The sequence below is a fragment of the Esox lucius genome, chromosome 12, assembly GCF_011004845.1.
Source record: "Esox lucius isolate fEsoLuc1 chromosome 12, fEsoLuc1.pri, whole genome shotgun sequence".
Lineage (NCBI taxonomy): Eukaryota > Metazoa > Chordata > Actinopteri > Esociformes > Esocidae > Esox > Esox lucius.
This window is the reverse complement of record NC_047580.1, coordinates 32,419,312-32,560,920: the sequence shown is the minus strand read 5'-3', so window position 1 is coordinate 32,560,920 and position 141,609 is coordinate 32,419,312. Positions and strand designations below refer to the sequence as shown.

General features: G+C 43.1%; 2 protein-coding genes across 3 annotated transcripts; one reads left to right on the top strand and one right to left on the bottom strand.

Annotated features, from left to right (window-relative positions):
• The first annotated feature begins 30,553 nt into the window (after positions 1-30,553).
• LOC105023799 (copine-5) lies at positions 30,554-141,258 on the top strand. 2 transcript variants are annotated; one of them, XM_013136388.4, is made up of 21 exons: positions 30,554-31,035; positions 52,165-52,205; positions 56,323-56,369; positions 66,562-66,665; positions 71,924-71,963; positions 73,038-73,052; positions 73,543-73,619; positions 91,112-91,175; positions 100,933-101,036; positions 102,380-102,484; positions 107,657-107,698; positions 108,128-108,203; positions 114,008-114,061; positions 115,361-115,422; positions 127,397-127,443; positions 127,567-127,748; positions 128,998-129,125; positions 131,940-132,042; positions 135,995-136,052; positions 137,153-137,226; positions 137,648-141,258. In XM_013136388.4, exons 1-21 carry the CDS (start codon positions 30,926-30,928, stop codon positions 137,849-137,851), a joined length of 1,737 nt encoding a protein of 578 aa, XP_012991842.1. In that variant the 5' UTR covers positions 30,554-30,925; the 3' UTR covers positions 137,852-141,258. The 2 variants fall into 2 exon arrangements, with proteins under 2 accessions (XP_012991842.1, XP_012991843.1); XM_013136389.4 differs by lacking the exon at positions 73,038-73,052.
• LOC114829976 lies at positions 40,794-43,765 on the bottom strand. Its single transcript, XM_029116469.2, has 2 exons — positions 42,687-43,765; positions 40,794-42,160 (listed from the first exon to the last, which is right to left on the bottom strand). Exons 1-2 carry the CDS (start codon positions 42,863-42,865, stop codon positions 41,698-41,700), a joined length of 642 nt encoding a protein of 213 aa, XP_028972302.2. The 5' UTR covers positions 42,866-43,765; the 3' UTR covers positions 40,794-41,697.
• Positions 141,259-141,609: the final 351 nt, after the last annotated feature.

The window sequence follows — 141,609 nt, the reverse complement described above, 5'->3', positions numbered from 1 at the left end:
TTGAGCCAGTTTGAGGTTACACAATCTCTCAATCTTGGATTGATCAGTGGTGGTCTGTTTTGGTTGGATTGGTATGAATGGAAAGGAAATGCCTTTCTTCTGTCTCTCTTGTCCTGCTCTGCACTGGAAAGCTAGTACAAGAAATTATATTACTCTCTTATGTGTTCTCACTTTATCTTTTCTGTGTGTCTAGGTTGTCAGTGCTTTATTAGGTAAAGCTATTTAATGTAGCTATTTAATGTCTTATATAATGTAATTCAGAATTTCCCAAAGTTATTAAATAGTATTCATTTTGGTGTTCTACCCCTTGACTATTCCTTGATATAAAAGAGATTAACTCATAATATGTAATTCATCTGGAATCAGATTTTGACAGGCTTTGATTCGCTCATTTACATAGTCTGCATAGTCTGCTCATTTGCATAGTCTTATTCAGGTAAAGTACATCAAACATTATTACATTGCACTCATACCAAGATAAATTGATCATGACATCTATTACCTGCTGTCAACTTTTTCTAATAATATTTAACATTAATTTGGTGTCAGATTATATTTTATTAGGCTTTGTTCATTTACTAGACAATTATTTATAAACAGACTTATACAGGTCACATTTGAGACTAATATAAAATATTGTTAACTGCATTAACACCAAGACACAGTAAATTGCTAATGATCTACATCTGTTGCATGGCAGTACAGGTTGCAGATTTGGTGTAATACTAATGATGGTGTGTATATCAAGACAGTGGTTGGTTACTGTAAAATGTACTCCACCACAACCGTTTTAAAGGGATAGTTCATCCAAAAATCATGCTAATTAAGGACTGGGACAGAGCTGAATAATGGATTGTTTTCAAAAATGACTATGTGCCTGACGGAACAACTAGGGGCAAGTGGACTGTCGCCGAAATATGATTTCTGGACAAACCATCCCTTTAACCAGCAGTGTGTCTGAAAACTCTGGTGTTCCTTCAGGGCCGAGAAGGCAGTTTGACCTTACGAAAGGCCATTTCAACACCAACCGTAATAACCTGAACACTGGATAAACGGGCGTGGAATGTGTGCAGAAGGGTCAATGTGCTGAAGAAACCCCCAGAGGGGAAGAGTTCCATGTGATCAGTCCAGAACCCAGATATGCTCCCACTCTATTTGATGACAGGCGTGTCAGTGGATGTCTCACTTTGCCTGGCAGTGTAACTGACACGTACACCAGCGCAGTCGTCAGACCAATCTGCTCCTGCTGATTAATTCATATGTCACTCCGCTATTTGGGTCCAGTGTGAGATTTTGGGACACCTGAAAGTGGTTACAATGAGAATCAGTGAGCAATCATCGTCAGGCTGAGACAATCATGGCTAAATGGATAGGAAACCTGCTTCACTCCAGTTTCCAATCCAAGGCCCAGGATTTAGACTGGACACATTTTGGCCATTAGTTTCAACCTTTGGGCCAATGGGCTTCCTGGTACCCCATGAAATGAGTCACGTTATGTGAGGAGGATGACAAGCGACTAGTTCAGGAGCTCAAGTGCTCACTCATCATCCGCTGCTCAACACTAATCTTCCTGATAACCATCTCCATCGATACATCTTCAAAGTTAACCAAAAGGTGACCTGCGGGATACTAGAGGGCCCTAGAAAAGATACCAGTGGTATCTGGTACCAAGACATTAGCAGCAGATTCATTAAGTTGCGAGGTGGGGCCTCCATGGATCGGACTTGTTTGTCCAGCCCATCCACCAGATGCTCGATTGGATTGAAATCTGGGGAATTTGGAGGCCAAGTATTCATTGATTGCATATTTGTTTAGTATACTGTACAGCTGTATTTGTTTGATTAAAGTGCAAGCAGTTTTATTAGTCAGCTTTCATTCACAGTGAGTGTCATCATGAACAAGAGGAAGGGTGGCAGTGATTCATCAGTTTTTTTGGAAAGCCTCGGAAGAGAAACGTTGAGAGCAGAGAGAAAATGATGCAGTATCACAAGAGGTGAGTCAATGTTTATTTATATAATAATCATTGCCATTCAGATCAGAAATGGTTAGTAATCCATTCCTGACCATCATCCCAAGAAACTTGTTTACTGATATTTCTTTCATGTTCACTCTGGTGCTTTCAGAGTAAAGAAATAGAGAGACATTTTATGAGGATGCCAACAGGGCAGGGAGAGCAGGTGACATGGAGGTGAGTGAGAAAAGGAGCAAATATTGATGACCGATCTGATATTGCCAAGTGTTGTTCCGACAACATCAGAATTAATGACTAACTACAGGTCCTGGAGCAACATTAATTATGATGTTTTAGGAATACCAACATGCTGATATAAGATTGTGTAAATATTGATGGTTAAAAGTTTTGAATGTTTTTCTGGGTGGGACCCCCAGACCCCTGGCTGATTTGGTCCCCCCCAATGTTGACTCCATGGCTACAGCCTTGAGTGATGTAATGAACAATGTTGTGCAGTGATTTAACAAACAATGTTGTGTAGTGATTTAATGAACAATGTTGTGTAGTGACTTAATGAACAATGTTGTGTAGTGACTTAATGAACAATGTTGTGTAGTGATTTAATGAACAATGTTGTGTAGTGATTTAATGAACAATGTTGTGTAGTGATTTAATGAACAATTTTGTGTGGTGACTTAATGAACAATGTTGTGTAGTGATTTAATGAACAATGTTGTGTAGTGATTTAATTAACAATGTTGTGTAGTGATTTAATGAACAATGTTGTGTAGTGATTTAATGAGCAATGTTGTGTGGTGACTTAATGAACAATGTTGTGTAGTGATTTAATGAACAATGTTGTGTAGTGATTTAATGAACAATATTGTATGGTGACTTAATGAACAATGTTGTGTGGTGAGTTAATGAACAATGTTGTGTGGTGACTTAATGAATAATGTTGTGTACTGATTTAATGAACAATGTTGTGTGGTGATTTAATGAACAATGTTGTGTAGTGATTTAATGAACAATGTTGTGTACTGATTTAATGAACAATGTTGTGTGGTGATTTAATGAACAATGTTGTGTAGTGATTTAATGAACAATGTTGTGTACTGATTTAATGAACAATGTTGTGTACTGATTTAATGAACAATGTTGTGTGGTGACTTAATAAACAATGTTGTGTGGTGATATTATGAACAATGTTGAGCACTGCTTTTTGGTCTGTTAATCCTCATTTACTAGGGGACCAAAATTCTTATCTTTCTCACCGACTCTCTTTCTTGCTAGTCTTGCCTTCCTTTAATCTTATTCTCTCTCCTCTTCACTCTTCTTGAGTGTACCCCCTCACCCCCTCCACCCTCCTCTTCACTCTTCTTGAGTGTACCCCCTCACCCCCTCCACCCTCCTCTTCACTCTTCTTGAGCGTACCCCCTCCCCCCCTCCTCTCCCTCTCGGATGTCACCCGTTCATCATACTGTGTCGGAGCTAAATTCTCTGTGGACTCTTGACATCACCATCATCAATCACCTGTTTCATGTGTGGGAAGTGATATTTCAATTTTCTGCGCCAATTTGTGTGTGTGTGTGTGTATGCAGGTGCCTGTGTGAGCAATGCCAATAAATGCTTGCGTGCACACAATTGTGAGCATGTGTTTGCGTGTCTGTGCATGTGATTCTTTCGTGCATGAGTACCTTTACCCAACATTTAGTATTAACTATTGAATATACATTTTTGAAGCTAGCTATGCTAACTGGAAGCCAGCCCAATGAATATATTTGCACAGGGTGGTAGAGGTCACAAGGACTGCGACATCACAGAATACAAAGGGAGGAATAGCAGTGATGCATGTCCCACCGCCTCGCTGCATGACAAGTTTAACTCCTTCTATACACGGTTTGAGGCGACCAACACAAATCCTCCAGTGAGGCTGAAGAACAGGACGACTACACCCTGTCCCTAATCACGGCTGACGTGAGGAGAGGTTTTTGAAAAGTGAACCCTTGGATGTCACCAGGGCCAGATGGCCTTCCAGGCCGTGTCCTCAGGGGGTGCGCTGGGGGTCTTCAGGTGGTGCGCTGGGGGTCTTCAGGGGGTGCCCTGGGGGTCTTCAGGTGGTGCACTGGGGGTCTTCAGGGGGTGTGCTGGGGGTCTTCAGGTGGTGCGCTGGGGGTCCTCAGGGGGTGCGCTGGGGGTCTTCAGGTGGTGCGCTGGGGGTCCTCAGGGGGTGCACTGGGGGTCTTCAGGTGGTGCGCTGGGGGTCTTGAGGGGGTGCGCTGACCTGTGAACAAAAGTAGACCAGTTTATTGGAAAATGTGATTTATATTGCAAAAATTAAAACTTTATTTAGAGGAATACAACACTGTCAGGTTCTTTGAGGTAAACAACACCTTAGTCTTAGTTTGGAATAGTTTTGGAGCAGTTTTCCGCTTGCAATGCAGCTTTGGTAAAGCAGGACGCACCGTTTCCTTTCATGAACCTCCATGATGCTAATAACGCTAATTACAGACTGGGATAGAGCTGAATAATAGATTGTTTTGAAAAATGACTGTGCCTTCAAATCAAGGTATGTGGACTTTTACCCAAATATGAATCTGGTTGAACTATCCCTTTAAACCTAAAGCGAGATAATATATAAGAAATATATATACTAAAATATGAAAATGTCCGCCTGCTGGAGACACACCGAGCACTCCAGCTGTGAAAACCTCCGACCACATGAGAAGGAGTAAAATTTTTGCTTTATTTTATTATTATTTTCTTTCTAACTATATTTTTGCTTATGTACTCTTCTTAACTCTCACAACGTAGTTGTACAGGGGCTGTGTCATAAGAATGTTATTGTGCAGGATGATGGTGTTGTTCGGTGCTTTTGACAAATAAACCTTGAATCCTTGAAACTTGAAACAACTTAGCTAATACTGATAGCCTTGTAGCTAATAGTGACAGCCATCTTTGTTTAACTTTTACTGTCATGTAAATGTTACAGCCTCAGTGATTTGTAGCTTAGCTTAAAAAGTAATTTTGGGCTTGAATTAAGCATTACGTATAATTACATATTGTAATTTGAGGTTAATGTAGCTAACGAGCTAGCTATACAGTTTGGAAGCAAGCACAATAAAAATGTATTGTCATTGAGTTTCACAAGTACATGGCAGCTCTACTCATGAGACAGCCTCATAGTATTGGCTTAGTTGTACTGGCAAGCTCCTTGCTACCATTTGTTGGTTGCTAATAGAATGTATGAAAATGTTATTGTTATATAACAGCCATACTTTCTAGCTAGCTGATGCAAATGCAGCTACCTCTGGTTTTGTATGAAGAAGGTATTGTAGACAGTTTGGTGTTTGTTAACTATCAGTGCTTAATGGATACATTTCATATAATATATGGAATGGTAAAATTGGCAGGTTTTTGGGCATATTGTGAAAGGGGTATTTGTGTTCTTTTAGTTGTCCTGTTTTGTGGATAGGTTTGTGAATAATAACATGTTTAATGCTGTTCAAAGCCCCTATCTACATCCTGCACTATAATAGTTTATCCGATTAAAAAAAGGAAGCAGAATGCTGGTAAACAAGCAGCCACCTCAATGTGCTCCCTACACACAGTGCCGAAGATGGACAAAGTTCAGGATTGATGACATTTCCAAAGGGCAAAACGGCCATGAATACAAGAGTTGTAACTCTGAAGTTCATTAAATGGCACACAGCGGAAAGTTTAGCAAGAAGGCATACCTCAACTACCCAGTAAAATTGTGTCTGAGCCTCAGATCACACTCTATTCTCAATGTAGAACTCTGGTCATAAGGAATGTACTATGTATGGAATGTCCCTCCAGGCACCAAAAGACCTTTCAGCCCTGAGGGCTTAACTCAACATGCCACCGGCACAGTACTGGTGAACAGGAATTATAACGAGCACGCTAATGATAAATGTTACACGTTCTCCATAGCTGCCAACGTGTTCCACATTATACTGTAGCTGTACCTGCCCGCCAAGAAGCCGTGGCGTGAAGTTATCATGGGAGCGGCAGCGGGCTCGCGCCTGTCTCTGTGGCTGTAGAGCGAAACGAGGCGACATAGAGAAATAAAGGCAGAGAGAAGGAGAGATACAGATCAAGAGAGACACACTGAGGAGGGTTAGGGTTAAAATCAGGGGCTGATGGCACACGGCCTTAGTCACTGCGCTACCTGGGGACTCACTGCGCTACCTGGGGACTCACTGCGCTACCTGGGGACTCACTGCGCTACCTGGGGACTCACTGCGCTATGTTGGAATATAATGGTGTTACCATGAAATGTTGCTAAAGGGAAATCAGGTAATGCTCAGGCTATGCTCAGGTTTGAGCCGATAATACAACATTAGAGTGAAAGTTCATTCGCTTGCAAGGAATTATATTAACCAGCAGGTGGCAACAATGTACTCCGTGTGATGGAGGAATAGAGAAATAAGCCTTTTTGTGAAACAGTTGGCTGGTGAGTCTCATCGATTCAGCAAGGCTTTGTTTTGCCATTGCTAATACAGTAAGGTCCGGAAATATTTGGACACTGACACAATTATCACAATTTTGGCTCTGTTCGCCACCACAATAGATTTGAAAATGAAACAACCGAGATGCAGGTGAAGTGCAGACCTTCAGCTTTAATTCAAGAGGTTGAACAAAAATATCATATGAAACGTTTAGGAATTGCAAACAATTTCATACATAGTCTCCTTATTTCAGGGACTCAAATGTAATTGGACAAATTAACAATTATAAACAAAATGTTATTTTTTTAATACTTTGTCGAGAATCCTTTGCAGGCAATGACTGCTTGAAGTCTGGAAAACATGGACATCACCAGACCCTGGGTTTCCTTCTTTGTGATGCTTTGCCAGGACTTTACTGCAGCTGTCTTCAGTTGTTGTTTGTTCGTGGGTCTTTTTGCCTTAGGTTTTGTCTTCACCAAGTGAAATGCATGCTCGATCGGGTTGAGATCAGGTGATTGACTGGGCCATTACAGAATATTCCATTTTTTTGCCTTAAAAAAACTCCATGGTTGCTTTCACAGTATGTTTTGGGTCATTGTCCATCTGTAAAGTGAGGCGCTGTCCAATCAACTTAAATTGGGCTGAATCTGAGCAGAATACATCGTCTTCTGTCACATCATCAATAAAGGCTATTGACCCAGTGCATTTGGAAGCCATGCATGGCCATGCCATCACACTGCCTCCACCGTGTTTTACAGATTATGTGGTGTGCTTAGGATCATGAGCCGTTCCAAGCCTTCTACATACATTTTTCTTCCCATCATTCTGGTACAGGTTGATCTTAATTTCATGTCCAAAGAATGCTGTTTGAGAACTGGGCTGGCTTTTCTAAAATCTGGGCTTTCTATTCTTGAGGTTTATGAATGGTTTGCAGCTTGTGATGAACCCTCTGTATTTGCTCTTGTGAAGTCTTCTCTTCATGGTAGACTTGGATAATGACCTGGAGAGTCTTCTTCATTTGGCTGGATGTTGTGAAGGGGTTTCTCTTTACCATGGAAAGGATCCTACGATCATCCACCACTGTTGTCTTCCATGCACATCCAGGAATTATTGTGTTGCAGAGCTCACCAGTGTGATCTTTTTTTCTCATAATGTACCAAACTGTTGATTTGGCCACTCCTAATGGTCCTGCTATCTCTGTGATTCTTTTAGTTTTTTGCAGCCTAAGGATGGCCTGTTTTACTGGCATTGAGAGCTCCTTTGACCACTTGAATGTTATGGGTTTGCAGCAGTAGCTTCTAAATGCGAATGCCACATCTGGAATCATCTCCAGACCTTTTACCTGCTTAATTGATGAAGAAATAATGAAGGAATAGCCCACACCTGTCCATGAAACAGCTTTTGAATCAATTGTCCAATTACTTTTGGTCCCTTGAAAAAGAGGGTGCTACATATTAAAGAGCTGTTATTCCTAAACCCTTCCTACATTTTGAAAGTGAATACCCTCAAATTAAAACTGAGAGACTGCACTTTAAGCCCATAGTTATTATGTAACTGTAACTTGAATATATTTTGGTTACCAGTCAAAATAAAAAACTTAGTGTCAGTGTCAAATGATTTCTGGACCTAACTGAATATAAAGGGATGGAATCTTAATCACTCATTTTTTCCTTTCCTTTTCAGACTCACTTCTATGCACTCTACTACACTTCACAAGCACTCGGCAGCCCTGCTCTGTGACTGCGTGGTTTACCACTTCAGGCTGGGCTGTTGTTGCTCCTAGACTCTTCCACTTCACAATTAACATAGGGGGCATCCGATGATAGTGACTCTTCTAAAATCACTGAGCTCTTCAGTACGAACCATTGTATTGTCAGTGTTTGTCTATGGAGATTTCATGGCAATGTGCTGGATTTTATGCACCTGTGGGCAATGCACTCAACAGGGAGATCAGGGTCCAGAGTAACGTGGGCATCCATTTTGAGATCTGACATCAGATCTTGTTATTTCTTGGGACCTAACATTAGTATTGAAGTTATTTTAGAGTATGGAACTTCAGAAATAGATGCCCTTGTTTTGGGTCGTTGGCACAATGTGGAAGTGTTATAACACATTATAACAGACATTTTTCCACTCTAGGGACACGTACGTTCCAAACTGTCACACAGAGACGTCTTCAGTTTAAGCGATCCTTGACGGCACTTATCGAAAAGTCCTATTCAAGGAGTAATGGGCCCTCATGCCACCCTTATGGAGTCTGTTTCTGACTGTGTGGTCAGAAACTTGCACACCAATAGCCTGCTGAAGGTCATTTTGTAGGGCTCTGGCAGTGCTCCTTCTGTTCGTCCTTGCACAAAGGAGCAGATACCGGTCCTGCTGTTGGGTTGATGCCCTTCTGCCGCCTGTGCAACCTGAATGGGCTGCAGGTACCTCATGCTACCAGTAGTGACAAGGACACTAGTGAAACACAAAACTAGAGGAGAATCAGTCAGAAAGGACAAGGAGAGAGCAATTGTCTGTGGCCACCACCTGCAAAACCCTCCCCTTTTTGGAGGTTGTCTTGCGGTTGCCTCACCAGTACACCTATTGTCACTTTCATTTGTACCAAAACAGGTGACATTGATTCTCAATCACTTATGCTTCCTTACTGGACAGATTGATATCCCTGAAGTTTAACTGACTTGGTGTTATACTGTGATGATTGTGTTTTCCCTTCCTTTTTTTGAGCTGTTGTATTTCAGCCAGTACCACAGCAGTGCATTGGTAAATGTTGGTAAGGGTCTGCTGGTTGAGAAAAAGCACAACTCCCCTTGACATTTCATACATTCTCCCACATTACTGGTTGTCAGTAAGCATCAATCCTAATATATGTGTTATGATACACAGAAAGGTTTTTAAAGCAGAAGAGTTCCTGTGGTAAAAATCCACTGTGGTCGCACAGTCTGAATAAGGGATTATGCTTTGAAGGCTGCTGAGTTCAGGCGTCTCAGTCTGAACGCTTTTAGGGCCCAGTGCAAATCAAATGCAGCATCAGAATATCATGTGTCTCTCATTATAAACCACACATGGTTCTGTCCAAAATATGCGACCTCTGTCTGGTAAAATATGAAGGATTCATAGCACATGGTCCCTCATTACTGGTTTGTGACACACTGTCAGTAAACAGTAAACATTTTCTTTTTTTGGCTGTTTCCATCAGACCACGAAACAACCAACAATTACAATAAGTCTCTGAATTACTGTTTTATGGCGTTAGATATGTCTCAATATTATTTGTGCGAACAGATATACAATCCATGCGTAAATGTGTAATATTTATGAAGAGTGCCAATCCGTGTTTGTAGTGATCAAACGTTACAATGATTGGTTGCGGGCGCTTGTAGTCATTGTTCCGCTGTCCTAGTCTAGCCTAGGCAGTCAGTTGGTATTTTGAATGAGGTGTGTACTAAATGCTTGACTGCATTTTCAGGGTTATCTGTGTTTGGGACCTCTGGAATGCCAGAGTATCAAATTCTCTCTAATTTCCCTTGCAAATCCAACAGAGATTCTTTAGCGATCGATTTTCAGCTTATAACCTCGTCATATTCAAAGCCTGTAGTTTTGATAGTGGCCGTGGGCGATTTTATGTCTATCTGCAAAATGAGGACCTCAGCTTGACTGTACTCCAAGCAAGCTCGGAGGCCCGCAACTTTTTCACGCAAGCTTTCGATTGCTGCGTGGACTGCAGCCAGAGCGGATATTTCCATATCAACGGTAAGTAAATCATCGGTATCGGTGGTCAAATATTTTGTGGTTCTCCAACCTGTCTTTTTGTGAAGTATTTGTTTGTAAGCAAATATTTGAAATGGTATATATATGGGGGGGGGGGGGGGGGGGGGGGTGAACTGAACAAGATAGTTACCTTTACCAAGAGCTGCTGTTTATTAGCCAGGCGCTTCCACCAACTAAGCCACCGCGCCAATCAGGTGAGTACTGTATTGCATGGATCAAAATCCACTAGCTATGTATCCCCACAAACAGAAAATTGTTCAAACACATGTACTTCTATTAAAAGGCATTGCAGACATTTGAACTCTGGCTCTCCTGTTTACAGGACAGGCGCTTTAACCAACTAAGCCACAGCGCTCATCTTTGCAAGCTTTGTATGTTAGGGCTCAAAAACCACAGATGTATAATTCAAGCACAAACAACACCATTAAAATACTTGTATCTCTTTCAAACGGCCCTGCTGAGATTCAAAAACAGGATCTCTTGTTTAATAGACCGGTCCTTAAACCAACTAAACCTCAGCGTCCATCCTGGTCATCATTCTTTTGCCGGGCTCAAAAGCTACAGGTGTATAATCCAAGCCAAAACAACACCATTCAAAGACCTTTAAAAGGCACTGCCATGATTAGAATTCTGTGTCTCCTGACACTCAGCATTGCCTTTTATAAGAGGGACACTCTTTTGAATGGTGTTGGTTTTGTGTTTGTTTAATCAACCTGTGGTTTTGAGTGCTGCAATGTCAATTTTAGCCAATAATGGGTGCTGTGGTTTAATTGATTAAAGCACCCGTCTTGTAAACAGGACATCTTGACATTGATTCTCAGTAGTGCCATTTTTGCGAGATACATGTTTGAATTAATTGTTTGATTTGAATATGAAATGCCCGTGGCCTTTGTGCCCTACCATATTTACACTGTCCTGTATGTGTGCTGTGGCTTAGTTGGTTAAACCTCCTGTCTTGTAAACAGAACACACTGAGTTTTAATCTCCCCAGTGCCTTTTAAAAGAAGTATATTTGTTTTGAATTAAGTTGATTTCTTTTGTATTAAACCCCATGTCTTTTCCCAGAGCCGACTGTCCCGTCAAACTAAACGATATGTTAAGAGGGGCATTGGACCTACTTGATGAACAACCACGCCTTCAGTATCAATCAGTTTTCCGTCCGTCAGGATTATATGTCAATAGTAAATGGCCTCTGCTAAGATCATGAACTAAAATTCTCAAAACCAAACTATTTGACCTGAGTCACATGCACTATGGCTGGCGAGATCATGATACTGCTCATCACCTGGTAAAAACCTTCCCTATGTTTGATCATGGTAATGAGGAAAACATTCTTCACAGTGGCAGGGAGTAGATTACTGGTCAGTACTGAGGGAAGGATTAATGGGGCCGGGCGCAACAAGAACATTAAAACATGCAACTCAAAATGTCTCAAAAAACTATCGTCTGGCTTAGACATAACAGAGGCAGGCGTCGTTCATTGATGTCACATGTACAGGATGTTGGTTTCCAGGCATCTGGTACATTTCAGAAAGCACGCAGAGGATGTTACGCTCTCTAGACATTTCTTGCATTGGGTTGCGTGTGTATGTGTGTGTGTTGATGACCATGACTAGTCCCACATGAACCCAGTTAGAACGTAGTGTACCCCAGTGGAAATGGTATGCCATTTAGGACTCACCCAAGGCAGAGTTCCTCACGGGTTCTACAATATGCTCTGATAAATCACTGTAATATCCTCCCAGATGAGAAACACTGGAGCTACTGTCTTTGTAGTTTGAGTGAACAGCACAGAGGAAATTAGGTTGGTTAGCAACCTGAGGTGAAATGATTAGCTATCTGCCTTTCTTGAGGCTTAGCGCGATATATACACCCTACTTCAGAGAATTTGAGAAGGCTCAAATGGCAACCTATTACCCACCAGGGCTCTGGTTAAAATGAGTGTGTCGGCATTATGGGTCCTTTTTAGGTGCATTAAAAAAATATATATTCTTAACAGCTTGGATTCTGTGGAGGAGAAAATTATACATTTTAGAAAGGTCTTATTTATCTGTGCCCATACAATAAAACAAAATGTCAGGGGGTGTAATTTATACATGATTAAGTTATGTAAGTCTGAGGATGAAATAATTATCGTTTTGAAGGCAGTGTTTTTTTTATGAGTATTCATTTAGACTTCCCTGTCATGACTCAATGAGGGAGGGGGGGGGGGGAGACAGGAGGAGTGAGGGAGAGAGAGAGAGAGAGAGAGAGAGAGAGAGAGAGAGGCGAAAGCCTGATCCTCTTTGTGTGAGTTGTTTGTTTGTCTGACATCTTGACTTTCTGTTGTGTAGGAGGAATCAGAAGGCTTTTGAAGATATGAGCAATTTTAGAAGCTCCTTCATTTATCCTCTAAGTATGACCACTCATCCAGTGTTTTCTCTCATGCATTATGTCATTTCCCAAGCAGAAAATATGTACTTACAATTACCTCAATTGAAACCATTCAATGAACATAGCAAATGTCTTACACTGTTATATAAGCAATGTAATGTTGCCTACATTACAGTTTTCCCGATTGCTAACAAGCATCTGTCAATACTGAAGTCACATTGTGAAAACACTTCACACAGTCAGTGAAACAGAATTATATGTGGACCAAACTGGGAATAATTTTTCGGTGCCAAAATGCACTCAATGAACACATTCTCAAACTCAATGAACTCTTCTCATTCATACTCCACCACCTCCAAACTAATATACAGTGGATACAAAATGTCTACACACCCCTGTTAAAATGCCAGGTTCTTGTGATGTAAAAGATATAAAGATAAATCATGTCAGAACTTTTTACACCTTTAATGTGACCTATAACGTGAACAATTCAATTGAAAAACAAATTGTTGGCCCGAATATTGTTTGAAACTTGAGCTCTATTTTCTCCTCTTGCTGTGGCTTCTTCACCACGCATGGGAACTCCTCTTCCTCTTTTGACCTCTTTGATCCATGCTTGCAGATAGCAACACAGATGTGGCATCTTTTATAGATGGATGAGGACTGATTGCTGATTGAGGAGTTGTGCAAAGGAGTTTCCCACAGGTGCATTAGAGATTCATAATTGTGACAGATTTCAGGAACAGGGGCATAGGTCGCATGGCACAACTTTTCAGGAGAGAAAGGTGTTCTGGGACATTTTAGTCTTTTGTGCAAAAATGCCTTCTTGAGGATGTGAACTTTCATGTGACTTAATAACAAACTAGTAGGCAAAGTGTAAATACATTTTGTACTCAAACCCTTGTTTAACCAGCGAAAAATACAGGACTTGTCCTGCTAGACATGATTGGCTGAGATAATTAAGGGGCTGGGCATGCTGACATACTGAGTTCTGATTGGTCATTCAAGTCACCGGCTTCTGTCAAAACGCCACTACTTGGTCAGTAAATGTGATCCCGGGAATTTCAAACATGGTCAACTGCGAACGCGTTGCTAGAGCTCTCAACCATATCACTGCCCTGAATTTAGCTTGTGTCAATGAATCTGAATGGGAACAAGTTGTGAGAAAATGCTTTCTGGAGGACAATGATGCCATGACCCTCTGACTCGCAAGCTGAATCGGACAACGATAAGGAAATCCCAGACTTGGACACTTCAGAACGTTGTCAGAGTTACTTCTGATGAAAGTGATGGTGAAGGAACTGAGATGTACAGTGTTGTTGTCACAGATTAAGTTGACAGTGTGATGGAATCTGTGGAATGTCTTGTGCAGGCAGCGTATGAGAAGGACATGGGAAAAATTCAGGCATTTCAATGCAAATGCGGCGCTGGCCGTAAAGAAAACGGTGGCTCGTCTTGTATAAAATAACATTCCACGGATTACATTTACAGTCAAAGTGCAAACATGGCATCCATGACAGGGACAATGAAATATTCTTGGATTATTGAACACCTTGAGTGTAAACTGTAGCAAAAACACACAGTCATAAACAAAGTCACCAGACCAAACGCAAACGACAAAGGACTTTGTATTTAATTATATATTGAGGATATTCTGTCTTCAGCAAAACATTCCTACATGTATACAGGTAAGTCTAACGTTTGCTAACTAGCTACAGATAATTCCTTTTCAGAAAGTTGTCAAAGTCCTTTGCATTGCTAGTTTTCTAGCTATAGCTACTGACGTTACTGGTAACATAATCTAGCTAGGTAACAACGTTAACTTACCAGCTAGCTAACATTTCCTGGTTTCTAGCTTATTCGTTGGGTAGCTAGCTTTTCTTCACAAAAGTGAGCAAGTTACTTCGTTTGATAATAAGCAACTTACTTCGTTTTCTAATGGTATAATTATATACCATTAGAAAGCTTTGAAAATGTAAAACCAAATTATAATAATAAAATGTAAAAAAACAGGTGTTTAATAGAAACCGAGTCGGCAAGCAAGAATCGAGCAGTCAAAACAGGCAGGGGTTCAGTACACGGGTGACCTTGGCGAAGGTACAGGTGGATGGGCAGTAGGAGGGTGGAGTGGGTGAACCAGCGGGTCTGGTGCACAGGATAACTGGGAATACAAAGAAACAAGAACGCTGGAAGAACTTGGAAGAACACACAAGACAAACTGGCAACTGGAACAAACAGAGAAGACAGGTTAAGTAGGCAACGAGGGGAAACAAATTGAGTTTTAACACATTTGCAAGAGACAACTTCTGCTGTGCTAAGGTGATGATGATCAAGTGGATCCCATTTTAATTAAGCGCGTCTTAGCAAACGAGAAACTGTAAACCCACAGAAGAGTTTTTCTCTGCGTGGAGGTGAAATGTTTATGATCACCATCCTCATTATTTCCCAAGGTGCATTGCCAGAGAAGACATCTGGTGTGATGTTGATGAGATCTTGTGGCCAAATGCAGGTGATAGGTTGAAATAGTGATTGTACTATACATGTTGTTTATTATTATTGCAGCCCTGGAATTTCAGGAATTTGTCATTTGTTTGAACTTTTAATTTTGTGCATGTGCGTGTGTGTGTGTGTGTGTAACTGTCTGTGTACACGCTTTTGACCCTGTGCATCCTGGAGAACAGTTGGTTCGGCACCTCTGCATCTCCTTTCTACCTCACTTGGAAATTTCCATCTCAATTACTCGAGAATCATGTTTGTAGGACACTGTAGCATATTTAACTAGGTCTGAGTTCCATGTGGCCTTGCCTAAAACACAAGTGTACCACAAAGGAATAGAATCCAAGTTAGGACTCACCCTAGGCATGGTTTCTCTGGGGTTTATATAGTACGCCCTCATAGATCACTGTAATATTCTCCAAGATGAGAAACACTATAGCTTCTGCATTTGTGGTTAGAGTGAACAGCCCAGGAGAAATTAGGTTGGTTAGCATCCTGAGGTGAAAATATTAGCTAGCTGCCTCTCTCTTGTGTCTTAGCGCAATATAAACACCTTTAGAGAATTCAGAGAAAGCTCAAATTACCCCCTATCCATGACAAGATAAATAAATAGGGTGTCATTTGGAAAGTATTGAAAATAATATTTTGTTGACATTTTGGATAATTATTATTATTTTGCTTCTTTGCAGCCATGTAATACTACAATTTTCATGGTTTGGCAAACTGCAAATGACTGTTGACTGCAATTGCAAATGAAAGGGTGTGTATTTTATACATAATTAACTTTATGTAAGTCCAACAATGAAAATATTATGGTCTTTGAAGACAGAAATGTTTATGAAATTATTCTTATTTTAGACTTTTAGACCATGTCATAAAATAGAGGGAAAGGGAGAGACAACAAGAGAGAGAGAATGAGAGAGATGGTTGAAAGCTGGATCCTCTGTGCGAAGTGTTTGTTTGCGCTGTCTGACATTTTGACTTTCTGTCGTGCAGCAAGAATCAGAAGGCTTTCAAAGACATGAGCAATTTTTTAAATTGTGGACACTGTGGTAATCATCGACTCGTCTCGAAATAGGACTACCTGATGTTAGAACCCTCACTTCAAACGCCGTCCCAGTGAATGAACTAATCACCAGTCGTGATTGGATGCCCATGGCCTGGCTTAAACTTGACAAATTGGCCTGTGGAGTCTTTCCTCCGGTTACAGTGACCGTATCCCCTTTGCATCTCACTGAGATAGACGAACGTTGTTTTGAGAAGATTCCTGACATCAAATTCAAATATAACTTTTTTTTCTATTATTTGCTAATATAAACTTTTTTTGTCTTTTTACGGTTCAACTTTTTATAGCTGCTGTATATATGTCACTTGGGCCATATACAGCATCCTTATAATGTTTTTAGGAGGTGATTTCATTATCTACATGTGTTATCTAACCCCGTGTAATGACATAGTTGAGGTGGCTTGTCTTGACTAAGACAAAAATTCACAAGAAACTGCGATACAGAAAATATGTGCCCTCTAAAGTATGCTTCCAGAAATGTTTTAAGAAATGGCGCTCCATCAGATTTTAAGTCTTTTGACTAGCTTGTAAAACCTGTACCATGCAACGTGACTTAATTTTGCACAAACAGCCTCCTTTTGACAACCTGATTAAGGAGAGTAAAAACTATCTTTCCATTTATTTTTGACACTTTCAATGCAAACTAAACACCGGCAGTCCCCAAGTGAAGTTGGTCTTCACATCAGTAATGATTAATTCATGAAGTTCTTCAACTGAAATATCATGATCATTAAAAAACAATAATGGTACCTTCCCAAAATACTCATATTTTTACAAAACTTAGTTGTCCTGAGACTATTTTCTGGCAGGATCTCTTATCAGTGGAGACGGTAAACAAAATATGTGTGTTTCTATCTTAATCCCTATCATGCAGATCTTTTCCATAATGCCAAATCATCACTTAATATGTTTTTTTATGATTTCGGGCAAACATCCCAAAAAGGTTTCCCAGCAACTCACTGCGATTCTGAATTCAAACTGCTCCAATTAGTTTTTAGACCTCATCATAAAACTGAACCCGTATTGGTGAATATAGTGAATTACCTTTTAATGGCATCAGAGCAAATTTCAACGGTTCCTTCAACACCACTGATCACTGCATTCTTTGGGAGAGCTCAGAAATTGGAATATGTTGACATTGCCTTGTTTAGACCATATCTATTAGGTATCAGTTTGCGTAAGGTTTGTCCACCAAAATATTAAAGTTGAGCTAATCAGGTTTCCCCTGATTAGGATTTGTTTTGGCACCACCTTTGTTTTTGGTGATGTTACTCAGAAAGACATTGTCAATATTCACTACCATGCAGACAGCATACCACTGTACAAAATCAATGAACAGTATTGAGCGCCCAGTGTTGCTAACTCCAGAAGCCTACATGTGTTACAAATAGATTGAAGTGGATGGTGAAATTGCTTATGGTTCTAAAACATCTTTGTTTCGCAAAACAAAGATGCTAGAATTCAGCCCAAAGAAACAAAGAGAAGCAATATTCTGTGAGCTATTGATGAGACACAAAATTAACTCTAACCTGTGCTTATAAGGCTTTTAGAATAGCATCATGGAACAGGCTGATGTGAAAAATGACATATTTGATGTTGGCGAGAGCACAGAAAGATCTGGAACAAGGCTAGCTCAGATGCTAAGGATTATCGACCCAATCCGGTTCTGGGGCCTTTGCAATCTAAGCGCAACACACACTTTATTACTGCTGTTAATCATGTCAAAGTCTTGTCCCCATCGATATAATATTCTGTGGCTGTCCCAGTATGTACCCTGAGGCCAATGTCCTACAGATTAAAGCCATCCAAACTGTTGAATAATGAATTAGACACAGTGACCTGGCTAATACCTTGGCACTCTAGCCAGAGGGTTAAGGAGATATTTTGCAGGTGATATTGATGATAGTAGCTAGTCTTTTTTTTATTAAACATGTTAATATACATAACGTGACAATATGATTTTGCTTGTGGGTCCTTGTCTGGGACGAAGCTTCTTTAAAGCCCACACCAAACTCACGTCCTTTAAAGTGTTCAGTTTGCAGTTGGTTCATGCTGGTGTCGTTTATCCTCCTTAAGTCATCTCCTCTATATCTCTTCACTTCCTTATTTCCTCACTCTCGTAGCTCCTTACCTTCTTCTAACCTCACTATCCTATATCCTGTCCCTCTTATGTCCTCACATCCTTATCTCCTCACTCCCTAATATCCTCATGTTCTTATTTCCTAACTTTCTTTTGTCTTTTCTGTCCTTGCCTACTTCCACTGGCTTCAGAAAAAAGTTAAAGGATGTTGTTGGAGAAGATCAGAAGACACAAGGTGAGGAGAGACGAAGATCCATGTAAATACTTGAAATTCATCCTGAATCTCTAGTGGGATGTTCAGTAGGATATTAAGATCCCATCAGTTAGTTAGCATCTCCGTTTCTCGAACATGAAACACTTCATATTTCCATGTTTTCTTTTTTGTTGTTGGTGGGGTTTTTGTTTTTTAACCCAATTTCTCTCCCTGAATTTCATTACATCCCACTCTAAATTATGGCCATGCCTCATTGCAAAAGCTCCACAGCAGGTTTGTTAGGAGTTGAAAATTGAGATGCACATCAAGACGCAACTCCTATAATCGCTCTGCTTCTTAACTCACTGCTCGCTTAGCCGGCGCTAAATATTTCCCAGCACATACACCCTATTGAACAGCGCATTTGCAGGCCGACATCCACAGTTGAGCAATCGTGTCCGACATCCATACTTTCGACCGGGTTGGGCCTTGGCCGTTGTCATTAGGCTGCAACAAGAGAGACACATTTCTTATCAGAGGAAGAAAGAGCTATTTACAAAAAGCACAGGGAGACCAATCGCTGAGTACTACACTGTTGCAATGTTGAAGTGTATCAACAGACAGCACATACTGCAATCAGTGGTCACAGCCGTTACATTCTCATTAATGTAACGGCTATTTTCAGTCTGGTACAGTTGCATTGGTCTGTGTGCATGTGGGCTTGTGGGTCGGTATGTGTGTGATCATGGGGGCAGGCAGAGAGATAGTGAGAGAGAGGGGAGACTGCCCTCTACCTTTCTCTCCTTCTGAGAAGGAGAGAAAGGGATAGAAGCGAGAGAGAGAGAGAGCGAGAGCGTAAAACAGAAGGGGGGAGGAAGCTAAACTTAAGAGGTAATAGCCCTTTGTGTCAACAGCCTTTATCAATGTCTTTCGATTTGCAGCAGAATGGGTCACAGTACAGCAATGACCAGAATTAGTCTAACCAATCATTTGCTTAAATCAATCAACGGAATAAGAATATATAGTCACTATTGTATGGTCCTTGAGGACTAGAGGTCGTGTGCTCTCATGCACAAGGAGTGGCTATGAATTATAAAGACTGTGAACGTTAGGGGGTATGAGTTCTTGAAAGAAAATGTTGAGTGGCTCAGCTTTCAGATAGGCACTTCTTTTCTCAAGGATCTATCCTAAACACTGCGCTTGTGACACACACACACACACAAACACATATTATACATGTACATGCAGTGCTCACACACACACACACACACACACCTGAACACACACATTGCTTCACTAAACAAAGAGCTCATCATCTAAAATCAGCCTGACCCAGATCTTGCCATCCCTGTTCTCTCTCTCTCTTTTCCCCCCTCTATGTGGCTGCTTTCTCTCTCTCTCTCTCTCTCTCTCTCTCTCTCTCTCTCTCTCTCTCCATCTCTCTTGTTCCACTCTGTCTCACACTGCTCTCTCTGTCTTAATTACTTCATCTTCTCTTGTTTTCTTTGGTTCACTGGGATGCTATCTCTCAGTCTCACAGCCTTTTTCAGCCTGAACAAGAGGGGATGTTTTCTTCCTAATACTTTCAGTCCTGCTTGATTGAGATTTCCAGAAGGAGGCGATTTCCCCCACCCCAGCGTTGACCCTGACAATGAAAAGCATGATATGAGTTAAATGACCAACAAAGCCTTGTCATTTAATGTATCGAGCTGTGCTGAAGGGACTTTGCTCTTAACATACAGTGCTGCCAGAGATTAACCTTTAACACAGAAACAGAAAACACTGTTTCCCAAATGGCACCCTCTTCCCAGTATACTACATTTGATTAGGGTCCATAAAGCTCTGGTGCAAAGTACTGCACTTCCCTAATGTATACTGGAAATATGATGCCATATAGAAACAAACCAGAGGCTTTTTTTCTAGTGGTTTTTAACAACGTGGTGTGTATGGGGGGGGGGGGGGGCGAGGGCGAGGGAGACAGGAAGGGGAAGTGGGATAGGGTGAAGAAGAGAGGGAGACAGAGAGGGAGGCAGAGAGAGAGAGGGAGACAGAGAGAGAGAGGGAGACAGAGACAGAGAGGGGTGAACTCACTGACAGAGCACAGGCATTGACAGATAAGAAATGTTTAAGGGCACAACTTGATTAGTCATACAACACAAGCATACAGACAGGCGCAAGATTTCACCACAATCATTTCACCACAACATATTTTAAGTTTATTCATCTCAGCCTTGTCCACGTGAATATAGCTGTGAAAGAAATACCAAAAAACATATGTAATTAGTACACGCTTCATTGAATCCAGAGCAACTTTGTAACAGCCAGGCATGGCCTGTGACGGGCCGGTAGTTGCATTTCTATGTGAAGTGTGTTTATGTTCTAGTCATTCTGTTTCTATTCTGTTTCTGTTCAGTTTCTATTCAGTTGATCATTTCTTGTGTTGATTGCTTTCACCTGTGTCATTAGTCTTCTCACCTGGGTCTGGTTTTCCCTTTATCGTCAAGCTGCTTAGTGTTCCCAGTTCCCTCTCTCGGTGTTGGTGATTATTCCTTGTGATGTCTTTCTTGTATGTCCTTCTATTGTGGGTCCTTTAAAGCCTTGTCATTACAAGTAAGTCTTTGGATTAAAAAGCGTTTTTTACGTACTCTGTGATTGTGTCCTGCTCCACCGTATTGAAAGCATATGCTTTCTTTGTTCATAGCATAATGTTTTAACAAGCGACCTACAGGAGACCCTGACACAACATTAAAAAACGACAGAGATCAATCGTGTGATGCGGAATGTTAACAATGTTTTGATGTTCATGAAATACAAAAACATTACCAACCATAAGAATCAGCGATTTAACAAGAATACTGAAACAAATAGTAGAATTCTGCTCCGACAGAATGTTCAGTATGGTTTCCCTGACAACAAACTTATGAGGATTCACATGTTACTGTTGTTTTATTCATATTTTCTATTGTAGGGTAGAAGGATATCATTTGAAACTGAAGCATTTTCGAAATACTCTGGTATAGGTTGAAAAGTCTGTCGACGTAAACCGGTTGTTGGAGAAATGGAAGAATCGTGTTAAGAATACCACCAGGTGACTGTACTTTATGCCTAGCTCAATAGAACACACAATTACCATATCCAGAACCTAATTGACTACTGAATTATTTAAATCACAATTACTAAATTACACCAGCTGAAACTTTTATAGAAAATACAATACCTAGAACCTGGTAAGGTGGCCTGGACAGCATCAGGTATTCAATATTTACCACAGCACTCCTGAGCTGCTGAATGCCTTATAGCTATTCCACATTGTTTTGGAGAGTGGCTGCTTCCCTGCTATTTGGAAACATGGGCTGGTAGCCTCTGTTTAAAAAAAGCTGACACATAAGACACAAATAGCTCTAGTGGAAGAAGTGTCCCTGGTGACATTGAGAAAACGGCAGTATTCGCCGTTACAAAGAATACAGACCAGCGGGAAAAACACATCTCTTTCCCCCTAAACCTATAACAACAGACCATATACACACATTACACATAAAACATTTCAGACAGAAAACGCCACGTTTTTAAGTAAAAAATTTTTGTGGAAACATGCATAACAATAATTATCTGATTCACTCTGCATATGCTCAATTTAATCCTTATTTCACATGTGAAAAAGTAGCACCCTGTGGCAGATTTTCTTTAAAGGTAAGAATGTTATTTTTACGATAGTATTGCCAGATATGTAATTAAATTAATCAAACTTAAATTATGTTTATTGTGCGTCTATCTAGATATCTTTCATGCAAGTTGTTAGTGATAATGTTTAACTGTTAGCTGTAAGGTAAGCTAGTTCATGACTATAGGAGTCTGGGTTAGTTGTAACAACAATTAAAATGTTACAACCTACTATATGCAACATTTTGGTTGTAGGCCTATATATGTTTTCTTTGAATTTCAGTATGCCTAGACCGACGGTAACAAACAAGCACAAACACAAACTAATATTCAGTAATGCTCATTTTGTTCAAATGTATTATGTTCAAAACTCACTACTCACTACTATGACTGATAGTAACTAACATACTTCACTCACACACACACCAATTTTGTTAAAAAGTAATTGAAGTTTTTAAATAAAAAGCTTTCAATATAGTTATTTTTGTCATAATTTAAAAATTATAATGTTACAACTCACAACCACACATTTTCTGTTTGTGTCACAGATGTAACAGCTATGCCATCTAATAGCAGACACGTGTAACTAGTTTGTATACAATTTTGAATGCACTGGCTTAAAAGAGCTCCAAGATACAGACAGAAATGTCCAAAATGTTACAACTATCCCGGTCTCTCCTACATTTCTCAGAAATATGCACTGTGGCGCCTTAAAAGCACTATAGCATCCTATCCCTGATATTTGATTTTGAAGAACCTTCATCCAGATTTTCTTTGAATGTACTTTCTGAAAGGAATTGTGCTAACCAGCTGTGGGACCTCCAAGAGACAGACGTAAAATCATGTGAAACTTCTTCATCATACACAGGTGGACTTCATTCAACTAATTACATGACAGTTGGTGGCACCACAGCTCATTCAGCTCTGTTATAGCAAAGGGGGCACTTATGCAATCAACTGTTTTCTGTTTTGTATTTGTAAATAATATAGAACAATTTGTGGATTTCTTTCCCACTTTCACTTAAGCTTTCTTGTGTTCATCAGTGGCATACTCCTGATTAAAGACATTTAGATTTCATGTTGTAGCACAATAATAGTCAAAGGGAGGTGAATGGTGGGAAATACATTAAACAGCCCCTTTGAGTGCACAAAACTATTTGAAACATTATTTGAAACAATACAAAGGCATCTCATTTACTACATTGTTAAATTGTTGGTAAAGTATTAATGTTGCTATTGACGCAATACTGCCGTGGAATTATATCTCCAAAAATGATATTATATTGCCAAAATCCTTGGACACCAAGCTGAATCAGGTTGGCTTGCTGACTCAGAAAGTGCATATAAATTAAAATACGTGTGCATACAGTAATTACATTATGTGAAAACTATTTTCTCAAACTCATTTTAGTACAACCCTATTTCTAGATAAGTTGGGATGCTAGGTAAAAAATCAATAAAAACAATGCAATGATATGTAAATCATTTATCAATATATTTAATTGAAAATAGTACAAAGACAACATATGAAATGTTGAAACTGCAATACAAATGTTGTGTCCAGTTTGGGTCCGGAGGTCAAACCACTTAAGAATTATATAGTATTTTATTTTGATTCATTAATACACATTGTGTGTGTGTGTGTGTTGTGTGTTTGTGTATCTTGTCAACCGGGCTCACTTGATCTCAGGAATCCTGGATCTCAGTGTGAATTCCTGTGTAATGAAAGTTTAAAAAAATTTAACAAAAAAAATAAATCTTGATATCCTTCAGATCTGCGGACATCAAAAGGTTTGGGCTGGGGGATGGTGCAGGAAGCAGATTTGGACTGATAGCTCCTGACAGTGGCATCATACCATCCAGTGAGGTGCTTTTGGCTAATGGTTGCCCTGCTGAATCTTCTGAATCTTTGGAACGTGGGACAAAAGAGCCTGTCATTCTAGAACCAATCAAACATCTATCACATTCGTTCTAACCCACAGCTGAGTCCTCCCTGGGCAACAAAATGGCACCATGTGATTCTCTAAATAGTGCACTACTTTGACAGGGCCCCATAGACCACTGGTTAAAGGTAGTGCACTAAATAGACAGGGGGTGTCATTTGGGATGCAGCCCATGTGCTGTCACATCTGTCTAGCCACCAGCTCTATCATAGGAAATGAGAAAGGCCTCTAGAATTGTTTTTCTTCTATTAAACAGTGCCGTGGCACGGTGCTTTATAAGAATTATGGTTGTGTTATTTCCCTAAAAGCAATACAATCATCAAAGGTTTTATTTGAAATTATGAAGGTTTTAGATTATGGTTATTCATGATCGAGTTTTCATAAACAACCTGGTTTTGTCCGTCGGCATAAGGAAGTGGAAAATATTAGAACCATTAGTGAACGTTATTGGGAACCATAAGTGAATGTTAGTGAGAAGCCTTCTCATTTGTAATATATTCTGTTTAGAGTATTGCCACACTCCCCTGATTAGAAATGAAAAGGAACAACACCGTAACACGGTAGATGCCTTGCTCATAATCGGACCAAACTGGAAATGTTGAGGAGTAGAGGGTGGGGGGGCCTGCAATACGCACAAATAAACTCAAACACAAATTCATTTTCACCAAAAAAGCATAAGAATGCTGCACAATATTACCAGTGTAGCGAAATAAATCACGTCATTCTACTCAGTCTACTGGAAACATTCAGTCAAACGTTGACAGCTCCCCAAGCCTCCGGGACGCCTGCACGTATGTAATAGAGTGTGGAATTTATGCACGAGATAGAATGTGGAACGAGTGCCGTTCCAGAATCGTGAAAACAAATGGACACTGAAGAGGCAGTCGTCTACACACCACGGGCATCCCAGCAAGGCGAGTCAGCCAGCTGTAACTGTCACGTAACGGGAGGAACACCATGTTGTTTAAATTACATAAGGAGAGAGGCTGACGGAGGAGAGACAAATGGAGAGCTTGGCAAAGAGACGGACAGCATGTGACGGTGAACTGTCCAGTCCTCTGGATGAATCCTGTTGCCCAGATTGAACTATTCAATCAACTGATCCAATAGATGCCCCCCCCCCCCCATAACAGACAGTGATGAGGATGGATCAGTAAAACCCCTTGGTGCTTCGGCCGGCTGCTCAGCCGGTGTGGCGGTGAGTCTGGTCATGCTTTGTCATCCCCTCTGGCCACGAGGAAGATGAAGGAGACGAATGACTCAAGCCCACTGGCTGGTGGACAAAGTACTGCCGTTTTGGGGCATTTTGGGCATTCTCAAAATGAGTTGGCTGGCAACATTCAGTAAAAATGTAGACCCTTGATCTAATATAAAATGGACTGTAATAACCAGGTTTGTACTGCCCTGCAAGTCCTCTAAAAGTGCAGGGCTTTTACTTACTGAAGGGTCCGAGGCCCTTTTGGCATCCGTGGCTTCTCCGGCCTCTGTGACCATCTCCAACCATTTCACCTGGGTGGAAGCCTCTGAGCCCCTCCCCCACATGGCCTGCGTGATGCCCATTCACTCTGAAGGCTTGGCCAACGTCAAGGGGGCGGAGTTCTCCAGCACGACCTATGGGTGCCCTCAAGAGACCTGGCAACAGTGAGAGGACAACACCCAATGCCTCGGCTGGTCCACGTGTCGTCATATTTCGAAGGTGTTTGTCTGAGGATCGCATGACCTCAAGGACCTCGAGGATGTTGTACTAGGAAAACCAGAGGAAGAACAACCAGAGGATAAACCGCTGACATCGGGAGAGTTGGAGTCATCTGAGACAGCCCCACAGCTGAGTCCTCCTATGAAATAGTCATAAGAAATGTTCATTGTATTCAGTATCTTGTCAACAGATCCAAATGTTTGGTGTTTCATTTACTGTTACAACGCTGTTAGTAGGCGGTTAAATATGGCACACAGTGGGCCATGGCCACAACAAAACACTTCCCCATTCCACAGCCAGGTGGCACCATGTGCTGAGAGAAGTCTTCATTTGCACACACAGGAGTGAGTAAATTCCGATTGATTGTAAACTTTAAACATTGCCGGGAGCTTTCCCCCCGTCGGCCTTCAGCTTGTGTTAGAACAAAAGAATCCACTGACTGCCAGACCAAAGAGACCAGACGGCGCTGGCCCGCGGCCGGGTTAAGGTGGCCATCTCCTGGGTACACTTGGCACATTCACATGTGCTTAGAAGCACACATTCATTCAAGTTACCATGTAGCCGGCCCTGAGAGCTGGCAGTGGATGTGTGCGACTAAAGCCCCAGTCCTGCAACGAAAATAGACCTGGGAGACGCCGTGCTGGATGGATCTGAAGCCTTTTGCCTTCCTGCAGCCCTGAGATAAAGAGAATCGGACAAAGGGCTACTTCTCACTCTTCTATTCCAGGTGTTATTGAGAGGGAAAGAATGAGAGAATGAGAGAGAGAAGGAATAAGAAGAGAAGAGTGGAAGAGAGCACAAGAGAGAGACAGAAAGAGATGATGAGAAATATAAGGGGGTGACTCTTTGAGACAAAAAGGCTTTTTACGTCATGAAAAAGAACATAAAAATTGACATTTCAATTAGGATATGGCTTAAAATGCTCAAACCTGTATACAAGCTATAGAACCATTTGCTTTCAATTTTTTGCTTAAATAAAACCAAGAACTCTCAGAATGGGATAAACAACCAACCGAGGATCTCCTTAAATCATTTTTCCAAAGTACTCGGAGTACCATGGGAAACCACAGATAATGCATGAAGAGCTGAAGCAGGACTCCATCCACATCCTCAAAATCCAGAAAATACATTCTGAAAGGGGAAGTGCCACAACAGCAAATATCAGCAGCAAAATGTGTGACCAAATGTGATAAGAAAAGGGCATCCTGCAGAGGACAAACAACACTGTGTCCATAACTACGACTAATCTCTATGTATTTTTCCTTGTCATTTAACACCATACGTAGCATATATTGTAATGTTCCGGAAGAATCTGTTGCGTAGCGGTATATTTTTATTTGGTCTTTTAAGTGTTCTTATGTTTTGAGTCAAGGTTTTTTTTTTGTACTTTAATTTGAACAGCAAAGTATTCCATGGTGCTATTAGCCTTCATGGCAGGGACAGCACGTGACTGCATTTCCAGATTAGAATTTTATTTTTTCCATGCGACAGGCAATTTAAGGTCACCAAAGAACAAATAATTGTGTGCCTAGTCAAAACCAAGCGCATGGACCTCCACCTCAAGCCAAATGAGAAGTCTTCTAAATTGAGTGTCTTACTGCTGAATAATCTGGAGTGCCTTCGTGCCGGTTCTTCTGCTAATTTGGCAACATTTCCTGCTCTTCCTTTTCCAGAAAATGAGAGTTGGAAATCATCTGTAGGTCTAATCCATTAGGGGCTATAGGGAGCAAAAGACTGGTGGGGGAATGGGACATGTCCAGCATATCTGCCCCCTGCCTCACACATCCGCCAGCCAAATCTCAGTCACATCCACCTTCTCTGGGGCGAGAGAGACTTTCAACTGCTCCCACAGACGTGGCTCCTGGGCCAGGCCGAAGCAAGGCTGCTGGCTTCATGAGGCTTGGGCTTCTATAATCTTTGCTATGTTGATGTCTGTCAAAAATCGGAATTTAGCAGTTTGTGTGTGTGTGTGTTTGTCGGTCAGTCTTTCCATTTTTCCGTCTGTCGTTATGTCTAAACACAATGGAAGGTTATTAAGAAAGGTCTTCCATTTTTTCTGAAGACAGATAATGTGAAATCAGGAACGTGAAGTCAGGTTCCGTACACTCTGGTAGTGTGTACAATGAAAGTGAGATTAGAGTTCCATGCACCGTTACATACAATAGGCCTGTGAGACTGCAACACTGTGCAAGACATATCTGAAGCCCCACAATTCCTCCTGCAGGCCTGAGATACAGACACTCTGCTATAACAGGTGTCACTGAGAGAGAGACAGACAGACAGACAGAAAGAGAGAGAGAGACAGACAGAGAGAGAGAGCGAGAGACAGAGACAGACAGACAAAGTGTGAAGGAAAACCAGACACTTATTTATTGAAATAAAAATAGGACCAATTGTTTTTAAGTGTTGGCAGAAAAGCTAATCCCAGAATCTTCTTATACCAACCATTGGCAGCAGTGCTTTGTCCACTGAGCCGTGAAATCACGCCTTTAGTGGCATTGCCTTTACTTCAACTGCCTCTTGCCTGTTGGATTAGTTCAGTCAGTGTGCACTCTTTCACCACTCCGTGCGAATGGGGATCTGAACGATAAGTAGATTTACTTTTTGGATTTCGGCATGACGGAGCGTATGCCTTGCTGTAGGACGGATTACTGTGTCAGTCACCCGACCAGTCAGTCGGTTGGTCAGTCAATCAGTCGGTCGGAGCAGCCGGTCTGCATTCTGTTTCCTGGGGGACTGATTCCTGCACCTCCTGCCTGGCACATCGCTGTTTCGTCACAGGCACCATATCAGAGGAACCCCCCCCCCTCCCCCCCATCGTGCTTCTGTGTGTGTAACCTGTAATTATGAGCCATCTGAAGTGGCTGTGGGCGGTTGAGAGGGGAGACGTAACTAGGGGAGTGATCGCAGCATGTGAGCGTAACCAAGGTAGAGATCTACTCACAAGAGGACTCGGAGACATCATTACTCTTCCTCTCTGCCCGTGAACGATGAACCAGGCACTCAAGGCTCCCCGTGCACCTGTGTGTGTGTGTGTGTGTGTCCAGAATGCTGTGGTCCTGAAACACTGGAACTCTATATGCTCCAGTCCTATAGGACGGTGTTTTCGTGATTACTGCTTTCTTACCAGCTTCAACCCTGCCTCCTGCCCAGAGGCTCTCTGGCATGATAGTTTGGACCACAGGAAGAGGAACAGCTGTGTGTGTGTTTTTGTGTGTTTGTGTCTGTTTTAGGGTGTTTGCATGTATGTGTTTATGGGCCAGAGCTGGTTTTACTAATGCTGTGGAGGTTCAGGAGCGTAATATCCTTGAGAGGCTTTCCAAGATTGGCCTGAATAAGGCAGATATATGTCACCCTCCTCACTATCTCCCTCCCCTCCTCGCATCCCCTTCTTTTCATCCTCCTCTCTCCTCTTCTCTCCTTCTCCCTCTCTTCTCCTCTCATCCCTTTCTCTATCTCCTCATTCGTGCCTTTTTTGAACTCTCTCCACTGGATTGCCATGACTCCCTTGTGACTGTCTACTGCTGGTCTGCAGGTCAGGGCTGACGGAGACGGACAAACACATGCACACAAACACATGCACACAAACACATGCACACAAACACATGCACACAAACACATGCACACAAACACATGCAGGCACACGCACACATTCCCTCGCGTTCGACACAAAAACAGAGAACGCAGCAAGCTGGCTGCTGGCAATGTTTCTTTAACTGATCATCACAGAGCCAGAGCACAAGTAACGGTTCAGCAGGGCAGGCTATGGAACACGCTGGATCACAGTGGGAGCCAGCTAGCTCTCCTCGAGTTTCTTCATGCAGTTCTGAATCTTTCCGCCTTCATGATCCACAGACCTTGGTGCTTCCTCAGACCCTTGAGTAAATTATTGTTTCAAGGATCTATCTGTGGGACTACACCACTGGTCCATCAAGCCTGGCAAGCTCAGTTAAGCACAGATTGGGTATTTGAATCCAGGTGTGATAATCAGATTGCTAATAAAATGTGACTAGTTCGGCAGCCACCTCATTACTGACAGACAGTAATAGGTAGGATTCCTAAAGGTTATACAGACAATTAAAGGATTGGCTCCCCATACATCCACACATAGAAAGTTATTTTGCTGCACAAAAAAAATATAACTGCCATTTTATTAATCTGGCAAATGAGCCGTAGCATAGTTACTGCATGCATCCCAAATGCCACCCTATTCCCTGGGCACTGCATTACTTTTCAACAGAGTCTATGGGTCAAAAGTAGTGCACTATTTGAGGAAAAAGACGCCATTTCGGGTATACACATGATGAAAATACAGCATAGTTTATCGCTAGGCCTAGTCTGCGGTCTACGAGACCTGCCAAACTTAAGTGTCGAGGAGCTGTCCTAGAGGAGCGGTGCTGAAAGCGTGTCTAGCGCTGCTAATGGATGCAATAGATTTCCCATCGATTACATCTTATCGATTGTATGACTGGAGACAATCTGACGGCTAAAATAAAAAAAATGCCCATATAGTTATAGCACGTAACAAAAATACATTTTCCCCTTTACCTATTTGGTCAAATGAAGCGCTTGGACAGTGAATAAACGTATTTTAACTAAGTATAATTGAAGAAATATTCATAAACTATGTCCGGAGGTTAGCTGTTGCTGTTAATGGCTCATCATTTGGAAGCGAGTAACGATCTGTGCCCGTAAATCAATAGGCCTAGTTGATTCGCAGTCAGTCAACTGGTAAGTTAACCAGTCAGCTGCCTTTGCAGGCAGCCAAACATATGAAAGAATGCAGGAAGGGGGTGGGGTTGTTGGTTTTACTTTCCAAACGCTCCATTGTCATCTGAGTTCATTCCTTGCCTGAAGACAGAGAGAGAAGGGCGCTCGCTGCATGTTGACTTCGCTGGGACGCCACTGCCGTTAATAAATTAGCTATAATTTAATCTGCTTCGGTTTATTGGTCACAGTGTGACGTCCCTAAATAAAAAGCTCAGATACATTTAAGAAGCAGACAGGATTTCTGTCTAGTGCCGCCTGTCCAATGAAGAGCACTTAGCGGATTTGACCGAACTCACATCTTCTCTTCCCAGCCTATTCTTTGACGTTTGACTAGTGGCTCTGTTCTGCGTGGACCGCTCGCTGCGCACCCGCGTGAGAATTGGAAACATTCGAAAGGGACTCGCAAGCGGCCAGGCTGAGTGAACCGGGGAGTTGGCCCGGGTCCCCCGCGCGCATGGAGGGAGACGTCATGGACAAGCTGGATAGCAAGGCTGCGGTGTGTGACTTCGATCCCATCGCAGGAAGCATTCCAGCCACCAAAGTGGAGATCACGGTGTCATGCAGGTAAAGAGCTCACCGAGCTGGATGCTCGCCCTGGCTCTTAGACTTTGGATAGGTCTCTTGCGCTTTAGAAACCCAGCAAGCAGTAGTAATCTATTCCCCGAATTGCAACGTTAATGAATAGACAGACCTATGTGCTTTAATGTTTCAAGTGATTTCCAATCCTAGTAGCCTACTATGTTTATCAGGGATATCGGATATCAGCGCTTTAGGAGAGAGGTATCCTAGCCAATGGAAATAAACATGAAAGGGCACTGAAGTGGGCGTTATGAATCTAACTTTTGTTTAATGTTTTTGTGAGATTTTTAACTTAGATTCCGTTGAATCGGCGGTGTTTGGGTCTGTCGCTAATACCGTTTTCCATAGGGCTTGCTGCGCCACGTTTCCAACCAGAGCTCAAACGGTCGCGTGCTACAGTTGAAATCGACCGTTGGAGAGTTTGTTGGCGCGAGGTGAGAAGGTCCCTCGAGGCGCTAAAGTGCTGTGTTGTACTGCCAGTTGCAAATTCTGGATGATAATCAGAACCTACAATTTATATTATTTTAACCAACTATTAATAATATTTCCACCACATGGTCCAAAAGCCTACACTGTCTTTCACTGGGGTGGGGTCTCGGGTTTGTGAAGGACAATGCAGTGGATTAGTGGATATACATTTTTAAGGCTATAGGAACGCAGGTTACCGTAGCCTAAATCCACGGTTGCTATATTGATTTTCGCCTCTAATTTCCATTGAGAGGTCAGGGAAGTGGAACATAAAGAGATTATCAAGTAGTGATAGCCTGTTCACATTTGTATTTGAGCCCATCTGGGGCTACATTCCACCTTGGTACAACAATTTCTACTGCTGATATAAAAAGCACAAGCAGTGATATATAACATAGATATCTTTATTTATTACAAATTAACCCATTAATTTGTGAATATAACAGAAATATTAATTCATGAATGTTAACTATTTTACTCCCTCAGAACCTAACAATATAATCTAGCTTTGGGCCATTGTTTGTAAACCATTTCATTGTATATAAAGACTGTATACCTTTAAAACATCATTCAGAATGTACATTCGACTTCATGGATGCTCATTCTTTGTATCTATAACTCTGTTTATGAATTTAAAAGTATTGCAGTTTTTCCAGGCCCATACCTCAGCTTATTAACAAAATTGTGTTTTTATTGTTTAAACAACAGATTGTTCCTTCAAATCTGGGGAACCACTTTTTTACTCACTCCCTCCCTCATTTCTTTCTCTTTCAAGCCCCCTCTCTCTTTTCCCTCCTTTTCATATAGAGGTTATACTACATCCATTGGTCACTCCTCATTGTGCAGCCAACAGTTTTTTCAAGACCTGAGTTTGATGCATGCATGTCACAGAGCTATCAGATATCGATATGATGTCACTAGGCTGTAGGAGACAGATTAACCAGGGGCTTTGCTTTAAGGCTGCCTGTTGTCTCCCTGAAACTGCTTCTCCACTGAGGACATAGGGTCTGGCAGTTTAACCATGGCCACAGCCATGTGACCTTATCAAAATTGATTCCCTTTTATAATCCCATTTTTACATAACCCAAATCCTAGCCCTGACAACAACATAAACCCCATAATGTCTAACCCAAATCCTAGCCCTGACAACATCATAAACCCCATAATGTCTAACCCAAATCCCAACCCTAATGCCATGATGTGTAATCTTTTCTATCATTGTAAGGATCAGAAACCCATAAATCCATGTTTCCGATCCCCTAACCCAAAACCTAACCATAACCCTAACATGCCTAAACTTAACCTAACCTTAATGCAAAACCCTTACCCATATTGCCTAAACTTATATGTAACCACAATTCTAGCACTGTCCAATTGTAAGTTTTACCCTAAACCTAGTTGTCAACAAAAAGTATGGAGACTGATTGGTCAGGTTTTACTATGTACACATAACCTTGGATCTCACCCACACATGCACACACAAACTAGCTCCAGGAAATAAGCAAATAACCTGTAGCCACTGGCTTTTTAATTAACTGGAGGGAAAATTGATATGGAAGATACAAATTCCTGCTTCCTCCTTGCAAGGGCTTAGTACAAAATCAATCGGATTGGAACCAATCTTGTGTAGAAGGGCTGTTTAGTAGAAAATCAATCAGACTGGAACACATCCCTAACACAAAACCGTTGGCTGTTAAACACCTTCAGCTCCTTACTTTGCTCTCGAACAAGTATAATTAATTGGTCATTGACATTTCCACTCCTAAATTGCCGTTATAACTGTCATACCTAACTCAGAAGTGACATGATAACTGGGAGAGCGAGCTGCTGGTCTCAGACCATGTGGATATAAATGTCTTCCTGGCTGGCTGATGGACTAACTGGCTGACTGACTTGCTGCAATATATAAAGAGCAGTTCAATCTCGAATACAGATAATTAGTTAAAAAAAAATAATAACTTGTATTATCACATCAAAGGTTTCAAGCAGCTGTGGGGGTGTTTCTGTGTTCTGCTTTAAAATGATGAAGCATGTACTCTTAAATATTCTTGTCTGCTAAGGCTGCCTGCACGTCACGTCACGTTCATTTGATGAAAGGTACATACAGTTTTATTCACTGTGTGTGTATCCAAAGAGGATGTTTGTGTGTAGTTTTTTCTGTGTCTGTGTGTATGTGCCTGTGTTTGTGTGCGCGTGTGCCGGTCTCTCTCGCACCTGCGCGTGTGAAGTTACAGCCGACGTGCCTTGCCCCAGGTGGATGATCTCATTGTTTATGCTTTGTGTTATCATGTCGATCAATCTCCCTAACCAAGGCTCTGTGTGTGTTGAGGTTCAGTTTGCCTGTTAAAACCATCAGACGGCAGAGATGTCATCTCTCCCGTGTAGTTTTAATGTCTGCTTACACATACAAATCCACATTACCAGGGGAAATGTATTGGTATTTCCTCAGTTCACAAAGCCTTGGTTTTTACCTTCTGTGGCTAGAGTCTGTTGTACAGTAGCTGCAGTGTTACCATCCATCATGTCCACTTGTATTTCCTATTTTTCATTGCTTCAGCTGCTTTTCTTGAGTGTTTTGTTTGGCTTCATGGAATGCTCTCCAGCAAAATTTATTAAATTGCCAGCTTAACATAATGTGTAGTAAGCGTACCTTCATGGATTTTAGTCAGCTTGACTTCATGTGAATAAGTATTTCAATAAATTGACTGATCCCTCAAAGTCACCTATCCATTAATAATAACTTTTTTGTTACATCATCGCTGCTTCAAAGATCTGACCAGCATAACATTTAGTGATTTTCTTAAATTCAAATGTAATTTAAAAAGTCATCAAACGCATCCACCCAATCTGTCTTTGTTTTCTTCCTCCATTACCTGCTCTAACGATCCTCTGAGTGACTGTAACATCTGACTGATTTACGAAAGCCATCCAAAGCCAGATGCTCCAGTCACTGTTCTCCAATGGTTGGTTTTATTGTGTTTCTGGTCAATAAACCAAGGTGTCCCAAATCACAGCCTTTTGCATTTACACTCCACCGTCTCAGCCCTGTCAATCCTGGTCAAAAACGTTACCCCACATAGGGAATAGGGTGGCTCTTGTGAGATGTACCAAGAAACGGTTCAGGGGGTCTGGTTCCGCGGGGTGAGAGGAGCGTTATGGAGCATCAGCCCCAGGTCTCTGTGTAATTGATTTGGCAAGGCTGGGAGGCTTTAGATGGCGGCACACACGGCGCTCTGTTACGCTCTTCTGCACTGACTGAACCCCTAAAGGTATCCTGTGATTCCCATCATTTCCCGCCCCCGCCTTCCACCAAGGCAAAGCTCCATCAAAATAGCAGGTACTGGTGGAGAGGAGGACCCCACCCTATCAAAACATCTCTGTGATAGCAGATTGCTTTTATTGTTTATTTATTTTTATTTTTTTGTCACACAGCCTCTCTAACAGGGATTTGTTCTGCTATCACCCAGCAACTCTTCTGACCAGGATTGGTCCTGTTAAGTTCAGCCACTGAGACAGAGGATGAAAAGGTGTTGGGGGTAAATAAAGTAAGAAAGACAGACAGATAGAGAGACAGAATGTGAAAAAGCATGTCTTTCTACAGTGAATACAAGAACTCCAAACCTGAGAGGAGAGAGATGGCTGGTTAAGAATGGGGTCTACTCTTGTAGCATGTCTCCTCCCTTGTTACATGTCTCATCTCCTCTTCCTTGTTACATGTCTCATCTCCTCTGGTTACATATCTCCTCTTCCTTGTTACGTCTCCTCTTCCTTTTTCCATGTCTGCTCTCTTCTTCCTTGTCACGTGTCTCCTGTCCTCTTCCTTGTTACATATTTCCTGTTCTCTTCCTTGTTGAATGTCTCCTGTTCTCCTTGTTACATGTCGCCTCTCCTCGTCCTTGTTACACGTCTCCTCTACGCTTCCTGTTAGAGAAACAGCACTTCATGAATACACTGCAGAAATAGAGGTTTTGAAACCAACATCAGGGATTTATGTTGCCGCTATGTGGAAGTTATGTAACCTATCCAACTTTCTGCTTCTAGTCGAGTGTCTATATTTAGTCTCTTTGGTGAGTTCGACGAACAGGAAATGAAATGGCGTAGGTCCAGGCGGTGTATTCAGGTGAGCCAGGCTCTGTGTCATTGGTTCAGGTGGTTGTAGGGTGCTGTGTAGGTAGGGTGCTGTGTAGTTAGTTGTCAGTTGAGCATCCCATTAGTTTCGAATCTAACTTTTGAACTATTAATTTCTTCAGATAAAGAAGTGTGCTTTGTTTTGTTGGCATACTAATCACAGTGATAGCTTATGCTGGGACACCAAAAGTACATCTTGTATTTTTCATTTGATCATTTCAGCCACTGAGACTGTATTGAAATCACCCTTGCTGACAACTCTCCCTGTAATTTCTTAATCCAGACAACTCCGGTTTGTCTTCTGCTCCAACCCTGTGGAGGGTGTGGACCCAGACAGAGGTTCACTTGGAAAATATGTGACGAGGACTCCAGAGTGTATTCCAAAAATTGGAGCAATTGGAGCAATTGCTTTCCATCCTCTCTCTGTCAGCCAGTTGATCAGAGTACCTTATATACCTATATAACAGGAAGTTGATCGAAGTACCTGGTGCGTCCTGTGTAAAAGGAAGTAGATCAGAGTACCTTGAACTTCCTGTGTAAGTGCATTGGGCTTCCTGTTAAACAATGTCCCTGTCAACCAGTAGATCCATTTTCCTTGAACTTTCTGTGTTACACTGATAAAAGCCCTGAGGAAATGTGTCACTTTAGCTATGTGATTCCAGATAACTACTGGGAGATTAAGGCTGTGTTTGTGTTGCCTGGTTCTACTGCTGAAGAGATGGACCAAAAACAGACCTGACAAAATGTCACCGACCCCCTGAAGGGTAAATGTCGGTATTTGTCATATTTGACAATTTTCTATGTGTGCTTTTTACTCCCTTGAAAGACCAACAGGGTTTATGTTTTCCACCATGTCCTTTTTGCACTCCCTCTAAAGATGAAACCCCACGACACCAGTCATTATTTGTAACTACTGCGGTTTGTATTTTCACTCCTCTCAAATCCAGTGAATACATTGCTGCTTTTCTGTATCACATCAACCATCAAGGCCACCAGAGTATATCATATACTTTCATGTTCACATTTCCAGGATGTGCTGTTTATTTCCATTGGTTTTCAAACCTAAGAAGAGGTCTAGCGAAACCAGGTCTACAATTGTCTCAACTCAAATTGTCACAACCGACTGCTCAATATGTGTCAGTGTTGTGATCGCTGTTGGAGTTACATCACCATGGCAGCCGTTTCAAAACACGCCAAACCTTTTACGGATAGGGCTCTGGTTCCCTTTGGTTTCCAACTGTTGCCAATTGAATGTATATTAGTATTACATGAAGGAACATGAAAAGTCTTTCTGACAGTCTCTTTCTGAAGTGGACATGGAAACGAAGCTACAGGCTCCTAATTGGACATACTAGATCACACTGTGACTCTAAGAGTGTATCCGTCGTTGTCAGCCTGTGTACTAGGAAATAAATATGAGTTGTACACCAGTCAATCCCTCTTGCGTGTAAGGTGGTAATATGTGTGTGTGTGTTTATGTACGTGCTTAGAAAGTGAGGATTCCAAAGCTTATGTCACAACCGATAGACCTGTGACAAATGGTTGTTTAGCGTGCGCAGGTGTGTGTCAGGTCACAGAGACCTGTCCCGCAGTCCTGCTGCTTCACTGCTTCTCAGGCTCTCCGCCTCTGGGGAATCAGTGGGTTGGAAAGGACGGGAGGAGGGGGAGGGGAGGGGAGAGAAACGATGGATAGAAGAAAGGAGGTTGAGGCGAGAGAACAGAAGAGAGACTGAGGGGAGAGGGCGGGGCTAGAGGAGGATGGATGGAGGGAGCAAGGGAGGAAGAGGGGAGAAAGGTATGATGGTATATGTGGGATGGTTTGGGAGGAGGTGGGTGGAGGAGTAATGACGGGACCAAGTGATGGGGACGTGTGCTGCCGTTGCTCCATTTGTCAAAAACATTTGTGGCGCTGGAGGAATTGGAATTCGATCTGGATGTAATCACTCTGCCCTATCTCTGCCCTGGAAACACATCAGCGGCACTAAATCTGCTGTGTTTTATTCAACCATAGTGTCAGGGCCTCTATTCAATAGAACGTGATTTAAACCAGGATTTTAGCTCCAAATAATCTTCCTTCCTGCTCTGCAAGACAAACGGGGAAAAGAAGTGTCATGAGAAACTAGTTATCAGTGTCATCTGACATGGCCATGCTTCATAGTCAGCATAAAACTGTGCAGAGTGGATCTGATGAGTTGCATCAGTTATGGCTAAATGGAGAGAAAGGGATGAGAGACAGAGAGACACAGAAAGACAGAGAGAGAGCGAGAGAGGAGAGAGACAGAGAGAGAGAGAAAGAGATGAGAGAGGGAGAGAGATAAACTATTCTCCAAATATTTGGAATGTAAAAACGGTGCTATGATGGGTCTCATAGGTTGATGGAGTAGATAATTATGCATGAACCCTCCAACACAACTGAAAAAGATAGTTTGGATGAAACAACAACTTTGGAAGGGTCGCTGTTTTTGAAAGCGTTACTGCCTCATCTAGAACCAACAAAACAGCTGAGGACAGCGTTATTCGGTCGTGTCACACAATGTTGGGCGCTCCAATGTTCCCTCTAATTTCTTGGGTTACTGAGCAAATGTCTGGTCTCCTGAGCACAAACGATAATGTAGTGAAGATAGAGTGCAACATCCGGTGTGCTGTTACAGAGAACACTGAGGCTGTACCCACTTGATCTTACAGTTTCAGACAATAGCCAATAGGCAATTATAGATAGCTGAGCATTAATTTAGCCTATTAAGAGGGCCTTACAAACAAAAAATTCCAATCTCAAATCTTTACATTTCTTACGTGTTTTTCTTTTTATAACATCCACTCCATCACACGCGTTTTTTGTTTACGATCGACGAAGTGGTAGTAGTGTGGTGGGGCCCAGTCAATCAGAATGACGCAATATACACAGCATAGCCTACTGTGGATAAAAGTTAACTAATTCAAGGGAAGATGGAAAATATTTGCTGAATTAATATTATATGCGGAAAAAATATTTGGCAACAATACCCTACGTAAAGTTAGGCTGTGGAATCTAATGGCACGCGTTTTAAAAACGAAATTCGGCTACCGAAATTTCACCTCAATGGAGTCATGTGACAGTGTAGGATACCTGGCAGCGCCAAGCTGGCGTGAGGCGCTGAAAAATGCGCTCCTCTCTATAGAAGAGGAGTTTTTGAGACGAATTTAGCTAGCTGGTATTGCGGGATAGACAATCAGAAAAGGTGCGTCTGTTCCTCCTTTCCGCGGTATTGCTGTGAAAAATTCCTTTGAATAATTATTTGAATAATAACACATACTATTCGGATAGTAAAAACTTGTCCAATGCACATCCCTAACTTGGTCTGTTTCTAAAGTGGCCCACCACTTTTCAAATACCACAATTTCAAAACCACAATTCAAATAACAGTTCAATTTTTGGATAGTGACATCAAGTGCATATCTATTTAACTGTTCAATGGCATAGGTATGTGTTTTGAGTAAAATTATAAAATAAAACAGTTATGTTTAATTCTATAAACTACTGATATCAGTACTCCCAAATTCCAAATAAAAAGATTGTCATTTGGAGGATTTATTTGTGGAAAATAACAACTGGTCAAAATAACCCAAAAAAAGATGCATTGTTTTCAGACCTCACATAATGCAAACAAAACAAATTAATAATAATTTTTCAACAACAAAATACTAATGTTTTAACTTAGGAATAGTTAAAAAAAAAAAAATATTTGGTGGAATAACCCAAATTTTTTATCACAGCTTTCATGAGTCTTGGCATGCTCTCCACCAGTCTGTCACGTTGCTGTTGGGTGACTTTATGCCACTCCAGGCACAAAAATTCAAGTAGCTCAGCTTTGTTTGATGGCTTGTGACCATCCATCTTCCTCTTGATCAAATTCTAGATGTTTTCAATGGGGTTCAGGTCTGGAGATTGGGCTGGCGATGACAGGGTCTTGATCTAGTTGTCCTCCATCAACACCTTGATTGTGTGGCATGGAGCATTGTCCTGAGCAGAAGGAAGCAGGTGTGCTTCCAGGATAACCTTGTACTTGGCTTGATTCATGCATCCTAACCATTTGATGACCAGGTGTTGGGCATAGCTGAAAATCTGACTTGTCAGAGACGATTACCTTACTCCGTTCCTCTACGGTCCAATCCTTACAGTCTTTTGCAAACTTCAGCCTGGCTCTTCTTTGCTTCTCAGTGATGAAGGGCTTTTTTCTAGCTTTGCACGACCCTGCCCCTAGGACAGAGGTTCCCAAACTAGGGGTTGCGACCCCATGTGGGCTTACCTGATTTGGAAATGGGGAAGTGGGAGATTGTTTTAAAATTGACTCTCATAGCCTCAAATAAAAAAATAACGATTATATAATTTTTCCAAAAAAGTTTGGGAACCTCTGTCCTAAGAGCCTGTTTTGAACCGTCCTCGCCATGCACTTCACCCCAGCTGCTGTTTGCCATTCTTTTTGTAGGTCACTTGATGTCATCCTACGGTTGTTGAGTGACATTCAAATGAGTTGATGTCATCTCAGTCAGTGGACAGTCATTTTTGCCCTCTGCCAGTCTGAAGCTTTGTTGTCCCCAATGTCTGTTGCTTGACCTTGTTCTTATGAACCGCCGTCTTTGACATTTTCAGGATTGAAGCAACCTGACGCTCACTGTATCCCTCTGCCAGTAAAGCCAGAATTGAACCCTTCTTTTCCTCACTCAAAACTTTTCATGCTGAATAGTTTTTTTTAATTCAAATGACATTTGAGGTACTACTTGCACTGTTTTTGCCATCCAGCTGGTCCTATTGCAAGAGGATGGTGATGACCACAGCAGTGGTTTTTATATTTTTCCTCATTAATTTAGATTTGGTTCAGGTAATCACCTAATCAGTACCTCATTAAGTAAAATGAGGTGTGTTTGTGTTGAAATTGAACAGAGTCTGGAATGGAATGGCTGCCATACATGTAGAGATGCTGATTTAACCTGTTATCTTAGGTGCAAATAAAGTCAATTTCCGCCTAAAATGATGTACCCAAATCTAAATGCTTGTAGCTCATGACCTGAGTATAGTAGAAACATTTATTTGGTACCATTTGAAAGGAGACACTCTGTAGTTTGCAGGAATTATAAATTAATGCAGGAAAGTATAACACAATAGATTTGGCAGAAGATAAAACAAACCAAAAACATACGTTTTTTATTTTTTTTATTTTTATCATCATGTTTGAAATGCAGTGGGAAGGCCATGCATTGAGATAGGAGGCTGGAGACACTTCAAGTAGTGTCCCTTAGAAGGCAGGAGACTGTAGGTAAAGTTTTAGGCAGCTACATTGAATGACCATAGAGCTGCAGAATATTCTGTAAGAGGACTCCCAAGTGTCCTTCCCGAGTGTCCCCAAATCTACCCAAGTGGCCAAATTGGATAAATGATTAAATTCCAAGCATATGACAACAGAGATTATTCAAAAATACAAGTGTAATAACAAATAAGGTTTACACACTCCCAGAAATGTCATACATGGTGGATCATTGGTTTCTCTTCATAAAGGTACTGACAGGAGGCCCAACGAGAACGCTGATCCAATGCCCCCCAAAATAAGTGAACGATTTACAATAAGGGCTAAGTTAGAAGCCAACACTGATCTAATGTCAAAAGTGCAAACAGCAAACCACAGCAAACAAAAAGTGAAAAAAAAACTTTGTACACATTGAGGGTCCAGATCACCCAAGTCAACCCTCTACATAATGTTATGCTGCTGATGCCAAGTACCATAAAAGTATCTTTCTGTTGTAAAGCACAGGGTGACACCACAAGTTGTGCAGGTAATAGGTGACTTTTTATGGCACAGGGTACAACGGCGCCTTCCAACTGTACCCTTTTGGCCTTGAGGCACATTCAGGTCTGCAACCAGATACTTTGGTATGTGCGCACCACTGGAGGCAGGTCCTGGGGCAGGAGTGCTAGAGGAGGCAGGAATGCTAGAGGAGCACAATCCCCATGTAAATGACCAGTGATATGTAGGAGTACATGTCATTGATGGAAATGGTCTTCCATGCCTCTTTTTTTCAAGCTTGCTTTTTAGTCCCATACTTGTTGGTGTTCGACACCAGCGTCGCAAGAACAGAGGTAGTAATAAACAGCTGGAACAGATGGAGGGGGCTGTATGTCCCAGTCATGTCCAGCTGAGGTCCAGGCTGCCTTTTAGGCCTGAATGTGGGTGGACGTGGCTCCACATCCTCCTCCAGTACTGTGTGCCAACGGTCCTCTCCCTCAGTGGGGGTGTCAGCTGGTGCACTGGCCCGTCTTTGTCTCTGGGCTGGTCTCTTCACACCTCTGGATGGCCGGACGGGGGTAGGTGTGGATGACATCGGACCTGGAGTGATTTTGGAGACAAAAGGTGTGCTTGTTGTAGACCCAGAAACAATGGCAGATGTAGATGCTCCTGAAGTAGTGAGGGCAGGACTGCTTGATTGTGGTTGTCTCTTTGCAGCCGGCTCCCAGAGATCATCCGAGTCTGAGTCGCTTCCACTGTTAAAAAAATAAAATTTAGATTTGACTAGAATTACATATGGGGACAAATACTACAATTATATATTGGGACAACAACATGTTATAGCCATATAACAAATGTGTGTGTGTGTGTGTGTGTGTATATATATATATATATATATATATATATATATATATATATATATATATATATTCTAATTTAAACTTTATTTCAACAAGGCATGCAGACTGAGACTAAGATCTCTTTTACAACTGGGCCCAAAACAGGACGGAAAAAACCCCAGACAAAACAAGACGCTCACATATAGCACAGGACAAAGAACAGTTCTTTCAATCTGTATTTATATAACTTTTTATATGAAAGTTTAGCTGAAATATATATTTGTGTATGTGTTTATTTGTACTGTAATTGTATATTTGTAATATATACATATTACTACACTTACTACCCAAATAAAAATATTTTTCAGGTGTACACAAGCATATACACGTACACACATACATATGAACATACATATAAAGAACAATAATTTATTTTACTCACCAATCTAAAACGGGATCCTTTCCTTCCAAGAACAATTCTTCCTCGCCAGAATCAAAACTTAGTTCACTAAGAGAGTCCTTGTCTAGCTCTCGGTCACTCTCTCGCTGAATCTCCTCAAAAATCTCCTCCAAGTATGTGTACTTGGTCTTGGATTTCGCTTTCCCACTTTTAGGAGCCATGTTCAAATTCGAAATGTTTAAAATGATCGAAATAACAAGAAGAAGTAACTACTAAGTACTAGCAACAATGTGCGTAACGAAAATACTAGCGCGCTCTGATGCTCTCTCAATTCGAAATGATGCAGGGGTGTCTGGTTGAGCACACCTCTAGATTCCAGCCCATTCTTCCCACAGTGCACATTCCCACATCACAAGAAAGGCCAGCTCATTGGCTATCTAGCTAGCTATGTTTCAAATTAATTGGTCGTCATTGGAGGAAGATATTGTCCTTCAAGTTTGTCTTGGTCCATCTTATTGGTGCGTAACGTGAGGCGCGCTACTAGGGTTTACTGAGGTATTGCGCAGCCAATTCGCTGTGTAGAATCTCGGAATAAGGCTAGTTATCTTCCTGAGTGTCTAATCATTACAGACATACCAAATGTCACGGGGAAAATACTTGTGTTACGGTCTGGATAGCATGAATAGTTTGGTTGCATGTTGATCGAGTCATTTTTCATTCTGTGACGCATGGATACTATGAAAATTAAAACGGATTTTACCAAGCAAAAATATGCTTCCCGTCCTCTCTGGGAACAGAGGGATAAGAAATCTGCGGAGGTTCAGTAATGTAAGTACAAAATTTTCCGTGATACATGAAAAATGAAACCGAGTGCCTACAGTAAAGTATTTTGTTTTTGTTGACTGTCCTGAAACAATTGCACCGTGTTTGGTCGTCGTAATAGCTTTTTTAAATTGCATATTATAATTAGTTTAACGAGATTCCAAGCTTTCTGGCGATATAAGACATGCCTATGACAAAAAAAAATATATTTTACGAATCGTCGCAGTTTTTACCACATGCCGCAAATGAGTATGAACCGTCCCGTAGACGGGACGCCGGTATGGTTCAGGTTAAGAAAAATTAGGAGTGGTCTCTTAATTTTCTCCAGAGCTGTATCTTGCAAAATTAGATTAGTTGTTATGGTTTCTTGTTTTGAAAAAGTGTTCGGATGCTATGTTGACAAGAACAATGACATTTATCTTTCTCTTATAGTGCAAATCATAGTGCAAACTCAGGTATGTAGGTTATTTTCTGTTGTCGCGCACATTAGCATTTCCTCTGCAGCCACTTACATGCGGCGCTTAGAGGGAATATTGTTCCGTCCCAATTTTGTTCTGTCCATTATTGTTGAGTGTTGTCTCATATTCTTCGGTGGTGTCTCGTATTGATGGGTCCTGTCCCACATTGCTGGGGTCCCGTCTCATGTTGTTGGGTTGGGTCTCATGTTGTTGGGTTGGGTCTCATGTTGTTGGGTCCCATCTCATAGCCTGTCCCTGTTACAGAGTAATTAACAGGTTATGCCCCTAACAACCACAAAAGATCATCCACCGCTGAAGCTAATTCAGTAAAAACTGGTGCAAAAAGAGGGTTGTGGATTCAAGTCACAGGATCACCCATAAGTAAAAAGTCAGTACACAGGTTTGTAAGCTATTGCGAAATGGCACCTATTATCGTTATTATTATGATATTCATTGCTAAGGACACCCCATTATATATGAACCAGAGAACTTGACCCAGGCCAGCCTCTCATGTCCTACCTCAAGAGTGTGCTCCTTCGATGTGATGGTCTGAGCTAAGGCTCCCAACGCTGGTTGGCGGTTGGGAGACAGTGACAGACTGTTTATGTGACTCACGGCAGACAGGGAGCCTTATCCGTGATGACATGTAAGGTTGCGACTGGTTCGGTGAGCATCGCATCGCGCCTTCGGACGCTGTCTTGACCGCTGTCTTGACCGCTGACGTGACTAGCTGAAGGGTCAAAGCTCTGAGTTTTGTTGGCACAGAGTCTGTAGGTTTCCCGTCGTACAATTTAACCGTGTTGCGTACGTTCCGATTTTGTGCATGTTTAAACCACAAGGCTGAGTGCCGTAATACAGCTCTTCCCCGTGGTTTATTTAGGCAAAAAAAAAAAAAAGGCTAACAGTGTTTGGTATAATGCCATTATACCGTGGCCAAGAGCTGTTCTTAGCGACGGCACGTTGCCCAGATAAAGACCTTTGTCGTGTTACTATATATTTGCAAGATGCCTCAAAACACCTGAGATGTATGAGCGCCTTCTTGTACAAGCTTGGGTATAAGTGTGTGTATGTGTGTGCTCTGCCTGCTTGGGTTTGTGTGTGTGTGTGTGTACACATCAATAGATTCCACTCCAAATGTGTCAGGCTGACAGTGTGTTTAGCCGGAGCTGACAAGATGGAGAGACAGACATGGTGAAATTGGCGTGAATTCCCAATAACCCAAGTGGAAAGTGGAGGTTCAAATAGACATATCCATCGGCCGATCTTTCTCCTCCTCATGCTCCCTCCCTTCAACTCTCGCTTCCTATCTTCTGCTCCTCTTCTATCCCCGTCCTTTATCCTCCTTCTCTCCTTTTCTGCCTCCTCCCTCCCTCATCCTCACCCTGTCTCCTCTGCGTTGATCAGTGGTTGAGTCCTCCTCCCCATGATGCACTGGGTTAAAACCCTTTGGCGTACATGGATGAAGGGAGTAGGGTGTGGTTTGAGAAGCAGCCAAGGAGCTACATTTCCGCTTCATCTCCCAGGGGGAACAGTGGGCAATTAGCAGCCGGTCTGATTCCCGTTTGAGGACTTGAGTCACACAAGCACACAGGGAATTGCAGAGCCGCTCTGAAGGGAATCGGGAGGGATTAAGCTAAACGGGAGACCGAACGACAGACCAGGGCTGGGCTGATGAGACGAGGTGTGTGCGTGTCTGTGTGTGCTCGCAGGACTACGTGCTCCCAGTAGAGGGAGAATCCGCAGCCAGCGTTCATCTGTGGTGTTGGCTGTCGGCTGTTGTACTGCAAGTAGCTCCATTGCGGGACCAGGGGATGGAGCCATTGAAGGATGGAATAATTAAACAGAGGGAGGGAAAATCACCTGACGCCACCGTCCTGAAAAGGTCATAGACTCAGCTATGGCTGATGAAGGAAGCAGAGACCAAACTCATTGCCTTTATCTTACACTCATTTTATGTACACAGAGGAGGGTGCCATTTTGTGGGCAGAGTCTCGAAGGTGATGTCCAGGTGGACAGTGATAGAAGACAGAGTAGTTTACCCCAAATCTAGAGACTCCCCAAGCGATCAGCATACCTGTGGAGAGACTTAATGGAATATGCACCTCCATCTCTTTCTTCCTCTAGTCCTCCCTTAATTTAGAAGTAAATGGTTCGAGCCCTGCCAGGGACAACAGTTTTCCATTTTGAGGGCAATAGTTTGTCTAGTGCTTATAACGTCTGACTATTAACCACAACCTAGATTTAATCCTCGAGACGGCAAGGCGAACAATTTGTCATTCCGTGCTTGATCAAGGCAGTTACCCTGATTTACACCTGTAAGTGGCTCCAGATAAGTGTCTGCTAAATGACTTACCAAAAAAAAAAAAAAATAAATGTGCGTTTTGACCTTGTGTGTTCAATTGACGACTGAACTCATTTAAATCCAGGACGGAAGACAGCACATGCTTCAGAGACAGCAGATGTTTAGTGACAGTTGGACATGGAACACGTGGTTTCCAAGCCAACCTTCTACTGCTTATGTGTAGCAAATGGCAATAGAGAAGGGGTGAGTGCAGACTTAACCGAACTAGTTTCAGTGTTTAGAATCAATGGAGTTTCTGGATTTGGGGTTAACCTCCCCTTTAACTTAGCATATAAACAGAGTATGGATTATTGCCTGGAGTTCTGCAGATTTTAAATGATTCACGAAGGAGTTTCCTTGAACACGTCTACAAATGAGTTTGACTAGATTGTAGCCGGCGGGACGACAGCTGAATATTTAAAAATAAAATGACCAAGGTGAGGGTAAGAAGACCTGAGGTTGTGAAATGAGTCAGACAACCTCCAGCCTTCATTCTTCTACTCCTCTCACACTATGACTCAGTGATGTCTGGCCATTCGGTCTATTGTGTAGAACTTATTTTTCTTTCGCCCTCTTACCTTAGTTGTAAATAATGTTCCTTCATCACAGCCCAGGGGAACAAACTGGAGAGAGAGGAAAGTATGAAGAGAGGGTCAGAGGTGAGGAGAGGGTCAGAGATTAGGACAGGGTTTGATGTTAGGACAGAATATTGTAGATGTACAGCAATGCAACATCCTCTCTAATCGTCTTTATCCCTCAATTGTCATCTTGCTCAGTCTCTCTCTCCCTGTCTCTCCATCTGTCTTTGTCTTTCTCCTTCCCTGTCTCTCCCTCAATTGAAATGTATCTCTGTGTCTTTCTTGCCCTCTTAGTCTCTACATATCATTCTGCTCCACTCTCTCTTGGTCTCTCTTACTCTCTTCCTGTTCTTTATGTTTAACCCTGCAGATCTTCCTTTAATGTTTTTTTTATTTTATACTTTCCTTTAACAACATCAGTCATGTGACTTCACTAGGGCTGACGAGATAATGGACACATAATCAAAAGCGTCACTGATTTGGCCTGGCGGAATCCTCTCCAAATCAGCCTCACTAAAATAGAGGTTCCGTGTTAGAGTGGCCAATTACGCTTCTGATATCTCCTGGGGAGCAGCGTTAGTGTGAAGGGAATGCTGGAAATGAAGAGTGACCTCTAGTTGACAGGCTACATAAACATCATTGGTACTGTAGAGCCGTCATGATAGCATGTGTCAGATAACCAGCATCATTAGTTCCGGTGCTTTGGATAAATCAGTATTTGTCCTTTGATATTTCCACAGGGGAGGGGACAACAACTTATTTACTTATTGCTATTGACATAGTGTACATGGAACCAGAACTAATTAAGAATCCGTGCAATTGCAAAATACTCAATTTCTGGGTCTTGGCCTCGGCAGGGGTGGTGGGAAGAGATAATCAAACACTGCTATTGGAGGGAATAATAATGAATGTCAATATCGGATCCACTGCTACATAAACACTGCATTGAGTCAGCGTCTCATTGTACCATCACAACATGCTGTATGGCTTTTCCATTGTACACATGTGTAATGTAGGAGTGTTGTCCTGCGATTGTTATGCCTTTGACCTGGTCATCATTGCAAATAAGAATTGGTTCTTAATCAGCTTACCTGGTTAAATAGAATATATATATATATATATATATATATATATATATATATACTGTGTGTGTATATATATATATATATATATATATATATATATATATATATACAGTATATTTAGTTTTTTACAACAGTCTCGTAAAGGCATCATAAATTCTTGTTAGTGTAATTACAGAGTGTGGAGACCATCTCCAGAGAGTCCTGGTGTACATCGTCAGTATGTATGCATGAATCTAGCAGTTATTTTCACACTAACAGGGATGTCTGGCTACTTTAATTGGCCAATTCTTCATTAATATCCCAGCAAGGAGGGGAAGTGGACAGAGGATGTTTCAAGACGGTGCTTATTGTGAAGCTATAAAATACATGACATTTTACAGGGGCAACTTTGGATAAATCTTGCTTTGCATGTTGTTTAGGTGGCACATGGCATCCCAAATGCTACCCTATTCCATGTGTCGTTCATTAGCTGTGACCAGGGCCATGTGCCCAAAGAAGTGCACTTTCAGAAATAGGTTGCAATTAGTTACGCGGACCGATCGGTCAGAGAGGGCAAACGTTAGAGCATGGAACCAGCTGCAGGTCATCCCATAAGGTATTCATATGGGGCCGGTGTATTCATCCCTGGTAAAATAATTTAAATATGCACCACCTCCCATATTAATCTAAGTCATGCATAGCTAATGACTCGGATTCTATTCACCCTGCAATCAGTGTTGAATGAAACAAACCTAGCAGTGTTAGGGATTTTCTTATTTAATTAGTCACTTCAGATTTCCCCGGCAGATAATGTATCTCATAATATATTCCCTCCGGCTCATTATCAATGTTTCAGTTATAATAGGAGCTGGCTTTGTTCAATGAGCCTAATGCAACATAATGAGATCCGTCACGTTTGACTGAAAGTGATCAGAGGAAACACCTTGATTTTAGAGCAGTGTTGTGTTCAAATGAGCATGCAGTTCCATAAACAGGCGCTCATGTCAACACGGATATAAACATTATAACACCTCTCCCCTAAGACACAGAATTTGGTTAAGGCGTCTGCAAAAACGGGACAATTAGCATGGCATTCAAAGGTGAACAACCATGACATGATCACCACGCCCAAATGGACGAGTTCCCACCAAAACCCCTTAGACTTCACCCAGATCCTGAAATGATCCCCCCCAGTGGTGTCGTTAGGCCTGGGGCGTCCGGGGCTATAGCCCCAGTTCTTTTCTGAATAGCCACGGATCTCAAATTGACCAAACATAATAATAATATAAAATAGCCCCTGATCTATTCATCTGTAAATCCGATCGTGCATTATGACAATGTAGATGTGTGGGCCGCTAGCGTGTACATCAACATTTGACCCTGGGTACATGTAAAACACTGTACTTTCTGTCCCGGGCGGGGCGTGGGCGGGGCTAAGCCCAGAATGTATTGTGATCCTAGCCACGCCTCTGAACCCACCCTCAGACATATAAACACTATTCTGCTCAAATGGGGTTATGGACGTTTTCAAGGAGGGCAGGTTCGCGTCGCACGGCGCAGGATCACTGGATCACCGGATCAGCGTACGCGCGCGCGGCGGCGGACAGACTTCCGGAGGAGGAAGCTCTCGGACATCGGCTTCATTAGCCCTGTTATCCGAGGACCACACTGCGAAAATCATTGCATTGGGACAGGGAGCCCATTTCAAATAGCCTACGGCTATATCCCACAATGACATGCAATTTCCTGGAGATAGTGCACTCACAGCCGTGGAATGGGCCCCGGTCCAAAGCAGAGCACTTTATAGGCGACAGGGGGGCTATTTAAAACCCCAGCCTGAGTGTTCATATTACCCCTTCTATTTCGAACACAATTAAAGCAGCGTCATCAGGTAGATGGAACAGATGTTCGCAACACAATAACATTAAACTCGCACGCCCACAACTCAGCCCACTAATTAGTGGAGTGACAGGAGGAAATGGGGCTTGAGCTCCGCGCCTCTGTACATACCGTTTAGACATACGGGGAGAAGGTGACAGACAGCCTAATTGGTTGATGGTAACGGAAGACAGAACGACAGAGTGGAGCCAGGTGGGTGGTGCCGAGGTGTTTGTGTTTGTGCGTTTTGGAAATGATCATTTCAGCGACGGCGACATTTTACCTGTAGTCAGGTCAGCCACTGGGTAACGGAACAATGCACGCCCTTGCTTTACTGCAGTTGAGAGGACTTTTTTGTTGACTGAAATGTATTTAAATAAAGATTTTTTTTAAATCTTATTTTCTCTAGCCGCTAATCTTAAACCTAACACTGAGCTTAATCCCAAGCCTTAAAAAGTTGTTCATGCAAGTGAGGACCAGCTAAATGTCCTCGAACAGATTGGGAGGGTCCGGCAACTAGATTTGCCCACCGCAGCGAGCCAAACCCGGCCCGGTCCGACAGTGAAGTGTTACGGGGCTTTGCCTTGTGTGATCTGTGGATACTCGTTTCACTCCAGCGTAAGCGGGGTCGATCTCTGGGTAATGGGGTTTGAAACTCGCTGGGGTTTTAAGGCAGATTGTGTGTCCTGCTGTAACTAGTCCTCCCCGAACCCCCAAAATGATCAACCTCCTACGTTCAATATTTTGTAGCACCGCCTTTGGTAAAAAAAATAACTGCAATCAAGCACTCCCAACAACCATGGATGGGCTTACTGCACCTCTGTTACTGGCAGTGTGAAGAAACAGAAGCCATTGTTTTTTCGTCTGCAAAAGAATGAAATATGTGTGTTTGCCAGAAGATGTTAACATTTCAACAGTTCTCTTGAAGAAATGCTGCATCATTTGAATAATGTGCCAGGGTGCCAATACTTTTGGACACTTATGTAAAAACGAGTACACTCAGAAACTCTGACACATACTCTCAAACCTCTCTCTTTCCTCTCTCTTTCACACACACACACACACACACACACAGCGATACACAAACATAGTTGCCCTTCCAACTTGACCAGTAATGGATGACTTTTCATTGAACCCACATCAAATACATGGTCCATGAATAGAGTGGTTGCCTGCCTGATTCAGAGGGTCTTGTATCTATTCGTAGAACCTGCCTTTAGGGGATGTTGAGCGATTCCAGTGACACCGTTACAGCACATTCCTTTATTGACTCTATTGACTACAATAATAAAATCAGAGACTGCTCAGCTCCGACACAACAGCATTTTATCGACACTCACATGAGACATGTTTTGCCCCACCATTTAAGCCCCCCCTCACCCCCGTTTGCAATGTACTTGGGCCACACCGAGGCCAGGCGGTGGGTTGGGTGTCAAGTGAGGTTACACGGCTCAAGAGAAATGAAACGCACGCCAAATAATTTCCAAAGACCAAAGTGTATATCTGGGCGTACCCTTTTATGTGCTCAGTTCCTGCCCGTCTCCAATTGTGTACCTCCATGCTGTTGTGCCAAATGTACATTGACTACTTGTGGTCGGGCGATTCTGAGCGGTTAATCGGGGACGACTCCTTTTGGTGGCTTTGTGCTGCTGTCCGCAACGGCCTCAAGCCACAGCTTTGTGTCCTCTCCCTCCCCAGAGTTATGGGCTCAACTCCCAGGGGGAATAAATCCCATAACCCTGCAGTTTTGAGCAATGCGCTCAATCGACTGAGTCACACGGGACCCAGCGTGGGTTGGTTTTGGGGGGGGGGGCTATGACCAGTTACAACAGGACAAACAATCTGCCTCAGAACCCCAGCGAGTTGCAAACCCCATTATCCAACGATCAACCATGCTCACGCTGGAGTGAAACTGGCTCCACAGAGTGCACAGTGGGCCACCTCATCATACAAAGCAAAGCCTGTAACACTTCACTGCCGGACCGGGCCGTTTGGCAAAGATGCGGTGGACAGAATTCTCGCAATTCATTCACTGCCCTCAGGGCTTTAGGAGCCACCAGGAGATTCATTGTCTATTGCCAACATACCAGCCAGTCAGTCAGTGTTATCAAATGCTAAATAGGATGGGGAATAACGTAATAGCTCATAATAACCATGTAATACGAGTGTAATAACCCTGTTCCCTACATAGTGTTTTACTTAGGGGGGGGGGTCTCTGGTCAAGGTAGTGCACTAAAGTGGCTACGAGTTCCTTATGACCTCTTTTGACCAGCCTATGACCTCTTATGACCTCATCATGATCTGTTCTGACCTTACAAAGGGACAGTCTTGGGTGCCTTTCTAATGAATAAAAAAATATTTTCATCTCTTCTCTTTCAGGGATCTGCTGGATAGAGACACGTTCTCCAAGTCTGATCCATGTAAGTACTTTTATTTGACAGGGGTCTCGCATTTATCACAAGCCTTTAAAGGCTAGCTCTGTCTAATATCAGCCTCTAACCTTCACAATCATATGTTCAGAAATACATTCAGGTGAAAAGTTGTGTGGGGAGTAGAAATGTTTCGAGTGCTGCAGAGATTCATATTAGTTCTTACAGAGAGAATTGAGGGCACTTCTTGTCTTGCTGTCACCTCAACCCCTCTCTTGATTTGAAAATAGAGCACCATAACATTGTGAATGTCAATGACAGAATTGTACCACTAGGGGCAATAAAGGGCTGGATACATTTGTTTTCACTATAGCTAAGCCTAAAACATCTGATTACACATGTACAAAAACAACAACATATTTTTTGTGATAGTTCACCTTTTAATTTGTATTAACTCTTGGCTTCTAATATTAATAATGTGCAAATAATAAAGATCAAATCAATGCACTCTCCAAAGGAATGTGGAAAAAATTCCACCAAATTTCTCAACTCAAAATGCTCCGTTTTGCATCACCTCCATGTCACTCTCTTGTTCTTCCTACTCTCACACTTTCCCCCACTTTATCTATGCCAGCTCAGCCGTGAGTTATTTGACTCTGCCATTTCAAAGTGTTCCCTCAGTAACGGCATCTCATTTGCACAGTAATGTGACAGATCTTCTACTCAGCATTGGCTACAGTAAAAGACAGTATCTTAATGCAATGCAGCTACAGATCACACACGACCCAGACTGAATACAAATGGGTTTCTTTAGAGTACAGCTGCTGCAGATCGGTGAGGATCGAGGGGAGAGGAGAGGAGACAACCTAGACTAGTTGTTTCTCCAAGGAGTCATTTTATAAATGTAGGCACTTCATCCCAAATGGCACCCTATTCATTAATAGTGCACTAGTTTGTACAATAACTTGTGTGCACTAGTTTATACCAGAGCCCAGAGTGCCCAAGTTTATACCAGAGCCCAGAGTGCACTAGTTTATATCAGAGCCCAGAGTGCACTAGTTTATACCAGAGCCCAGAGTGCACTAGTTTATACCAGAGCCCAGAGTGCACTAGTTTATACCAGAGCCCAGAGTGCACTAGTTTATATCAGAGCCCAGAGTGCACTAGTTTATACCAGAGCCCAGAGTGCACTAGTTTATACCAGAGCCCAGAGTGCACTAGTTTATACCAGAGCCCAGAGTGCACTAGTTTATACCAGAGCCCAGAGTGCACTAGTTTATACCAGAGCCCAGAGTGCTTGAAGTCCAGTGTAAAGTTTCCACAGTCAGTGATGGTTTGGGGTGCCATGTCATCTGCTGGTGTTGGTCCACTGTGTTTTCTGAGGTCCAAGGTCAACGCAGCCGTCTACCAGGAAGTTTTAGAGCACTTCATGCTTCCTGCTGCTGACCAACTTTACGGACATGCAGATTTCATTTTCCAACAGGACTTGGCACCTGCACACAGTGCCAAAGCTACCAGTACCTGGTTTAAGGACCATGGTATCCCTGTTCTTAATTGGCCAGCAAACTGGCCTGACCTTAACCCTATAGAAAATCTATGGGGTATTGTGAAGAGGAAGATGCGATATGCCAGACCCAACAATGCAGAAGAGCTGAAGGCCACTATCAGAGCACCCTGGCCTCTCAACACCTGAGCAGTGCCACAGACTGATCGACTCCATGCCACGCCGCATTGCTGCAGTAATTCAGGCAAAAGGAGCCCCAACTAAGTATGGAGTGCTGTACATGCTCATACTTTTCATGTTCATACTTTTCAGTTGGCCAACAAATAAACATTTGAAATATATCAGTATTTTTGTAATGAATGAATATAATATACAAGTTTCACTTTTTGAATGGAATTACTGAAATAAATCAACTTTTTGATGATATTCTAATTTTATGACCAGCACCTGTATATATTGTGTAGGTCCCACTTTTGCCGCCAAAATAGCCCTGACCCGTCGAGGCATGAACTCCACTAGACCTCTGAAGGTGTGCTGTGGTATCTGGCAACAAGACTTTAACAGCAGATTCTTTAAGTCCTGTAAGTTGTGAGGTGGGGCCTCCATGGATCAGACTTGATTGTCCAGCACATCAAACAGATGCTCGATTGGACTAAGATCTGGGGAATTTTGAGGCCAAGTCAACACCTTGAACTCGTTGTTGTGTTCCTCAAACCATTCCTGGACCATTCTTGCTTTGTGGCAGGGTGCATTATCCTGCTAAAAGGGGCCAATGCCATCTTTTTGGCGGATTGGTGTATATTAGACATCAAAACTATGAAATACACTAGTGGAATCATGTAGTAACCAAAAAACATTTAGATTTTAGATTCTTCAAAGTAGCCACCCTTTGCCTTGATGACAGCTTTGCACACTCCTGGCATTCTCTCAACCATTCTCCACTGCTTTTCCTTCAGTCTGTGGTCCATCTGATCCCAAACCATCTCCAGTGGATTGAGGTCTTGGTGAAATAGCCAATACACAAACTGGATGTGTGTTTTTTCCTGTTTAAAAAAAATAGTGCTGCAGAATGCTGTAGTTGTCGTGCAGGTTGATTGTGCCTTGAATTGTAAATTAATCACCCACGGTGTGACCAGCAAAACACCCCCACACCATCAAAACCTCCTCCAGGCTTCAGGTTTCCACCGATATAATTTCTATTTTTCGTGTTTCTTGGCCCATGCCAGTCTCTTGTTATTGATGTCGTTCAGTAGTGGTTTCTTTGCAGCAATTCAACCTTGAAGGCATGATTTACGCTGTCTCTTCTGAACAGTCAATGTCAAGATGTCTGTTTACTTGGGCTGCAATTTGAGGTGCGGATAATTGCAAATTTTTGAGGCTGGTGACTCTGAAGAACCCATGCTGTTCAGCAGAGGTTTCTCTGGGTCTTCCTTTCCTGTGGCGGTCATTGTGAGAGACAGTTTAAAGATACTTTTTAAAAGTTCTTGAAATGTTCCAGATTTATTGACCATCTTAAATGAATAGTGGACTGTTGTTTCTCTTTGCTTATTTGAGCTGTTCTTGCCATAATATGGACTACTACAGTACAGAGGACAATGATGGTCCTCTGTATACTGGTCCTACATTGTCAAAACACAACTGATTGGCTCAAACCAATAAAGACGGAAATAAATTCCACAATTTAACAAGGCCCACCTGTTAAAGGGATAGTTCGTAGAAAAATAATATTTCGGTGACAGTCCTGTTACCCAGAGTTTGTCCTTCAGGCACAATCCATTATTCAGCTCTATCTCAGTCAGCATCATACAAATTTGGACAATGCTAATAACGCTAATTACAGACTGAAACAGAGCTGAATAATGGGTAGTTTGAAAAAATGCCTATGTGCCTTCTGGAATATCTCTTCGTAACTGAACTTTCGACAAACTATCCCTTTTAATTGAAATGCATGAAGCTGGTTGAGAGAATGCAAAGTTCGCACAGCTGTCATAAAGGCAAAGGGTGTTATCTTTGAAAAATCTTAAATATATGTGTATTTTGATTGGTTTACTATATGATTCCATGTGTGTTATTAGTATCTGCGTGCAAACCTTTGACTGGTACTGTGTCCATATATATAAATGAGGAATACAAAGAGAGTTTTACGGGAGTGCAGGACTTCAGAGGATGTATTTCTAAATCCCCATTACACTGCTGGTGGCTTGTTAATCTGCTGGTGGCTTGTTAATGTATGTAATCTCTCACCTGTGGGGACGAATACCTGGATCTGATTATTGGATGCTGTTCCGACTTGTCGTGATGGTGCAAAATGAATCATGGTATTGTTGAATGGGATGAGAGAAAGAGCATTGGATTTATGAACTGATGCAATGTCACAGCCATTGGTAATCTGTTTTCATCACTTGTTTCTTCCTTTTTTTCTCTTTTTCGTCTGTCTGTCTCCTTGTCTCTTTCTTGTCCCCGTCTCTCTTTCTGTATGTCTCTGTCTGTATGTCTCTTTCTGTATGTCTCTTTCTGTCTCTTTCTTCCTAACTCTTTCTTGCCATCTCTTTCTCTCTCTGTCTGTTCTTCTTTGTCTCTGTCGGTCTTTCTCTGTTTCGCTTTCTGTCTGTTTTTCTCTCTGTCTTTCTTTCTGTGTCTTTCTGTCCCTGTGTGTCTCCTCAGTGGTGGTGTTGTACACTCAGGGTGTGGAGACCAAACAGTGGCGAGAGGTAAGAAGTAGAAAAATAGACTTTCTCCCTTTTTCTTCTCCATTTGTCTGTTGCTCTCTTAATAAAATGAAAACTGTTTTTTCTATGCATGGCAAATATTAACGGCTTGCTTGTTTCCTCACAATACCGTTTTGAACATTCATTTTGGTGCTGTTGAGCTACTGGGGTCTTGATTTGGTCTAAAGTGCATTGTTTAACTTGATACCATCTCTAATCATTTGTATCTAAACCCTTTGTTATCATTTTCATGTCACCAAATAGTTTTTTGACGCAGGATGACATTAACCAGCTGATTCATATTTAGGGTAGTGCATTTGATGAGATAATATCGGCAACATTGTTTGCATTAAATACTGGATATTAAATATTAGCCCCTGATCAACTTCTGGTCATCTACATGACTGCAGCATCTATAGAATGTAAATAAATCAGAGGTGTTTAAAATGTTATTATTACCTATGTACAAAAATAAACACACATTACCAGGTGTACTGAAACACACTTGTACAGGTCTATTATACGCACAAGAACTTAGCATTGGAAGCACTGGCATACTGCAGTTTCGATTACCCAAATTTGAATAAAACAGGCTATGTACGAATGAAACTCACTGTGCTGGCTGCACCTGGGCTTGCAAAGCAGGTTGGTGGGAGTACAAGATGTTGTGCTTTCTGTGTGATAATAAGCACAAATTGCAAAGCATAAAAAAATAAACAGTGGAACACATGTCTACAATGAACAATATATACTAATAGAGTATTTCTTGTTTTTGGGTCCTTGTTTTCTGAGGAATATACACTATGTGTCTCTAAGATTAATGTTGATTTGATAGGTTAAGAAGTGCAGCTCAGTTTCTACCTCATTGGTTTGATTGGTTTTTAAAAATTGTTGATTTGGTTTAGCCCTAAGTGTTATTAGCCCTGAGTGAAATTGCTACACACATCACTGAAGGTTAGCATTGGCGTCAGAACGTGTGTGCTGGGACCTGGCCTTAACCCTGGAGAGAACGGTCCCAAGTTGGGCCACAGAGTTTCATTAGACGTCTTTACCTGGAGTAGGTCAATGCTCCGTACAGAAGGTAGACCTGGGTTCAGGTGGTATGACGTCGTATTTTGAATACTTTAGCTATGCTAAAGCTAATTGGAGCAGCTTGTGCGGTGCAATGAACCAATTATTAAATGTATCTTTGACGCAGGTAACAGGGACGTACTGAGGCACCATAAAAAGCAAAACATATTTAGCCCTCATTCGCTCTCATTCGCAGTTTCTTCTCTTTCTTCCCCTCTCCCACTCTCTTCCTGTCTGTTTTTCCATCTGTGTTCCTTTCTTCCTCTGTCACAATCCAGTGACATACCACCCGCTAACAGCTAATGAGCTCAGAGTGCAACTGCCACTAAACCTTTTGTTTTTAAAGAGATATGGAGCCTGTTTGCCTCGGGGCGGACTGGCTTTGCAAGGCAACGAGTCAAGCTGTGTAGAGTTGATAAAGCTAAGCGTTGGTGAAGGCCATTTTCTCATCGAGTGTCCCCATCCACCTCCACCTTGTTTTGAGTTAGTAGATATGGCCTGAGCTGTCCTTTCCGCACTGTCTCAAAGTGCACCAGCGGCTTGAAATCACATTACTCTCTCTGTGGGAGGAATTCACCTCTGCATTCACAGTCTTCTTTAGTCCCCTGTCTGAGTGGGACCTTAGAGGGATTCTGCTATAAAAAAAAAAATGTTTTGCTGGAGAAGTAATCTTTTTTTATTGTATTCTGCTCTCCTAAAAAACAAATAAGCAATTGGCACAGGTTGGAATCCATGAGAAGAAAGACATAAGAGCTGCAGACAAAAAGGACCCAAGCAAGAGTAGTTGTTGCTAATGTCAAAGCTAATGGGGATCGTCATCAGAAGAATTCTCATCTGTCCCCCTCTGTAGGAGGAAATGTCCTGTCTATTACTAGTCTTTCTGTAGGAGTATGGCGTGTCCTTTCTGAGCTGTCCTTACCAGTTATAGGCATGTATTCCCTTTCTGCACAAGTAGAAACTGTGCTCTGATCAGTGTTCTGTGAGGGTAAGGAGTCTCTTATCTGTGAGACTTCTGTGGGTGTAGAAACTGCACGGTCTAAGACTTCTGTAGGAGTAGGAAATCAGCTTCGTCTCCATATTTGGTAGAAGCTGTCAAATGTATTAGCTGAACTCCACTGTCAACTCTCTTCTATTTGAAGAGAGTTGAACTCAACCATCTGCTGTCTCCAGTCTATCAACTGTTGTGAACCGTCAGCTCTCTTTCCTCAGCGGTGCCTTTGGATGATTCCATGCGAGACCTTCAGTGCCTTCCATAAGTATTGGTACATTTGGCATATTGGTGCTTCTAATTGATCAGGTGTTTCCAGTTGCATTGAATGTTCACACATAAAAGAGCTGTGTATGTAGAGTCTCAGTTCCATTATTTGTTTTTGCCTTTGGAGTCTGAGTTTGGTGTCTGTAGGCATAATACAAGATGAAAATTAGGGAGCTGTCTATGAAAGAAAAGCCAGCGATTTGGATGCTTAAAGAAAAGAGTAACTCATTGAGAGCCGTAGCACAAAAGCACCAGAAACAGAAAGGCCACATTAGAATTAGCTAAAAAGTACAGAGTTTTGCCAGTAGTTTTGGAACAGTTGTATGTAACTCTGAAAGTGCTATTATTCTTAGTCGGTGTTGAAAAAGCCAGAACTATTTTGACTTGTATTTCATGATGTGCTTAAATTCTTAACTACTATTACAGTTTAAAAAATACAATGTTAGCTCTTCAACAGCGTACATCATGCTATTTCAGGTTTTGGACACAATATGAGCAATATCACGCTATTCAAAATATTTATGGAATGGGCCTGACTGTTTACCCTATTATTATTATTGTTTGGATTGCAGATTGCTGTTTTGAAGTTAGATAGGTCTGGTATGACCAGAACCCTGCATCTCACATTTCATTCCTGAATGTTGCCAGGTTAATGAGAAGACTGTGTGGAATCGTGGTCTGACATTTAATTCCACAGTTCCCTTTTTTTTATGTTGCAGAAGCTGTGTTGAGCCTTAATCCCACACCTCCAACCCACAATAAATTCAGGTTAAACCAGGACAAATGGAATTAGGGATATCTATATATCTAGCTCTGTCTCTCAGTGGCTTGCCAGAACACTTTGTCGTCTGGATTCAGAGAAGGAGCAGACAGGTGCTCAGCCACACTGAGATCCCCATGGCAGACAGAGTGGGCCCAGGATTAACCTGACGTTGCAGGCGCTGGTAACAACCAAGCGGAGCTCTCACATCCGATTTTCAGTGGGATGGAAAGCCATGTGGAAGATGCTGTGACGCTGAAAACCGGAAACATCCAGTTCCTGTAAGAGTGCCACTGAGGGTTTGTCCGGGGTTGACAAGGAACAGTGGTGCCCTCTGGCAGCCTGGGGCTCCTGGCTCGGCATTAGAGACCGCCCTGTGCAGAGTCATCTCACAAATTCAGCAACGGTTGTTATTTCCTCACATAGTGAAGATAAGGGGCAGAGTTGGAGCTGTTCCCCTGGATAAGGAGAAGGTTTTGAGGTGGGATGTTTTTAAGCTGAGTTGGCTTCTGGCTTTCTGCCACCCGCATTACTTGTCAAGCGGTGGCACCTGTCTTTGTCTGGCTTTGAAATATATATTCCTCTCCCGTCTCTGCCATGAGTAGAGGTTGGAATGATGCTCCATAAACTTAAGTATGAAAGAGCTATAGGACCGATATGTATTGAAGATCAGATGAAGGCATGATTTAACCCACCAACCTATGGACAATCCATAGATAACCCATGGACAACCCATAGATAACCCTTGGAAAACCCATAAGGAACCCTGGTCCCGAAGAGCCGCAGGCTCTTTATATTTTTGATTTAACGACCTGGAAGACAAGGTGTTTTAATTGACCATAAATTAATTGTCTCCTCCGATACAGGTCAGAGGAACACAACGGTAACAAACAGTCATTGACCCGCTCCGTCACAACCTCCCTGAACAGGCCCAAGGTCTTAGGATTTCACCCTGATTACAAACATGTGGAGGCTATGTATGCGCCATGGCCAGCATTGGTCGTGGTCAATTAATTTAAAAGTTTGTAACAAATATTAAAATGATTCCCATTCCCATCCTCTCAGGCAAAAAAATGTTTCAAGCTCAATCTAACTTGGCCTGGATAGAAGGGAATATGGCATTTAACCTGTAATGGGATTTTCTGACAACAGAAGCTCTTCTAGTTTCCTACAACTGACAACAGAAGCTCTTCTAGTTTCCTAGATCTGACAACGGAAGTTCTTTTAGCTTCTTATAACTGACAACAGAAGCATTAATAGGTCCCTACAACAGTGTGGGTGCCCAGTGTGTTTGTTGTGTGTGTGTGTAGTAAGGGGGACGACACTTCTAATCCAAACTGCTCATCTTTAAGATATTTGCCCTTGAATTGTTATACTGAGTTAGCATATGTAATTGTTTTGAGATGGTCACACTATGGACCATTTAGTGATTTCATTTTAACATTTAGGACTTGTGTAGGTATACAGAAACAATAGGGGAGAATTATTTGAAATTACTGTGAAATTGGCCTTTACTTCTATGGTGCACTTTCTTCTTTCAGATCCATTTCTACCACTTTAGCCAGTGCAATTTTCTGACACTAAATAACCCCCATATACACCTTGCCATTGTTACAGCAACAGTACAGTATGTGTTCTAGAGAGTGCTGTGAGTGTGTCACTGGTTTAGCTTTTAGCCCTAACTGATTGGTTCTGACAGTCGGTTTCGTAAGAGATTTGGGAAATATATGATTGTGTCCATAATTAATTCTGATAACGTTTAAAGGGTGAAAGTCACCGTCGGAAACCATAGAGTCTTTTGAGCCTGTCCTTTTGGAACTTGTAATAATCACCATGTTGAGGTTTTCAAGAATAAAGACAAACAATGATGTAACCAGTAAATACGTTTAAAGGTCCCAATAAGCCCTCTCTGTTCATTATATTTCTAGGTTTCCAGGACCTAACTCTGTAATTATTTATGTCAGTTTATGGTAGCATTTTCTGCTGTCCTATCCTTTATTCATGTTTCTGCATCTCCAAGCGGCAGTCAGCCCTCTAACATGAATTATTCATGAGGCACACAATTAGCTGAGGGAACAAATTAACCACAGCGGGTGGGCGTGTGTGGGTGGGTTCGTGTCTGTGTGATCTCGGTCTATGAGTACATGTGGGGACCAACAATCGGTCCCCACAATGTTTATCAGCAGCCTACCTCTAAGGAAAAATGTGATTTTACGTTTAGAGTAGAACTTACAATTGGGCATAGTGTTAGAATTGTGGTTACTTTTTGCAGGTTTAGCAATTTCTGGTTAGGTTTAGGGCTAGGGAATACTGAACATGGATTTATTGGTTATGTTCAGGTCCCCAGAAGGATAGAAAAACCAAGGTATGGGAATGTTTGTGTGCCAGTATCTCCCTGAGCAGAAAGGAAGGAGGTTTGGGAGTGCCAAAAGCTAATTGAGTGGATTTTCACAGCTACCAGTCGGGCCATGTGTTCAACAGGGATGATGCAACATCCAGGAGGTTAGCCAGAGTCTCCCTCCTATTGGATTTATGAGAGAAGAAAGTGTCCCTGGCCACAGGCACAGAGGAAACATTACCGGGCTTCAGCCGAAAGGCCAATGGAAAACTGGACACTTGGAAACCAGATCAGTAATGAAGAGTCTAAACCGTTGACTCAGAGACTGAATCAGTGACTCAGAGACTGAACACGTAACCCAGAGCCTGAACCAGAGACATGGAGACTGAACCAGTGACTCAGATACTGAACCAGAGACTTAGAGGCTGAGTCAGTGACTCAGAGACTGAACACGTAACCTAGAGCCTGAACCAGAGACCTGGAGACTGGACCAGTGACTCAGATACTGAACCAGAGACTTAGAGGCTGAATCAGTGACTCGGAGACTGAACCAGAGACCTGGAGACTAAACCAGTGACTCAGATACTGAACCAGAGACTTAGAGGCTAAGTCAGTGACTCAGAGACTGAACACGTAACCCAGAGACTGAACCAGAGACTTAGAGGCTAAGTCAGTGACTCAGAGACTGAACACGTAACCCAGAGACTGAACCAGAGACCTGGAGACTAAACCAGTGACTCAGATACTGAACCAGAGACTTAGAGGCTGAATCAGTGACTCAGACTGAACTGAATTTGGCCGACAACTTATTACTTCTATGAAAGATTACAGGCCAACTTAGTTGATCCTGGATAGCCTTGCCACGTAAGCTTTTGTTTGGATGAACATCACAATCTTTGTAATGTTAAATATCAAGTATTTCATGTGTGTTATAATTATTTATAACACACACACACACACACTCGTGCTTTACAACACCGTACTATATCAGTCACAACAACATGCTAGCATGACACTGTACTATAACAGTCACAACAACATGCTACTATATTAGTCACAACAACATATTGGCACAACACTGCACTATATCAGTCACAACAACATGCTTTACAACACTGTATTATATCAGTCACAACAACATGCTTTACAACACTACTATAACAGTCACAACAACATGCTTTACAACACTGTATTATATCAGTCACAATAACATGCTTTACAACACTACTATAACAGTCACAACAACATGCTAGCATGACACTGTACTATAACAGTCACAACAACATGCTACTATATTAGTCACAACAACATATTGGCACAACACTGCACTATATCAGTCACAACAACATGCTTTACAACACTACTATAACAGTCACAACAACATGCTTTACAACACTGTATTATATCAGTCACAACAACATGCTTTACAACACTACTATAACAGTCACAACAACATGCTTTACAACACTGTATTATATCAATCACAACAACATGCTTTACAACACTACTATAACAGTCACAAAAACATGCTTTACAACACTGTATTATATCAGTCACAACAACATGCTTTACAACACTACTATAACAGTCACAACAACATGCTTTACAACACTGTATTATATCAGTCACAACAACATGCTTTACAACACTACTATAACAGTCACAACAACATGCTTTACAACACTGTATTATATCAGTCACAATAACATGCTTTACAACACTACTATAACAGTCACAACAACATGCTAGCATGACACTGTACTATAACAGTCACAACAACATGCTACTATATTAGTCACAACAACATATTGGCACAACACTGCACTATATCAGTCACAACAACATGCTTTACAACACTACTATAACAGTCACAACAACATGCTTTACAACACTGTATTATATCAGTCACAACAACATGCTTTACAACACTACTATAACAGTCACAACAACATGCTTTACAACACTGTATTATATCAATCACAACAACATGCTTTACAACACTACTATAACAGTCACAAAAACATGCTTTACAACACTGTATTATATCAGTCACAACAACATGCTTTACAACACTACTATAACAGTCACAACAACATGCTTTACAACACTGTATTATATCAGTCACAACAACATGCTTTACAACACTACTATAACAGTCACAACAACATGCTTTACAACACTGTATTATATCAGTCACAACAACATGCTTTACAACACTACTATAACAGTCACAACAACATGCTAGCATGACACTGTACTATAACAGTCACAACAACATGCTTTACAAGCCCTCCATTTTCTCTGTTTATACAGTTGAAAAGATATCCAGGACTCCACTCCCTGGAAAACACTGGCCAACTGTTAATGAAGGGTAAAAAACAAATTAAATGAGTACAACTGAAATTAAATGAAAGGCAATGCAACAACTTTGAAGTTGTTTTTCTGTCCTTCGTGTACGGACGTACTGGCAAGTTTTTTTCCCCCATTAACAACATCTACAGAGAGACCACTTTTTATCTGTTTCTTTACTGGGAGAAAGTAGTGGAGTCAGGAACTATGGTGATATAGAGCAGGAAGGAGAGAGAGTGAATGGGGAAGCGAGAGAAAGAGAGAGAGTGATTGGTTATTAACTGGCTGTAATTAAATGCAAGGAGTGAAGATTCCTGTTGCACTTCAAGACAGAGAAGCGGCACCCTGTCTTGGGACAGAGGAGTTAGAGAAACAGGATCTAACCAGCTGCATAGAGCTGTGATTATTAATCTGTACTCATCAGAGCTTTCTCACTGACTGCCTAACAGTTTATCAGTCCAATATCCTGCGTGGCACTGGGGTCTAAGGTTGCATTGGGTTGTGTCCACAAGCCCAGTGGACGGCGCTCCGGGGGGGGGGGGGGGTTCATTCCTTGTCTCAATGTGCTATAGCGCCTCCTCCTGGCAGGATAGAAAGGCTGAGGTCATGGACTGGTAACGAAACTGAGAAATTTGGGTACATTTTGATTTAGGAAAATGTATTGACAAATACAAATCCCTCCGATGGCGGGAGAGGAAGCTGGACAGACTCTGCAGGCCCAAGCGTACTGTATTTTTAACTCCCACCTCCGGCAGAGCTTCGACTGGATCCCGAGGGAGGCTGGAGATATTGAGTCCGAGTGGACCATGTTCTCCACCGCCATTGTCGAAGCGGCCGCTCCGAGCTGTGGCCATAAGGTCTCCGGTGCCGGTCGAGGCGGCAATCCCCGAACCCGGTGGTGGACACCGGAAGTAAGGGATGCCGTCAAGCTGAAGAAGGAGTCCTATCAGGCCTGGTTGGCTTGTGGGACTCCTGACGCAGCTGACGGGTACCGACAGGCCAAGCGGACTGCAGCCCGGGTGGTTGTGGAGGCAAAAACTCGGGCCTGGGAGGAGTTCGGTGAGGCCATGGAGAAGGACTATCGGCTGGCCTCGAAGAGATTCTGGCAAACCATCCGGCGCCTCAGGAGAGGGAAACAGTGCCCTACCAACGCTGATTACAGTAGAGGTGGGCAGCTGTTGACCTCAACAGGGGATGTCGTCGGGCGGTGGAAGGAGTACTTTGAGGATCTCCTCAATCCCGCCGTCACGTCTTCCATTGAGGAAGCAGAGGATGAGGGCTCAGAGGTGGTCCTTTGCTAAGGGCTGTCAGGTCCCTGTACCACCGAAGCAGGAGCTTGGTCCGCATTGCCGGCAGTAAGTCAGACTTGTTCCCAGTGCATGTTGGACTCCGGCAGGGCTGCCCTTTGTCACCGGTTCTGTTCGTAATTTTTATGGACAGAATTTCTAGGCGCAGCCAGGGGCTGGAGGGTGTCAGGTTTGGGGACCACACAATTTCGTCTCTGCTCTTTGCGGATGATGTTGTCGTGTTGGCCCCTTCAAGCCAGGACCTCCAGCATTCACTTGGACGGTTTGCAGCCGAGTGTGAAGCGGTGGGGATGAAAATCAGTACCTCCAAATCCGAGGCCATGGTCCTCAGTCGGAAAAGGGTGGCTTGCCCACTTCAGGTTGGTGGAGAGTGCTTGCCTCAAGTGGAGGAGTTTAAGTATCTAGGGGTCCTGTTCACGAGTGAGGGAAGGATGGAACGGGAGATTGACAGACGGATCAGTGCTTCTGCCGTAATGCGGTCGATGTATCGGTCTGTCGTGGTGAAGAAAGAGCTGAGCCGCAAGGCGAAGCTCTCGATTTACCGGTCAATCTACGTTCCTACTCTCACCTATGGTCATGAGCTTTGGGTCATGACCGAAAGGACAAGATCCCGGATACAGGCGGACGAAATAAGCTTTCTCCGCAGGGTGGCTGGGCGATCCCTTAGAGATAGGGTGAGAAGCTCGGTCACCCGGGAGGAGCTCAGAGTAGAGCCGCTGCTCCTCCACATCGAGAGGGGTCAGCTGAGGTGGCTTGGGCATCTGTTTCGGATGCCTCCGGAACGCCTTCCTGGGAAGGTGTTCCGGTCCCGTCCCACCGGGAGGAGACCCCGGGGAAGACCTAGGACACGCTGGAGGGACTATGTCTCCCGGCTGGCCTGGGAGCGCCTTGGTGTCCCCCCGGAAGAGCTGGAGGAAGTGCCTGGGGAGAGGGAAGTCTGGGCATCCCTGCTTAGACTGCTGCCCCCGCGACCTGGCCCCGGATAAGCGGAAGATGATGGATGGATGGAATATTGACAAATAACGATTATCCTTTCTTTAAAACCTTGCTTTCCCTCTCTCCCTCTTTTACATTTTCTCACTTTCTATCTTTCTGTCTCTCCTGTCCTCTTCTAGTTTGGGAGAACGGAAGTGATCGACAACACTCTTAACCCAGACTTCGTCAGGAAGTATATCCTGGACTACTTCTTTGAGGAAAAGCAGAATCTTCGCTTTGACGTGTGAGTAGTGATTCTCTTTGATCTGGTCCTCAGAGGACTCAGCAGGCAGACGGGGGGGGGGGTTTAGAGTATTTGAGTTTCACAAGTGATGTGTGATGTTTCCAAACCATCCAACCCACCCATTCCTATTAGCTTCTCTCTCTCTTTGTCCTCCTCCTCCACCCCTTTCTCCTCTATCTATCTGTCCTCCTCCTCCTCCCCTTTCTCCTCTTTCTATCTGTCCTCCTCCTCCTCCCCTTTCTCCTCTTTCTATCTGTCCTCCTCCTCCTCCCCTTTCTCCTCTTTCTATCTGTCCTCCTCCTCCTCCCCTTTCTCCTCTTTCTATCTGTCCTCCTCCTCCCCTTTCTCCTCTTTCTATCTGTCCTCCTCCTCCTCCTCCCCTTTCTCCTCTTTCTATCTGTCCTCCTCCTCCTCCTCCCCTTTCTCCTCTTTCTATCTGTCCTCCTCCTCCTCCCCTTTCTCCTCTTTCTATCTGTCCTCCTCCTCCTCCCCTTTCTCCTCTTTCTATTTGTCCTCCTCCTCCCCTTTCTCCTCTATCTATCTGTCCTCCTCCTCCTCCCCTTTCTCCTCTTTCTATCTGTCCTCCTCCTCCTCCCCTTTCTCCTCTTTCTATCTGTCCTCCTCCTCCCCTTTCTCCTCTTTCTATCTGTCCTCCTCCTCCTCCTCCTCCCCTTTCTCCTCTTTCTATCTGTCCTCCTCCTCCTCCTCCCCTTTCTCCTCTTTCTATCTGTCCTCCTCCTCCTCCCCTTTCTCCTCTTTCTATCTGTCCTCCTCCTCCCCTTTCTCCTCTTTCTATCTGTCCTCCTCCTCCTCCTCCCCTTTCTCCTCTTTCTATCTGTCCTCCTCCTCCTCCTCCCCTTTCTCCTCTTTCTATCTGTCCTCCTCCTCCTCCCCTTTCTCCTCTTTCTATCTGTCCTCCTCCTCCTCCCCTTTCTCCTCTTTCTATCTGTCCTCCTCCCCTTTCTCCTCTTTCTATCTGTCCTCCTCCTCCCCTTTCTCCTCTTTCTATCTGTCCTCCTCCTCCTCCCCTTTCTCCTCTTTCTATCTGTCCTCCTCCTCCTCCCCTTTCTCCTCTTTCTATCTGTCCTCCTCCTCCTCCCCTTTCTCCTCTTTCTATCTGTCCTCCTCTTCCCCTTTCTCCTCTATCTGTCCTCCTCCTCCCCCTTCTCCTCTTTCTATCTGTCCTCCTCCCCTTTCTCCTCTTTCTATCTGTCCTCCTCCCCTTTCTCCTCCTCCTCTCTCTACCAGTCCCTGTCTGTTCCATCTTGTCTCTCTCTGCGTATCTTCGCCTCACCCTCTTCACCTTTCATTTATTCTCTTTCTTTGGCCCCCGACCACCATCTCTCCTGTGTAATAATTTAATATCAGCACTTTGCTCTGCCTAGAATGTCATGTGTTGGGAACAGGAGGGGTTGAGGACGGTATAAAGGACTATCAATATTTGACGAGAGGGTTATCCTCATTATTCACCCTGTCAAAAAAGCAAATGTCTGAAGTCCCAGCCGAGCCCTGTAAAAAAAATTACAAAATAATAATTTTCCCTTGTTCCTCATCTTCCTCATCTTCCTCCACTCCTACCCTCCTTCCTCTGCTTCCTGAATAGCCCCACATCGTCTTGGAAGACCTCATTTAGAGAAAACTGGGTGCACCTCATTTAGAGAAAACTGGGTGCACCTCATTTAGAGAAAACTGGATGCACCTCATTTAGAGAAAACTGGGTGCACCACATTTTGAGAAAACTGGGTGACACCTCATTTAGAGAAAACTGGGTGACACCTCATTTAGAGAAAACTGGGTGACACCTCATTTAGAGAAAACTGGATGCACCTCATTTAGAGAAAACTGGGTGACACCTCATTTAGAGAAAACTGGGTGCACCTCATTTAGAGAAAACTGGGTGCACCTCATTTAGAGAAAACTGGGTGACACCTCATTTAGAGAAAACTGGGTGACACCTCATTTAGAGAAAACTGGGTGCACCTCATTTAGAGAAAACTGGGTGCACCTCATTTAGAGAAAACTGGGTGGAATATACCGGGGGTCTCAGCGAACGAATGGCTCGATGTGATAGAAATGCCAGGGCATGTTTTTGGTCACAGTTCGCCCCTGTCTCTAGCTCTGTGTTCAGTCTTCTGATGACATCTCAAAGGATTTAAAGAGACTTAATAACTTCATTTGGATCCTTTTCATCATATACTTTAACTCTGCACTCAGAGACTGAAGTGCTACACCCCCTCATTAATTAGCCACATTTACATTTCCCTTTTATATTCTGTCAGGGGGCAGAGAAGGAGGAAAAGGACGGGATGGACGGTTGGCCCTGTTAAGTTCAGTTTTAGCATCTGTAGTCTAGCTCCTTTGTTTTTAAAGGAATTACATAGCATTTGGATTACTTCATTCAAAAGTTAGAAGGCGCTAAGACAAACTTTTCAACATTTAATTTTTGTTTCTGAATGACTGAGCGACAACAAGGCCGACGTTGGTCAATAATATTTAGAATTATAAAAAATACCTCCTAAAGTGATATTAAATATTACAGAGCCACTCCGGTCACATGGTTATCCATATGAAATCTACTTCCAGCTGACAGATTTGACACCTTGCAAACCAGTAATTGGTTTAGAAGACTACTAATCCTCCTTGATTTAGAGGTGGACTGCCCATGGATGTGTCTAAACCTCTATGAATTAGTGCTGGGCTGTCTGTCGGACTGTGACTTTTTGTTACCCTGACTTAGTTTTGGACTGTCTGTCCATGTGACTAAATCTCCTGACTTAGTTTTGGACTGTCTGTCCATGTGACTAAATCTCCTGACTTAGTTTTGGACTGTCTGTCCATGTGACTAAATCTCCTGACTTAGTTTTGGACTGTCTGTCCATGTGACTAAATCTCCTGACTTAGTTTTGGACTGTCTGTCCATGTGACTAAATCTCCTGAATTAGTTTTGGACTGTCTGTCCATGTGACTAAATCTCCTGAATTAGTTTTGGACTGTCTGTCCAAGTGTCTAAACCTCCCTGACTTGTTGGACTGTCTTTCAAAGCAGAATTCTCTCACTGAAAGAGAGCGAGGTGAAGCAACGGTTTGCGCTACATCGCTAGGTAATTCGTCACTTTCCGCTACAGTACATCCAACTTTGTGAAAGACAGCGGATATTGAAAAATAATATATGTTGTGTCACAGCAAAAATTTATTCTCGCAAATGGCCTAATAAAAGGCTTGCTGTTCTGGCTGATGTGTTTGAGGAATTTTGAAAACTGCTGGTATCTTTATGAGAATAGTTTCATGAACTTGCAAACAATTGGGTTTTATAATACATCTAAGCCCCAAGCGTTTACTTGGGAAAAGGTCACATGTGACCTCTCGACACAAATATATATTAGGCTTCACAACCGACTATGCTTCCCAAATTGCATAAGTTTGCTGTGACAGAACACTGCTACTCTCTAACTTGCTCTCAGTGGGTGAGAGATGTGCCCATTTGAACAGACATATCTCCACCAACTTCTGATCCTCTAAAGTTCGGAAATACATTGACACAGACCCAACACTAAGCAGAGTTACTCAAACCCAACTCTAAGCAGAGTTACTCAAACCCAAAACTAAGCATAGTTACTCAAACCCAATACTAAGCAGAGTAACAAAGACCCAACACTAAGCAGAGTTACTCAAACCCAACTCTAAGCAGAGTTACTCAAACCCAACTCTAAGCAGAGTTAATCAAACCCAACACTAAGCAGAGTAATACAGACCCAACACTAAGCATAGTTACTCAAATTCAACACTAAGCAGAGTAACACAGACCCAACACTAAGCAGAGTTACTCAATCCCAACACTAAGCCGAGTAACACTGACCCAACACTAAGCAGAGTAACACAGACCCAATACTAAGCATAGTTACTCAAATCCAACACTAAGCAGAGTAACACAGACCCAACACGAAGCAGAGTAACACACACCCAAGACTAAGCCGAGTAACACACACCCAACACTAAGCAGAGTAACACTGACCCAACACGAAGCAGAGTAACACACACCCAACACTAAGCTGAGTAACACACACCCAATACGAAGCAGAGTAACACACACCCAACACTAAGCAGAGTAACACACACCAACACTAAGCCAAGTAACACAGACCCAACACGAAGCAGAGTAACACACACCCAACACTAAGCCGAGTAACACAGACCCAACACGAAGCAGAGTAACACACACCCAACACTAAGCCGAGTAACACAGACCCGACACGAAGCAGAGTAACACACACCCAACACTAAGCCGAGTAACACAGACCCAACACTAAGCAGAGTAACTAAAACCCAACAGTAAGCAATGTAACTCAAACCCAACACTAAGCAGTCACATAAACCTAAACCCAACACTTAGCAGAGTAACACAAACCCAACACTAAGCAGTCACACAAACATAAATGCAGCACTAAGCATTGTAACACAGACCCAACTCAAACCAGAGTAACATAAAGAAAACACTAAACAGAGTCACACCGACCCAACACTAAGCAGAGTAACACACACCCAACACTAAGCCAAGTAACACAGACCCAACACTAAGCCGAGTAACACAGACCCAACACGAAGCTGAGTAACACAGACCCAACACAAAGCAGAGTAACACACACCCATCACTAAGCTGAGTAACACAGACCCAACACGAAGCAGAGTAACACACACCCAACACTAAGCCGAGTAACACAGACCCAACACTAAGCAGAGTAACTAAAACCCAACAGTAAGCAATGTAACTCAAACCCAACACTAAGCAGTCACATAAACCTAAACCCAACACTTAGCAGAGTAACACAAACCCAACACTAAGCAGTCACACAAACATAAATGCAGCACTAAGCATTGTAACACAGACCCAACTCAAACCAGAAAACACTAAACAGAGTCACACCGACCCAACACTAAGCAGAGAATCACAAACCTGACACTAAGACGAGTCACACAAACTCACACAATGCGGAGTCATTCAAACCCAACACTAAGCAGTCTTACAAACTTAACACTAAGCAGAGTTGTACAACTGAGATACGCCTGTTAGGACATTGGTATAGCAACTGATTGTATGGAAAATTTACTTTATTTGAATTGTTTCAGTGAATGCTCCTGTATTTGTCCAAAAGGAATTGTAGCATTGTTTCACTGTGGATTTAGGTCTAGGAATCTACAGGAATTCATTTTCTACCACTGTCAGCTCTTCCCATTTACATTTATGTGCTCTTGTGATTTCAGATATGATATTGATTCCAAAAGTCCAGATATGGCAAAGCACGTAAGTGAAAATGGTATCCCTTGATGTTCAAAACTTTTTGTTTTGAAATGGTTTGAAAAAGTTTTCTTGAACAGCATGTAATTCCATATTTTGGTTTAATGCAACAAAAACAAAACAAAAATCCATGTCCTCCAAAAGCGCACGTATCGTGTTGGGTAGTGATGATGAATAACAGTGCTTCACTTTCATCTTTTAATTTGAACAATACATGCGGCATGTATGAAATATAACCTATGTTAAAGGTCGCACACAGGATCTCCCTTTGTGATGAGGGTTGCGTCGGCCGCCATCGTTCCGTGACCCGACTAAACATCTCCCGCTCAATATTTCCTGCTAAAATGTCAAGGATACTTGACAATATTTCCTGATTGTGTTGATATTGAATAGCTCCCATAAAAACTGACACTTTATCTGGTGCAAATTAGGACTTAATTCTCCTGGCTTTAGGTGAAGCATTGTCATTTGTCACAGCATCCATCAAAGCTTGCCTTACGTGTTTCCTTTACAGTACTTCTAAGCATGATGTATTGCACTCCAGTGTTATTAAGATGCCTCACGACATGTAATGATGATGAACGAATGCGACGTTCTTGATTTGCAGCAAAAGCATTGATAAGCAGCCCATTTGTCACACTTTAATAATGATAATAAGTATTTGCAGCCGACCGTTTCCCTGATACCCGGAATAGGAATCCTTATTTACGCATTCTCCACTTGTATCAAATTGTTTTGTACTGGCTTTTGTGTTACCAATTATTTGTCCTTGCACATGAAACACTTATTCCAATTTCTCTTCCTTTTTCTTCAATTCTTCTCCTTCCTCTCCTTTCTCCATGCTCTTGAATTGATAACGGCCTTGGTATTTGAGTATGAAATGATGTGCTCTTTTGTTGTTGTTGTTGTTGTTCTTCTTCTTCTTCTTCTTGTTGTTCTTGTTGACCTTGGTGTCACTGTTGTTGGTGGTTTGTTGTTTTTGGTTTTGCTGTTGGCGTTGTTGTTGTCTCTGCTGCTGCCTGGTCTACTTCTCCTCTTCCTCATCCTCTACCTCCTCCTCTTCCTCCTTCTCCCCGGAAGCCCTCCGACATTGACGTAGGTGCTTTGACCTCTGCACTGAAAGTAACCTCACGACCTACCGCTTATGACACAGCATATGTTGACCCTTATATTTCATAGCTGATAACAAATTAATAGTAAAAAGTAATCTTAGATCACGTTGCCATTATAACAACACTTATAATGCTTATAACACACTACTTAGCTCCGTTATAACCTCACCAAATGTCACCTCGCCCCCCCCCCACCGTCTCGTTCTGATCTCTCTGTCTCTTCCTCATTTGTCCACACCCAAACGTCTCCCGTCATCTCTCAATCGCCTCCCATCTCTACTCTCTCCTTCCCCGTTCACTCCTCCTTCCCCGTTCACTCCTCCTTCCCCCTTCCCTCCCTCCTGCGTCCTTCACCTTTCACTCCTCTGTCCACTCCTCCTTCCCTCTTCCGTCCATTCATCACCTCCCTCCTCTCTTCCACTCTTAATGTAACCGTCAGCCTTCACCTCTCCTCCTCCTCCTCCTCCTCACAGGACTTCTTGGGCCAGGTGTTTTGTACCCTGGGTGAGATCGTAGGTTCCCCTGCCAGTCGCCTGGAGAAACCCCTGGGGTGAGTGGTGCTGTCCGGGATGGATGACCGACTTACTTGTTGATTGATTTACTGAATGACTGATTGCTTAATTGGTTGATTGAATGATTGATTGATATACTGAATGACTGATTGGTTCATTGGTTGATTGATTTACTGAATGACTGATTGGTTCATTGGTGTACTTATTGATTGGTTGATTCACTAATTGATTTATTCATTTAGGCTGTATGGCAAACTGATTGGATGATTGGTTGAAGCTGTGAGGCTGTGAGAATATTGGAGCCCTTTATTGATCGGTTGGTTATTTGGTTTATAATTTGTATAAGTAGTGACAGATCAATCGATGCAAAGTTTAACTTAGTTTGCAAAGTTTATCTTAATGTATCTTAGTGTATATACAGCTCCGGAAAAGATTAAGAGTGGTCTCTTTATTTTTTCCGCAGCTGTATGTATATATATATATGTGTATGTACGTGTGTGTGTGTGTGTGAGAGAGCGAGAGAGAGAGCCTTTGAACAGAGATATGGGGTTTCACCCTACCACTGTTCTCTCACAGCCACTTGGACTGGTAAGTGGGTTGGGATAAATAACAGTATTAGAGGCCTCTGATTTTAAACTGTTTATCCACAGAACCAAAGTGCCCTTGTATCAGTCGCCATGTCGCCAGCGCTAGGTCATGACAGCATTAGCACGCACGCACGCCCCTCTGGGTGTTTCTGTGTGCCTTAAAATGCAACCTGGCCGGGCGGATTTTCTCACGGGGGTTCATATGTTCCTGGTGTGTGTTTCAAGCAGTTCACTTTTTGCTTTATGGTGAATGAAAGGGGAGCCTACATGGGAACGGCTCTGGGGTCCAGATGATGAGAAATGTGTCTTGTGCCATCTGTGGAGTGCATTGGGGGCTCAGATAAGACCAGTGTGTATTCAATGTATTGGTAAACAGTGTGTGTGTGTCTGTGTCTGTGTGTGTGTGTGTGCGGCTGGATAGCGCTGTACTTGAACATTCCCGGGCCCAGGGTATCCTCTTACACAACAACTGAAAGACCAATCGGCCATTCAGGGCGCCTGGGGATTAATGCCCGGAACCAGGAACCAGCACACCCGCTCCTAGAAAAACACATGCAGAGTGTCCCTCGACAGAGCCGCAGCTGTACAGACCGCAACACTGACACTAGGGAGCTGGGTGTCTCTTTGAAGTTTATGCTGTTTGAATGTGTGTGTGTGTGTGTGTATGTTTGCTCAGTAGTGAGTGTGGATGTGCTTGTATGCTTGTGCACGCATTCGCCTGAAGCAGTGGGGGGCGTTTGTGCAAACTGTGGCAGAAGTTGAGCCGTGCTGCTTTGTTCCTGTGTTTCTGCGGCGATGCCCCTGCAGGCAGCCGCTGGCTGTGACCGGTGATACTGGTAGATTAGTGTCGAGAGTGTCTCCGCCGCCTGTCACTCGGCAACAAGAGGATCAGGACAGCTTGTTTAACAATATGGTGTAAACTGGCCTTCAAAAAAAATTTACAGATGGGCAGAGTACAGAGAGCTGAGAAAGACAGGGAGAGACAGGGAGGGAGAGGGAGGAGAGAGAGCTGATAGAGACAGGGAGAGGGAGGAGAGAGAGCTGAGAGAGACAGGGAGAGACAGGGAGGAGAGAGAGGATGGACAGGGAGAGAGAGGAGAGAGAGCTGAGAGAGACAGGGAGAGGGAGGAGAGAGAGCTGATAGAGACAGGGAGAGACAGGGAGGAGAGAGAGGAGGGACAGCGAGAGAGAGGAGAGAGAGCTGAGAGAGACAGGGAGAGACAGGGAGGAGAGAGAGGATGGACAGGGAGAGAGAGGAGAGAGAGCTGAGAGAGACAGGGAGAGACAGGGAGGAGAGAGAGACAGGGAGAGAGAGGAGAGACAGGGAGAGAGAGACAGGGAGAGAGAGACAGGGAGAGAGAGGAGAAAGAGCTGAGAGAGACAGGGACCGAGAAGAGTGGGAAGAAAGAGAGAGATAGAGAGGAAAGAGGATTCAAGTGAGGGGGAAGGAAGAGAGAGAAGAGAGGAAGGGAGGGATAAGTGTGGAAGAGAAAACGAGAGACGTGTGAGAGTCGGTGTGTGTAGTGGATTTGCAACAGTGTGAATGTGTGCATTAGAACCTGTAATTTGAACGCTTGGCCACCCTAGACAGTGAACAAAGCACTATTCCGAGCTTTCAGTAGCTGGGTATAGCTGGGTATAGGTGGGTATAGCTGTGTATAGGTGGGTATAGCTGTGTATAGCTGGGTATAGCTGTGTATAGCTGGGTATAGCTGTGTATGGCTGGGTATAGCTGGGTATAGCTGGGTATAGCTGTGTATAGCTGGGTATAGCTGGGTATAGCTGGGTATAGCAAACAGAAGATCTGGGCTATTTCTGCACCGTGTGGGCCAGTTGGTAGAGCATGACTTTTGCAACGGCAGCATTTCAGGTTTGATTCCCACGGGGGGGACCAGCATGGAAATGTAGCGGTCATTACTGCAAGTCACTCTGGATATGAGTCTTTGCTAAATTATTTAAATGCGTTCAGACGCATTCCGATGGGGGTACAGATTCACTTTTACTTTTCGTTTAACCGTTCTAAAAATGTTTACCCAAGAACACAATTAAAATCTCATAAAAGTCCAGCATTAAAAGAAACACACATTTAATGTGCTTCAAGAGTAAATTAATTAGTAATGTTCATTAATTGCATATATTTTACTCGAGCGTCTATTTAGATTTTGTCTGTATTTACACAGGGAAAAAATATTATCTCAAAGTGGACTAACATCAGAAACTTACATTTTATATGTTGATATTCCCTTGTTATTTTTACTGCTTTGTTTTTGTTACATTGAAAATTCATCTTTCGCCTATCAGATTTATCATGATTAATGAATTGATCACAGGGCCATTCTAAACTGACAAACGAGCCATGTTAAGTGATGTCGGGCTGCTAGTAGAATTACCCTGCAGTAGAGTTTCTGCTCCATTTTCACTCTGCCCTCAGGCCCCTCCATCATCAAATCAAGCCCAGCCTACAGCATCTCACTCCAGCTCCACTGGGAGGAGGAGTGGGCTCTCCATGGTTAAAATCTATTCGCCAAGCCTAAATGAGCTCTCCCACTGGGCAGGCAGACATGCAGGCAGGGAGGCTGAATCCAATGACCTGCTTAAGAAGCACATAAGTCAGTCTCTCTTACACTTTTCTGCTTTCCACTTGTTCTCCCTCTCTCATTTATACTGGTCTTGACGTTTCTCCTCTCTGCTTTCCACTTGTTCTCCCTCTCTCATTTATACTATTCTTTTGACGTTTCTCCTCTCTGCTTTCCTCTCGCCTCCTTCTCTTCTTGCTTTATACACCGGGTATCTCCGTCCTCTCCTTTTACTGTTTCTCCCCTTTCTCCTTCACACTTTGTCTCTCTCTGTGTGTCTCTTATCCATCTCGTTGTCTCGTTCTGCCCTACTCCGTTCTGCTTCGACACTTTGCATGCAAACTTGTTTAAAAACACCACAGTCTTGTGAATAATTCACCAAGCCACCGTTGCAGGAAGGCAGGGTTGTCATTTGGGTCACTTGTTCAGTTTCATGCATCTTACTGTACTGTAATGTGTGTTAGTGGTTAGTTATTTTGATCCTGTTAAGCTCTTACCAGAGCAGCATATACTCTTCCTGGGGTGCACAAAAAAATCCAGACACGACAAATAAAGACAGCTGAACTGATAGGCAACAGCAGTCGAACAATAAAGAAAACTCAAGAGAAATCGTGTGTGTAGATTGTGTTATAGACTTATTTAAAGATTTTGAAAGGTAATGGCCCTAGACAGCTACCCTGAGGGACACCAAACTTTGCCGCTCTAATATTAGAGAAGCTTCTGAAACAGTTAATATAGTTAGTTCAATTTGACATGATTGAGAAAGGCACACCAGTGCATGTAAGACAAAAAAAGCATGAATGCCTGACAACCTGACAACCATTACTGCAGCTCTACATCTATCGAGCCTTTACGGTAGCATGAATAGATGGAAGCGATTCCCAATTAAAAGGCATATGACATGCCATCGGAACAACTCTGCGAGTGTGAGGAAAAAGATTCTCTACTATAAGAATGCTGAAGTCTCCATCTGGCAAAAACAAGATACCACTCATCACCTGACTAAAATCATCCCAACAATGAAGTATGGTGGTGGGAGCATCATGCTGTGGGGATGGTTCTCAGCCGTAGGGACTTTGAGACTAGCCAGGATTGGGAAAAGGATGAACTGAGCAAAACAGATATAGAGACCCTTAAAGAAAACCTGATTTGTGGGAACATAGTCTCAGACTGGGGCAAAGATTCGTCTTTCAGCACGACAACAACAGGAAGCAAACCGCCATGACAATGCTGGAGTGGTTTCAGGACAAGTCCATGAATGTCTTTGATTGGCCCAGCCAGAGGCCAGTCCTGAACCACACTGAACATCTGTATGGAGAGCTGAATCTTTTGAGCTGATCTTTTGTACTCTTCCACCTTGGCTGTTCGAGCCACAATGCAAAATTTTGTTATAGCCTACTTCCGGTCTTGTGCTATTGCAAGAATACTGGCAAATTTGTATATCGGTGTACTAACCTTTATTGTTCTTGGCCTTTTATTTACATTGATTGTTATGTCATTGTTTTTCGGCAACAGCCTTCCAGCTCCCGGTTCTGTAAGTCCGCAATCTGTTAGATTTTTGTTGCACATTATCTCTTCTGGACTTTGGATAATGTTGTCAAAACTTTATCCACAGCTATGTGTCCTAATACATTTGTATTTATAAAGATGACATACCTGTATTTTGAAGACAGATGGTCCGTTTCTGGGCATCTTTAATTACTAGACAAGGGATAAGACACAAAACAAGTTTATTTGGGGGAAACAGGAGCAATGAGCGGGAGAAAGGAGTGGCGTTTGTCTCATCTTGACCTCGGACCCCATTATTCAATGTTTTTGTTGTTGGTTAATGCCCAACACATAAAAGCCTGATCGAACTCCAGGCAAGATATCACAACACAGGCTGTCCTTCACAAATGAAGGAGAAGTGTCCTGCTGACTTAAATGTGATGAGGGGAAATGAAAAACCCTTTTAAGTAGACACAGTCTGTGTTACGCATGTACGCGCATAGAGAACGCCCAGCGCCATGTTTATTTCACAGTGCTGCTGTTCTTTATTATTTAACTGGAGGTGAAGCGTGTGAGCGGTCTAGCTGTAATTAGCCGGCAGTGTCTTGGGATGTCATACAATTAGACCACACGGCTGTGCCACTAAACGACCATTTTAGACCCAAGGCTGAGCTCTCTGATGAACAAAGGTCCCTCATTAATAAACTGTTCTTGCTTAGGTTGGAAGAAAAACACTTCCATCTTGCTGATATTACAACAAACTCTTTTTATTTGCCCCACAGGAATTTGTTTCGTGTTCCTTTATGCAAATGTTCAAGTGTTTTTTTTTGGGGGGGGGGGCATAACAAAACTGAACTAACCCTACCCATCACAAGTTGAAATTTAGTTTAGTTCTGAGTGGGACCAAACGTGTGTTCCTTGCATTTCTCTCTTCCTCTCTCTCTATCTCACTCTTCTCTCCAGCTCTTCCTCTCTCTCTCTCTCTCTCTCTCACTCTCTTTCACTCTCTGTCTCTGAGAAATCTCCCGGGGGGGTTTCAGTCGGCCATGAAAATACATTTCTATTTTAATGTACATATTTTAAAACACAGATTGATAAAGTGGGTTTTTAAAAGAACTGCAGACAGACAATCACGCGGAGGAGTTTTCTGGACCGTCCACAGCGGAGCCCTGAGGGGAAAATAAATGCAAGGACAGTGGAAATGTACACTTTAAGTGAGATAAGCGCGCTGATTTGATTTTTGTATTAAAAGTTAAACAGTTTGGCTATTCCCTGCCGACGCCATGAATCCACCACAAAGTAATTGTGCCACTGAGGAACACAGAAACACACAGAACCACGCAAGAACACACACACACACACACGCACAGATTAACATCAAAGTGCACAGACAGCAGCACATACTTTGACACACACACACACACACACAGCAACCAGTCCAAAAGCACCCACACACACAAACGATGTTACAGGTTTGTGGTTGACATCTGAGAGAGCAACACCATTAGTTTGCTGTGTTATTCCTCATGCTGTAATGCAAGGGGTCAAGCTGACCCCGTTTATATGAGTTCCAGCTCTGTCACAATGGAAGTCCTCCCCAGCCGGTCTCTCCTCCCCCTCCCGTCTCTCCTCCCCTCCCTACGTATCTCCACCTCTGATCACCCCCGGGGATCTACGTCCCCCTTACTGCATCTCTGCACCTCCATCCCTTCTTTTCATCTCTCCACCTCCGTTAATTGGTCCTCTCCATCTCTCCGCCTCCCTCCGTCTTCCCTCAGACTCCCCCCGTGCCTTCTCGACAGGGGAGGATATGAGAAAACAGGAGCCTTGTTGTGGATGAAATTGCAAATGTCAGTGCCTGCTTCTTGATACAGCGTAGTAATTAAGACGGCCTGAATACATGTTCAACAGAGACTGTGTCTGTTTGTGTGTCTCCGGGTCTCTGAAGTAAAAGCCAAGTCTTTGTAAAAATACAGCATCTAACTTTGACCACCCTTTTCGCTACATGGGTGTTTCTAAACACCATTAAATGCAAACGGTGGAGGTTTCAAGGTTTACAAAAGCTTCAAAATGTTTCTATTATCCAAATGTCAGACAGGATTGCCTTAGCCAATTAAAAAAATATCAAAAACAACACAAAAAAGTTATTAGATATAATTAAAACTGACACAACGGTGCACGGGTGGGGACCCAAATGCGGACACAGAGGCAGAGGAGGGCGGTCCAAAGTATTTATTGAACTACCAGGCAGTGGGCAGGCTCGTAGTGGTGGACAGGCAGTGTTCGTTATCGGACGATCAGATGGTCGAAGGCACAGGAGAGGGCAGGCAGGCTCGTGGTGGGGGACAGGCAGTGTTTGTTGTCGGGGGTCAGATGGTCAAAGGTACAGGAGAGGGCAGGCAGGCTCGTAGTGGGGGACAGGCAGTGTTCGTTGTCGGGCGGTCGGATGGTCGAAGGTACAGGAGAGGGCAGGCAGGCTCGTAATCCGGAAAACAGGCAAGGGTCGTAACCGGGGAATAGAAGGACAGGTAGACTGACTGATGAACACATAGAACGCTGGAAACGACTGTACGGGACAAGACGATCTGGCAACTGCCAAACAGAGAACAGGGTTTAAATACACGGGGCTAATAGGGAACCGGGAACACCTGGTGAGGGGCGGGGACCAAACAACAGGTGAAACACATCAGGGTGTGACAAAAACAATTGATGCTCTATTTTTCCTGCTGTAGACACTGCATATGTACGGCCTGTAAATGGAGTGGGAGTGGGTTGTCAGCTTTGATTTGTCCTGGGGGATTACAAGTAATTAATATCAATTCAATTCGAAGTTGTGTTCTGTTCTTTCTGTGGCCATAATGAAGTCCTTTTGGGAAAGGAGTTTTTAGCCTTCACAGCTGAATGGCATCTGAAAGCTCAGGCTACTAATGGGACATTTAAAAAGCGACTTTTAATGGCGTGCCTTATCTCTTATGTGCTTTGATTGTGGAAGGCCAGAAGTAAGGCATCCAGGTCAATTCTGAGGACTTTTGTTTGGGTCTTTGCATGACAGCGGATTTTCGGTCATCCGGAGTATTTGATTCATTAATGTCCACCACTCCTCTCATGTCATCTCCCTCTCGCTTGGTGTTTGTATGAGACATTCAGCCAGTCTGCAGGTGTTTGATAATGGCTCTGTTTTGGTCATTTGGCTACACTTTATTTGGATAGTCAATATTACCATTTGTATTCATACTATCAACAGACTTTCATAAAGGTAAATGCTTGCTACGGTTTGGGTTAGGTTTAGAATGATTGTTAGGGTAAAGGCAAATGGTTAGGATGAGGGTTAAGGTTACTGTTAGATGATAATTAATTGAAGGAAGTTATTGATAGTCTTTAGATTGTCTTTAGAGTCTATAAAGTGTATGCAGATTGAATAATAAAGTAAATAAATGAAGTGTTACTGTTTAATTTGTCTGGCAGGTAAGAATCGTACTGCTGATTGTATCAGCAAAGCTGTGAATCCTAATTTCCCAATTAAAACTACATTAACAAGGTTTATGTTAGTCAAATGTCACTTGGGAATGTGAATACCTGAGCGTGTCAGTGCAAAGTTGGATGATAAATGTTTGTTTGTATCTCTGCCAAGCCCCGTTCAATTCCATTGATTATTTGGGGGTTGTGGTGACAAGGATCATGATGACGGTATTAATGATTTCCATTGTGCTAGAATGAACTACAATCCATTATTAATTATTAGTACTTTCTGCATTAAACAGTGCTTTTTCCATTGTAGGCCTTGTCTGTAAAGTCCATTACGTGCCTCAGTAACATAACAAAATAAGAGTCCTGATTTAACATTAAGCTGTAAAGCTTTTTCTGCAGGTGTAATTGTGAGTTCGCCCCGACGAGAAGATTGCGCGTGAAAATCCTCCAAAATCGAATTCATTCATAAGCTCCACCACCTGTTCATCTCCATGTCCTTTTTAATTAACTCATAGTTCTTTACGTTCCCCGTTTTAATCCTGGTTGAGGTTAGAGATGACCGTATCAGTGCATGAAGAGGCTTTTAATCCTTTAATCCCATTTGAACCCCCGTGGAGTTTTGGCACTTGGTGTAATTCTTCTCTGTTCAACGCTAGGATACCTCAGCCCGCTGCCCTGAAGTTTACCATGGCTGCGATCCAACTCATCATCTCACCTCCTTTCTTCCCTCGTTTTTCCTCCTGACTTCTCCCCTCCCCTGCTCACATTGGGGGGATATGCACTTTCACTCTAACCCTCCTGTCGCCAATTGAGACTAAGTGCTGTTCAGCGAACTGAAAAACAAAGGTTATCTCGTTCAAATTTCCGTGTCCCGACGCCAAACTAAGAGGGCCGTATTTCAGTCTGATACTGCAACAAAGAGCAGTGTTTTTAGCATTAAGACCTGGCTCCGAGTGAAAGCCGAGTTGTGAATTGACTCGTACTCGCTAGCTGTGCATGCTACCTAAGACTGCAGCCGTCAGAAGGCTGTCTTATGGGGCAATCCTTACACACAGCGGAACCAGACTCACATTTAGAGGATCCAGTGTTCAAGCAGTGCAAAACGACTTGGTATTACAGGCATTCTTTGCGCACGGAGCACAAGGTGGGCGGAGAGCAGCCTGCAAGAGGATTTAACCCAGAATTTATTCAAAAAATATATAAAATAAATATTACGGGCAGCTGCTGAATTTTGTTGAACACCTTTTTCTGAACCGCAAATCGTTCTCGACAAACCAAAAAAAACCTTGAGCTAGAAACCGCGCCTAACCCCTCGTACAGCAATACTGCTGTCTGTGTCTAGTTACAACCTGCTGATTAATTCCTCTTGATGTCTTCTTCTAGCCCAAAGGCCTATTAGTGCTCGACATGGGCATCGCCCTCACGTATCGTACTCCTGACACATTGTCATTGGTAACCTCTGTTGTGTAGCTCACTGCCTTGTTAAATACCAACACCATTTCTCATCCTAACGACCAAACGTAACCAGCTCCCTAAGGCTTTATCCATTAAACCCCCCCTCCCACCCCCCATTCTTCTATTCTCTGTCTCCGGCCCCCCCCTCCCCCTGACCCACGTTCCTTCCACAAGGAGAATGGGACAGTCTGATTCTGAGAAAAATCTCTTCACAATAATCGCTAAACGCCATAGGCCAGCCAGGGAAGCAGTAGAATGGCAGGCTGTATATTTAGACTGCAATATATTTTATGTAATGTGCTGTGCATTTAATTTGAAGTGATACTTTGCATAAGAAAAGGGCTATAAAATGGAAACAGGCTTTTTCCACCCCTCAACTGAGCATTCATTCTTGCCCTCTTATTTTTTGTCCACAGCATCACAGCCATCTTTAACCAATAAGCTGTGTATGATCTATGCAGTTACTATATTTAATCTTCGCTTATCAACCTTATTCACGATCCAACAGAGAGAACTCCATTTGCATTTCAAGCAAACTGTTCATTCATGTAGCGCGAGACTCAAATCTAGGAAGAGACGGGCCACGGAACGCAGCAGAACCAGGAACCATGTGCTTAGGAAGTTCAAACAATCCTATGTTAAGAATTACACCACACGTCAAGATTCCCCTCGCTGGAGCTGGCAACGTCATGCCAAATATGCCCAGATGCATCTGTCTCTCTGTGTTAGCTCTTCTGTACAGAGCTTAGTTTGATCCTCAGGGCTTTCCGTAAAAAGGAGCTGGGAGTGGAAGAGAATGAGGAGAGGAGAACACATTGGGGATGAGGAGATGCTGAGGAGGAGAGGGGAGCACATGGGGGGGATGAGGAGATGCTGAGGAAGGTGGGGCTAAAGACGAGAGGTGGGGCTATTTCGCTGACAGCCTGTCCTCTTGGGCCTGGTTGAAACCCATCTGGTTCTGGATGGGAACATTCGTCGGCAGTACCGAGCCACTTGGGATCAGCCTGCGGGGACCGTATGTCTCGCCGACTGTTTCAGAGCCAGCAGAGCGCCCGTGTTTCAGTTACAACGTACAGACACTACCCCATTCACAGTAGACTGTGCTGAGGTTAAAAGTAGCTCAGCCTCTGAGGGACACACTCAGTGTGCGCTGTAGAGCACGGGCGCTGGTGTCGTACCCTGCCAGGTCCAGATTTGAACATGCCTGCAGTGGGGCACAGGACCCTGTAAGATGTAGATACAGCAACGGCTGTTACTATCCACCTGCAGTGAGACAACCCAGGCTTCTCTTACCCGCTCTGCCAGCCTGTGTGCATGTGCGCGTGCGCGTCTCCCTTAGCACACTAATTCCTGTCGCTATGCACCTGCAGTGTCAGCGGTCACAAGACGTGCCATTAGGCCTTGCACTGTGTGATTCACCGGCCACATCCCAAACCGCGCCCTTAAACCCCGAGCGGTGCCCTCCTCTGGACCCGGGCCCATGTAGTCCTGACGATAAGGTAGTGCACTCTATAGGGAATGACTACGGAGCCTGGGATCCTTCAGGGGGTCTATACAGACACTCATCAGTCTCTGGAGTCTATACAGACACCCATCAGTCTCTGGAGTCTATACAGACACCCATCAGTCTCTGGAGTCTATACAGACACCCATCAGTCTCTGGAGTCTATACAGACACCCATCAGTCTCTGGAGTCTATACAGACACCCATCAGTCTCTGGAGTCTATACAGACACCCATCAGTCTCTGGAGTCTATACAGACACCCATCAGTCTCTGGAGTCTATACAGACACTCATCAGTCTCTGGAGTCTATACAGACACTCATCAGTCTCTGGAGTCTATACAGACACCCATCAGTCTCTGGAGTCTATACAGACACCCATCAGTCTCTGGAGTCTATACAGACACCCATCAGTCTCTGGAGTCTATACAGACACTCATCAGTCTCTGGAGTCTATACAGACACCCATCAGTCTCTGGAGTCTATACAGACACTCATCAGTCTCTGGAGTCTATACAGACACCCATCAGTCTCTGGAGTCTATACAGACACCCATCAGTCTCTGGAGTCTATACAGACTGTGTGGTCGATGCTGCCTGTTTGCCCTCTACATGCCTTGCAGTCCCCTGCTTCCCAGCGGGATCCTCCAGCCCCCCTTCACTCCGAGTCTGGCCTTCGTCTTTGTGTTCATCCAGACGAACAGCGGTAGATACCATAGAGCCGACCGTGTACTTTAAGATGGAAGCGTTTGACGATTCACCTTTTCAAGCGATGGGTTTTGTGTTTTTCCGTCATTCCCCCGCAGCAGCCATTGACGTTAGCGCTGGGCTTTGATGTAAGAGCCGACGAAGGGAAAATAAAACTGGGGTAGTTATGGCTACAAGCAATCATGAGCACTCACACACACACACTCACACACACACACACACACACACACACGTGTAGACAGTGAGAAACACTGGTAACTGTTCAAACAACACCTCACATCAGAACGCACATGTCGTAACATATATAAGAGCTGACATAATGTGTCACAACCTTTTAGAACTTTGTCGTAACACTGACATGACAAATGTCTGGACTTGTTGTGACATGCACTTTTAGATTTATGATGCTACGTAAACGTGTCATAACCCACAAAACCTACTAGCATTGGAACACCTTGCTAAACAGAAATGTGAACACAACGCCTAGCAATTTGAGTGATTTTACTGAGTTACAGTTCATATAAGGAAATAACGAGATTCAAATGGATGAATTTCTCCCTAATCTGTGGATTTCACGGACAGTTTGCATAGATAAATGCATGCAAACATACATACTGTACACACATGCCTACAGGCATCGAAAGTGTCTGGGGATCAATTTTAGCTCATGAAACATGTGACCAGCATTTCACAGGTATCATTTATATTTTTGGTCCAGGTTTGTAGGGATGTTCATCCAGGAATTTGCTGAACTTCCATTGAAACTGCACACATATGGAATTCAGATGTATAGCAACTAGAAAGCTCTAGCCGATGGCTGGTAGGAATGCAGGGCCAGATTTCAGGAACTAGATAAGACAACACATTCATGATTGATACTGACATGCCTCTGAAAGTCATCATGCTACAGGACGGTATTATATGGAGGCATCACATGTGTTACCCAAACGCTTACATTTTTTATTTACTTTTATATCTTCAATAATCTTTTTGTTATGTTTCCACAGTAGTTTTTCTATCTAACACGCTGTGGTCCGTGCCTCTGTTTCAGTAATGCATTTCTGTACGGTCTGTCTTTGGCACCGTTGGCCATGTCATTCATACCATTAATTAGTGGATTTAGGTTTCAGAGAGGAGTCATCTATAATACATAACCAAGCTGAAGAAGTAACTTTCACGTTGTTTCATCATGTCACCATCAGGAGCAGTTTCCAGTGGAGGACAGGACACACACACATCCACAAACACACATCCACACACATCCACACGCACACACACACACATCCACACACGCACACACACACATGCACACACACACATACACACACGTGCACATACACATCCACACACACACATCCACACACATCCACACACACGCATACATACACACACATCCGCACACGCACACATCCACACACACACGCGCACACATCCACACATACACATCCACACGTATCCACACACATGCACACACACACATACACACACACACATACACATACACGCACACACACATACACGCACACACACATACACACACACACACATCCACACACACGCATACATACACACACATCCGCACATCCGCACACACATCCACACACACACGCGCACACATCCACACATACACATCCACACATATCCACACACACACACGCACGCACACACACACACACATACACAATGTTTTAATCTGGCACATCACCCCGTGTGTTTGTGTGTTAACCCCGCGTGCCTTGCAGACCACCAGCCACCATCGCACGGCGAGTGTCACAGCTCCCGGGGTGATGTCACCACAGTGATTAGATGTTCTGTGGTGCTCCCAGGAGGGCTCAACACCCAACACGATGCATGAATTATAGAGACGGAGAGAGAGATGGAGGGAGACAAATCAAAGAGAGAGCGGAGAAAGAGAGACATAGAGAGAGAGAGAGAGAGAGGGAATGGAAGAGGAAGATAGATGGAGATTGCATGTACTTTACCTAGAGCTTGTATCTCAGCTCTACCATGGGGGAAATATCCACTCTGTGTTCAATAATGTAGTGGTTTGTCTTGATCGAAAGACCTCAGCTTCTTTAATGTATTACCTTCCCCCACCCGCCACCCATCATGCCCGCACACACAGACACACACACAGACACACTCACACACACACAGACACACACCGACACACACACAGACACACATGTCCGCGCTGTAGTGATTTGACCTCTTGACCTTGCCCTAATTGAAATGTACGTCCCTGTGCCCGTTCGGCCTACCTCAGTCGGCTTCGGTGCATCAGAATGAACCATGGTGTTGTAAAGCAGCTGATTGAAAGACCTTTGGCTGCCCACGCCGGCTCCACACGCACGCGGTCTCACACCGGTACGGCCCTGTCTGGCATTACACACACACCTTAACCCTGCTCCGTGGGGAGCACACCCTCTGGGTGAATGTTATTTCGCTGTTTGTTAGTTTGATCTTGGATTGAACCCCTGCCGTGACCCAGCAGGAAATTACTTGACCCGTTTTGTGAGTGGGCTTTACTCAAAGTCACATAAATAAATAGTTTATACACCAGAGAGCCTAGGTATATAGGGATGTACAGGATGACGTTGTGGAAATGCGTTGAGGATCGGTTTATCGGCCTTTAAAAAGCATCATCAGCCTGCTTGGTTTGTTGATGAACCTCATTGAGGTGCTGGGTGGGGGGGGGGTAATTCACCTTGAGATTTGAGGTTGCATTTTTGTCATTTGTCTTTAAATTGGAGGAGACAGCACAGAGAGGCTTACAGACTGAAGTGAATCTTCCCTATGCTTTTATTATGCTTTAACTCTCTACCATACAGAGTAAAGCATATGTGGGAAAAGCTGCACTTCTGTCTTTTTCATTCATGTTTCTGTTTCATTAAACATGTAAGATTATACAGTATGTTTCCAGTATTTCAGCAGCGATCTGATGCTTTGTGAAAACTAGTGAAGGAGGAGCACATTTGGAGAACTTAGAGGTCTGGAACTTGATGCATTGCACAACCTAATTTGTCACAAATGTCACAGAATTGTCAATAAATTCCTATTGAAAGAAAGTCCTGTCAATTAAAAGCCACATAATAGTTCATGTTGCCTGGTGCTGCGGGAAAAATATTCTGTTCTGCCTGTCTTCCATTAACCGGGGACCAACATCAGTACATTAACATTTATGTTTCTGTGACCCATGACAGAAGGAGTTCAGAGGAAATGAGAGGGTTCATGGAACAGGGGCAATCAACAAAACATTTAAATTATTCACAATTCCAAGTCGTAGACAAAAGAAGACGAGGAGGCTTGCTCTCTCCCTCTATCTAAAAGTGAGGGTCATTGGTCTTGTTCTTGGCTAGTTTTATCATTACCTGGGTGCTCTTTCAGTATATAATATTACTAGACTTCTTTGCTTTTGGCATTACAGCTCCCAGGGCCACTAATCACAGAACACGGGCCGAATGGTAATGTCTGTTGTAATCCTTCCTTAGCTGCACTTCACTGGGGATCCCTCTCATAATGGAACTCAGGGAATGCACTTCACTGGGGTTCCCTCTCATAATGAAACCCAGGGTATGCACTTCACTGGGGATCCCTCTCATAATGGAACCCAGGGAATGCACTTCACTGGGGTTCCCTCTCATAAAGGAACCCAGGGATTGCACTTCACTGGGGTTCCCTCTCATGACAGAACCCAGGGAATGCACTTCACTGGGGTTCCCTCTCATAATGAAACCCAGGGTATGCACTTCACTGGGGTTCCCTCTCATAATGGTACCCAGGGAATTGACTCAATTAAACCTTGAAAACGATTTGGGCTACGGTGTCCCCATTGACAGACAGACCGTCTCTCGGGAACCCGCCTTATTGTCTCCTCTGTATGGGGGGAGCACCACCTGGCAACAACCAAAAGGACAGGTCTGGCCTGAGTCCCAAATGACCCGTTGAGCCTAAAGTAAAGCACCGCGTAGGCACTACTGGGAATAAGGAGCAATTTGGGACTTTACCACTGTGTGATATGGTTGTAGATTCATCCCTTCTCTCCCTCTCTCTGGGGTAGATTGGGGCTGGTTTGGAGTCATAGACACCTGCACATATGCACACACTCACACACACTCACACACACAGACAGACACACAGGATTCAGATGAGATTCAGTTGAAATAGTGTAAACCCCTGAGACCTCCTGTGATTGGCTCTTGCAGAGGATCAGGGTTGAGAGAATATTGGGGAGATGGAGATGAGATATATAGCCTGTGTGTGTGTGTGTGTGTGTGTGTTTGATTTGGTGTTGTCACTAAGATAGTAAAACCTGAAAAAGTGGTCCCCACAAGGTTTTTCAGCAGGTCCCCCCTACAGAAAATGTGCCCAGCTCAGGGGTTAGGTTTTGGTGAAAAAACAGACAATTGGGCATAGTGAGTATTCTAAGTTTATAGTGAGTGTTAGAATGTTTTTCTTTTTAGGAGCTTAGGCATTAATGTGTTAGGTGTCTGGGCTAGGTTAAATGTAGGCATAACATTTCCACTATTGAGGTTAAGGTTAGGGTTAGGTTAAGGTTAGGCATAACATTTCCACTATTGAGGTTAAGGTTAGGGTTAGGTTAAGGTTAGGCATAACATTTTGGCTATTGAGGTTAAGGTTAGGGTTAGGTTAAGGTTAGGCATAACATTTTGGCTATTGAGGTTAAGGTTAGGGTTAGGTTAAGGTTAGGCATAACATTTTGGCTATTGAGGTTAAGGTTAGGGTTAGGTTAAGGTTAGGCATAACATTTTGTCTATTGAGGTTAAGGTTAGGGTTAGGTTAAGGTTAGGCATAACATTTTGTCTATTGAGGTTAAGGTTAGGGTTAGGTTAAGGTTAGGCATAACATTTTGTCTATTGAGGTTAAGGTTAGGGTTAGGTTAAGGTTAGGCATAACATTTTGTCTATTGAGGTTAAGGTTAGGGTTAGGTTAAGGTTAGGCATAACATTTTGTCTATTGAGGTTAAGGTTAGGGTTAGGTTAAGGTTAGGCATAACATTTTGGCTATTGAGGTTAAGGTTAGGCATAACATTTTGGCTATTGAGTTTAAGGACAGGTTTAGGTTAAGGTTAGATTTAGGGAATAAGCAACATGGGCATTTGGGTTCATAGTTATAGTAAGTCAGGTCCCCACAAGGATAGGAAGACAAACATGCATGTGTGCTAGCATTCTTGCTAGCGTGTGCCTGTGTATGTGTGTGTGTCTGTGTGTGTGTGTGTGTGTGTGTGTGTGTCTGTGTGTCTGTGTGCCTGTGTGTCTGTGTGTGTGCCTGTGTGTGTGTGTGTGTGTGTGTGTGTCTGTGTGTGTGTGTGTGTGTGTGTGTGTGTGTCTGTGTGTGTGTGTGTGTCTGTGTGTGTGTGTGTGTGTATGTGTGTGTGTCTGTGTGTGTGTGTGTGTGTGTGTGTGTGTGTCTGTCTGTGTGTGTGTGTGTGTGTGTGTGTGTGTGTGTGTGTGTGTGTCTGTCTGTGTGTGTGTGTGTGTGTGTGTGTGTCTGTGTGTCTGTGTGCCTGTGTGTGTGCCTGTGTGTGTGTGTGTGTGTGTGTCTGTGTGTGTGTGTGTGTGTGTCTGTGTGTGTGTGTGTGTCTGTGTGTGTGTGTGTGTGTGTGTCTGTGTGTGTGTGTGTGTCTGTGTGTGTGTGCTGTCAGAGCTAGAGTTAGTGAGTTGGTTGAATGTAATTCTATTAGTGTGTTGTGACCAAGCTTCTCCCTGTGTTTTCATGTCTATAGGGGTATCCCTGGCAAGAAATGTGGTACAATCATCCTTTCTGCTGAGGAGCTGGGAAACTGCAGAGTAAGTACAAAAAAACACTGCGAGGTAGGACACTGGGACCGTATTTGTTCAGGCCTTTTCTGTACATTAGTATGACAACATGCGACACAGCTGAACAGTCGATAAGCATAACAGGTTATTACAGCATCAAAGTCAAGCTAACTGTAACGAAGGATTTTTGTAATTCCTTTTCAATTTGTGTCCAATTAGAACCCAGACAACCTCTGCATGCTGATGAGCCCTGGGGGTCCGATGGGGTGGCGATGCAGCACGTCTGCATTTCGGGGTCGGTTTAGTCATCAAAGACTGTTGCCCTGCCTTGTCGATGGTCGAGGGAACAGTGTGACAAACAGGCAGGGAAGCGTGGAATGTGCTTTGGAGGACAAATCTGGTCTGGTCGTCGCCTCGTTCTGGTCCACTGGGAGTCACGCAGGCTGAACCTTAATCACTGAAACACAACAAAAAAATGCTGTGGTGTTATAAAAAGACCTGGACAACCAGGCGTTGGAGGAGTTCATAACCAACCAGTGAGCATGGTGATGAGTTTATAGGGTGTATGGCTCCTGAAATCAATTAAACCAAAGGGTTTGAGATTAAGTTTCTGAAACCAAAGGGTTAAATGTTCAAGCCTGATTATTTTTCTTAGCCTGAAACGAGACTGTTTCTTTCTGATTGATGACCATGGCTTTAACACTTTTGTATAACCTCCTGTTGTACGCTCTTTAGACTGTTCCAACATCGAACACATTTTTATGCGTTCTGCTTTCTTAGCAAGGTCACACTCGTAAAAGAGACATAAATCGCTGTGACCTCTGATTAAAGCAAGGCTTTAGAAAATAATGAAGAGAATATGCCTTTGGACATTTGGAATAATACATAGCTATTAGTGATGGTGGTCTGAGCCCCAGGAAGACAGTACACACAAGGACCGTCACAAATGGCCCCCCTATTCCCTCCCTATTCCCTACTTCTGACCACAATGCTATGGGCCCAGGTCAAAGTAGGGCACTTTCTAGGGAATTCGGGTCTGTCTCAGACAGAGGGACGGTGAAACTGCTCTGGAAATGCTTCCCCCTGGCATGCTCGGTCTAATCAGCGAGACAGGCCTTTACATCTACGGGACACGCTGCTCCCAGGGCTAACCAGTGTTAATCAGCGCTGATAGCCTCTGCCGTGTCTGTGAACCGTGCCTGTCGGCGCTCCCTCTGTGGATCTAAATGAGGCCGCGTCACAACCCCGCCAACGGAGAAAACGGGAGGATGGAGAGAGGAGGCCCGTCTTGATGTGCAGAACCATGTGCATGTCTACAGACGTGCCCCCGGCCCACTGAGGCGAGCCGCAAACGGGTCATCACTGTGCACGTGTCCTGCCGCAGTGGTTCCCAACCAGGGGTGCAGAGACCCATGGGAGTAGTCGGTTAATCCACAGGGGATACTTGAGAAGAATCTAGAGGCCGTCCTCGTACTGGTAAAGTTTAGCATGAGCGGAGGCTTCAGGGCCTGTCCAGGCAAAGCCGAATTCAGTTGGTGGTACAGTGACCGATAGAGGTTGTGAGCCACGGTCCTGGTGAACCCCTGGCTGGTCCTGTAAATACCCCAGGGGTGTGCACCGGACGGAAGACGTTGCTGTCCGAATAGTACGTGTTATTATTTGAATAGTATTCGGTTAACCGAAGACATGTTTTTAAAAACTACCGATACAACATGAGCGCGTGTTATAAGAACGACGTCAAACTTTTAATAGTATTTAAAAAAAAAATATATTCAGGTCTATTTGTTTCAACCCAAAAAATACCTATATGTAAAAATGTTAATAGAATACTATTCGAATACTAAATTTAGGGTATTCGACTATCCGTGCCCATCCCTAGAACTCATATATAAAAATATTGTAAGACATTGTCTTTAAATCAAACAATACCCAAAACCATCCTAAACACAACACATTTATAGCCATGTATTAAATATATGCATTAGACTGTGGGACAGTTTTCATCACAATGATTCCAATTGGCAGGCAGGGCTGTCAAACATGATCTATGTCTTTGTAGTGTTAACCCCATCATACCATGTCAGTTCCATTCAGAATGCATAAAACTACAAACATTTAAGATGAATCTGTTTTTATTTGATTAGCATCAAAGCTACGTGGAGATTTGACCTTTGCACCAGTGAACAATCTGCTGTTACCCAAAAGCTAAGCTACACACGGTAGCAGATGTGCAGAGCGTCGTTAGCTATAGATGTACACAGTACTGAGAGGTGCGCTACCTCTATGCATGGTTTCCATCAAGGACGCAGCAGCACAGCTTCTTCCTATTATATTCTGTTTGAACCACTGAAATGATCCGGACTGTTCCGAAGCTGATAAACCCCGCCCTCCAGTCATGTTTGGGTTCACCCAAACATGGGGCATAAAACATAATTAGCTTTATGCCCCATAAGCTTTCAAGAAGCGGGTGATTTTACCTGGGAGAATACTGTACGCCGTTCTCCTCATTACAGCATAGATCGCCTCCCACACAAAACCCCGTTATGTAAAAGTCATGACTTACAGAGTCTAAGAGTCTAAAGTCGTAAATCACAGACTGTGTGTGTGTGTGTGTGTGTGTTGTTACTTCAGTGGTCTGTGTGTGTCAGCAGGTGCGTTACTTTCACTGATAATGTAAAGATCGCCCCATCACACTAAAGCACCACTTACACAGCAGCCTTTTAATATAAATGCAAATTGTCATTATCTTCACTCATAGGAGATCATATCCCCGCTGTGTGAGAGTCGATAAGAGAGATACAAAGGTCTCAAAGCCAGGCACACGTCCTACCTAGCCTGTGCTGATTTTGTCGACTCTCAACTCCAATGTAGAAAATGCCTGAGTTCTGCATTAGAATGTCTGTGGGAATCCTACTGTCAAACAGCACTCCAAGGCTTGTAAATTGGAAGGAGTTTAAAGCTTCCTGGTGTTTGGTATCACATCCATCCATCTGGATTTTGTTTACCACATCACGGGCCACATGTGACTACCAAATAAAGTGAGTCTGCCAGCAGAAGAGTGTCCCCGGGAGACACGGCATTACAGCGCTTGTTGCGGGCAAGTCAAATCCGCCGTCTCCTGAGAAAGATCGATGTGGTTTCAGGAACCCAATTACAGGCACTAAATGAAGAATAGAGAGAAAAAGAGAGGGAGAAAAGAAAGGCATAGAAAAGAGTGCGAGAAATGCAAGAAGAGGGAAAGCAGAGAGTGAGAGGGAGGGGGAAGACAAAGAGTGAGAGGGAAGTATGGATTGAATTTCACCTGCACTGAGACACAGTTCTCTGGAGAGCTCTGTCTATAGTAGAAACAGAGAAGGTTCATCTTGGAATAGAAACTCTCAGCCTGTCTTCTTCTATCTTAGCAGACGTTGCCTCGGAAACATGACTCTGCCAAGCCCCATATAGCCCTGATGATTTTCAGGTTCACATGTTGTTTCACCCTCTACGTGTCGTAGGTTAACAGATCAGGAAGGTCCTGCGACTGGAGTCTGCCCTGTTCTGACAAATAAATCACCCTGGATTTTCCTGCAAGCCATACATTGCATTGATGAAATGACATTTAGTCACATTAAACATTTACTTTAACGAAAAAAACTGTATCCGTTTCAGATTCACTCTATAATGAATGTGTTTTTTATTGCTGCCTGAGTTCACTGCTACTTAATGTACCTTCTGAGAAGATAAAGTACAGTAATGATGTGAAATAAATGTCACATCCTATTGTCTTCTCTCTCTCTTCATGCTCTGTGTGCTCTGGCTACTTCCCAAATGGCAGCCTTTCCCCTAGAGCACTTTTTTCTTCCCTGCCCATCTGGTCAGAATAAGTATACTATGTAGTGGATACGGTTTCATTCTGGATGCACACTTTTGAGAGTCAATGCAAGTCCCCCACAAGCTCTGTGGAAATACAACCTCGGTCATGGTGTGTGGCTTTAATAAGACCTTGATTCAAGTATGGTTTGAAATCTTTGAAATACTTGGAGCATTTGCTCTGGCACTTCCACGATATTCTACATAGCTAATCTTTGTCCCACCGCCCAGTAAAAGAGTGATGGTAACTCCTGGTTTTATATCCTCTAGGGGAGGTTTAAGGCAAAGGGAATCTAATGTCCTATAACTTTGTATAAATTAGGGCTATTTCTGAACAACGGGAGCAGCGATCACAGTAGCCCGGGTCCGACAAAAAACCGACAAATCTTCCACATGGAGTCATTGTGTTGTCTTAACCTGGGTATCCCAGTCCAAGGCCTCGCAGTCGTCTCTAACCTTGTCCCCAGACGATAGCCTGGGAGTATTATCCCTCTCCCCAGACCCCCAATGGGATAACATGTAGACGTGCTGTCATTACATCCTGCTTGCACCCATCCATTAATACGGCTGAACTGACTGGTTAATCTGTGTTTCATCCGTAAACTCATGAGGAAATGGGATCATGAGAGAAATTGTGGGGTGGGGGGGGGACAACCATAATCTTAACCCAAACCACAAAAGCCCTAAACCTAATCTGCTCTGTTAACACATACAGTGGATATAAAAAGTCTACACACCCCTGTTAAAATGCCAGGTTTTTGTCATGTAAAAGAATAATGTGAATAATGTCAACTTGACCAATAATGTGAACAATTCAATTGAAAAACAAACTGAAATCTTCAAGGGGGAAAAATGGAAAAATAAAAAACTCCATTAATGATTCATCAACACAGCTTGATCGGGGAGGAGGGCTTCATAGTGATGGCTAGAACTGAAATTAATGGAATGGTCCCAAACACTTTACACACCTGGGCTCCTTGGGTTTGATGCCATTCCATTCTCCATTTCAGGCATTATTAGAGATCGTCTTACCTTCAGCTGGCTGCTGTGATTGGCTATTCATTCATACTAATCTGTGCTTGTAGCATTTCGAGACTGTAGCCCCAGTTAGTGTCGCGGGTAAAGCAGACACAGGATGAAATAGTATTTTCATTTGGTTCCATCTGCTAAAATAAACACAGAGATTATCCACCAATCAGATTCTACTTCGTCTTCATGGCCTGCTATTTCTTCCAGAGACAACATCTACAAGATCATTATATATGCAACAATCAGTATGTATTCTTCCAAACTTGAGATATCTTTTGACAACATGATGAACATCGCGTCTTCTGTCATTGTCAGGACCTTTGTGAAAGTTGCGTGCACGCACAAGTTGTCAGATCAGCCAATCTGCGCTTCACTTAACCACGAGAACCAGATGTTCTGCAGTGCAACCAAAAACTCTTTGACTCTCTGATGTGTTCAGGGAATCCTGAATTTTAATTTGTTGAGCCTTTCCGGAATACCCTCATGGAGCAGTGTGGTTGGTTGTTGTTGTTTTTGTTGTGTTCTTGTTGTGTTTTTTTTCTTGTCGTGTTGTTGTTGTGGTGGTGGTGTTATTGTGGTTGTGTTGTTGTTCTTGTTTTGTTCTTGTAGTGTTGTTGTTGTGGTGGCGATGTTATTGTGGTGGTGTTTCTGTGTTGTTGTTGTTTTTGTTGTGGTGGTGTTGTTTTGCACTTGTTGTTGTGTTGCAGTAGTTGTTGCACTGTTGTTGTTGTGATACTTTTGTAGCTGTCCAACCAAGTCCTAGATCAGTGTGGTGATCGGGCTGTTCTTGTGATTTTCTTGTTCTCTAAGGCCTGTGTGGTAAAATGCCCACTGAGTTAGAGCAAGACAGTATACTTAGAGCTAGACCGTAAACTTTACATTCAAGCTCATGCTTCAGTCATACTACAACGATGAATAATGCCTGTCCATGTGTACATAACTCCAGCTGACTCGTAAATGAGAATGGCTAGTCTAACACCAAACTCTTTATAAATCTGCAATAATAAAATGCTTAACCAGTTAATGTGGAGTTCAAAAGAAAAGTGAACTTGTCTTGCAGAATCATGATGATTCACAATGGTAATATATGGGCAGTGGTGTTTTTTTAAACCTATCGTTAATGCCATCTTTGTGCTCTGGGATGCCATTTGGGACTAAACCTATGAAACATAGACCAGGGGCTCTTTAGCTACATTTTCGAAGGATGAAAATGGGCTGAGCTTGCCTGCAGGAAAGAAATCCCATCAGAGTGAATGAATGGATGAATGGACGGGTGAACTGATGGATTCTACCAACCCTCTTAACTAGTTGTAAAAGCTAAAAGGTTTCTAGAGAGAAACACAGAGATGGCCTTGCTATTGAGAGACCACCACAGACAGACCTGGCTTTCAATAGAACACAGGATGTGTGCCCACTGCCCTTAAAATGAGGTGAAACTAAGCTGCACCACCTAACCTGCTGAGCATGCCACAATTACCAGTACCAAAGATTAAAGGCACCAGAAAGCATTTGAAACCAGATCAAATATTGACAAGTTCACAGATCTGTTAGGGGCAAAATCATGGATCTGAGCAATACTCATAGAAAAAAATGAGTAGAGGGTCAACAACAAGGTCAATAAAAATCGATTTAAAAAAATTATACATTTAAAAAAAGAGAGAAAAAATCTTCATTGATTATTTCGTGTTTAATTTAGTTGAGTGTGATGTCCAATGTCCTGCTCAGGTCTGATTTACCTGTTTTTGTACACAGTTAATAATTTCAACCGTCTTTGTCCTTTGAAACGTTTGTCCATGATAATTTATTTCTGCTTTTGTAATGGGTTTTCCCATGCCGATAAAAGCCCTCAGAATTTTGATGCTTTGACTTAAACATAATGATCTAGAGACTGCCTAAAAAGGGCGCAGGTGAATGAAGATGGAAGAATTCAGATTACGTTCTTGTTCAAGCATAAACATTTGTGACATGGTTCAATGTACCAATAAATTAGCGCAATCGACTTTTTCATTTGGTTACATTGCCAGAGTCTTGCAGCTCAAAATGGGATTGTGTGTGTGATTTGTTAATGCTGATGTGAAAAGAGTAATGGAGAGCAATGTATAATATGGTGACAATAGCAAATGTGGACTCTGTGGTAAATAAATGTGGGCCGTCATTTCTATGGACTTATCACTGAATGTTATTTCTGTGGGGGCATGTGTGTCTGTAAGGGACTGTTTTTCTGACGCCAATATTAAAAGGGCAGTTTCAATATCTTAATTGTGAAGGTTCAGGCAAACGTTACAATTGAGGTTAGGGTGAGGCATTAATGGTTAGATTTAGGGTCAGGATTAGGTACTAGTGCTAGGTTAAGTTTAGGAACACAAGTTAGGACATTGAGGTTACGGTGGGGTTAGAGCTAGCTTTGCTAACATTGGCTTTCCCATTTAGATAATGTTGCTAAATAAACGTCTGTGTGTGTGTGTCTTAAGTGGAGCCATAATTGCTTTGACTTGCTAAGTGAAACACACACCAAGAGTTACAGTTGGTACTGGCTAGAAGAAAAAAAAAATACACAAAATACATGAAAACATGAGTGAAATATAATTATTTACACAGGGTGGTGAGCATGACTGATGTGCTGAGCTGGTTCATGGTTGCCTGGGAGATTATTCTTTTGTTTTTCAACGGCCGCAAGTGGTCCATCAGATGACTGCTGCGATGTTGTTCTGCCCCCTGGGATTGTGGGAGACGATGGTCCCTGGGAGGTCTGATGACTCTGCCGAACCAGCGGCTGAGACCCCGAGTCTCAAGAGAGCGAGGTGAGGGGTGTCTCAGCCGACACCTCCACGGTTTTGTCAGTGTGGACTTTCAGGTTGTTTTGGCCAACAGCCTCTCAACCTCTACACAGGCTCCTTTCCATCAGGGAGGAGGCTGTGTCATCTACAAACTCGGGTGGTTGAAATATACGCTTTCTGGCATTTCAGTGTTTTCTTTTTATACAGACACAGCACAGGAAGAGAGGAGTGAGGGGAGTTTGAAGAGAGGAGGGTTTGTTTAGAGGGCCGTTTTAATCCATGCATATGAACCGGAGACAGTTTTATCCAAGCTATGGACATAAATACCAACCGGAGAGAGTTTTAATCCATGATGTGGACATGCATACAAACCAGAGATAGTTTTAATCCATGCTGTGGACATGCATACCAACCGGAGGCAGACACTTACAGTGGATATAAAAAGTCTACACACCCCTGTTAAAATTCCATGTTCTTGTGATGTAAAATAATGAGACAAAGATCATGTCAGAACTTTTTCCACCTTTAATGTGACCTATAACATGACCAATTCATTTGTAAAACAAACTGAAATCTTTGAGGGGGAAACATTTAAAATAAAAAACTCACAATAACCTGGTTGCATATGTGTGCACACCCTTAAACTAATACTTTGTTGAAGCACATTTTATTACAGCACATTTTTGGGTAGGTGTCTATTAGCGTGTCACATCTTGACGGGGCAATATTTGCCTACTCTTCTTTGCAAAAGCGCTCCAAATCTGTCAGATTGCAAGGAAATCTCCTGTGCACAGCCCTCTTCAGATCACCCCACAGATGTTCAATTGGATTCAGGTCTGGGCTCTGGCTGGGCCAATCCAAAACGTTCATCTTCTTCTGGTAAAGCCATACTTTTGTGGATTTGGATGTGTACGTTGGGTCGTTGTCGTGCTGAAAGGTGAACTTGCTCTTCAGCTTCTAACGGACGCCTGAAGGTTTTGTGCCAAAATGGCCTGGTATTTGGAACTGTTCATAATTCCCTCAACCCTGACTCAGGTCCAGCTGATGAAAAACAGCCTCAAAGCATGATGCTGCCACCACCATGCTTCACTGTGGGTATGGTGTTCTTTGGGTGATGTGCAATGTTGTTTTAACACGCCTTTTGGAATTATGGCCAAAAGGTTCAACATTGGTTTCATCAGACCATAACACATTTTCCCACAGGCTTTTTTTTTTTTGGATGTCCAGTTCTTGGTAATGTCTCTGTTGTGCCATATTTTCTCCACTTGATGATGACTGTCTTCACTGTGTTCCATGGTATATCTAATGCTTTGGAAATTCTTTTGTACCCTTTTCCTGACTGATATCTTTCAACAATGAGATCCCTCTGATGCTTTGGAAGCTCTCTGCGGACTATGGCTTTTGCTCTGAGATGCAACAAAGAAAATGTCAGGAAAATCCTACTAGAACAGCTGAACTTTATTTGTGATTAATCAGAGTCACCTTAAATGATGGCAGGTGTGTAATGACTTCTATTTAACATGAGTTTGATTGGTGATTGGTTAATTCTGAACACAGCCACATCCCCAGTTATAAGAGGGTCTGCACACTTATGCAACCAGGTTATTGTAAGGTTTTTATTTTTCATTTTTGAAATTGAAGATTTCAATTTGTTTTTTAATTGAATAATTCACATTATAGGTCACATTAAAGTGGAAATAGTTCTGACATGATTTGTCTTTATCTCATTCTTTTACATGACAAAAACCTGGCATTTTAACAGGGGTGTGTAGACTTTTTATATCCATTGTATACCACTGGACATACACAGGTCACACATTTAAAACTTCAAAACTGTTTGTTTTGAATAACGGATCACAAATTTAAATACATTTAAATCTGTATTGTTTATCTTGGATTTAAATGTGATAAGTCCTTTTGTCCTGTTGTTCTTGTTAAGATGCAGGCCATGTTTTGGGTTAACACTGCTTTAGATCTGTGTATCTTGTCTTATCCATATTGAAAACACAATCCCAAGAAAACAAACAGCCTGTAGAACCACTAGAGATTTACACACTCTATCTCTCACTCACTCTCTCTCTCTCTCTCTCTCTCTCTCTCTTTCTATATCAACCTCTTTCTTTCTGTTTCAGGAAGTTGTCACCATGCAGTTCTGTGCCCACAAGTTGGACAAGAAGGACTTCTTTGGGAAGTCGGACCCCTTCATGGTGTTCTACAGGAGTAATGAGGATGGGACGTGAGTTTGTTTTCTGTCTTTATTCTAATCGTTTGATCAAATAGATATACTGTCTGAGGCCTACTGTATGATGTCTTCTGTTCGCTGTCAGATCAGAGAGGGAGAGTAAGAGAGAGGGGTGACAGAGAAATTGAGAAATGAAGAGAGAGAAAGGGATGCCAGATGGAGTGGCAGAGAAATCTACAAAGTTCGACCAAACCAGAAGACAACTGCCCCCAGATTAACTCAACAAACAAACAGCAAAATGCTATGTCACCTTGGACTAAACGGACTGTTCCGTGGCAGAATACCTGACCATTGTGACTGACCTAATATTAAGAAAAGCACTGATTATATACAGCACTGAGCATGGCCTTGCTATTGACAGAGGATGCCATAAACAGACCTGGCTCCCCAGAGGAGAAAGCAAACTGCACACAAAATGAGGCGGAAACAGAGCTGCATTAACATCCTGGCATGTTTGACCACATTAAGAAACACGTATATAACGAAGTCCTACAAAGAATTTGATCTGAAATCAAACGTTGATAAACTCCCATATCTTAGGGCCCCCAAAAGGCTAGATCTGACATTGAATGACATTCATACATTCAACTGTTTCCAAATGGTTACTACACGGTACAAAGCTAACAATATACCATTTAAAAAGGTCTACATTTTTATTATTTTGAAACTTATTGTGTGTGTAATGTTTACTTGGAACTTCTGATTGCTTCATTTCCTTTTTCCACTTTTGTCAATTATTTTGTTTTAATTATTTTCCACTTGCTTTGACAATGCTTCCCCAGCCAATAAAGCCCTTCGCAATGAAAACTGAATTTACATAAAAATAGAATTGAAAATAAGAGGGAAAAAACATTGACGAAGAGATGGAGAGACTGGGAGGTAGAGAAAGAGAGGGAGAGAGGGGGAGAAAGAGACGAAGAGGGAGACAGAGATGAAGAACTGTAGAGAGAGAAGAGGCAGGGGAGAGAAGAGGCAGGTGAGAGAAGAGGCAGGGGAGAGAAGAGGCAGGTGAGAGAAGAGGCAGGGGAGAGAAGAGGCAGGTGAGAGAAGAGGCAGGTGAGAGAAGAGGCAGGGTAGAGAAGAGGCAGGTGAGAGAAGAGGCAGGTGAGAGAAGAGGCAGGGGAAGTGGATCGGAACAGCTGTAAACGGTAACGACAGTGGTGTTTTGTGGGATCCAGCTGACAACAGATCAACCAATCCAGACAGAGGCACTGACGCTGACCTATGTTGTTAGAAGTCAACGTCACAGTACATTGTAGGTCTGGCTGCTGCGGCAGCTGTTGCTATCAGACACATGTTTATTTCTCTGTGTCTGTCCGCACGCCGGTACGTTCCAGGTTCACCATCTGCCATAAGACTGAGGTGGTGAAGAACACTCTGAACCCCGTCTGGCAGCCCATCTCCATCCCAGTCAGGGCCATCTGCAATGGAGACTTTAACAGGTACTGCTGTCATATACACCACACACACACACACACACACACAGTATTTCGAATCCATCAAATATTTACTGAGAAAATTGTACTGGCATTTTAAAGGGCATTTTTGTGGAAATTCAGGTGTTCAAGAGATCCCTTCTTTAAAATAGTCATAGTAATATTATATCTAGCTTATTAGAGCACATCTACTTTTTCTAGCTTATCAGCACTCACCTGCTCTCACTAGCTTATCAGCACTCACCCGCTCTCACTAGCTTATCAGCACTCACCTGCTCTCACTAGCCTATCAGCACTCATTTGCTCTCTCTAGCCTATCAGCGCTCACCAGCTCTCTCTAGCCCATCATCACTCACCTGTTCTCTCAAGCCTATAAGTATCGATCAGACCTCACTTGCTCTGTCTAGCCTATCAGAGTGGTGGGGCATTTTGATATGTGGTGTAATAATTTTGATTTTGCTGTGCTTCTCCAAATTTAAACACCATTGACTTTTTTCAGCAAATTTTTCTGTGGCTCAAATGGAAAGTCATTATCTCTTCTTTGTTGGCACTCTCTCAGACTCTCTCTTACACTCATTTTTTCCCTGTAATTTTCTCTCGCTCTCCCTGTCTGTCTCTTGCTCACTCACTGCCTGCTGGAGCATGGCTTGGCCTGGCCTGGCTGATCATTGGCTTAATATAATTCCAGATAAGACTCTGATTGGCTGCTCCTGCCCGAGGCGATGTTCAAAATAACACCCTATCCCCTTTTTAGTTCCCTACTTCAGAAGAGCCCCAGTCAAAAGCAGTGCACTACATACAGACTGGGGAATATGTTGCCATTGGTCTTCTCCTTATCTAATGCGTATCCCCAGGAGAGGGTGATGAGAGGACGATATGGAGAGAGTGGTAGAGGAAGACGAAGAGAGAGAACAGGGGGCTTAGCGGGAGTGTTGACAAGCAGGGCGAGACCTAACAGGAAAAGTAAAATAGTGCAAGAGGGAGGTGGAGAGGAGACGACGAGGGGAGTAGAGAGAAAGGAAAAGGTAACAAAAGAGGTTAGGGTGAGAGAGAGGAGGTGCAGCAGAATAGAGAGGAGTGGCAGCAGGTGAAGTAAAGATATGCGTGGACAGAGATGCAGAGAAGGAGAGGCGCAGAAGGAGAGGCGCAGAAGGAGTGACAGAGTAGGAGTGCAAGAGTTGTTCCTGAAGGGCTGAGACTTAAATCTGTGGGGAGTGGACACCTGCAGTCTCTGTGTGTGTGTGTGTGTGTGTGTGTGTGTGTGTGCATTTGTGCCAGTGTGTGTGTGTATTTGTGCCAGTGTGTGTGTGTGTGTGTGTTTGTATGTTTCTGTGTGTGTATACGTTTCTGTGTGTGCGTGTGTGTGCATTTGTGCCACTGTGTGTGTGTGTGTGTGTGTGTGTGTGTTTGTATGTTTCTGTGTGTGTATACATTTCTGTGTGTGTGTGTGTATTTTTCAGTGTGTGTGTGTATGTGAACATGTGCTAGACAGCTCACCCGTCACCCCGAGCCCTATCGGAGCATCGTTCACACCACAGGAGTCCGCAGTCGGCTGTCACCCGCTGGTCTCGTCTCCCTGTGCCCCCGTCTGTCCGACGCTGTCTGTCTGATCAACTCACCATCCCGCTGAAGTAATTGGCCCGGGCAGCTTGACAGTACCACAGAACCGCAGAAATATAGGCGGACGGAGACATCGAGATTGACATACAGAGGGGTGGTCTTTGGAGCCTGAATCGTAGCTGTAGTCATGTGAATCACACTCTAGATTTGCTGTTAAGAAACTGACTGCGATTACCTTTTCGTCTAAGTCATTCATTCACCTGAAGAGCCCATGTTTAAGCACAATGACTGACTGTGGGAAACGACTGGTGTTATATATCGTGCCCCCGTGGCTAAGTGGCATTTTTAAAATCCTCCCCAGTGGGAGGAGGCTTATCAGCATGAAAGACTCACCAGGGCCCCTCGGGTCTTATATTGCTCTAGTAAAATGTGACGCGCTACATCTGGAAAAGGGGTGCCATCATTAAGAGCTGCGTATTTTGGGGTGTACATTACGTCACATTATGAACAGCAGGCCAGTTCACAGCTGGGGGTCATCGTAGATTTCAGTTCGACTTATTTTTTCCCATTTTCACTGTTCTGTTTCATCATTTCTGCCTTTTGAACGCTCTGTTCTTTTCTTGCTCGGCTGTGTGTGATTGCAATGCATGAAATTATCTTTCTGATTAAGCTGAGTTGTCCGTGTCATCACCCCCTCCTACATATCCACTGTCTCTGTCACATTGCTTGTGTCTGTTCCATTTCCAGCAATCAGAGAAGAGCTTGCCATTTCAAACATGGATGATTTGCCGAGAAAATAATGTATACAGTATACATTTATACATACTTATTTCTTGTAGTTATGTTTTAGAAACCAGGTGGTTTTAGCCCTGAATGCTTATTGGGTGAAAAGTGTTGTATATGTAAGCAAAGGTGCATGAGGGGTGTGGTATATTTAAGCAATAGTGCATGAGGGGTGTGGTATATTTAGGCAATAGTACATGAAGGGTGTGGTATATTTAAGCAATAGTGCATGAGGGGTGTGGTATATTTATGCAATAAGGCATGAGGGGTGTGGTATATTTAAGTGATAAGGTAAATTGTGTGGTATATTTATGCAATAAGGTAAATTGTGTGGTATATTTATGCAATAAGGCATGAGGGGTATGGTATATTTAAGTAATAAGGTAAATTGTGTGGTATATTTATGCAATAAGGTAAATTGTGTGGTATATTTATGCAATAAGGAATGAGGGGTGTGGTATATTTAAGCCATAAGGCAACTTGAAGTATTTTATTGAAGTTATCTTTGGCCAAAGGCTGTGCTACAAAATATTTTTTTGCAATATAATTTTGGGTCATTTTCTGATTTAAATGGATATATTTGATCCAAAAACAAATGTAATGTAATATTAATAAAGAAATAAAGAAAGTTGGAGACCAAATTCTTTTTTGAGAAAACTGTGAGTTATTTGAAGAAAGGGCAAGGGTGCAAATACCTTTAGCAGAAAATAATGTTTTAATGTTCACATTACATTGGTAGCCAGTTTATAATATCAGGAAGGAGCCTTCGGGGTTTTCTGGTAATGCAAATTGACTTTGACTGGCGCATCAGGAGAGAGTCATCAGAAGGGCTGTCCCGTGTCAAAACACATCAGTCCCTTCTCATGCGTGTCAATCAAAGTTTTTGGCCTGAAGGATTCTCTCTCATGTTCCCTCTCTCAATGTTTCTCATTTTATCTCTATTTCTTCCCATCTCTTTTTCTCTCTCTCTGTTCTCTCTGACTCTGTTCTTTTCTCCTTTTTCCTCTCTTTGGCCTTTTATCTGTATTTCTGTCGCTCCTTTTATCTCTCCTTTTATCTGTTTCACTGTATCTTCTGTTATCTCCCTCTTTTTCTCTCTTTTAATCTCTCTTTTAATCTCTCTCACTGTTTCTTTTTATCTCTCTCTCCTCTCTCTCTCCTCTCTCTCTCTTTCCCTCCCTCGTCTCTCTGTGTCTCTCTATTTCTCTTTAAACACAGCGGTGTTGACATGTCCTTAAAAGAAAGGCCTGCTTGTTCAGTCAGACATGTCCCAAGTTGTTGTGAGCAGACTTAGAGCGTGTGACGTTACCTCTTCATTTTCATATCTAGAGTGTGTTTACACCAGGACATCAGAAGAGGATGATGGTTGATTGACAGGGGCCCGGGGGGGGGGGGGGGGGGGGGGAGTCAATGGGAGGCTCAGTGGTGTGGAGAAGAGGATGTTGGTGACATCTTAGGCTTTCTTACAGCCAGGCTAATTTTGGGTTTCCTGCTATTTATTTTTGGAGCACAAATCATCGTCATGTGTTCCCGCTTTAGGGGTTGGCTGTCTAACTTTGGCAGGCAGGGGAGCTACACCCCAAAAGTTTTGTAAAATTATTTCAGAAGTCCCTCTCGCCCTCCCGTTTAATACAAACTACACTGATTACATTTATACATTAGATTTCCTTATTGTCTGTCCATTTTGAGGGAAATCCACTTCCTGACTATCAGGTTAACATTGTTTTGCAGCAGAAAGTGAGTTTATGTTCATAAAACGGATTGATATTAAACTTCAGTCTTCTAATATAATTTCCCAACTGCACATGTCATTTTGTCATTCCTTGCTTAGGCAAATCTACCGATGATTACTTTGTTGACATTTTCTTTGCAACAGTATGCGTGTGTGTGGACTAGATGTTTCTAACACCAGTTTAATTTCAACTTCACATCAGTAAGACACTATGTTTGTAGCACAGCATTATTTCAACATCACATTCTTCAATTAGTTGTTATGTTTGTAGCTCGACATTATTGAAACTCCACAGTCATAGCAATTAGCAAAGCGCATTTTCCAATGATTTGCTGTTTAAAACGTACTCGCTTTCTTTGATTATTATTTTCAAAGTATGCTAATAGCAAATGTGTTTTTTAAATCACTTCAACCCCTTTGTCAAAACATTAAATTCTCATGATAGGATCATATATTTGTTTTTGATTTCGCACTGCGAATGCTCTTCTGGAACCTTTTCTTATGCATTTCCCTCAATCACTTTGTCTCAAGGGTGTTATGTGAACTGCAATGTATTGATTTAATTTTCCATTTTCATAATGTGCATTGAGCGTTAACGGCCCAGTTCCACTTCTCCAGAGACCAAACAAACACACGAAAGTATTTTAGGAAGCAGGCTCTTGGGCATCTTAAATGAGCCATGTGGGATTGATTTGTACATCCGTTTTTGGACTTGATATGAATATTGAATAATGCATAGCCATTGTTGAAGAATATAACTAAGATATGCCCCACAAGCTTAGTTTAACTGTCACAACCTGCAATATACGTTATCCTGACCAGTGTTTTATACAGGGCAGATTTGCAAAAGATGAATGTTTTTCCTGACAACAAAGAAAAATCCCTCAGCTGTTTACCAAAGAAGTAGCCAGATTGTTGTTGTTTTAATCCCGGAAGATTTGCCCGTTAAATTCAAATCAGACAGTAATTATAATGAAGCTTTCTGAGATTACTAGAGTTCTGCCCTGACGGTTCAGTGAAAGTAGATGAATGTACTAATTAACAACACGCACACAACCACACACACACAAGCTTAACTCCTTCTTGGGTGTGTTGTTTTACAGGACAATCAAGGCAGAGGTTTACGACTGGGACCGAGATGGCAGGTAAGGAGACCACACACACTCACAACCAACACAAACAAATCCATGCAATTCGTTGTGTTTTATGTTATGTTTTTCCTCAGTATGTTTTACAAGATAAATCACCTTTCCAACCCACCACCAATAAGCATCCCATCCTTAATTATGTCAGCCGACATTTTGGACCACTCAACGTGGCATTATGACAATCTCTTGGCATCAGCTATCCAGAACCTAATTTACAATGACATGGATATGATGGTAAAACCATCATAGACAATGGTCTGGTTCTTTCCACTAAAGCACTATCAAATGCTTCAGCAGTTCGGCTGACATTCCTGCACTAATAAGAAAAGTACACAACCCATCCATCATGCTTCTGTGCCCAAGAGGGACCGCCCTGAGGCGATCACAGGCGGACATTTTGTTACTGTTGCGTGCTTTACCTTGCAGCCACGACTTCATCGGTGAATTCACCACCAGCTACAGAGATCTCTCCAGGGGCCAGAGCCAGTTCAATGTCTACGAGGTGAGTAAAGATGAAGGGCAGAGAGTGTGGGGAGACCGGGACGGGACGGGGGGGCCAGGGGTAAGAAAGAGAGAGATGGAAGAATGGAGAGAGACAGTAAGAAGGGTAGAGGGCGTAGGAGAAAAAGAGAAAGAGAGGGAGATGGATGAAGAGAGAAATATAAAAGGAAGGAAAGTGGGTAGAGAGAGAGAGAAAGAGCGCATACTCACCCAATGCAGGCAATGTGTCTGCACTAAATCTTTATGTCTCCCAGAGGGCATGCAGATAAAACAGCATAATAAACCAGAACAACAGAACAAACAAACAGGCTCTTGTAGACTGAAGTGGAATAACGATCCCAGTCAGATGTTCCTGTTTCTGCCCCCCCCCCCCCCGATATGCAGAGCAGCCTTCCAAGGAAACGCAAAAATGCCTTTCAGCACAGTGGCATTTTGCAGCCACTAGGGCGGCGCAGTTAGGGACTCTGGGGGATGATAAGGAAATGCAGTGGTGGAGGACTTGATCATGGCTATAATTGTCACCCACAGCCCTGCCCGGATGTTAAGCCAACTCCTTACCCCTCCAAGGCCCCCTGCAGAGTGCTTCACTCCCAATGCACGCCCCGATCCCTTCACAGTGCCATAGTTTTCACCAAACTGGCTGAGGTCAGAAGTGTTGTCACATACAGGGAATAGGGTGTGATTCGGGCTGCTGCTGGTGACTGTGTGGTGAACTGAATTTAAGTACATTAGCTGCGGCCCCTTGGAGTCTCTGACTGGTCCCTGCTCATTAAAACCGTTGCCACGTTACATTATCTGCTGAATTAGTCATGAATGTGGCTTAGCGGGGAGAGATGGGGGGGGGGCAAAATAAGTTCCTCCATGAAGAGGCAGACGTGGCCTTTTACTCTGCTGACAAGGCAGAATGAAGTGCATTCATTAACCTTCACAAAGGCAATGCCGTCTCCGTCAATCACATTAAGAACACAAGGTTTCCGTCCTACCTGACCGAATGGGCACCTGGTCAGAATGAGTGCAGAATATCAGGAATAGTGTTTCATTTTGGATACAGCCCAGCATAGCACTGACTGTGACAACCAGACCACTGTGGTTCTGTGGTTAACGGAGGCAGTGGCCAAAACAGAATGTGCTGTGTGACTCGATGACAGCACAGCTGGAGAGAGAGGAAGAGAGCGTTAGAGATGGGGGCCCGGGCCAGGGCCTTTGCTGATGTTGCGGTCTCGGCCCTGTGCTAATATTTACATAAACGAATTGGCCGGTACTTAAAACACAAATCCACAGCCACCGGCAGAGTATTAATGACCTGAGCCGGCTGCCACCACAGCACGAGGCCTAGAGAAGAGACTTCCCCTGAGCCACGTGGTCAGGCCCTGGCCCCTGGCTGTCAATGGGGGTGAAATACAGTGTTGGTAACGATTATCTAAAGAAGACCATACGTCTGGGAATTCAACCAAACCACTTTTTTATGTTTAAAATATAAGCTCAACTGGATGGTGTGGTCTGAATATAGCGAATAAACAGAGAAAACTAACAGGGCTTTTCTGTGCCACAGCAAAACGCATTAAACCACATATTACTATTCATTACCAACTGAACTTTATGACAACGAGGTGTTCCACCTGCAGAATAAAATGTCCCTAATAGGGACAAATGCCACATTGAAACCCTGCATTCAGAGTTCTGGAAGATTTTCCTACATTTCCGTAGAATAAAAACACATGTAGGGCAGAATTGGGCCAATATCCACTAGTAATAAAATACTGCTTTGCTTTTGAGATAGAAGATCACAGGAAAACCTGGCTCTCTAGTGGAAAAAGCTGTGTGATCACCACACTATGAAAGAAACAGAGACAGAGACACACTTCCTCACAAAATACATAAAATACAAAACAATTACATAACATTACTACCTAAAATGTGAAACTATAATTAGAGGTTTCGAAAAACCTCAGATAATGAAAAGTGTCAAATCCTATTGGGAGAGAACAAAGAGAGCTCTAGGCTGGCAGCATGCTATATACAGTGGGGAGAACAAGTATTTGATACACTGCCGATTTTCCAGGTTTTCCTACTTACAAAGCATGTAGAGGTCTGTAATTTTTATCATAGGTACACTTCAACTGTGAGAGACAAAAATCCAGAAAATCACATTGTATGATTTTTTTATAATTAACTTGCATTTTATTGCATGACTTAAGTATTTGATCACCTACCAACCAGTAAGAATTGCGGCTCTCACAGACCTGTTCGTTTTTCTTTAAGAAACCCTCCTGTTTTCCACTCATTACCTGTATTAACTGCACCTGTTTGAACTTGTTACCTGTATAAAAGACACATGTCCTCACACTCAATCAAACAGACTCCAACTTCTCCACATTGGCCAAGACCAGAGAGCAGTGTAAGGACATCAGGGATAAAATTGTAGACCTGCACAAGGCTAGGATGGACTACAGGACAATAGGCAAGCAGCTTGGTGAGAAGGCAACAACTGTTGACACAATTATTAGAAAATGGAAGAAGTTCAAGATGACGGTCAATCTCCCTCGGTCTGGGGCTCCATGCAAGATCTCACCTCGTGGGGCATCAATGATCATGAGGAAGGTGAGGGATCAGCCCAGAACTACACGGCAGGACCTGGTAAATGACCTGAAGAGAGCTGGGACCACAGTCTCAAAGAAAACCATTAGTAACACACTACGCCGTCATGGATTAAAATCCAGCAGCACACGCAAGGTCCCCCTGCTCAAGCCAGCGCATGTCCAGGCCCGTCTGAAGTTTTCCAATGACCATCTGGATGATCCAGAGGAAGAATGGGAGAAGGTCATGTGGTCTAATGAGACAAAAATCTCGCTTTTTGGTCTAAACTCCACTCGCCGTGTTTGGAGGAAGAAGGATGAGTACAACCCCAAGAACACCATCCCAACCGTGAAGCATGGAGGTGGAAACATCATTCTTTGGGGATGCTTTTCTGCAAAGGGGACAGGACGAGGATGGATGGGGCCATGTATCGCGAGATCTTGGCCAACAATCTCCTTCCCTCAGAAAGAGCATTGAAGATGGGTCGTGGCTGGCTCTTCCAGCATGACAACGACCCGAAACACACAGCCAGGGCAACTAAAGAGTGGCTCCATAAGAAGCATCTCAAGGTCCTGGAGTTGCTTCGCCAGTCTCCAGACCTGAACCCAATAGAAAATATTTGGAGGGAGCTGAAAGGTATGATCTCTGTAATTGCAAACAAAGGTTTCTGTACCAAATATTAAGTTCTGTTTTTCTGATGTATCAACTACTTATTTCATGCAATAAAATGCAAATTAATTACTTAAAAATACATACAGTGTGATTTTCTGGATTTTTGTCACTCACAGTTGCAGAGTACCTTTGATAAAAATGACAGACTTCTACATGCTTTGTAAGTGGGAAAACCTGCAAAATCGGCAGTGTATCAAATACTTGTTCTCCCCACTGTACCAACCTACCAAGATGAGGGACAGTGAGACACACTATATAACAGAGATTAGGGACAGTGAGACACACTATATAACAGAGATGAGGGACAGTGAGACACAGTATATAACAGAGATGAGGGACAGTGAGACACACTATATAACAGAGATGAGGGACAGTGAGACACAGTATATAACAGAGATGAGGGACAGTGAGACACACTATATAACAGAGATGAGGGACAGTGAGACACACTATATAACAGAGATGAGGGACAATGAGACACACTATATAACAGAGATTAGGGACAGTGAGACACAGTATATAACAGAGATGAGGGACAGTGAGACACACTATATAACAGAGATGAGGGACAGTGAGACACACTATATAACAGATATGAGGGACAGTGAGACACACTATATAACAGAGATGAGGGACAATGAGACACACTATATAACAGAGATGAGGGACAGTGAGACACAGTATATAACAGAGATGAGGGACAATGAGACACACTATATAACAGAGATGAGGGACAGTGAGACACAGTATATAACAGAGATGAGGGACAGTGAGACACACTATATAACAGAGATGAGGGACAGTGAGACACACTATATAACAGAGATGAGGGACAATGAGACACACTATATAACAGAGATTAGGGACAGTGAGACACAGTATATAACAGAGATGAGGGACAGTGAGACACACTATATAACAGAGATGAGGGACAGTGAGACACACTATATAACAGAGATGAGGGACAGTGAGACACACTATATAACAGAGATGAGGGACAGTGAGACACAGTATATAACAGAGATGAGGGACAGTGAGACACAGTATATAACAGAGATGAGGGACAGTGAGACACACTATATAACAGAGATGAGGGACAGTGAGACACACTATATAACAGAGATGAGGGACAGTGAGACACACTATATAACAGAGATGAGGGACAGTGAGACACACTATTCATCAGCCTGCCAAGATGAGAGCAGTGCAAGGAAAATAAGCGTTGTAATATTTCTATACAGTTATTATTATCATTAAAATTATTAACATTATGTCAACAGCTTAGGGACACATCTCTTTCTATCTCTCTATATTTTCAGACACAAATTCTTCATTGTAATGAATGCTACAACACAAAAAAGGGGAAGACAGAGAGGAAGAGAGAGAGAGACCGGTTGTGTGATTTGACCCAGTGGGAGAATGGGGGAGGTGAGGGATGAAGGGGAGGAGGACAGTGTAGCTGCCTTCGAGTTGATATTCAACACAGGTCACTACAAGGTGTGTGTGTGTCTGTGCGTGCGTGTGTGTGTGTGTCCGTGCGTGTGTGTGTGGGCACATGAAACCTTCAGAATATGCACTAAGGACATTTCATATGACCTTGATCATTTTACTAGCATGTTCCTGCATTTATTATACATCCCGTCCTGTGGCCTCGGGCCCTGAATACACAATGATATCCGTTCTGTTTGCTCTCCGTTATCTGCCGTGGCCTCCCAACCCAATCACTGACCGTCCTTCACAACCTTTTCTTCCACTGGGTGTGCATTATGCAGTAGCAAAACCGGAACGTTCAGTCCCCACATGATGATTTTGGGGGCTCCCAACTGGGGGAAATTCCGTTTCCAGTCAGCAGTTAAGGTTTAGGGAAAGCTTAACGTTGTCAAAATGTTACCTGCTGCAGTAAGTTGGCTCTAGGTTTTCTGCAGTCATCCCAACATCCCAACATACCAACTGCACTTAGTCCGTTGATATCTCTACGTTTCTTTATGCAGTAAATCTGGTGTCACCTCAACGTTTCCTATTGCAGACACTACAGTCTCACATGCCCCATTAAATACACTCACTGGCCCAGGGGAATGGAGGAACCTGATGTCACACACTCCCAACACATCCACTTGATTTGCCCAGGGGAATGGAGTAATCTGATGTCACACACTCCCAACACATCCACTTGATTTGCCCAGGGGAATGGAGTAATCTGATGTCACACACTCCCAACACATCCACTTGATTTGCCCAGGGGAATGGAGTAATCTGATGTCACACACTCCCAACACATCCACTTGATTTGCCCAGGGGAATGGAGTAATCTGATGTCACACACTCCCAACACATCCACTTGATTTGCCCAGGGGAATGGAGTAATCTGATGTCACACACTCCCAACACATCCACTTGATTTGCCCAGGGGAATGGAGTAATCTGATGTCACACACTCCCAACACATCCACTTGATTTGCCCAGGGGAATGGAGTAACCTGAGGTGTCGGCACATTTACAACATACTGTATGTGGTATCCAAATCAGTTTTGTGATGTCCTGCTGGTTGGATTCTAGGTGGTGAACGCCAAGAAGAAGCTCAAGAAGAAGAGGTACATGAACTCTGGGACGGTAAGTCTTTCAAAAGCTCAAGATTTAGAGGAAAAGAGAAACGGGCCGCTAGATGAGGTTTGGAGTTAGAGAAGTGGTATGGTTGGAGTTAGATGAGGTTTGGAGTTAGAGAAGTGGTATGGTTGGAGTTAGATGAGGTTTGGAGTTAGAGAAGTGGTATGGTTGGAGTTAGATGAGGTTTGGAGTAAGATAAGTGATATGGTTGGAGTTAGATGAGGTTTGGAGTAACATGTGGGATATGATTAGAGTAAGATAGGTGATATGGTTGGAGTTAGATGAGGTTTGGAGTAACATGTGGGATATGATTAGAGTAAGATAAGTGATATGGTTGCAGTAAGATGTTGCTTACTAAAACCCTATTAGGCTCACCAAACAGATGTGGGCGGAGGAACGTTAACTCACCGTCCTTGTGGGTGTGGTGGCTGTGGTGTTCACTGGGGGGTTTGTGGCAAGTGGACTGCAGTAGAGAAGAGCAGTCGTCTGGTCTCCTCCGAAACACAAGATGAACCAGCCAACTCTTCAGGTCTTTGGCCGACAGGGCACAACATCAACCGTGTTGGCATCAGGCCAAATGAACGACCCGGACGAAGTTGTAATGACCTCCAACAAAGTCGGGATGCGTAGAGGGCCTCTTCGGTTCCTCCCCGCGTGCCGTTGTCGTGTCAGTGACGGAGTGTGTGTCCTCCGTGCTCAGTCAGTGACAGATGTTAAGGAGGATATCAATGTATTGTTTTTATTGCTTTGGCACACACACACACACACACACACACACTTTGAGATGCCTGGCCTCAATATGATGAGGCTTGAGACATCCATCATCTTGCCCCTATCAGTCCTTGAGATGGATCTCTGTGTGTGCGTGTGTGTGTGTGTGTGTGTGTGTGAATGAGATTGATGTTCTGCCTGTAATAGCAATTCTAATATGTAGCTCAGATATTGACCAAACTCATTCTTCTTGGATGACTGACTTTAGGATGTCCACTGGTCGGTTAGCCTGTGGGACGCGGGGCAACGGTTAATGGGTTTCTTTAGATCTGTGTTAGCCTTGATTGCTGGTATGCCGGGTAATTATGTTTAAATTGATAAATAAATTGTATTGGCGTTGAGTACCTGAGTGGTTAAACAGCCTTCAGGTAGCTGGATTGATTGTAAAAATGTCCTCTGGTAACAGTGCTGTAGTACAGTTGTTTAAAAAAAAAACGAAATCCATATAAATCATGTTTGTATATGGTAGACGTTTTGGTTGATCTGGTGGTGAGCGTACAGTCTAATGTTTTCACTGTCCTCTTCGCCTCCCAGGTGACCTTGCTGTCGTTCACGGTGGAGTCTGAACACACATTCCTGGACTACATCAAAGGAGGGTGAGATGCTCCCTCATCTACATCACACACGCCTTCTGAAACACAAGTCGCCACTGATCTTGGCATTTGATCCGGAGAGAGGGCCTCTCGTGTGTCCTCATCAGGTGGAACGAGGAGTGCATGGAGGGTCTCAAACAGTAATGTGGCAGAGGGGCGTGGCTTGTTTTCCAGAGTGGGAGTGGCAGACTTCTGCCGGCTCGTATAAGTGCTACCCCTCTATGACCTAATCCAGGGGTAGGCAAGTTTGGGTCCATGAGGTCCGGAACACTTCAGGTTTTTATCTTCCCCTTTGAACCAAGGATGTATTCAGACCAGGGACATTGGGTAAATTCAGTGAACTAGCAGAGGTGTTTTGGCCATACAGGACTAGAGTTTTCCCACCTGTGTGTTAGGGCCTGCAGTAGGTGGCACTGTAAGTTTGTGTATAATAATCGGACATAGATGTTGTCTCCCTGTTGGCTTGCTCCTGAAAACATGCTGTTGAAACAGAAGTAAAAAAAGCACAGAGAGATTCCAGAGTGGCAGTTCGAGCATGGAGCAAAGGACCTTGATGTTACCCTTTCACCAAACGTAGCGCTAGCTATGACACTCTCAACTTTCCTTTGTAGCTTGATTTGTTGTAATACCTTTCATTTGCTTCCAGCCTGGCATCGATGCTGATCAAACCAACTCCCTCCATGTTGGGTTGCACAGTCAATATGACTGATCACTGTCCAGCAGTGGTTGCTGAAACTTTCACACTGCTCATCTCTCCACGCCCCCCAAACACACACACACACACGCACATTAATTTCTCTCTTTGGCCTTGTTTAAAAATAATGGCGCCGTAGGTTTTCCTGACGAATTTGCTGCTGATGAAAACGGCTCCAGGACACCGCCCTGAGCTGTGAGTGGGTTTTCCCTACTGTTGAACTCGACTCAAGTCTGATCATTGGCTTCCAACCAAGGATGAAGCGAACTCACACAGTCCTCTAATAGAGGCTCAGTAGCCCCTCCTCTCTTTATGTTGCCTCGGGTTGGTTTTAGGGACACCTGTTTAACGATAAGGCTTCATTGATGTGCCTGAGACATACCTTATCTCACCCCAACAGTACACGGGCAACCATATTGAAATACTATTGATTCCTTTACATCACGACTGTACATGAAACCTTATGTGTGAAATTTTTTTAAATATATACGTTGCTCCGGATTAGCGACATATGCTGAAATGTAAATGCAAGTCAAACGGGTACTTACGCCTGTTACTTACGGGGTCAAAGTTCATCTCCCAGGTCTGCGTCGGCACGGCTGCCCTCCCACGTGACAACAGGGTGATGCCCGCCTGTTCTGTCGGACTCACACCCTATTCTCGTAGTGACTCACTACACCCGACGGGCCCTGGTTGAAAAGAGTGCGCTGCGTCGTGAATAAGGGGCCCATTTGGAACGCTGTCCCGTATTCTTCGGTCCATCTGCCAGGCCCGCCACCGTGCAGACAACACCATCCTGATGGCTTCCCAGAGCGGAGAAGAGGGCAGCCTCTCACCCACCTTTTCTACTAAATATTAGCCTACTTCAGCAATGTTGTCATATTTCTACCTCCCTTAGTGTAATTTAGGCTAAACGGTAATTAGGCCCTGTTTAAAGCCATTAGCCCCGTTCAACTTCTAGCCGTTAACGTGGCTGTGGCGTCTGTAGATTGTTAGTGACCATGACAACAATGCAAAAGAGTTTAATTAACAGAGCCCTATAAATAGTACAGCACACGTACAGACGACAGACAGGGAGAGCGAGACAGGCCAGGAGTGTTTATCACACTCCGATCGAGACCCCCTCCACAGCCCCTAGAGACCAGTGGAGATCGGAGAGGATTGGGCAGTTGTCCACAATATGCATATATCTTTCAACACCCAGAACTAAATAAGTCTGACAAAAGAGAGAGAGAGGGATGAAGAGGGAAGAGAGGGATGGAGAGAAACAGGGGGGTAGGGGGAGGGAGGGGTGTAGAAGGTGGGAGGGTGTAGAAGGTGGGAGGGGTGTAGAATGTGGGAGTGTGTAGAAGGTGGGAGGGGTGTAGAAGGTTTGAGGGTGTAGAAGGTGAGAGGGGTGTAGAAGGTGGGAGGGGTGTAGAAGGTTTGAGGGTGTAGAAGGTGGGAGGGGTGTAGAAGGTGGGAGGGGTGTAGAAGGTGGGAGGGTGTAGAAGGTGGGAGGGGTGTAGAAGGTGGGAGGGGTGTAGAAGGTGGGAGGGTGTAGAAGGTGAGAGGGGTGTAGAAGGTGGGAGGGGTGTAGAAGGTTTGAGGGTGTAGAAGGTGGGAGGGGTGTAGAAGGTGGGAGGGGTGTAGAAGGTGGGAGGGTGTAGAAGGTGGGAGGGGTGTAGAAGGTGGGAGGGGTGTAGAAGGTGGGAGCAGTTTAGAGGGAGGGAGGTTTGGATGCTTTGGATTCCCAACAGTTCCTGGTTTGTTTAAGCATCAAGGAAAACCTTCACATTCTAACCTTCTGATTCTTAACACCGGTGACATCATAGGGTTAAATGAAGGGCCACCGTTGCTTTGTCATTTCTAAATCCTGAATGATTTGCCGGCCAGAAAATGGCAGTAATTAAAACGTCTATACAGTAGGTCCATTATAATGTCTGAATAATAAAAATTCGGATTCAGATGTATTAGAAGGGGCTGGTGAGTTGTGTTTGGATTCCATTACCTCCCATGTGTCAGGTGCGATGGCCTTGGGCCCGCGGGCCTTCGTTTGCCCCCCCCTGATTTTTATGCTCCAGTATCAGGTGATTTCCTATCCCTCAGCCCACCTGATAGTTGGTGGACTTTTTATGGACGTTACGTTGTAATTTACTGTGAGAACAGAGCCTATGTCACCATTTTGGGAGTTGAATCGGTTTTTGATTAATATTGATATGTGGATTATAAGAGGTTATTAAACAAAAGACAGCACACACACTTGCAAGATTCACTATCTTCTCATTACCCTTTCATTGAATGTTTCTTCTTTTAATTTAATATTGAATGAGATTGCCTGGAGGAATGGATTCTTAAAGACTTATTCTATTGTATTTAAGTCTCTTATTAATTTTGTATAAACCGAGCCAAATATAGCCTGTGTAAAAGTGATAGTGCGCTTTTTCCAGGGGTTTGATTTTTTCATTTTGTTCTGGTTGAGTGTGACACTGGGAAGGGGGTTGGAAGTCGCGTTATATCCTACTGAACGAATACGCCGGGGATGCAGCCTAAATGCAAATTATTTGTTATTTCATAACAGACGACTCCATGAAAATAGATTGTTCTGGACTTACGGTGTATCACATAAGAAGGACTGGCCTTTATTAGTGTCTATTCAACACGGAGACCGAGAGACCGAAAATGAGAACGAGAGATGGGGGGGGGCAACGGAGAGAGAACCTGAGAGACATAATGAGAAAAGGAGAGAGAGGGGAGGGGGGGGGCAACGGAGAGAGAACCCGAGAGACATAATGAGAAAAGGAGAGAGAGGGGAGGGGGGGGGGCAACGGAGAGAGAACCCGAGAGACATAATGAGAAAAGGAGAGAGAGGGGAGGGGGGGGGCAACGGAGAGAGAACCCGAGAGACATAATGAGAAAAGGAGAGAGAGGGGAGGGGGGGGGCAACGGAGAGAGAACCCGAGAGACATAATGAGAAAGGGAGAGAGAGGGAGAGAGAAAAAAGGGAGCAGAGGAAGGATGTTGTAAATTATGTGATTAGTCGGTTTGCTGTGGCTTTCTATCTGGGCCTGGGCTTCGGTGAGTCCCTGTGGTTGCTGAAGCGTGAAAAGATTCCAGTTGATCCGGTTTATGTGGCCTGCAGTACAAGCTGACACAGAAACAGACACAGCACCCCGAACTGTCGCTCTACTAAAGGGGCAATCTGCAGTTGCTTCACATTTAGACTTCTAAATTAATTAAATGTACCAATAAAGAAAGAAGTAAATGAAAACAATGATTGGCAGATTAGTTCAAAAGCTAAAGAATGAGCTTGTTTCACTCTAGTGGTTGTAAACAGATTTTAATAAACAGTTTATACAGACTCATAACAGTGAGTCCACACACTCACAGAAAGAATGTTCTCAAAGGGTTGACTTAGTGATAGAAGCCTTTCTGGTTATAAGCTGGCATTTACAACCCTTTGCAAAGAAAATACCTGGAACCAAAGGGGTTCTACTTGGGACTAAAAAAGTACCTGCACCCCAACTAAGATTATTGAAATTATTCTCCATAGGGATATTTTAAAATGAATGTCCCCTTATTTTTTTTTACCAAAAAGAGTGCAGAGTTCAAATGCTGATTTTCCCTTTAGAATAAATGAGAAGCATGTTTTGATTTTCAGCATTGATGGAATTGTGATGACAGGAAAATATCTTGGCAGTATGAAAGCAGTCATCTGCATATCTATAAAGTTAGACAGACTAGAACCACTTTTTAGGAAGAAACAGAGACAGTGTATCTGAAGGTGAAAACAACAGATTGGAAAAAGGAAATTGGTGATGACAGAGAGACAACAACCCTCAACAGTCAAACAATAACCAGTCTGAGGAAAATGACTTTGAAATGGGATAAACTATGTAGGTAAAATTTTAATCAGCTACACTATTCATATTGATGACCTTACCAAGGGAACAAACTGGGTCCAGCTGAAAAGCATTATCATGGGAATAGCCATAATTCTACACATCGTACCGTAGAATATGGGAGTCGGCTCCATGTACCATAGGAAGGCGTGGCTATAGAAAGGCACCGCGACGGTTCTTCCTGTCCACCTGCCGGAATGCAGAGGTCAACACAGAGTAACAAGGTCAGGGGATTCACAACCGGGACCAGCAGACAAGGACTAGGATGAGCTAGTCCCTGGTGGAGCACATCCAGCATTCTCCTTAGAAAGCCTGGGGCTGGGGATTTTCCAAACTCAGGTAAATGACGGGTAAATCGCACTGAACATTCAACATGGTAAGACTCTAGTTTGAGGTAATCCGGCCCGCTGCTCTCTGGGTCAGCATGGCATTCATCTGATTCACCAGGATATAGGAGATCCAGGATATAGGAGATCCAGGATATAGGGTAGGTGGACAGTCCTCCATATTTAGTTACTTCCTTTGGATTTCTCATGAATAAAATGTGGCTTTGTGCTTCTTTAAATTCCAACGTAAGTCAATGTGCCAGTAACTTTTAAATGTGAGCTGTCCAAGTCCACGTGAGAGAAATCTGGACAGATTGACCAGCGGACGTGAAACACATGCCAACTAATAGGGGTACCAGTTCAGGTGAAACACATGCCAACAGATAGGGGTACCAGTGCAGGTGAAACAGAAGTCAGCGAAGGACATTGACTCCAAATAGGACATCTGCTTTAAAACATCAAGAATCGTGTGAATTGAAATACCAACAGAAAAAACAATTCATATGATTTCCGACATAATTTTTGTTAGAACTAATACCCGCTCATTGTGGATGCTTCCTTTCAAATCATGACTGCTGTCTTTTCTCCCCACGTGTTATTTGGTTGTAGTGAGCCTACGGGAAATGACTGCGTCTCTCAGTTTTCAAAGTTGTTTCAACATGTTTGCCATGCTGTTTGCATATTGTTGACAGCCTTCCTGATTATTAATTGTAGGCAGAAAAACAATGCGGGCGAAGATGCCTAGCACAGGACTGACTTTAAAATTGATGAAGATGTTGATGTACAGTACTGGGACTCGGAGTTGAACATCAGAACGGATCCTGACAGATTGGAGAGCTGTTAATGAGGGTTTTTTCTGAGCATGTTTGTAATTTCCCCTCCTCCTACCATTACCACTAATTTGTTTACTTGCAAATCATTACTGTCACATATCACTTTTATTGTGCTTAACAAACCCATCAAGGTAATGACTGTCATTATACAGTCTTTTCCCTTAGCTCATCAAGTCATTATAGATCTTTGACGTGTAACTTGTTTGTTTGTGTTGTTTGATGACTTTATGTGCATTAATATGCACTTTATTCTCAGGAAATAAAGATCTATCTCAGAAGATTTCCAGTCAGATCTGAGCAGAGACCTAGCAGTTATTCATCCCTTATGACTAGAGTATGTCATGCAGTATCTCTCTGCTCACTACTACCACCTAGTTTATCATAGTGTTGTCAGTATTTGTTTTTGTGTTAATAATAATAGCTGTTCCAACAGACAAACAAATCTCAAATGGTGGTAGGGGTTCATCTCAAGGTTCTTTGCGGTCTGAGAAGTTGTACCCCCCCAGAGAAAGAGCAGCTCAGTCTTGTTGTGTTTGAGCTTACGCTGGTGAGCTGAAGTTTAAGCAGAATATCAGTCGGGCTTGCTGAAATGTGTTTTGCCATCTGGGCGTCAAAGGTGATAAATTAAACATTTAAATTGCATCATTGGAACCCAGAAATCGACCTGAAGGACACACTGCAAGACATTTAATGGGTGAGGGGCATAACAGTCAAAAGCAATGACAGAAGACAAGTGTGTAGAGCAGTGAGTCAATTAGTGACCTAATTAATCAATCAAGTACACGGTGAGAACGGAAACCTGCAGACACTCGGCCCTCCGTGGAGCCGGTTTGAACCGGTTTGACACCTCTGGAGTAAAGGGTAGAGTAGAGGGTCGGGCAGAAGAGGGTGGAGAGCAGGAAGTACATAAATCCTCCGTCACATGGAGGACAGCGGTCACGGTTCAGTGATCCAAGCTGAAGTCTCACTGGGGTCAAGGATGACAGGAAATCTTGTCATTTGGAAAGAAAAGACAGCAGGGAAATCGGCCTGTAATTGTGGAAATCAGAGTGGTAAAATGTTCGTTTATGAGGGAGTGGAGCAACTAAGACTATCGGGAAGTTACAGTGGACGTAGCCAAGGAGAGTCAGGAGCAAGTATGGCAATAATATACTCAATAAACATCACAAAGTAAATGAGCAGCATCGAGTACGATTGGGAAAATGCCCAATATGGGTAGAACTATTGAATATTATAGATACATATGAGTGTAATATGCTTAGGAATGGCACATGAGAGGGAATATTCTAGTGTACATTGAAAGTAACTCAAAAGACATCAGAGCATCTGGAATGTTCATGTGTGATCAGTATTATCATGAATCAGTGTTGTTGGTTGAGCCGCCTTATGGCCTGAGGGAAGAAACTGTTTTGCCTCGTTTCCACTGGTGCTGAACTCTGGTGTTTTACCCTAAAGTCCAGAAATGTTTCTGGTTCCATTGACACGGGGCAGCGCCAGTGTCACTAGGTGAACACTAGGCCATGGCAGAGTAACCCGGCTCTCACTCGGTGCCAAGCCCCGGACGTTAGGATCTTGGGAGGGGCTTGCGGGTTGTAGTGCCACATCATTTGCTTAGTCTTGGTATTCATCCAATCTAACAAAGCCTGGGTGGCTGTGGTCTGTTCCGTGCTTTCCTCTGGCATCGTGTTTGGTACATGCCTTACATGGGGAGATGGCACCCGATGTCGTGCTCTCCAGGCTTTACCACGCTCTGGAGGGACTTGCGGTCCGCTGTCCCTCCAGAGCGTGTAGAAGTTGGTGAGAGTTTGTAGAAGTTTGTGAGAAGTTGCTTGTAGAGGTTGGTGAGAGTTTGTAGAAGTTGGTGAGAAGTTGGTGAGAAGTTGCTTGTAGAGGTTGGTGAGATATTGTAGAAGTTGGTGAGAAGTTGGTGAGAAGTTGCTTGTAGAGGTTGGTGAGAGTTTGTAGAAGTTGGTGAGAAGTTGCTTGTAGAAGTTGGTGAGAGTTTTTACAGACATGCCAAACTTATTGAGTCTCCTCAGGAAGCAAAGTTGTTTTTGGGCAGTTTTCGCTGCAGAGTACACTTGTCTGGACCAAGTGAGGTCACCTTTGATGAACACTCCAGGAAACTTGAATTAATTGACTCTCCACTTCAGCTCCATCGATGTGTACAAGGGTATGTACACATGTACACTCCTCTCTGTCGCTTCCTGAAGTCCACGATCATCTCTTTAGTCTTACTGAGGTTGAGAGAGAGGTTGTTTCCCTGGCACCATGTAGCCAGGTTCTTAACTTCCTCTCTGTAAGCGGTCTCATCGTTGTTGGATGAGACCCAGGAGGGTTGTGTCATCCGCGTATTTCAGGATGATGTTGGAAGTGTGCGTGGCCACTCAGTCGTGCGTGAACAGGGAGTACAGGATGGGACTGAGTACGCCGCCCTGGGGGGCTCCAGTGCTCAGGGTCAGTGTGGAGGGGGTGAGGTTCCCCGTTCTCCCCACCTGGGGTCGGTTGCAGAGGTGTTAAATCCCAGGGGTCCTGAGCTTAGGAACAAGCTTAGCGGGCACAATGGTGTTGAATGCAGAGCTGTAGTCCAGAGTATCTGCTGAATCAGTTGTTCCCAAACAGGGGTACTAGGACCCCCTAAGGTACTCATGAGACCATCATCTTACTGATAAAAGAAAATATACTTCAGGGGTACTCAGTGCAGGGTAACATTAGGTAGGTTGTAAACAACTGGATTAAATGTTAAATGCTTTTTACTGTGGACCTCTAATGATCCATGCGTAGACTAGTTCCATGTGAGGGACAAGTGGACCCAACAGGTTGATTGAATGAGGTGCAGATGTCATCTACTCCCTTTTCAAAGTGGTTGACTAAGTCTTCGGCCGAGATGGAAGGTGGAAGTGGAGGAGGTGAAGGATTAAGGAGTGAGGAGAACGTAGCAAGGAATTTCTCGGTGGTTTGAAGGAGAAACATCACACTTGAAGTGATTGAAATTGGCTTTAGCAGCAGATAGAGAAGAATACGTAGCGAGGAGGCAGAAAAAGGATTATAGGTCATCCAGAGGTTTATTTTTTTCCTTAGTTTTCACTCAGCTGCAGAGTTCTCAGTGAGTCACTTAGCCACAGGAGAGTGCGGTTGGAGAGTCAGAATCAGAATCATTTTTGCAGGTGGTAGATAGTACAGTCGAGGAGAGGGTAGTATCAGAGAGACTTTGAAGATTGCAACGGCGCCTGAGTATCTGGGTGGGAGCTGAGTGGGTAGGGTTGGAGGAAGTAGAAAGCAAAAAGAGTAGTCAACAGACCTGGATGGGGTTTGCAGTGAGATTAGTCAAAGGGCAACATCTAGTGAGTAAAAGGTCAAACGCGTTGCCTGCGTTGTTAATGGCAGGGGACTGAGATAGAGTGAGCTACATTTGTGTCATAAAAGCAGAAAATCACCCCAACACAATCTAAAACAGGCTAATTTACTTCCTCTGTATTGGTCTGGTCATAAAACACCTCTAGCTAAAAAGGTCATTGCGACCGTAGATATCAAAATGGTGAATACGATAAAGAAATATATAGAATACGAAAAAAGACGTTTTATCACAAGTGTTATTTTTAAAATGCCAGTATTGATCGTGCCCATGTGGTGTTCTGTGCCCAGATTTACTAATAACAAGCGAACACAGAACAGTGCTCCTTCATGTTTCGTTTGTCTGATGCCTGCAGCACCCAGGGCACCTGCAAAAGTAACAACAACAACAGATCTCACGGGTAAACCGCACGTTTGCGTTTGTCTCGCTTATTTCATGGCAACAAATAACAACAACATGTACTTACCAGTCAAAATAACGTTTTCCAATGATAATTTCCTATTGACAAGCACATTTATGTTGTCTCAGCATACGCCTAGCAGGATATATACAGGAAACTGTCATGTAACCACGGTTTTGTACAAAGGTTTTTCAGTTTTTAATTCAATTAGCAAATACATCTTTCAATCCGTATTTGAACGCATTTCGTCTGTAAAAAAGAGCCTGTCCAAAAATGTATAATGACAGGGATTTGTGTGCTGTGTAATGTCAAGTTAGTTAGTAGTACCCAGTAAGTCTAGTGGGATGAAAACCTGCCGAGGGGAGGGAGGGACTGGCCAATGCAGGATGTCTCCACAGAGTTGTAGTATTTCCTCAGAAAGAGAAACAATGTTGACACCTTGTGCATTTATCGATATTTCTGCGGGTACATTGATTGCTGAACATCGCTGAAAGACATCCAATGGCTCCATCAACTGAACACGACCGCGACTACAGTCAGATTGGCTTTGAGTGATCGATATAACATGGAGGCTTCACAAGATGAAACCAAACACAACTACATTTATTTTTCCAACCTCACTCGGCGAACTGTGATTGAAGGGGTCCCTTAGAAACCTTGCCACCCTTGAAATCTCTCAGACGTAGGTCCCACCACCTAAGGTCCCCACAGGGTGAAGTGCCCCTTTAAGCTAGAATCAACAAGTGACATTAACAGCATGAAATTTAAAAGAGGACGTAGATCTCCAGAAAAATCCACTTCTGTCAAATACCTGGGCTTGAAGGGCTCAGCTTTATCGACAGCAGAATGACAGTCTCATATGTTCACCGAGACCAACAATTCCACATGGGTTTTGCAGGCAGGGGATATACGATGAAAAGGTTTTTCAGTCATATGATAGGAAATGTCCAAAAAATCTAAAGGGACAGGATCGAAACGGGTAGAAAACACACGTGTTGTTGACTTAAGTACAAAATGAGAACGGAAAAATATGATATTAATAATAAAACCTAGGTAAGGAAACTCACACGGGAAAGTGCATGGAGCCTTCCTCTCTTTTCTTCATGGAATTACGAGGTGGAACAGCTCAGCAGACTTCTCTTTGTCACAGTTACAGCCTTCGGTTTGGCAACAATATCATCAATCAAATGCATTTCAAAATAGCCCCTTTCACATCGGCGGTTGTCACAAAGTGCTTTTATAAAACACCCAGCCTGAAACCCCAAAGCGTACGCAACAGCAGAGTTGATGCACAGTGGCTAGGAAAAACTCCCTAGTAGGGTTGTCTCTGAGGGGTCGCCAGTCCTCTTCTGGCTGTGACTGAGGACCTTTTGGGCCACATCAATATTTTTGTATGTTCAGATGACAAACAGGTTGTTAAATGCATGTCTGCTGTGTCCAGAGTCTTTAAACAGAATCCATGTCCACTGCATAACCAGGAGGTCAGGGACAATCAGCTGGGGGTGGGTGTTGGCAGGAGGAATCATCAGGCAGCAACTTAATCTACAACACAACCAGGAGGACTTTTGACAGGGCCAGATAGGAATCATCCAGGCAAAGTAGTCCTGAGGCACGGTCCAAGGGCTCAGGTCTTCCTAAGGTCAAACAGGACCCTGGGAAAGTTTGAGTGATTCAAAAGGATTCCTGAAAATACTATTCAGACCGATCCTTGTCCCCCATCAAATGAACTAATCCTTCGTAAACAACTGGGACTTAAGACAATTTGGACTCAAATATAATCGCTGCTGCTGTGAAAGACCAAGTAGGTGTTAGTATTACTGCTCATTGATGACTGCTGAGCAGAGGAGAAACCACTTTCCCAGCAATTCAGGCACTGATTATCAAAGCAATAAGACATTTCAGTCCGTTCTCATCTATGAGTTTTCGGTAAGACCGACAGGACTTAAATGTATAAGTCTCTAACCAGGAAAATGGCAGTTGGCTAGGTTTGACTTGTGCCCATCTCCCAGGTCAGAGCTGGAGCAGAGAGCAGAGTGATGGCACCTGGGTAATTGTAGTAGTCCCCCTGACAAGATGGAGAGAATTAAGACTTTAAGCCGGGGGCAGGTCAAATCCCCAAGCAAGCAAGTTTTAAAATCTCACATTCTGTCCTTGAGTAAAACAGTTAATCCCTAACTGTTCCTGGGAACGAGTGTCGACTGAATTACTAAAATGTGGGGTGGAAGGGAGGAGACAGAAGGAAAGGGAGAGTGACTTTGTAGGAGTTGATATTTGAAAGGAGAGTGGTCCAAGTGGCCCTTCATTAAAGCTTGGATCCTCAGTGGTGAAAGCTTCATATCCGTTCGCGAAACATCCAGAATAAAGAGCAGGTAGCTACCGAAATAAAGGAAACACGTAAGTAAACGGGAGACACACGTGTACATCGTGTTCTTATTAACGAGGGACTTTCTGTTGACGTTTTTCTTTTTTCACCTTTCTTCTCATTCAGGACCCAGATTCACTTCACGGTGGCCATTGACTTCACCGCGTCCAATGGTGAGCGCTGAATGTATTCCACGGGCACTCTAACGGCTCGATCCCGTTCGCCACATGAATACTGTATGACTCACCGTGAGCGTGCTGCCGACCTCTAACCTTTAACGCCATTTTGCACTCCAGGTAACCCGTCCCAATCCACCTCTCTGCACTATATGAATCCATACCAGATGAATGCGTACGCCATGGCCCTGAAGGCAGTAGGGGAGATCATCCAGGATTACGACAGTGATAAGATGTTCCCTGCTCTGGGGTTTGGAGCCAAGCTGCCCCCGGATGGAAGGGTCTCCCACGAGTTTCCCCTGGTAACCAATTCATAAACACACACAGTCTCACACAAACACAGAAACACACTGAAACACATACAAAAACACACAGTCTCACACACACACACACACAGGGAGACACACACAAACACATTAGTAATACTGGGATATGTTAAAGCGTGTTGGGTTTGGTGCTGAGGTAGTTGTTATTTTTAGGCTCGTAATGCCTGAATGAAAAATGTATTAATTTGTGAATTGTAATCGTAAGCTTGTTTTCCTTTAATGTCTGACCCCAGGATGACTAGCTTTCCCTCTGTTGTCTGCTAAATGATCAAACGCATGAGGTCATAACCTTGTTTCATACTATACTCATGCTATAATGGCTGTGGGATCTGTGGGGTGATCTGAAGAGGGCTGTGCACAGGAGATGTCCTCGCAATCTGACAGATTTGGAGCACTTTTACAAAGAGTGGGCAAATATTGCCACGTCAAGATGTGCCAAGCTAATAGACTCCTACCCAAAAAGACTGAGTGCTGTAATAAAATCAAAAGGTGCTTCAACAAAGTATTCGTTTAAGGGTGAGCACACTTATGCAACCAGGTTATTGTGAGTTTTTTATTTTTCCCCTTCAAAGATTTCAGTTTGTTTTTCAATTGAATTGTTCACGTTATAGGTCACATTAAAGGTGGAAAAGGTTCTGACATGATTTATCTTTGTCTCATTCTTTTACATCACAAAAACCTGGCATTTTAACAGGGGTGGTAGAGTCCCTGCCCACCTTCTTGAAAACACTTAAAACATTACATTGTCAAGAATGTATATAAATATTAAAGAACAAATGCCTTCCACACACACGCACACAAACGCACACACACACACACACACGAGTGCAAAGCTCACACAACCTTCTCTCTACTATTCTCTACTTTTATTGCTTTAAATTGTTTACAACTGTTATGTTTGTTTTCTCAACCAGCTACATCACATGGCTAATAAACCTCTCAATTAGAGTGTCTGCTAAATGCCAAAATAGCAGTGATGTGTGGAGGTTCAGTGTTGTGTGCTTTAGTTGTGGTGGTTAAACACCCATGTTAAGATTGCTATTAATATAGATGTATTCCTACATATTGATACCTTGCTATTCTCCTGGTTCTATTTCATAACTATTCAACCAATTTACCATTTAACTACCCAAGTGAACTACCGTTTTAATTGCATGGGTAACTGTTTTTTTTCTAGCTTTGTAGGAATTAAACATGCACGTTTGTGTTTTGTCCTTCCTCCCAGAATGGCAACATAGAGAACCCGTACTGCAATGGAATGGAGGGCATTCTAGACGCATACCATCAGAGCCTAAAGACTGTCCAACTCTATGGACCAACCAACTTTGCTCCGGTTGTCAACCATGTGGCTAAGTGAGTTTTTGAGGAAAAGATTACAGTGTGGCTACCCCAAAGTAGAGAATAGCCCTGCGTTTTTTCAAAATCTGACAGATGAATGCATGAGTCAGAGCCTTTCATCCGTGTTCGCAGAGATGTTTGTGCTCGACCGTCAACTCCTATGGCCGTTATATAAGATGTATGGACACTAACCATTGGAGTAGGCTATGCAGCACTTAAACATCCAGGCTCCGGCTGCCTGTCAGGAATAATGCAACAAGGCTGATCGTCCATCAACCTTATCTCAACATTGGTTAGAAAGTCAGCTGAGCGGTAACCTTCAAGCTACATTCCACAGGATACAAATGAACCAGACAAGACATTAGAGTCCCTAAACCAATAAATAACAGTTTTATGGACCTGTTTATGGGACGTTCTGTGATTAAATGGAGGGGAAATAAACAATCAACTGTTGCCGTGGTGATGGATGCAAGTGGGCAGTCCAGTCGGAGGTCAGACTTGACTAATGATTGGGTGTGTATGTTGTTGTGTTTGTGCATGTGTGTGTGTGTGTGTGTTTCTGTAGCATAATGATGTGGCTAGATGTCCATTCAATCTCCTAAACACTCGTAATTTCTCATAATCAGTGTCTGATGACACACTACCCTCACAGAGGCCCACCCCTCCTTCTGACAGCGTTGCTCCTCTTGCCTCTAATTAAAATGTCCGCCGTGCTGTAGACACATCGTCTGAAAAGCTCAATTTTCATTCATATAAATTAGGAGAAAGGACTCAACAATGATCCCAGAGGTATAGCCAAAAATGTCAAAGCGTTACATTGGCATAATAAGTTCCTGTGTTTGTCCTGTCCCCTCCCTCCACAGAAAACTAATATCTACTAGTTACTTCAGCACCTGACTTGGCAATCCTTAAACAAGCCTGGAAAATCAATCAATGATGCTTTCCATACATCTAAACATAATTACTATGTGGTACATATACACTTGTTGTCCTGTTTATTGGATGCATCCTTCTATCCTGGGCTGGATCCCTTTGGCCAGTGTGAATCCCAGGCCTTCTGTCTATTCATTGTTGGAACCAACTTTTTGAATTTTAGTCGGTCAGAAGTGGTACGCTGGTACACCTTGGAAGAACGTGGTTCAAATAGGCCTTCATGGTGCTTGTCTTCATGTCTTTCTCCAGCTTTTGACAATTATTTCTAGCTATTTTCTCACTCTGCACACTTTTTGTCAGCATTCGAGCCGTGAACGTTGACTGTCTCAAGTTATAGAACATCAAAACACGTACCACGTTTTAATGACGTGAGTAACTGGTTTATTCTAGCTTTAAGGAACCTTGCCGTTTTGTGTCTGTGGCTGAGTTCGAGACACTGCACAATTTGACGTGTGTAATAAAATGCACGCCAGAGAAACTCAACGACTCCCACCGCTAAATACATACAGCAAGTACATGAATCTTGTTAAGGACATTTACGGATGAGTGGTGGAATCTAGGCCACATATTGTACACAGAACACCGCCGGGACGCATGTGGATCATATCAGATGGTATACCGCCAAGCTTTAGAGGATATGGTGTGTGTGTGTGTGTGTGTCTGTCTGTGTCCTTGATAGATATGAAAATTACAGTACATAGATTACTGTATTTTCCATGCTAAATCTTTGGGTCTAGCTCTCTGATGACAGGGAGATTACATTTGAATGGAGATTGGCTTTTAATGTTTCGTGTCTTAATGCTCAAACAGTTCAGATGCAAATGTAATATTTTAAAGAGGCACTTCACAGCCCTCTAACCAAAGGCTTGGATTAATCAACCTGGTAAATACGGTGTAAAAAAAACTCATAAAAATAACCGATTGGTATGACCAATGATACCCCTACGGAAATGTTTTAGGAATAATAAAACAATAATTCAGAAATACAGTACAACACAGTATGCAGGAATAGGTATTAAACACACTGTTGGGGCACAAGGGAAGATTTAGCACATTAGAGCGCATACCCTTGGAAGCATGTTATCGTGTAACTGAGTGTGGTTGTCTTGCCATTGATACACCTTCAGCCAGGTCGACATTGTATGTGGGAGTTCTTTCCCAGCTGGCTTACAATCTAACAACCATAGGGCACCTTAGCTGGCCTAACAGTGTCGGAAATGTAGTATTACTAAGTAATAATGACATTAAGCAATGCCCATATTTCAAAATACTGCTCAACAATGCAATGTGAGTGTGTCTTAATGTATTGGTAAAAAGTAACAGTATGAGAAGTACGGTGGATTTAGTTCTTCTGCTTAATACGAACACATCCACAAAAAAGCAATACAGGAATTTACAACTACAACTTTGCTTGGTGTTTTTTTAAGCTGCTGTATTTGTTAAAACAAGCAAGATTAAGATAGAAGTGAAGAGATTGGGGGAAAAAAGAGAAAGAAAATACAAAGAACCATAGAAAAAGGAGGGGGGGGCGTCTTACTTTGAGTTTCAGACTACATGGTCCAGCTAGGGTATTCCATTACTGGGATTCCATTGCTATTCATTAGGAAGTTTGTAGGCCTAACTGGTATGCTGATGCTGTCAGTTATGAGGGAAATATGTTTAACTGGTATGCTAATATTATCAGTTAGGACGGAAATAGGATTGATTGGTATGCTAATATTATCAGTTAGGAAGGGCATATGTTTAACGGGTATGCTAATGCTATCAGTTAGGATGGGTATAGGTTTAACTGGTGTGCTAATGCTATCAGTTAGGAGCGGAATAGGTTTAACTGGTATGCTAATGCTATCAGTTATGAGGAGAATAGGTTTAACTGGAGTCATATGTCTCTCTCAGGTATGCAGCTGCTGTGCAGGATGGCTCTCAGTACTTTGTACTGCTCATCATCACAGACGGCGTCATATCAGACATGGCCCAGACCAAGGAAGCTATCGTCAACGTGAGTGGTCTCCTGGACATCTCCATTACCCATAATGCCTTTTGTAGTCTCTTTCCCACCTTGTCTGTGTGTCCGTCTATCTCTCTCTTTTTTTTTCTCTCTGTTTCTTTCTCGCTTTCTCTCGATATCTCTATCTGTCTGTCTCTGCAGGGCCTTATGGACACTTTAAACTCACCACAGCATCTCTGCCTTTTACCTCAACTGGCTCGCAGCCAGAAACTTTCATTTCTGCTGCTTTGATCCATTCTAGTCTCTGCCACTTTATTTGAGGATTTCTGGTATGTGTGTCCTGTCTGTTTTCCGTTCCAGTTTGCCCTCCAGATTTGTGGTTAATGTTTTTCAATTGTTGTTTGACCAAATTTGGGTTTTGAATATCAACGTCAGCTGAGTGTACAGTGTCGACAATCCAGCTGACCGGTGTGGGAGCGCTGTTCTGCACGTGGCTGACCTCTAACCTGTGATTCCACAGCAGACTGGGTTTAAAGGGAATTTGCGACTGTTAGTCAAACCATTAGAACAGCCACACCTTCCTTTTAAGATCTTGTCTGCTGCTCTATCCTGCCTCGCCAAGCCTTCCAAGCTGCCTTTTCCGAGCCACACCTCCTGACCCAGCTTATCCCACCTGCCTTGCCTCAGCTAAGCCTTCTAACCTCCCGACTTCCTCAAAGCTCCCTAAATTGCTCCCACTCATAGAGGTCCTACACTTCACCATTATGACACTGTGTGCTTCAGCCAAGCCTTCCAGCCTGTCTCAGTCCAAGCCTCACCCTTCCACTTTGCTTTTCTGAAAGCCTCGCTTCTAACCGACCTGCGTGAAAGCCTTATGTGTTGCCTCTGAGAAACCTTCTAGTTCTATCCTACCTCAGCTGCCTCTGTCCAAGTCTTCAATCCACCCTCGGATAAAAGTCTGCCTCTAACCTCCCACAGCCAAGCATTTTGTGTCCTGCTGTCACCTTCAAACACCCAATAAATTGTATTTTGCCTGGGCGAAAAAGAAATCATTTACAGGTCCTTTTTTCACCCGTGCTTTCATAATGCTTTAGTTTTGGATCTGTGGTCCCAGCCTACCTCACATCCACGTATCTGTCCATATTGCAGGCCAGCCCTTGGGCTAAATATTAGCTCCATTCCCTCCCTTTGATTTTCCATGGTTCTCAAATTCCTTAGGTCAGTGAACTATACAGTGCAATTATTTCAGTCCGAAACCTGAATTATTTCATTTTTTTTCCCTCTCACATTACTCGCCAATAATGAATTAGGGCCACTCTATTACATCTCTCATTGTCCCCAGAAAACGTAATATTCCTGACTTTGGACCGGACCAGCTCAGCAGCGTGGCACTAGATAAGAGGAGACTGTCTGTGTGCTGGCAGTTCAAACCCAAGTCACCAGTGGCGTGGTGGAGGGGCTGCCTCTCTGAAGGATTTGTCACGATGAGAATGGTTGAAATGAATCTTCTGACTATATGTATAAATATCCAGCTGTCCTATATATAATCTTCTGACTATATATTTATACATATATATATATAGTCAGAAGATTCATATTTATTTTTAGAGATGCCCATGTCGTAGTGCTGAAGAGTGGAGCGCATTGTAACAACAGGTAGAGATCAAGGTAGTCAAAGTTCCTGCATACATCATTTTTCAATTTTTCCAGTTCAAAAGTAAACGTGTGTATCTTCTATGGTCCGATCCCTTAGGTTTGAAGGGATCTTACGAACAGTGTTGACTCTGTAATGTAGGTTTGTGATTTAGTCAAAACAGTGTGGAATGTATTAATACACATGTGTTTATTAAATAGAGAAACATGTTTGTGTGTCAAAGAGAGCCAAAGAGAGAGGGGAAGGGGTGAGGACGGGGAGTGATGGATGGAAGAAAGAGGACAGAGAGAAGTAAAGAGAGCAAAAACAACAGAGGGAAGTCCCCCTTTTCTTGAAACTCCTATCTGTGACAAACCATTTCCCCCCCGGAGGCTTTCCAGAATCACTGACCCACTTGCATCCTGTGCCCACACACACACACACACACACACTCACCTCCTCTTCTCCCGAGTCCAAATGTGTTTTCACCCTGGACATATTGATGCCACAGAGCTTTTACAATACACCTCTGTGATGTTGTATAGACCGCCTCCCCCTCCACACCTACATTCCCTTAGACCGCCTCCCCCTCCACACCTACATTCCCTTAGACCGCCTCCCCCTCCGCACCTACATTCCCTTAGACCGCCTCCCCCTCCGCACCTACATTCCCTTAGACCGCCTCCCCCTCCGCACCTACATTCCCTTAGACCACCTCCCCCTCCGCACCTACATTCCCTTAGACCGCCTCCCCCTCCGCACCTACATTCCCTTAGACCGCCTCCCCCTCCGCACCTACATTCCCTAAGACCGCCTCCCCCTCCGCACCTACATTCCCTTAGACCGCCTCCCCCTCCGCACCTGCATTCCCTTCAGGGGGCCGTTTATCTATGGGTGGTAGAATAACATAGACTGGTCCATTACGTTGATGTGCGGGGATGGAAGTACACTTTAGATATGCTAAGAGCTGAGATTAGTGTTAATATAATATATTTACAGTTTACGGTCCATGACTGCCTGTTTGATGATTGATAACAGTTCGTGCTCATGGCGTTTCGGTTCACGAGGCACTGGGTCATAATTAGCTGGTCTTGATGACTGGAGCATCTGCTACTGGGTCATTTGCTGTTCGTACTGAAATTATGTTTAAGTCATTTAGCAGATGTACTTATCCAGAGTTACTTACAGTAATAAATGGTACATTTTCATGTTTTTCTTTTTACTTCCTGCCATCCCCGGGGGTGGGATAACCCTGGCATTGCACTGGAGGCACCATGCTCTATTTTACCAACTGTGCTACAAATTTGCATTATTTAACTATATATGTACCTTTACCTATAAGCCAACTCACATTATAATCACTTAGCAGTGGCTGTTATCATGTTGCTACGGCACCAAGCAGCATATACAGTCAACGAGGCGATGGTAATGGGTTTCAATGTTGGGAGTGGAATGTGATGTGAAGTATTTTGAAAAAGGGATGTTTTGACCTCAATGCAGACTACTAAAAATTGTTCAGTATGATGTGTTACTGTCCTCTGCTCTGTACTGGTTCTCTACAGAATACATTTTTAAAAACAGTTTAGAAAGGATTGTTCTGCATTGTTCTGTGTTCTTTGATGAGAATGAGTTGCTTTTCGTTATACCAGAATAATCTCAAATATGTGTTAAAAATATCTGTGAAAAATGTCCTTTATACACTGAACAACCATATCAGAAAAGCTACAATGCTTTTGATTGTCCTACAGGACAAGAGGTCATGACTGGCTAAAACCCTTTTATAATTATTTACTCTCCGCTTTCCTGTTGGCAGCTATACATCCACAAATGACATATATACATGGACAAATTGTTCTGTTGTTCCAATCCTGATGTGCTAATTCATTATCCAGACCAAATGTCAGACTAGGGCAGAGCTCCACCACGGCACATTGAGAATGACTGCACATTGCCCTGTGCTGGAGCGACGGCAAGCAGCCAAGCAGACGGCGATGAGCTGCAGATGCTGGTCCTTGTATCTCGTCCAATGGCCTTCTTGTCTCTGGCTGCTTTGTGACTGGATTAACGGACTCTGCAGACTGTTAAATTGAGTTTCTGCCATTGAATATGCCCGCTGGATCATGCACAGTTTGAACAAAGATAAGCCGGGTCTTTTGAGGACATGGACTTTTAATATAGGATCAGTCATTTTCCATTTTATGTTTCTTTGTATTTTTTATTAATCGTTAATTTATTTTGTAAAACTACGATACATTCAACTCGGTATGTTTTATGCCTGACACTTTACCCGTGTATGCAGTCAAAACAAAACCAGAATGTTGACAGTGTCAGGTGGAATCTAGTTGTCTTTCTGTCCTCTCTGTTCTGCAGGCTGCTAAGCTTCCGATGTCGATCATCATTGTCGGAGTGGGACAAGCGGAGTTTGATGGTGAGATTATTTTATAATTACAAATGTCATATTTTATCATATTTCAATTTCATTAACTAGTAAGCAGGTTTGAGGGGAAATATTTTTAAGAGAATAAGATCCTGCAGGTTTAAAATGGTGTTATGACTTGGCGTTAAGAAATGTTCCAGGATCGTTGACCCATATTAAAGAAATCAATGATAATAAATTAGCATACAGGAATTAATCAACGTTACTTTCTCTGTTAAATATGCCCAGTGTTCTGTTTGTAAACAACCCTGGCCCAAATACAGTGAATTGGATGTTTTATAAATAATGAAATAAACTTAAGCGAGTTCTTGAGGCATTGAGGAAAGTTTCAGTAAGCAGTGTTAACTTAATTGGCACATTCAGAGAAAGTCCCTTGTTAATAAGCAGATGTCTAAACCCAGTCCACAGATGTTGCATTCAATCTAAATATTGAAAAACATATGGTCACAACTTTGATCCTCCTCAAAGCTGGTGCTTCGTGTGCTTTTACAGGGGCTAGCTGGTGTTGACTTGAATAATATACTTATTTTGCATGATTAATTACAGAGCTTGGGAATGTTCTCATGAATAAAAGCCAGTTTTAATTATCTATATAGAGGTCATCATAACGGCCTACAAAAACACTGACTCCCATAATGCACCACAGTTTAAACTGGTGAAATCTCTGGTGGACAGACTATGTAAACACAAATGTCCTCATAGATGAGTCACGGATCCACGGAGCCGACAGTAACAAACAATATTAGTTCTAGAGCTTTGGAGTAATCGTGATTTCGCAGATGTGGAGGTAGAATCCCTGCTACCTGAGATGACATTCAAAGTTGGAAAGCGAGCAGTTTTCATGACGCTCTGGGTTCACCAAGGTGGAAGCTGGTGTTAAAACTCTGCCCATTTAAAAACTGCCCTAAGCTACAAGTTGAAAGGAAACTGAGCCTAAGAACCTTTGGTCCTGCACTTAGCAGTAAGTCAAGCGAACCTGAGTGAATGAATAATGCGAGCAAGTGTTACTTATTTATTTTATTTTTTGCAATAATAAGGTTTTCTAATAATGGGTGGTTCAGTCAGCTGTCTAAACACTCTCTTCTGTGCAGCCATGGTGGAGTTGGATGGTGATGACATCAGGATCTCCTCGAGGGGGAAGCTGGCAGAGAGAGATATTGTGCAGGTAGAGCTTCCTCTCCCTTCTGTCTGAGCGATACATGTCACTGAGAAGTTATGCAGTCAAGAAGCCCCTGACGATAGCGACCGTGGGCAGAGGTGTGGGGTGGTGGCGTTTGTGAAACCTCCACGCCACCAACCCATCCATCTCGCTTACTGTATCAGGAAAATGAATCATGAGTGTAAAAAAATCGACAAGAAAAAAATAAAAACCACACAGTTCCACTTGATGAAAATGTCCCTAGTTGAAATATCAATAGAAATTTGATGTGACAGAACGGGGCCTCTTCACCCCACGCTCCAGTTGGAAACTGATCGGAGTGTTCTAGAACTGTCCGCACATCTCTCTCCTGGTTGGCCAGCACTGTGTTCCATTCAGAGTACATTGTGTTTCCGACTTAATGTCTAACTCTCGTAATTGCGGTCAGTTTGTCCCATTCAGAGACTACATGGACCGCACAGGTAACCACGTGTTGAGCATGGCCCGGCTGGCCAAGGACGTTCTGGCTGAGATCCCGGACCAACTCATCCTCTACATGAAGAACAGAGGCATCAAACCCTGTTCCCTCCCTCCGCCCTATGAAGAACCCGGCGCTGAGGACCACGACCACACCCTGACCACCCCCATCTGAGTTCCACACACACCCCCGATCTGAGGCCCCAACCCTGGGGAGGACGTGAGGCAATGGTGGGTGGCAGTCTGAATGGTGGACCACTCGTGGAGAACACCAAATGGAAATGTGGAAATGCTTGGCGGCATCTTCCTTTTATTGTTTTAATTTTTTATCTGGGTTGTCATGCGGAAAACAATTAAGTCTCCATTTTGTTTGGAGCGAACCTTCAGAGACTGTTTTGGAGAAAGGCCCTTCCTTTTTGAGTTTTGTTCTGAATTTCATAGCTTGATGGAAGCTGGCAGAAAGAGCCACAGGATGCAATACAGAGTAAGAAAGGAAATGAGGAAGGAAAGAAAGGTGCAGCAGGACATGGCATGATGTTAGGTGTAAGTGGTGTTGTAAAGAGTAGCATAACATTTTTAGTGAAGGTATTTTTTAGGAAATTGTTGTGTAACTACATGCCGGTCAGTATCACGTTTCTACGTGTTACCGTTTGGAGTGTGTGTTGGACTCTGGAAACATTCAATTTATTGTTTATTTATTGTAAAAAAAAAAAAAAAAAGAAGGTATTTATTCATGTTGGGGGATCCAAAGTCATTTTTCTTCATATTTTAACATTTCTATTTATTCATTTCTATTTGGTGGGGAGTTGGATCTTGACATAATTATTTATTCACACTTCGAACGAGTACAGTAATATAAAGCATGTGATAGAAAAGGTTAAACTGTTTAGAAATAGTTGTCAGTAATCAAGATGAATCCTTTTCTATTTTCGACTAACAGTAACATTGGGACCCATGCTTGTAATGATTTCCCAGCATCCTGCATTTCCCAGTGCAGCATGTATCAACACAATGCACTAACGGCTGTCCAAATAAGAAGCACAAAGATCATACACAACATTAATATGACGACAAACAGGCAACCCCATCAAAGACATTGGAAAGGATTGCACAGTTGCAGAATGAAATGTCTTCCAACTCTAGAATGCTGTCATAACCAAGAAGAAATCCAGAATAAATTAACTCCCTCGTAGTTTAAGCAATAAGACATGGGGATTGAAGCAAACTAACAGCAATGCGATGTGGGGATTTGTAGCATCTGGCCAATATATCACGGATAAGGACTGTTCTTATAGACAACGGAAAGCAGATAGAGGCCATTGCTGTGGTATGTTGACAGTACACCACAAAAACCACTCTGCATTATAGTTATTCCAAAACCAATTAGCAATACAATTCAAACAGGACTATTTAAGGGTTTCAGATACACATGGTATACAGTCTCATATACCAATGGCTTTCAGCATTCAGGGTTAGACCTATACGATTTACAATACAGTTTGTATGTGCAGTCAGGCCCGATCATAGGAACGGTATTTAAATGGTATTAGCAGGTGGGTAGAAGGCCCTGGTAGGGCATTGTAGAGTCCTTCCATTGTATTTGCTGTGGTTGGTGTTATATGTTTTATTCTTCTTTAAACTTTGCATGCAGTGCCATGGATATCAAGTGAGATTAGCAAAAACCGTGAGAAGGTGCCCAAATGCTGATTACACACTTTTTGCAAAGTGTCATGTCAGCTATATTTATTATTTGTGTAACAATAGATTATTTTATTGCCCCAGAGGAGTTGAATACTGGAACAATCCTTTCTGCACAGTACGGAACAGTTAGCAGACAACAGACAGGGAGTGTAGCCTATTTACTCATGCTTTTGGCGATCGTACTATATATTACGTTTGTTCCCAATAACAGTTAACAGACAGTCGACACAGTAAAAGAGCAGTTGACACACAGTACCAATTGTCTAACTAAATTTCAGTCTTACACGTGTTGCCATTTGTCTACATACATGTTCAGGTGACTGACTGGGGTTTGAACCAGGGTTTCACGTTTACACAGTTGTATTAACCCACAGAGGGAAAGCCTAGCAATTTGGGTTCTCATTGTTGACGTATTGAAACAGATTGTTGATGCATTGCCATGTTTAAAGATGCAGTCTGGGACTTTTGCGTTAAATTATTCTTATTATTTATTTATTTTTATGTTTATATCCTGTAAGGTATCTACAAGTAGGATCCCCATCATTCATCAGTCAGCCATGAAATTTCAAGTTTGAAAGTGAGCACTTTTGGTGACATGGGGCACATATTGGCACATATTACAAAACATTTCTGACCCTTTTTAGCTCAATATTGCCAGAGGCCAAAAATTGCAGACTGCATCTTGTAGTTGTTAATGCAGGACGATCTTTACGTTGTTGATACATTGCCATCTTTAAGTTGTTACTACATTATCATCTTTATGTTCTTGATACATTTGCCATCTTTAAGTTGTTACTGTATTATCATCTTTACGTTCTTGATACATTTGCCATCTTTAAGTTGTTACTGTATTATCATCTTTACGTTCTTGATACATTTGCCATCTTTAAGTTGTTAAGTTGTCGATACATTGCCATCTTAAAGTTGTTGATGCATTACCACATCCATTAAGTTGTCGATACATTTCCATGTTTTAGTTGTTGATGCATTACAACATTCATTAAGTTGTCGATACATCGCCTTCCTGGAGGAGCTGTGTCTTCTCTGCCTGGTCAGGCTGAAGTGGGAAAACACCAGATGGGTAAAATCTGTCTACAATATTGATTGTGTGTTTTTCTACAGTGGATGGATGTGCGTATTGTGTCTTCTTTTGTTGAGTTAAAGACCAAAACGGCCCATGCAGTCCTGGATACAGTATGCCCAGAAGGTGTGTTACGAAAGCACATTCGATAATCCAGTATCTAAATGATCCAAATGTGCCTACAGTGTGGAAACTCAAAACTCCGTTCAACATTATGTTAGTTTCATAGCCACAGTTTAGTTCCCCAATTATACTGTTGGAACGTATAATTACTAACGTCTAGAATTATGACTGTTTCACTTGTGAAGTTAAGCCACGTGAACTTAACAAATATGTATTAACTATTATTACTTTGTCTGTAGCGACAGATGTGCTACTATACTTTTGTATTGACTGAGAACAATGCACGCAGGGCCAGAAAATCTATTTTACAAAAGGTAGTGGAAGTATACTGCATGAATGACAACAAGGTTTTGTTGTACATTTTTCAAAGTCAGCACTTGTTTACAATTTTGCCTGGCTGGCTAAAGCTATCTTTACATTGCCTCGAGATGTGAGTACATATTGATAGAAAAGTTCAAAGTTATCTGTGCGAGAGGTCTAGTTTTTAAATCTGTTCGTTAGTTTGCTCCTGAATATTTGTCCTTTTTTAAAAGATCATTAAAGGTGTTGTTTATTCCTCAGACGTGCATAGATTCTGTGATTAGGAAGAGCTGTGAACTGGTAGTAAACAAGTGATGTTTTCCTGTTTTTATTTTTGTTGTTGTTGTCAAATTCAATAAATATGTGTCTTTGGTTTACATAGTGTTTCCCAATCCTAGTTCCAATGCCTAGTTCCAGTGTGACAATTTAGCTCTTGCCCTAACACTCACATCCCTGACTCAGATTAAAGGCTTGAAGATTACAACAGTTGATTGGTTCAGTAATATTGTTAGTGATGCTGGGGCAACAGCAAATCTCTCGGGATACCAGGACCAGGAAACACTGGGTTACCAAAGCAATTGTGGGAGAATTTAACCACTGGAGCTTGTATCAGGTCTTTGTACATAAGCCCCAGGTCAAGTCGATACTTGGTATCCAGAAGGATGCCAATAATGTTTATAATAATTGCAATTGACCCGGTAGATGGAGTGGTGTTCCAGAAAAACATC

What these genes read in the sequence shown, in the direction of transcription:
- LOC105023799 (XM_013136388.4), top strand. Translation starts at nt 30,926, where the DNA reads ATGGAGGGAGACGTCATGGACAAGCTGGATAGCAAGGCTGCGGTGTGT. An exon ending in GAGATCACGGTGTCATGCAG is followed by an intron (nt 31,036 to 52,164) that starts GTAAAGAGCTCA and finishes CTTCTCTTTCAG; the next exon opens with GGATCTGCTGGATAGAGACA. An exon ending in AGGAGCTGGGAAACTGCAGA is followed by an intron (nt 91,176 to 100,932) that starts GTAAGTACAAAA and finishes TTTCTGTTTCAG; the next exon opens with GAAGTTGTCACCATGCAGTT.
- LOC114829976 (XM_029116469.2), bottom strand. Translation starts at nt 42,865, where the DNA reads ATGGCTCCTAAAAGTGGGAAAGCGAAATCCAAGACCAAGTACACATAC. An exon ending in AAGGATCCCGTTTTAGATTG is followed by an intron (nt 42,161 to 42,686) that starts GTGAGTAAAATA and finishes TTTTTTTAACAG; the next exon opens with TGGAAGCGACTCAGACTCGG.